This window comes from Larimichthys crocea, chromosome IX (assembly GCF_000972845.2).
Source record: "Larimichthys crocea isolate SSNF chromosome IX, L_crocea_2.0, whole genome shotgun sequence".
In the NCBI taxonomy this organism is placed as follows: domain Eukaryota; kingdom Metazoa; phylum Chordata; class Actinopteri; family Sciaenidae; genus Larimichthys; species Larimichthys crocea.
In genome coordinates, this window is record NC_040019.1 from 4,835,923 (window position 1) to 4,941,167 (window position 105,245).

Sequence of the window (105,245 nt, forward strand, 5' to 3'; positions counted from 1 at the left end):
GCAGAGTTACTGCACAATCATTCCGCTCCGAGATTTGAATTGAAATCAATCAATTAACAAACAGGATTTCACACTTTACAGGAGGGTGAAGAAAGGCAAAAAGAAAAGTGTGGATTGCTATGAAATTGAAATCCCTGTCTCATAGTTGTAAATGTCAAAAAAAGAAAAGAAAAAAAGAAAGGATTATTTGTAGAAGAAGAAGCAAATCTTCCAGCGGCAGAGGAGAAAGAAATTGTGGAGAGAAGAAAGGCTGACATTCAGAGTACTTACAAGCACACATATAATAAAACCTGACACATGAAATACAAGGCTTTAAAATATTTGACGTGTTTATTGAATCTTTTGACAGAATTAAAAAATATATTATGCAATATATGTTTATATAACATTTTGCAGAAGTAATATGTATAAGCAATTAGTTAGTTTTTTAATAGGTGGATAAAGTAATACTGTATATTTATTGTCTTATACAAAATTATACCTTTGTTTTTCTACTTATTCTTTGCTCTCCTCTATGCATTATATCTGCTGTATCATAACTGATTCACACATTTGCAGCATGACAGCAAAAGAGTTTTTGGTAATCATATGCCGCCTCAATCCAGCAAATGTTTACCTTATCTTATATGAGCAAAATGACTAGCTTGGCTTGGCAACTGGAGGAGCAGTTAACATGGCAGTTGGCAGGCAATTATTGATCTTGTTGTTGATGCAGAGGTCTCAGCGACTCGTGTAATAAATAGATGTTAGACGGTGTTATGCATTAAAGCAGTACTCTGGTTATTAAAACTCTCATGTAACACCTTAGAGGGGTTATATTAGTCAAATTATGTTGTAAATATAAAAGAATAACCCAATTAGTAAGCCAAGTTTCATCATCAGCCTTTTTAATTGTGGACTGGAGCTGTGAAATGTGGCATGTGTACACCTTAAACTGATTGCGCTGAGTGATTTGATTGTGCACACACTCACCTACTTGCTCATTTCTTATTTATTATTCTGTAGCGCTAATAAGGTGTTTCCTGTAGCTGCAGCACATCCTCGGCATTAACAAACAAATGATATTATTGCTGAAGTTGACTTACTGTAAACCACATAAATGATTCGATCAAACTGTTATCCTAATCTGGTTGTTTTCGGTAATTTATTTATCGTGCGCATGCAAACCTCCTCAATGAAGAAACATAGAGAAGAAGAGGAAAGACGGTGGGGGAGGGCAAGAAGAAAGAAGAGAGAGAGAGAGATCTGTGAGAAAAGATCTGAGATTTAGAAATGGAACAAGAGAGCGAGAGCAGAGGGAGAAGAAGCCCATAAAGAAAATGATTCATTCAGAAACTAAATACAGCTTCATCTTGAAAGATTAGAATATTACAGTGAGGGTTACTGCTCAAGAATGTCAGCACGAAGCGGCGGTAGTTTCTCATCTTGAAGAAAGGGAATAAGAAATACAGATGAGAGCCGTTCTGAGAGAGTAACGTGACAGATGATAAGTTATCGTTCTGGTATGTTGTACTGTATCATCATGTGTTTTTCTCCTCTGTGGCTGTTCTGAAACATTACACTTAACACTGCTCAGTAGACATCCCGAGCCACCGTTTCATGGCCAGATGAGGACTTATCACTCAATCGACCTGTCAACTCGACATGATTGTTTCATGTGTGACAAGAGGATTTTCCCCACTTTGAAAAGGAAGGAGGTTTTCTTTTCTTTGAGGCTCAAGCTGAGCCGAGTTTAAAAAGGAGAATTTGGCAGCGATAGAGGAAAAAGGTGTCGGAGCAGGAAGGGGGGAAAAAAAAAAGATAAAGATAAAGTGAAGACTGAAAAGGAGTGAGTGATGGAAAAGCTATAAAATCTGACAGGACAGATTCAATCAATTAAAAAGCCTCTTGAAGAAGTCTTAGCCGTCACAGAAAAGCACAACTCAGCACACCGCACAGTATCAATCAAGTTCAGACAGGAAACTGTTCTGAAAAAATTAAAATGGAATATTTGTCCTAAAGCCATGAACAATTTGACCTCAGCTATAATCAATATTTTCACTACATGTGATGTGAAATAGTGCAATAAAATGGCACAGTAGTGATGAACACACAGATATTATCACCTGACTCTGCAGTTCTTCTTTAACCTTTCAGTGCATTCTCACTCCACTCATATTGTTGTTAAGGCACCTGTTTTCAAGGGATGTAAATAAAGACATGAACAGATAATGTACTCCGGTTAGATACAAAAAATATCCACATTTTGGCATTAATATTTACTTAGTTCATCTGGCCTTTCTCCTCTTATACAGTATTCTTTTTAAATAATGCATGGCCCTATTTAGAAACACAGTGTTTATTTAGGCTGACTTGTTTTCTTATTAAATGTAGATAATGTTTCATTACACTATTTGCTTAATTCAGATACTTGGTTAGAATATTATATTATTTCGTACAGTATGTTTTGTTGGCAGCTACTGTTGGCAGGCAACTTCTAAATACTTCCAGTACAAGCCAGGTACAAGTCCTGTATAAATACAAACACAGACACAAATATATACAAATATGTATATTTAAACAGATACAGATAATTCCCGTAGAGCTTTCAGTGAAAAAGATGTGATAAACCCATTGTGCACTCCTGTTAAAAGACAGATATCTGTCTCAGGAGTTGGTGGAAACCAAAACAGAGCTTAAAGCAATGCTGATGTTGCTTTGTGCCTGCTTCATGTACAAATAATCAATCATTCTCTAACAGGTTCCATTTGAACTTTTGATATGACATCGATCTTGTATTTGCGTCTTGTTGTGCTGCCCCCAAGTGGCAAAAAACAAACAAACAATTAATGCAGCTTTAAATTGCAGATCGTGGACAGAAAATGTGCAAGAAATCTTGGTGATCTTGGTCGCTTGTAGTTTGAAGAATTTTTTAGACCTTGAAGACTTACACACACGATATCTATTGAAGCCAGATCAAAGAGAATGGAGATGGATCAGCAGTACAGGTGACTCATTGTGTAGATACCAGCACAGTTCTGAAGGTTACTTCCCGATCAGTCTGATCAGCTAAAGAGACAAAGAGGAGAGATAAAGTTAAACAGGCTGTGATCTACTTTAACTTTAGAAACGACCCTAACATGACATGGGGAAACCCTGCGTGATATTACCCCTAAAGCAGCACACCAAAGACAGATTTCATGTCCGTGAGCGTAACTTCAATGAAGTACAGGAGTAAGCACAAATTTATATAGTATTTGATAATATCATACGTGTAAATTAGGCTTTTTTGTGAGGTGTGTGTTGGGAAAAAATTACAAAATTAAGGGGAAAACTATTTACTCAGTAGGTAAGTAGCATGAAATGCTGTAGAATATATGAAATAAAGTCTAACAAAATCAATATGATGATGTATGATACATGTAAGTTTACGTTTGCGCACAGATCTTTCAGGGCAAAGCTTATATAAAAATGCTAATGACACTTTAAGCATGCACTTGTAGCTACAGAATGCACCATTTTGTACCTTGCACCAAACCCGAGACCCGTAAGTAAGCACTTCATTTGTTCTGGTATTTAAGCATCTCACATTACAGGAAGAATAATGCATGATGTGTTTGATGTTATTTATCCAACACCAGTGGCACATTAGCTGCATGTTAATATGTGATTCCGATGGTGTGGCCGAGCAGGACTGTTAATTACTGTGGAGTTGTGATTTTCTCCCCCCGTTATTCTTTCCGCTAATGACGAATGGGCTATATGGAACAAAGTAGGGAGGTCTAACAAGGAACTGTTGAGCTTAATCCCTGTGGAGTACGTGGAGACGGCAGCCTAATCAGATCTGTGCTCTGCTGCTTTATCTCTACTGTTGCTCGATCACGCATTTTTGCTGGAGGAGCTCGATGGGCTGCTACTCTGAGATGGATTAATGACTCTCTGGACCATACGTTGTTCTCAGCTAAACTATGAGTCCACTAAGAGTTTTTTTCTTCTTCTCTCAAACACAATCCGTCATCGACTTCAGTGAGCAGCAGATAATTGAGAAAAAGGTTGCTGAGGAAGCATTCTTTCCGTTTCTTTCTTTCTTTCCTGCTCGCTGAATGTTATCTGTAGGGATGCCACTCACAATTGTTTGATATCTGTACTGTGGCCTCATTTCACACTTCTATTGTTTCCCCTGAGTGTTCCTCTCATTTACAGTCAATGCTCGCTCTTTAAGCATCCTGTTTGTCAATGAATGCCTTTTTCGCATGAGTGATATGCATATATATATGGAGGTGGCGGTGTTAGGGTGGAGGATTCCTCTGCTTTGAGTCTTCTAGACTTGTAGGGCGAAGGCCATGCACTGATCCATCGAGAGAGCTTGAGACGAACATTTTGTGACAGCGCCTACAGTAACAACTCATCACTCGCCATTCTCACCACACACCCATCATGAATCAGCGCTTCCTGACGCACATCTCCACTGACACAACATCGTATGACAGGGCTAGATACTCTCACGCTGTCCTTCGATTGCGATAGACCAGACCAGAGTGAGTTGGTGGAGCATAAGAGACCCTGGAGACTGGGCACGAGGAAGGAAATTTGGGCTGACTCTTCATGCATCTTAATATCTCCAACCTTTTTTTCTTCTTCCTCACACCAAAACACTCTCTCTCTCTCTCTCTCTCTCTCTCTCTCTAACCGTAGCGTGCAGTGAAATATTCATCCACATTAAAAATGAATCACAGCAACTTTAAAAGATTTTAAAAAGTCATAATAGTGTTAAAGGAAACCTGAAGACATCTCTCCGTTGGCTCGGTGTGGGCGAAGGACGCCTGCCAGACACGTTTGTCCCATAGATCCTCATGATGGAGCAGCACTGCATGTCTTGAATGGTTAAACAGGAAGTAGCCTGATGAAGAGAATCATTTGATTGTGTTGAAAGAGTCTAAACAGCGTGTTGGGAAATTCCATTTTTTTTGCGTGCATCTGAGTCAAGGGAACGTGGAGAGTTCATACTCTAAAGTGCAGAATCTAGTAAGAACAATGTATAGTGTCTTCGCTGTCACTCAAGACAGCGTTAAAAGCTGTGGGCTGTGGTGCATGGAGCCCTCATTCACACCACTCCAGCCCTCTATAATGTGCTTCTGTCTACTTCCCTGTCTCCAGAGTGCTACTTCTCAGCTTGGGCTCACGTTTTCTTTCACTGCCTTTGATTCACTTTTTCATGTGGCCCACAAGAGCATAGCAGTTCAATTCAAACACTCTCCACACGGCTCCAACACTGGCCCATAGCTACTGACAGCTTCTCATTGTCCTGGTTTTATCCAGAGGAATACGGTACTCTACAGACATCAGAAAGAGGCGCCTTTTCCAGTAGATTGCTTGTGTCACTTCCTCTGCTCCCCACATTTCTCCGTTTTTTTTTTTTTTCTTTCTGCGCTTTGAATATAAATACATTTCACACATAAATGGGGATGAGGAGAAGTGGTGCAAACTCGTAGCTCTGGATTGGGTATAGCAGTGGCAGAAAAGAGGGGCGAGAGCAGAGAGGAGGTGAGTAGGAAAGATTGCCTCGGCAGCTACTTACAGCTTTGCTTTCCCTTCCACAGGCAAATGAACCAGAACCCGAGGTGTTTCTGTGCACGGTTTATTCATTCAGGGAAACCAACATCTGCACTATACATACAGTGTGCAAATGAGCAGAAACATGTCCAAAATAAATCTGTGCCTCAATGTGTGCACACTTATCGGAGCTCCTGTGAAACACGGTGATGTGTGGGCAAATTATAGATGAACTTCTTTTGTTCATGGTCACAGGGATATTTCTGAATCCGTATCCAGCCTCCAGCCATTCATTAAACATTGACAATTCTCTGCCATTAACATAACAGGGAGGGAAAATACCTGATTGAATAGAATATAAAATGAATTCCCATGAAAATGCAGCAGTTAACAGAAAGGAGGAGAGGGGATGTACATCTAAATTTGAAGACAAAGCAACAACAAAGTATATTACAGTGACAGTGGGTGTGCATTTGTGTGTGCGAAAGACAGAGAAGACACAATATGAATTATAAAAGCATCTTTGAAAAAACAAAAACATCAGGCAGCCCAGTCTCCTTAAAAGTTATGATCATAGTGGACTATTCTTCTAAAGAAAGGAGGTGGTGTTGTCCTATATGTCAGGATGGTGGATGGACCTTTAGCTGGCCGACTCTCAGGCATGAAACTGTTCCAGAAAAAAATCTTCCCCTAACTTTAAAGCATCTTTAATCCATATATCAGATGCCAAGTAAAAGGAATTTGCACGTGTAATAATAATAATAATAATAAAAAAAATGAAGCTACAGACATTTGCAGTTCTTTTTAGCTCATTGCTGCTGTCCAGCCTGAAACTTTACTGTGTTGGCATTGTTGTTGTTTTTTTGCAGCATCAGGGCGCTGTTATCACTGACAGAGCTCCAAAATGCAACTGTACAGCATCAAACAGCAGGCAGACAATTGTTTTTCCAATTACATGTTGTAGGAAAATGTTTGTAGGAAAAATTCTGCCTGGACTGTGTTCAAGAATAGGAAGCCCTTTGTATTGTAACTCACTGGGAGGTCGTCGGGATGGATGGTGGGCATATGAGCTGCAGGAGTTTGACACTGGAGACCAGGATTCACATCCCGACGTGGTTTAGGCACCAAAAGCACTTTGGTGGTTTTCCATGTTTCCATATTTAACCAAGACTGTGATGTTTCCCAGACATAAAGAGATAGTTCAGTGAAGTTTTATGAGGCACTGCATAGTCAGTGTGTTACCTACAGTGGTCAGTGCACTCTAAAGTTCGGAAAAAGCAGACAGAAGCACTGTGCTGCACTGCTGTGGATAGGGTCAGCAAAGAAATGTGTTTCAGCCACACAAAGAAAAGGCCAACCCCAAAAAATCAATATCCGTTTATATCCATTTAAGTGTACGCTATAGTGAGCATATTCTCACCCGCTTTACCTTGCCATCAGAGCAGCCCTGTCCCTTGCCGCTGTGCAGAATTTACATTTTCCAAGGTGGGCTTTTTTTTTTATGTGGCTATAATACTAGCTTTTTTCTTTTCTCTGCTGACCCTGTCCACAGAGTACTTTGCTCTACTTCCATGCCAAGACTTCTATCTGTTTCTCCAAACCGGGAGTGCACATGCATAAGTAACTCCCCAAAACATCCAAACTATCCGTTTAAGTGCTCTTACTGCCTAAATATTAAGTTTAATTAAGTTTATTAATGTTTTGTTTGCATGTCTCCTCATGTCATACTGCAAGAAAAACAAATGAAGTTTGAAATTTACCCAATATATGAGTAGAAAATGTAATCAGGCGGCATTATGTTTCCTTTCAAAGCATATTTGCTGCTGCAAATTAGTAAATTAAGTTTACTAATCAGTAAATTAGTGGATTTAATTTCTGGGCTACGGGGCTGCATTTTTTGTAAATCATTTGTACAGCACATAATCTCACATGGGGAAGGTGGACCATATACAGAGGTTAAATGTACATACAGAAGAAAATCACAGATGTAAACACATTAAATGGGTATTGTTGAAAAATGCCAGCCCTTATATGAGAACAAATAGATTCAAAATCTTGTCGAGTATTTACGCTGTAAAGGAAGAAACTAAACTGTGTAAATCACTAATGAAAAAAGCGTACCAATCAATCAATAACGCCCTCGCAGAATCCTGTGGTTAAGTCCCCTCAGCTAAGCAAGATCAGGATAATCTTCTGACTGCAGAGCCTGGACTTGTTTTTCTCTGATATTTCAAATCACCAGGTTGTCCATATCTGACAGGAAATTGATCCCAACATGAACAGATTTCTTCCTCGCTGTGTCTTAAACCAAAAATACAGAGAGAGAAACAGAGAGAGAGAGAGACAGAGATAAATAGAAACCGATGGAAAGACAACACGAGAGGAAAATAAGAGCTGGTGTGTTTTCAGTTTAACTGGATATGAGAGGTTTTCGTTTCTCTAAAAAAAAAAGATTTGTCAGATTCTTGACACTGACCTTTCGCTAACAACCTTGTCAGAGCTTTCAAACCTGTGTGCGTGCATGTCTGTGTGCGCACATGCACACCGCTTCCCCCCCGTGGATGAGGCTGATAATGGAGAAGTGGTGTGTGTGAAATGTGTAAAGGGCAGGGCAGGCAGTTCTTCTGCAGTAATCCATCTTTACTTCAGGGCTGAGCCACGGAGCAACAGGCATCTCACAGGGGAGAAGGAAAAAATACACTGTCGGCATCACGCTCATTCACATGAAGCTATACAAAGGAAATGTTCAGCCCGGCAGGGGCACGCGATTTTCACAGCAAGAAAACAAGAAAATAGAAATGATTTTTGTTCAGTATACTCTGTTTTTCTTTTGACAGTGTGACAGTCACAAAAAAATGAAAACAAAGCAGGCGCGGTGTTTGCAAAGTGTTAGCAGTGCATACATTAAGCAAAAAAAAAAAAAGCGTCTTCGACCATTCACTGGAGATGTGAAACCGTAAAATTGTTATATGTCCTTACAAATGTGTATCCATCCACTCAGGAGTTTGTTTGTGTGAAGAAATGACAGATACAGGGCCGGGGCGTGAAACAGAGAAGAAGAGTGAGAGCGAGGACCCTTGTTCATGCTGCTTGGCAATAATCATAAAGCCGAACTTGTGCCAACAGTGAGTGCCAGATGGTGCCCATCACCGATGTGCCATGTCTTTGAAAGAGGGAGGAGAGAGGAAGATCAAGAGTGGCATGTGGAACAGGGAAGCACTGCCTAATGTGGATGATGTGTCATATAAATACCAATCACATTAGAATCACACTCACAGCTAAATTAGATCCCCAAAGCTCTTCCACTGGCACCCACTCTCCATTTTCTCCCTGCTTTGGCGCTGTGCTTATGTCATTATCAGAGATCATCGATAGATGAGATATTAAATGTTGTTTCCCATCGTTGTTCACAGGCACCGCTTTGTAATGGCGTGTGGTGTTTGGTGGTGTTTGCTAATACTTCGTTGATCGGTTATGAACGTTTTTCATGTTTCAGGTCTAAGAAATCTCTTTGGATTGTGTTTTAACTCCAGCACGAAGGTTGGAAATGTTCGAAATGAATCAATTTGTACAACATGATGTCCCAATGCGTCTGCAGGAAAATATATTAATAGTTTTGAATATCCACACTCGAAGGCGGGATGAAATGCTGACCGTAGACATGAAGACAGAAGAGAAGAATAAAAAAGGAAGTTGAGAGTGATGTTGCTTATTTTTAACTGGTCTAGTCAGTGAATAAAGTGGTTGTGAATTTCGGATTGGCGGTTTTAAAAAGCTGTCTGAAGCTTTCCAAGGTTTCAGACGCTGTTCGACCCTCATACAAACGTTGGCGTCCTGAGTCCTTAACGCTGGCTTTGTCTTTTTAGTTAGCTCTTGAAACTCAGAGTGGTCCCTACAGCAACTCGCTCACCATCTCTGCAGACCGCAATGTTTAAAATTTCAAGAGGCGCACACTGGCTCCACACACTAGCTGCAATTACATAATTGTGTGGGTTTGTCGGTGCATTTCGTGTTTTTGCTGAGACCGGCAGGAGAAGAATGTGACGGACCCGAGTTGATCAGGAAGACAGAACCAATGGACCAATTCACCACTTCCTTTACTTACTGACTACAATCAATTTATTAACAGAATCTAAATGACTTATTATCATTATTATTATAAACCCATGTTTCCCTCCGCATCACATGGTCCTCAACAGCAGATGCTGTTTGTTGTATATTTACACTTTTATTTTATTGTCTATGCATAATTTACTTAAAATTGTGGATTAAAATCACCCATAGACTTTGCATATTTATTAATTTTTAAATTTTTTAATCTTTACCTAATGATCTGGGTTTTTAAAAATATATTATCTCCAGACACAAAACCAACATGTCTTGGTTTTGAGGCAACAAAACAAACTGTTATTCTGGTAAATATGTCTGCCATATATTTCTGACCTATTTAGTCATCCAAAAAAAATCCCATTTAGATTAAAAAAAAAAAAAAAAAGAATGGTTAAGATAAACATTGGTGCTGATCTGCTCCCTATTTTCTGCATCTCTGCACATATCTCCCAACAATCCACCCCACGGCTCTAAATCTTCATTACCCTTCGAGACTGTCGTTCATCCTTCCCACCTCCAAATGTGAAGAGGTGAAACAAAAAAAAAACCCCTTCACACAAAGAAATCTATGAAGCAAATGTACGTTTATGAATGGGTGCAACGGAGATAAAGATGGATGGAATCCTGACTGCTGTTTTTTTGTTTTGTTTTTGCAAGTGGCAAACTGCCACCCTGCTGTCACACCTCTCTCTCTCTCAGATCTCCTCAATAGCCACCCATCCATCAGAGCCTTCCGCTCCAGCAGGTATCACTCAATACCTCAGTGGTGCTGAGGACAAACCGCGTGCAACCAGCCACCACCTTTTGCCTTTTAATTCACCTTAGCTGACTTACTGTAGAGTTCCTTTATGAGGTAATATCTCACTGACATTTGAACAAATAATAACTTTCAAAGATGTCCCAATAACAAACTCTGCTGTATCATCACAGAGCGCTGGATAAATATGCATTGTGGGCGGGTGCTGAGGAAAAATCCTGGCTTGAATGTTAGGACAGACTGGGTAAGCACACCTCATCACATATGTTGCTCTAAATTTGGTCCACAACAGCCCCCAGGAGGCCGAACAGTAAATTTTGGTCCAATTTCCTCAATGCCAGCACTCGGCTATTATCGACACAGAACTGCTCTAACTTGAGTTTAACAGCATTGAAACTGTGCTTATGCTCCGACTTACAGTTCGTCTGAATTGCAGTGACATGTTCAGCTGTTCGCGGCCCACAATCACACGGAAGGTTAACCATGCCTGCTTAAGATTTCCTGCCCAGTGGTTGAGAAACAACACTGTACAGGCAAACTGCAGACTCTGCTTTATCACCCAGTTCCCCTCAGCTGTACAAAGGGTTTTTAGCGAGTTTCAGCTCTTTGTTGTGGTTTTCTGTCCTGCAATTTTACTGTTTTGGTTCGCTCTTACTTTTCTCATAGAAGCTGTGATCAGCAAAAAAAAGTATACCTGCTCAACACTAAACAGCAGACAGACACAGTTAGCAGGCCAGCTGGTCAACCTAGTGAAGCATGTGGCAGCTACAGAGCCAGATATAGGAGTGAATACTGGACTGACATTAATCATGTGGCCAGAAACACGATTTCAAATGCGTCTGATTCATGTATAAAGAAGAATTTGTCAGCAAAGATTTTCACCGGATCAGCTTAAAGGAAACAGCTAGCACGGCTTAGTCCAAACGTAACAAAATCTGCCTACCAACACGTCTAACACACAGATCACAATCTAAAAAATGATAATTCACTGTTTTACAGGGGGTTATGTACCAGACTATTTCTTGGCCCATTGTGATCCAGAACTGGTGGATACTCCAAAGTCATTGTGCCTGTTCAAGAAATAGTCTAGCACATAACCCCACATAACTTTTTGCTAAACGAAACAGTTGCTGGCTCTTGTTGCATATTGAGAATATGAGAGTGGTATCAACTCATGTTACTCTGCCGGAAAGCAAGTGCATGTTTCCCTTAAAAAATATGTTACTTGTTTTTAAAGTCCAATGTGTTTCTGATGCCTCCTAGTGGCCAAAAAAAATCTATTAGCCGTTTTAAGAAATCCGTTTTCAGAAGAGTCATATTTTGACCATTTGATCTTCTTGTGTCTTAAAGATTTTGTCTGCCAACAGCTTTACATTCTGTATTCGTGTTGTCACCACACATACCTCAATTATCAGGTCTCTCAAAGCAGCTACCGACAGAAGCAGTTAGGCGACAACAGCATGCATGCACAGTGAACTGAAAGTAAACCAGCAATAAGTGTGAATTCACAGTGGACAGCTTTTTTATCCCACAGAGCAGATCCTGAATGCTCGGAGCTGCCAGACTCGCTTTTGGCAGCTGGTTCAGTGTATGCAAGCTTGTTTCAACTTTGTATAGCATTTTCCCATGGCACCATGATCTCTACAGAGTAAACAAAGCACTGAGAGTTAGATCACAATAGCAGGTCAAGTCTTAAGCTGGTTCAGGCTAACTCTGATGGGACGGTAAGCTCCTGGCCTACGTCTGCTTTTATTTCCTCATCCCCAAGCTTATGCTTCCTCAATAATCAATCTTAACCTCGCTTGCTCTTTATTTACGAAGCTACTTGATGCAGAGGATTTTCTCTGATGCCAAGTTCTTCATCTCTTCTCTTCAATAAACATTTTGCGTTATATATTCATGCACATGGAGCGAAATACAAACAAGGTGAGAGTCTGCCCTTTTCTCTCACTGGGAACGGCTGTGCTGTTGAGTTTTTTGAAAAAAACAAAGCACTATGGGAAGTGCCAGAGGTTGCTAATAAGGTCACATTAGTAAAAATCTATCTGGGTAATTGCTATGAAAATGTAAATATTTGGCATTCATTATCACACAATGCCAAAAGATGCAAGGCAGCGGACAGAAATGGAGGCAGAGGCTGTAACATTAAAGCCGAACAAGGTTACGTTATTTAGAAAACCAGCCACAACAGGTTTCCCTTTGTTTATGCTGAACTGCTGCCAAGTACTTCAGCACTTTAGTTAGGAAGCCAAATGCACTGACCTTGAAAACATTTGTATCCTTGCACACAGAGTTTCAATACAATATATTATCCTGTCTTGTGGTGAGAGGTGTCGTGGTGTAATGTGATCCGTCTGCCGGTGATGTGCATTTAAGCTTTTAGCATCCAATGATTAGCATAAATTATATCACATAGTCAAACTCTACGTGGACAGCATAAATCATATGATGACGTGTCCCTGAGGTATTAGTCATGTTTACGGTGTCAGTGTCTTTCTTTTCTTGCTCCGTCACACAGTCTCCTCCCAGCGATACAAACTGAAATAATACATTGCCTCGCCGTTCTCAAGCCTGTTGCAGACATTCATTTCCATCGGTGCCTACTATCTTGTTAGTGAAGCCTTCTGTATCTTCCGTTTACTTGATGAGATTTTCTCCAGACCTCTGTGAGCTTGATCAATGAGGGTGTGGAAATGCAAGATTACTGATTCCTGGATATATTCCCCCCCCCCCCCCAAATAAATCCTTCTCTGATTGCTCCGTCGGTACACTGGGATCAACCCTCCGTCAATCACAATCAGACCAAGCCATTAGACAAAAGATGCCTCAGCCCTGACTGTCAATAAAGTGAACCTGACAACAAGGATTTGATTGTAGACTAGCTGACTGGGCGTCTAGCTTGAGATCACACTTTAATTATCTCATTATCTTTAGATGTCAGACCTTTTTTTTTTTTAATTATCTGGAGCTGAGCCGATCATCCTTACATACTTATTTAATTATATTGATTCCAGATAAGACATTGTTCATATATTTACAGTAAATGACTCATTGTCTTGAGTTTGATAGCCATGCAAGTGACATGGCTTTCAGTCTGATGCTGTCTGTAAACCACTCCAGGCCTGACTGAAATATCTTAACAACTACTGAAAATTAATTTTTGGCAAGCATTCATCCCAGAGGATGAATCCCAATGAGTTTGGTGATCATCTGACTTTTCTTCTTGGTTGACATTTGTGATACTGAGTGAAATATCTCAACAAATATGGCTGGATTGTAATGACATTTGAGCCGGGGATAAGACAGTTAACACTATGCCTTAGTGAAGCCTCACAGAGCTGCTAGCATGGCTGCAGTCTCTTCGTCTCACTTTATTTTGTGATTTCATTTTAGTTGTAATAAGTCTTACCAGTAATTGAATCTTTTCTCTGTTTTATTCAAGTTTAATTGTTGCCAAATCCTAGACCTGCAAAATTGCCCTTACTGTCCAATATTTCTAAATAATTCTCACTGAGTTTTCTCTTATTACTGTCTGCCTTAACTTACTGATCAATGCTATGCAACCCCTTTGTCACACATCTCTACTTTTCCTAGATTTCAAGGCATTATTTACCTTAACTTTTCTCCCAAAATGAATAACAATGAGCCTTGCACTATGGAAAAACCTTCAGCTAATTAATAGAATTCAGTTTGAGTCACGCATACAGTGAAAATATATACAGTACACAGACACTCTCAAAAAAACACTGACGCTGTGCACGAGAGATCCTTATTCTAAAGTGCTCAGCTCTGCTGCAGAGTTCATTGAAATGGATGAGCTGAACAAAATCACACCTGGTTGGATAAATTACCATCTTGTGCAAGAAATCAAATGTTAGATTTGGTGACACACTCATCTGTTTGCATCGCACTCCCAGATTACTGCGATCTGAATGTTGATGCAGGTATCGAAGAAGGATCTTTCAAGTCAGACCAGAATTTGGGACGCTCGATGACAGCCAAACAGTTGGTGGGACCATCTCGGAATAATAGTCCGAGGAGAGTGTAATACCTCAGGGTACAGCCTGTTCTCCTGAGTAATAATAGGATGGTTGTTGTGTGTGTGTATATGTGTGTGTGAATGTTGAGGGGTTGTGGGGTCACGGTAGATGATGAAGTGCTGATGTTGTATTGTGTGCTGGCATATACATGCATTCGTGGGTGTGGTACCTAGATGAACAGCGCTCTCTACAGAGACCGACTGCTCGTGTAATTCCTGCTGAAATGAAATGTTCTCTTTTCAAAAAGAAAAAAAAATATATATAAATATATATTCAGCCTATAGGAGCGAAAATTGCAAAGATATTTCAGCTTGATTGCCTTTGCACTGCTACATTTCTGCTGAAAGTCTCTCCTCCACCACTCAGCGAAAGCACAGAATAGGAGAGATGGAGGAGAAATGATGATCTCCTGCTGGTGCTGTTGTATGAATGTTTTATAGATGGAAGGATGAAAAAGAGATGAAGCCCTGTTCAACCTCTTATGCTTATATTATTTTGAAATGCTGGCATTGTTTTCAGCTTGTCACACTTTTTAGCATGTATTCAATCTGTCTGCGCTTAATTTCCTCGTTTACCAGAGAGTGCGATGCTGTGCGAGCACCCGGCTCTTTTTTTTCTGGCCACCAGTGCACTATACTGTGTCTAAGTTTATCAGACTGTAGTAAAAGCTGAAGTACTACAGACAGCAAGCAGTGCCAGTAATGTTAATAATATTTCAAACATTACTGTCAATTTTATTTTATTGTTTTAAATGACAGTGTTGAATAACCTTGAATTCCAAGCAAATTATCTGGTAACTACAAATCTGCTGATTCAATCCCCTCAAGAAATGTGCTGGATTGTGCTCTTGGGCAAGGTCGCTGTCTCCCAAAACCGAATGATTAAAAAAAGAGAAGATTTATTGAGTAAATCTCTAAGGATGGAATAACATGTGCAAAGTAAGGTCACACATAAGCTGTACAGCAACAAATCTGAACTTTTCCAGCTCGTGCGTTGACCTTAGACTCATGTTGATCCTCCCACTGAAACTCTAAGGTCATAGAGGTAGAGGTCACGTTACTCCTCTGAGTCTTGGTGGATTAATCAAACACGAAGACTATTAGTTACATGTAGGGACACGACATATTGTAAGGCATATGCTTTATATAATCGTATGTGTACACAAAAAGGTTCAATCAAGTGGTAGCACTTTATAAAATGGGTTTAAATATTCACCAGTAAAAACTGTGTAGCTACTTGTCATATAAATGAAGTAATGAGGGATTGCATGGTAACTACTTAGCGTGATGTATCACTTTACTTAAGGGGGCACATAAAGAGTGACTAATGATTAAGTAATTAGTCGTCAATAGTTTTGTGCCACTCAGCAGTTAATCAGAAGTGACTCATGAGGAAAGTGGTCAGGTTGTCGATTCACAGATATTTATAGAGTAATCATGACCTGATGCATTAACATATTATCGTCCAGTCAGTTCTGTAGTAAATCATCATTATCTGCTATAAAGTATAGAAATTACTCACTAACTACTTATTAACGATTCATTAATTATCAGCTTGTTACCGATTTGTTCTACTCCGATTTTTTCTGTGTACATATTTTGAGGTGTTAGCAATTATCATGTTAAACATTCTTAAAATTAGACCCACTCCTTCTCCCTCTTTAAAAAAAAATCTATTATATTTGAGCATGCAAAGTTTAACTGCTCGACACAAGATGTTACTAAAAAAATCTATTCACAGTTTGTATGAACTGGAGTCTCCACATAACACTTGCACTGTCAGATGCATACGTCAACAAGTTATAACTGAGTTCATCACATAGATGATTTTTTAATGTTGTTTGTATTACATCTTAACTAAACATTTTTAGGAATGTTGATTGTGTTGTTCTTAGTTTTAGATTGTTCTTTAAAGCCTGTGTAAAGTCAGAGTAAAAATGTGTTCTGAGTTTGTCAGACAAAGAAGAAAGTGTTATTAACCTCCCAGCCAAATTTAAATGATTAAAAATATCGACAAGTTTATGAAATCAGGTGTCAAAATCAGGGGAAAACGAGCAGTATTCTCAGCTTCAGGACTGTGGGGGCGTGTGTATCCGCTGAAGGCTCTGAAACGTGTCAGATGAGTTCAGAAAATGACATGACGAACTTTGAAACACTCTGAGCGAGATGAATTAATCTCTGTCTCTCTGCTAGGGGTGCAGGGGTATGCTCAGGGTGACCTCAGCGTGTCATCGAGCCACCCTTTAAGGACCGCCCACAAAATCCTTGACTGAAAACTGGTGAAAAATAGTTTGAAAAAGAAATCTCAGAATTGACTTTATCCCGACTTTAAACTTAAACCCATATATACATGTATATAGTTGAAATTGTTGAAGTATTCTCTTAACTTTTCTAATGTTGTGATGAACTCAGGTGAACTCTTGTAACTTGCTGATAATGTCAGTGATCGTGGTCAGCTGTGAGATGCACATGTGTATGTCACAGCTGTATTGAACTTACCTTGACAAAGAACAAGTGTGGTCAAGTGTCGATTATGAAATCACTGGAGCTTAGCGTGCTGTCATCTTCTCTTCAATATATGTCAGACACCTGATTCTGAGTTGCATATGGGACCATGATTGAATTCCATACTATCATACATACCTTCAGCAGATTAATGCGTAAACAGCCTTGTATGTCAAACTCTGTGCATCCATCAGTCTGCACAGTGAAACATCCAGGTGAAGTTACGATAAGGAAACGCCTTTGAAGGGGACATTGAAGTTGTTCAAGGCCATGTGGTTATTACAGAACATGATGTATATACACACAACAACTACAGTGAACACATTTCTTTCAACTTTTGTGACACCTAACCTATATTATGGCCTGCATCATCTGTAAAACACACCTAGTTTGCCCACAGGCAGGACCCTGACGTGGGGTGTAGCCTCTAGCCAAAAAAAGACAGAAGAGGAGCAGCGGAAAGAAGTGTGTTAGGTTCACAGCTTCCTGTCTGCCACAGTTTGTGGGCTCAGTGTGCAGATAATTAAGGTTGAGGGTGGACAGCTCCCTACAGCGCCAATGTGCCTTCATCACGCAGAGCCGTGGACCGGGGGCTATTCATTTTCACAAAGAGGGAACACAGCGGACGCAAGACAGGAGCCACTGGGGAGCTCTATAGGGAGCTGAGCTGTATGGTGGCACAAATAGGGAGGCTGTGAAGATGAGGGAAACCGAGCACTTTATTTACTCTATTCATTTCAGGGTGGTAGTACAGCAGCATCGGACTCCATCACTTACTGTTCTACTTACTAGCGCCTTATTTTACGCAGCTTTTGGAGGTTTGTTTCAAACTGTGAAGCACTCCCAGCTGCCACACAGAGGTTTCGTTGAAGTGGCTTTCTTTCCTACCTGCTGTAAATATTGCGGAGGGAAGAAATCCTCTCCACTGCTCTTTGTACCCACTCACTTTTTTTTTTTTAGTGTTTACTCTGTCCATATCCGTTGCCTGCACTGTGCTCCTGTCTGGAGTTTGATGTTTCACTTGTTTTTTTTTCCGTGCATTAGAATACTAGTGGGCATCCAGCGTGAAGTGGTTGAGTGATTGAGGGAGTGGGCGTTATAAATCCAGATGGATATGAATGTGAGAGTCCTCATTGTTCTTGCCTGAAAACTCCAGGCCCTGCTGCCGCCGCCGCCGCTGCCGCTGCTGAGCTCAGTCCTCCTTGCTTTCTCTGCAGCACTTCTCTCCTCGTATCCTCAACCGAGGGAGTCCTCTTTATTTCCAGCATCTGTGCTGTGATGAGAAACACCAGCTAACTAGGCCACTGCATAATAAGCAAGAATAGCAGCAAAAGTAAAAAGAATATAAAAAAAGAAAGAAAAGGAGGGGGGAAAGCTTACCCAACATGTAACTGCTGACAAAAGTAATCCAGCAAGCAAATATTGTTCTTATTCATTTATTGCCGATGCATTCATTTATTATTGCTTACCTTTACCTATAGCTTCTGCAGAGGTGCATCAGAGTTCACATCTCATTTCAGCAGTGAAGCCCCTGAGCTATACTGTCATGTGACTGACAATGCACCTTGCTGACTTTTTCATTCGGTGTGTGTGTCAACTGCAGTCCTGGGATCCCTCCTGGTGCCGCAACGTTTCTGTGATACTCAGCATTTCAGCACTTGATTCACTTTGTCAACGGCTTCATTATTGTCTATGAAGGAAGTGGCAGATGCGGGAGTTCTCTCCGCGAAGCTTTTCACTCGAGTTCTTCCTTGTATCTCACGCTGCTCACACTCTTGGTATTTGTCTTTATATCTGCGATGTTTAAAGTGGTGTTTTAATAATAGCAATTCCCATAGTGATGAAATTATAGAGGATCAGGCTTCACTGAGCTTTATAGTGAGTTTCAGTTTATCGCTTAGCTGTTCGGCTGCAATTTTTTTAGTTTTGGTTCACTGTCGCTGCTCCCATAGTGTCGTTTTCAGCCTCAGCAGGCTGCTGTTTTCAGAGGAAAAGCTCTTAAACCCACCTGCTCAGCTCCAAAAGGCACACAGACACTGTGATCATATAATATTGGATGATCTTATCTTATATCATATGTTAGTGTTATGTTCAAAACTTGTTTCCGTTGCACTGAAATGATCAATAAACTGTTACAGGTTTAAACACACATAACTGACCTTTGCCCTAATATTATATCCCTCTTTTTCTTTCTAGTGTAGAGCATGACTTTCGTCTGCAGGAAGGGCAGGTGGTACGCACATGGAAGGTGGGCGACCCTCCCGAGGGGGGCTCGCCGCAGCCCGCCGCCCCCCAGCCATCCACACCCCACCAACAGGACTCCCCTCAACCGGTGCGACCCCCTGCCGCTACCAAGAAGAACAGGAAGAAGTGTTTCTGGTTTCTCTGACTGCTCAAAGGACATTTTGATACTGCAATGCACTGGATACTGTTCTACGATTGATAAACTATGGAGATCTGTTTTTTTTTTTTTTTTTTTTTTTTTTTTAAACAAGCGTGGAAAGGACTGGAGAATTAAAATGCAAACATCAAAACTGTGGGAGGACAAAAAAAGTTACAAAGGTTATGATTTTAGCTGTTGCTGTTGGAGTTGATGAGAGTGGTTTGACTGGGGCACACATGTTGTTACTGCTCTTAAAATGCCTCTTCAGCACTTATAGGTTTGATACTGGCGAGGGGAAGTAAAAATGCTGAAGTCAAATAAAAGCAAAAGTTCAGTCCATAATATGACTCACAGTTAGGAAGCAATTAGGAGACATAAAGAGAATATATAGCGGGAGGAAGGGGGCAAAGGGGCAAAGTACAAGAGGCAATACAGCAGAGAGGATAGAGAATATTTATAAAAGATGAAACGAGGGGGATGATTCATCTTCATTAATGGACTAATGAGGGTCAGAACACCAGCTTTTATATCCAGAGTCATTTAAAAAGAATTATTATGACCTGTATTTAAAACTTTTAATATACTGTAATTGATGAAAAACTACTACACATGTCTACATGCACATACGGGACACACACAAACACATACTTATATACATATTTACATAAAAAGCATATATAAATTGAGAAAATGAGTGAGTCGAGTTCTGTACATATCAGAGCTATTCTGCTTGGATGCTATATTTCAGATATGGATTACTGCTCTATAAAAGTATTTTACCACAGCTGACTGTGTGTGCGTGTGTGTGTGTGTGTTTTCAATCTGGATTCAACATGTTTGCAGAAGCATTACGACATTTTTACTCAGAGCAGCTATAAAACAACAATGTTTAAGGGGTTGCTTGTAGTGATGAACCTACAAAAGAGTTATCACCTGAATCCGCAGCTCCCCTCAGCTTTATGGAGCTTTATAGTGAGCTTCAGCTCATTATTTTGATTGGTTCACTCTCATCACTCTAATAGAATTGTTTTAGGCCACAGCAGGCAGCTGTTTTCAGAAAAAAAAACAACTGTACACCACCTGCTTGGGAAACTACAAGCAGAACATCAGAGAGCAGTTGCTGGACACCAAAGCTAGAACTAAAAGGAGAGTGAATGTTGGATTTACATTATTCAGGTGGCCACAGATATAAAATTATATATTAAAGCTAATTTATCACAACTTAAATGGTGATGTCAGTTGTTTAAAGCCAAATGCTAAAGTACCAATAAAGCAGTGGAGGCCCTTGGGACCTTATAACCGTGGTCAGTGGCAAGAGAGACAATTTTTGATCCTGTTTCAACTGCACCATGAATTATGTTGGATATTTTTGCAGGTCATGAAAGTCACAGTTCAAAGTTGAATGTGTTAAGGCCTTGTTGGTGTTATGTGTGATGTATATTGTGCGAGATGAGAGACGCAGTTCTGGTACTTTACTATCGCTGGACAGACTGCAACTTTAAGGATTTGTGACGTGATAATTATCTTGAAAGTTGTCATCTGTGTAATTCATGGCACAATTGAAACAGGATCAAACAATTATTTGTCCCTTTCCATTGACTACTGTAGATATTTATTGCTAAATAAGTTCTCATGGGGCAGAAGAGGGACTTTGCTTCTCTGTGCATTAATATAAAATTACTTCATTACAAGTACAAGCCCTGCATCGAAAATCCTCTAAAGGTATACGTATATAAGTATAATTATCTACTCATTCTGCAGAAAAATGTCAGCTATAACCAAGATGTAATCTCTCACATTACATGAATGTATTGATCCATCAGTGTGTAAGTAGCATTTTACTGTTGTGGCTGGTTGAAGTGCATTGAGTAGTTTCAATACACGGGTCCCTCCAAAGTGTCACAAGGTAAATCTGAAGGGTCATAAGATGATTAATGAGGCCGGAAAGAAAGAAAAAAGAAAGTCTACAACACAAATTTGTTGTAGTTTTTGAAGTTTTCCTGAAATAACTGGGCTTTGAACAATGTGTGACAGGGAATCTCTGAAATGTGACGAGAAACTCAAAGTAAAAATGACTTTTCTGTAACGGTTCAAAAATGTTGGGAATGGGAATATGAACTCATCGAGTTAAGGTTGACCTAAAGTAACTAACATCTACAGCTGCCAGATAAATGTCCTGGAGTAAAAAGTACAGTAATTCACTCCAAAAGGTTGTGAAGCAAGGGTATAAAGTACTTCAAAACTGTACTTAAGTACAGTACTAGTAAATGTCAGCCAATATCAGCCATTTTGTCACTTTCAGGACATCAGAGTAGATAAATAATTGTGGATCTCAAGCAAGAGAAAACGTGTTTTACATCCCAAAGATATCACAACCCCATGCAAAGGAAGGGACGCCTCTCAGTCTTCAGATGGCGGCTCAGACAGCCCACTTTCCTGGACACTCGAGGGCAACTCTCAGGAAATTAAGCCTCAGCTGTTTGATGGCTGCGCGAAGCCCCAAATATTACTACTTAGTAATTCATGACACACATAAGCTGCTTCTATGAGGCTCTGAGGTGGTATGAGATCTCGGCCTAATTTATTCCAAACTTCGGAAAGTGTTAGGTCTCAGTTTATTTTCCTGCTTGTTTGGATTCATGCAACTACTGCCAGCTTCCTCTTTGCCTCAAACAAAACAGTTAGGAACAGATTCTGTTTTGCTTTTTTTTGGGAAGAGTTATTGGAGGGAATATGCATCCGCGTCAGTCCACGGTCCCTCATGTACTGCACTTGTAACTGCCACTTTTTCTCGCTGGGCTCTCGAGACATGAGTACATAATCATGCATATGAGCAAACACACACACACACGCATACACAAAGACACACACATCAACCAAAGCTTGTTCAGCGGAGGCCTCCATGTTCACCGACTTAACTCTGCGTCCTGCAGTGCTGCACTGAGGTGTAGAAATTGAAAAGCTTTTGCTGCACGTACCACCACATTTACACACAAGCCATGTCGCGCACACACTCGCAGTCTCACAGCCACACAATCCTTCTCCACACACACACACACACACACACACAATCACACAGCTAACATATTGTTCTCAGACCAACACAATGCATTATCTCCCCCGCAGTTGTTCCTTTCTCCCTCACAACCAGGCGCACGCTTCCTCCTAGTAGCTCTGTGTGTGCCTCGCAATGCTGAGAGGAGTGTAGAGTTGTCAGTCATTAATCTGCTACAGCACAGCCTGTAATCCTGATGACAGAGCAGAGCGGGCTTACAGAGAGCAGAGAGGATCTGAGCCCAGCCTAGAGTGGGGAACAAAGGAGCCAGAGAAGACTTGCTTTGAATCCATAAAGAGAAAGGAAGTGCGTGCGTGTGTGTGTGTGTGTGTGTGTGTGTGTGTGTGTGCAGGGATTCTGGGGTGAGGTAGGTAACTATTTTGTCAGCAATGCTGCAGTGCTATTCAAGAATGCTGGCACACACAAAAGGGAGAAAAGCTTTACGTGGAAAGCAACCCAGGCCGCCGGCGTGTCACACTGACACATCAGGTAAATAGACTCTGGTCCAGGCTGGTCATTATGGAGCTCTGGAGAAAACACAGAACGCCTGTGAAAAAAAAAAAATCAAATAATAAAGAGCGAGAACAAACCTATTTAGAGGCCTCTTCAAAGAAACATCAAGGGTCAAAGTTGGCTCACGCAATTCAGAGCAACATCAGTCCACGGCTCGGCTGAAAACGAAGGAGAGAAAAAAAAAAACAAGCGTGTCTCGAGGCATCAACAAGCATGCATAATGGACATGTGAAAACAACTATAAATGCCTGTGCATGCTGAGAGGAAGCGGCAAAGCTAATACTGCATGAGTCATTGAGCTTATAGGCTGCTATAGAGATATTATGTCTCACTTTACAACATTACAACTAAAGAGTTCATTTCACAGTCAATCAGACGGACAAAGTCAGAGGTGCTGGAGACGTAAACCTGTCCGCGAGTCCAGCAGCCAAATAGTCTTATTCGAAGGCTAATGCAATAAATGATGCAACATAAACTGTGCCTTTTCTCCGTGACTTCATAATAATGGTGATAAACAAGCCCCTAAGTTGCAATGATACTTGAAAGAATTGTCTTTTCTTTGAACTGAGATAGGAGCCTCATTAGTGACCAAATAAAAGAAGAAATATGGATTGAATGCAGACCAGCGGATCTAAATTAAAAATACACCCATTTGCGTGCACGCACACACACACACACACACACACACACACACACACAGAAACAATGCTTGCGTACATCCTCTGACTTGGCTTGCTAGATTTCAGAGGATTCACACAAATGCACAAACACACAGTCATATCTACATGTGTAGCACTGCAGCAGTGTGTGTGTGTGTGTGTGTGTGTGTGTGTGTGTGTGTGTCACTGGGACATGGTAAATAATGAATTAAAAAGTACCCATTTCCAGACGACCTGCCAAGTTTCTGAGTCAACTGCGATAGCTGCAGATTGGTTTAATAAAATATGAGCTAAATTCTCCCCTGCCACTGCCGTCACTGATGCAAAAATGGGCAATGAAATGTAAATACAATCACGGCCCGGGGGCTGCGAAGCACACAGAAACACAGCAGACCCACGACACCGGGGTTCTCCATATGAGGCAAGAGATACGATGAGATGTACATGGCGTACGTGAAAAGCAATAACTCTTCATTCAGGAGGAGTTCTCTGCGAGGCTGAGCAGGGAAGAAAATCCAGTGTTCGGAATCTGTCAATAAACTGCATAAGTTTTGATTAGTTTTGGACATTTTGCCTTCACAGAAAACTTCAAAGTAGACAACCACAGCAAAGATTTGAAGAAAGAGTGGGATGATATTTGACAAGGGCCCAGACTGAACCAGAGATGTTGGAGGAGGTTCAGAAGAATCAGAAGAACTTCCCAAACACATATAGTTGGAGCTTTCGGAAGAACATTGACATAGAAGCTGGGCTGTGAGCGAATGTTTTGGAGTTTTGTGCTCATTCCTTCACTTGTAATGATTTCTGCCTTTATGTTTTTGTTATGATGTGTGAGCAGTATCATCGAGTGCACTGTTTAGACCTCAGATGCACTTATAAATCTTTTCAAAGCTGAAACATGCTTTATTAAGCCGCATGTGGGCGAACCTGCACAGGCATCATTCATCATTCACGTGGTTGTTTCTTTCATACCTACACATACAAGCTACTACTTGAATTCAGTTTGCTTGACGCTTCATTCAGGCTGTGGACTTTATCCCCCGTGTAATTTAAAATGTGGCCATCCGTTGACACAGACTCAAACTGTTCGTCATGGATCCTTTTTCATTGCCTCAACGTTACCCAAAAGCGACTGTGTATAGTCGCAGAAACATTGACGTCTTTGCATCACTATGATTCTAGATTAACAACTGTCACACATCTCTTGGAGACACAATACGCTAAGTTCTGTCATTCACAAGTATCTGACAGTTCACAAGCAAAAGAAACAAAATCAACACTGTCACAAATCATGCAGCAGAACTCATGACGCCAAACAATGAGTTCATAAAACAATAAGAAGGCATTTTAAACAAAGAATAAACAAGAGTTCATACCTATGCTGCCTGCAGGGCAGTCAATGTGCTCAGGAACACGTTTGACAATTATTTTCAGGGGAATGTGTCACTGTTTGAGGGGGGTTCTCTGAACATCAAAGTCAGTCTCTCTGAAGACATGTTAGATAACTTCAAAGTCCTCTGACTGCTTCGCCAAGAGGTGCTTTTCCTTTGTTTTGTTCAGCCAGTTTGTTTTCTACTCCATTGTGAAGTAGATGATAAAGCGTGAGTGCATATTGCATCATGAACCTGCTCTTTGTAATTTACAATGCAAGGACACATTGGACATTGAGCATGACTATAAAATCAAAATACTCTGACGGGTTGGTAACCAAGCAGGAAACTCGGTGAGACCGTTTTCATGCTGATTTCTTCTTTTTCTTACGAAATCGACTTGATATTGATAAGTGATGATAGAACAGGCAGCGCTATTATAACATTTTGATTTTTCTTCTTTTCATAGTACATTTATTCCTCCAATTAAAAATGTTTGCCTTTTTCCTCAGGCTCTTCATTTTCTAGTGCACAACAGAGAGGTCGTCCAAGCATTGCTGATTTTCTTTTCAGATCTGTGGTTCATAGGGAAAGTACTTGGCTGCTTTGTGTTGGCCCTGCAAGTCCTGCAATATTCTGCTTTTTCTAACATTACCTGATATAAAAAGATCTCCAGGCTGTCCCTGTTGTGAACAGGTTGTGTCCAAGTGATTTTTAATTACTGCATGTGTAAATCAATTGAAATGAAGAATTGGAGCCTGGAGCAGGGAAAGTACTAGCTGTTGCCCTTTGTTTCCAGTCTTTATGCTAAGCTAAGCACACGAGTGGCTTCAGTCTTTGTATTCAAGTTTTCAAGGGATTTAAATATTTGATATTAATACCATCTGGATTTACATGCATTATATTTTTATTAGCTATGTGAATGGTTGTATTTTTTTTGACACAACGTCTGACACAAGAGCAGCTGCTGCCTTATCACAAATGATCAGCTGTTCTGTTGACTTTTATTTCCCACAGCATCAAATCCGCAACACAAGGCCGACACACACAACTCTTCCTAATTAGTAGGTGATATTCTAACAACGTGCAATATATATCACATTATGAACCTCATCTACCTGCCACACACACACACACACACACACACACACACACACACACACCCATGTGTGTGTATTGTGTATACGTCTCTGGTGACATAATTATATAACTAACGCTGTGCCATTAATTGGAATTACTGTCCCTGAAGATCAGTGTCAGTGGATATTATAGTACTACCTCCTAGATGTTTGGGCCTGGAGCCCATTGAGGCAAAGTTAAATCACAGTATGAAGCAGGTCAATGAAGAGAAAGGACAGTGTTATAAAAGTAAAAAGCATGATCTGTCCAGTCTATCAATACCAGTCATGAGAAAGAAGCAATTTATTCAGAACATCTATAATTTGTTTCACTTTGTATCCGTGTAATTAAATCAGTAAGATAACAGTAATGTGTACTGATGACTTACATTTTGCTATTTGCAGAAATATGATTAAATAACATTTTATGTGATGTGCAGTTAAAAAAATACAGCAGGACTGAAGTTACAACGCCAGGACAATCATATTCAGCAGGCTGATGTAATGCAAAACAGGCAACATTTATTCTGAAATAACGCTTCAACTAAAATTAACATACTGGGACATGTTGCATCACTGGTAATCCTAAAATTCCTATCAACTCAAGCTATTTGCATTTTCCCATGTAATGCAGTATTGTAGCGTATGAAACATGCAATAATAAGCAACTTTGGCACTGGATGAGATGCAATAGAGCTCTTCAGGTTTGTAGATCATACGCAGAGTTTCATTTAGTAGATCTCCTCCAGTATCCCTCACAACTCTTCTTTATTATTAACTGCATGTAAAACAAGTTGTTTTTATCACTTTGACACCACCTCAAAGACATTAAGGGGTGTTTCACTACACTACTCTACTATTACACTCGCTACTTAAATGAGCCTCACCTCTAGGAGGAATGAAAATGTGGTATTTATTGGATTTAAAGGGTAACTGATGACATTTGAAATGAATGTTTGTATTTTTGCCATAAAGGCTGTGCATGGTTTCTCACCGTTCAAGTTTCTAGTCTTTCCCATTTGTGAAGAATCACAACATTAAAATTTAAAAATATCTTGATGGTCTTCTTAGAAACCATGACGGATTTTTTTCTGATTGCTTCAGATTGACCCAGTTAAAGCAGCGAATTTATAAACGCGGGATATCGATTCACAATGCACAGACTGCTGCAGTGCCAAGGGGAAAGGCATTTGGCCAAAATAAGAATTTAAAAAATCCATTGCCTCCAGGCAAATATTACCCCACCAAGAAAAAAAAAAAAAGAAGAAATGCTTAACACATCCTCTGGGTTCAGGATAAGGCTTTCAGCTGCAAACAAACACACCATATATATATATTGTGTTATTTATTTACTGTGTTTTATCTTGTTGTGCAGCACTTTGGAAACCTTGTGTTTGCTAAAAATCGAGCTATATAAATAAAGTGGATTGGATTGGATTGGATATATATGATCAGTTTACACAGTGACTGAGAATCATGTTATTTATGTGGTTTAAATTATAGCAGTGGTCACATTGGCATAGCAAACCTTAATCCTTAAGCCTACTTAAGTAAAAGAACCAATACAATAGTCTAAAAATACTCCATTACAAGTAAAAGTTAAAATCCTACTTACTTACTACCTTCATAGAAGTACAGACGTATTATCACCATGTACTGAAAAGAAGTAATCGTTGTACAGAAAATATCAGCCCCTGTGAGTCTTATAATCGAATATAACTATGTTTTCATCACCTGGAAATAAGAAATGTTGTACTTTTGTTTCGTTCAAATTAGCCTTTTTTTTATCTACAGACACCGCATAGAAAAGGTTCTATGGAGTCCGCCATGTTGAATGTTGATGTTTCTACAGTAGTGCAGAACATACAAAGTGAGCAGGTTGCAATCAGTGACCGTACCTCTCAATAAATGCCTCTAAACCCTACACACTGGCCCTTTGTATGTACTAAAGCATCACTGTGACTATGTGAGTAGCATTTGACAGAGGTGAAGTTACCTCTAGTTACTTCATGTGCAGTTATTTTAATGAAATCATCTGAGTGGTTTAGACAACTAACTCATAAACATCTGAAACGTGGCACACGGCCCCCAACTACTTGGCTTTTCCTCTAAAGGATCACAAGACAAAGAAAACCCCAACAAAACACTGCTTTAATTTAATAATATCTTATAACCCAATCATGCGTTTTATGTTTAATCTTAACCTCAAACATAAGGCAAACTGCTGCTGAATAAAGGTACAATAGATCTTTTTCACAGCAGCCATTTTAGTAAGGTCAACACAGGTGTTTCCAATTATACTAATTAAGGCTCCATTCCATTTATTGCAGCAGAGACTTTCCAGTGAACCAACATGCAACACAGCAACACCCTGACTCTGTTTGACCTGAATGGAATGGACCCTTAATTAGTAACAATGGTTACGCCTGTGTTTACTTTAACTTACTTAAGTAAGTAATATTATTATTATTATTATTGTTATTATTATTGTTATTATATCTTTTTCTCTTTTTTTTTTTTCTTTTGGCCTCTGCATTTACACTAATAGACTACGGGTAATTAACGAGAAGACGAAGCTGCTCCATAAGGAGGTTTTGGGCTGCACCCACACGTCGGATCCTTGTAAAGGACATACTAAGTTGATCCCTAGCTCCCATGTTGGAGCAGTAATTTGATAGTCGCTCGTTCCCTGTGAAGGAGAGTCAAGTCTTCACAACTTTCAGCTGGTAAAGATCCTTCCGTTTTTAGGAGATCATCTCATGAAACTCGGCTTCTCTGCGACAGTGGATTTCAGTTTTCATCGAAAAACTTTCCGCAATGAGAGACAGTCTTCGCAGGAGAACAGGGTGCAGGGACAACGCATGAAACGCAGTCTCTTAGAATAAAGGAAGCCTCTTTATCGCTGCAGTGATGGTGCGTTTTTACGCGCTATGGATGGGAACTCTCCTCCAGTTTTGTCATGCAACGATTTACACCAACGACTGGGCGATAAAAATAAGTGCTGACCGTGAGTCTGTCAACAGGATAGCAGAGAAATATGGATTTACTAACATGGGACAGGTAGGTGTGATCCAACATACTGTATATAAAAAGGAGAGGACATACTGTGCCAAGCATTTGCAGTCTTGATCTAAATTGTTGTCAAAGTTTTAAAAATTCTTTAGTCATTGTAATGTAGACCTATGGGGAAGCTCAGAGTGTGCAGGCCTTGAAGTCATCAAGCTTCAAGTTAGGCCACATCCCTGTGAAAGATGTGGAACGACAGAAAAACTCATAACAAAGACAACAAATCGAGACAAAATCCACTCTGACAGCATAAAGAAAATTGATGTAGATTTAATGAGAAAAATCAATAGTTTAATAGTGCCCTCATTCAGCCAGTTACCAGCCTGCAACATCCACAGTGTCATATAAGACAGTGTTATTGCAAATATGCAACTAGAATAGTAACATGAATTGTATTATATTTCTGAGATTAAGTGCAATAAATGTCATTGTGTTTACAGCTTTTATAGCTGCAGTAAATGATCATCTCAAAATGTAATAAAGCTAACTGCTAGAGGTATTTGCTAAACTGCCACTAAACTACTGAAAAATGAAGTTAAATTATTGGCTTAATCATATACACTGAAGATTTTCTACTTTTGTGGAGTTTCTTTCATCAGAGGTCAGCCACTGCTCATTACACATCACATTACAAGCCTGTCGGGATGTTCGTGGGTGTGAGAAGGATGCCGAGGTGCCAAAAATATCTCATTTTCTTCTCTCACCTCTTACGCTCATTTCATTTTTCGAACCCAGACCGTGTAATATTAATTATCCAAACAGTTAAACCTTGAAGCACTCCAGCACTTTCTTGCCATTTCAATCGAGCTCGCGAAGAATTTGTCAATACTCATGCGCACTAAAGAAATAAAAACTGGAATCAAATTAAGACCAGACATGTCAAAACACCCACAGAATGATCAAATAAAAACAAAATCAATAAATAATAAAGCAGATAAATAAAACAGAGCGAGCTATAGAGGCCAGGCCGATAAATTCAACACATGTACTCCCTGGGGTTAGATGCTGTAATGAAAGTTGCAGGTCTTGGGTCTGTGTTTCATTGGGTGTTATGAACCACAAAGACCCTTTTGAAACTGAAAAGATATGTTGCTTTATATTACTGAGTTCAGAAGTTAAAGAATTTCACAACGGAGCCATGAGGGAATAAGTTAGGATTTATTCTTGCCAGTCACAGAAATAATCAACCTATGACACTGCTTTCATTAAATTACCGTCGAGCTCTTCATCCTATATACTTCAACAATCTGTTTACGTCATGGCATTGTGGACACAAGCCCACACACACATGAGCAGCAGTGTGTCTGGAGTCTTGTGGCTCAGGTTGCCAGAGGCTGAAAAACTATCACAGGTGTAAGGTAGCCGCCCTAATGAAAGAGAACCAAAGGCAGTTTCATAATTTAACAGCTGTTTAGTACAGTGACAGGGCAGGATGAACCACACACCTTCTGCCTGAAAACAAATTAATTTAGAGGATTTGATGTCTGTTTCACCAGATTGGAGACCTAAGGAGTTATTACAGTTTTCGGCACCACGGAACAGCAAAGCGGTCCACTGTGTCCAACAAAGAGGTGTCTGTTAACGTCGCCAAGGAGACTAAGGTATAGTAATGGGATATGAGGAGAACTGGAAGACTCTGCTGGATTATTAATCAGCTGCATGTGCCCTCCCTACCTGCAACACATAAGCACACACATGTTCATGTACTGACCCTTTCTGCACTCTCATCCCTTCACATGATGAGCGAAGACACACTCACACAACCGTATTTAAGTTTAAGATGCCAAGAGTGGTTAATAAAGAGGAACAGAATTCCGAGTATGACATATCTAATTAAGGATAAGTTTAGTTTGTTCTAATTTTGGTGGTGACCGCCGTCATTTCTGCCAGTTTTGATAGTAATGTACCCACAAGCTAATTTCTGAGATCTGGAAATAATAGCGACATCCTGAAGAAAGAAATCAGAAAATATAAGCCGTCAGATGATTTACAACAGACGAAAGCAAATGGCAAAAATATTACCCAAACATCAATCACACTTTAAGTGTAACTTTCTGTTTGAACTGTGACCAAGGTATCCTACCATAACAGTTTTCTGGTTCAGTTGACCTTTTGCTGAATCCCACTGTGATAAAAAAATAAAACAGCAAACAGGAGAATTCAATAAAAATAACAGTCAGAGCGCACATTTTTAATACTTGTAATGAATACTAGGACTAATGAGTCCATGAACCCTCAGGGGTTAATGATATCAACGGACCTATCAATTGCTTTTGCAATCTTGGGTGATTTCTTGGACCCCAGAGGGTTGTGAAGATGCCGACTTTTTGCTGGGGATATGCAGCTTAAGCCTCCATCTTTTTGTACAATATCATAATAGTATATTTAAGATCCATTAGTCAAGTTTTGTTTTAGGACAAGTCAACTGGAAACATTAAAAATACAGCTAGAGACTTTGTCTCTAACCAACTCATGGAGCTACGGTTGGCTTAATTATCTAGCTGGCTACAGCTAATATTTGCAAACTTTTGCTAAAATCAGATTTTGTCTGGAATCAAGAATCCATAATATTTAATGGTGTATCTGCCACCGTTATCAATGTAAACTGCATATGCCATTATTGCCAGCATTTTGTGTGTGAACACGCTCCAAAAAGGATTATTTAGATTGTATGTGTTGGCATTCTGTCTGCTCAACTGAATGACTCATGCCTGGTCAGACATTGTTGTAGCAATGTCACCACATGTCAGCAATTATTTTGGTTTTGAGCACAATTTTATCATACCTGTTGTAAATGATGCAAAAAAAAAAAAAAAATCTGTCAGATCAGTGTAACAGCTGTTGACATTTCACTCAAAACCACAAATATGGACCTCATGATGACACTAGACTCAAAATCAGTCACTGTATCTGCATTGCCAAAATTTGTGCCAATTTATCTTGCATATTTAGAGATATTTCAATGGATAATTGGAAAACTTTGAGATGTTGGTGGCATTGGCACTTGCTTTGTCATGTTTTGTCAGTAATTTCCTGGCAATAGTCGCTAAAATATTTCAGCATGGACCAAAGTAATGGACTGACCATCTAACTGACAGATCATTTCCATCTCTTCAACATCTGTACATGTACCCTGTGTGTTCTTTTTAAGGTGGAATGGCTTCAACAGCAGGTGGTCCAGAGAAGAGCAAAGAGGAACCCCAGAGCCAGTCATATGTACGCCATTAACACAAAGACCAAACACCTTCCCACTGCTCATCCTCAACCGAGTCGAACGCGGACACTGCACTATAATGACTCAATATGGAACAGCCTGTGGTACATTGTGAGTCAGTTTTTCTTTTTCTTTGCTAAGCTCAAGTCTGAAACACAGACACGTAAGCCTAAAATAGACCCTGATTTATTCTTTACTCCCATGGGCTAAATTGGATGTCCCACTATTTGCTCCACAGCACTGCAGTGATGAGTCCAAAGGCTGTCAGTCTCGTATGAACATTGCGAGTGCCTGGAGGAGAGGGTATACTGGGAAGGGTGTGGTGGTGTCTGTCCTAGATGATGGCATTGAGAGAGAGCATCCGGATCTAAAGCCAAATTATGTAAGTGCCCTGGGATGGGACGCTGTACTCGGGAAGGAGACATTAATCATAAGCAATTTGGCAGAGCTCTTAGTGTAAGAGCGCAGAGCTGAGACAGATATTGCAGGCAAAGCTTTTGGGCCAAAGGTTTGGAAAGGCCAGCCATGAGTATTGGAATGGACATTAAACGTCTGATCCACTTAACTGTCGAGTGGACTGGTGAATAATGCTCTTTGTGATTTGACTGATGAAACAGAGACAGATAGCCGTTGGCATCCTATTATGTGCTGCTACTTACTGTCCATCTGATTCAGGATCCTCTCGCCAGTTATGATGTGAACGGACAAGACCAAGATCCTTCACCAAATTCTTCCAACAATACGTCGAACTAGTGAGTACTTCTTATCTCTCGATTTCCCTTTGCACCTTTTTGTTGCAGTTCCCCTCTCCCCACCATAATTTTAAATTTAATTAATGCATGCTTTTCTTTCCATTTTTCCGTAATTACATGCATATATGGATATGCAAATTCCCCAGTCTAAATTCTGTCTTCTCACTGGTTTGATGTAACGGAAATAGCCCGTCTTCTCCTCATGCATATGCATCTAACCTCATGTTCTGATGTTCTCCTCCTTTCTCCCAAGCCATGGGACTCAGTGCGCAGGGATGGTTGCTGCGGCTGCAAATAACTCTCAGTGCATGGTTGGAGTCTCTTTCCAGGCACGGATAGGCGGTGAGTCCATGCGACGGCATGAAACTAGAATGCTGAAAGGACTTCTGGAGGTCAAAGTTTTGCATATAATCGATTCAAACATTGTCATTCTCACTCTTCTGCCCTGTTCTACCTATAGGCATCCGAATGTTGGATGGAGATGTGACAGACATTGTGGAGGCCCAATCGCTTAGCTTCAGGCCACAGTATATTGATATCTACTTAGCCAGCTGGGGGCCAGAAGATGACGGGGCCACTTTGGAGAGACCTGGACCTCTGACTCGTCTGGCTTTACAGAATGGCGTCAAAACAGTGAGAGAAAAAAATAGCGAGTTTGAGGAAGTGTGACAAAGGAACAAAGGGCTTGTTGTTGTTTACATCTGTGTCCTACCTGTGGCTGTAAATTTATTTATATTTCAAGGGCGTATCAATTTCTCCTTATCGAACTGTAAATATCCTTAATAAATGGATCACCTCTATCTGCTTCCCCAATCAATCCCAGGGCCGCCATGGGAGGGGCTCCGTTTTTGTCTGGGCGTCGGGGAACGGAGGGCGAAGGGGTGACCACTGTTCCTGTGATGGCTACAGCAGCAGTATCTACACTATCTCTGTCAGCAGCAGCACTCAGCGTGGAAGCCAGCCAGGTTACCTGGAGCGATGCTCGTCCACACTTACAGCAGCTTACACTGGTGGGGAGACAGAGCAAATGGTGAGTAGAGGCTGTGAGTAAGATAAGAAGTGTGATTGGACAGTAGAAACAGATATACATAGGCCCCGGGGTGAATATGCTTTTTTGATACAGCGCATAATTTCATTAAATGTCATTCCAGTCTGACTTTTATACTTTTTTTTCATTTCTTAATAATTTACACAGAATTATTTCTTGGAAATAACTACGTAATGTAGCACTAATTATTAGGAAAATACACTGTTCAGCTGGTAAATGTCTAGTTAACCCAGAGAGACTTTTAGTCTGTACACCACAGGTGAGCTGAACGTGTTAAAATGTTAAATTTGTCATCCGACAAGTGCACAATTAAACATTTATGAAGAATGATGTTTCCAAATAATACATAAATAATTCATGAATATTTACTTGAGTTTAAATTGAGCCTTTCCCTCAAGGACATTCATGTTTGTGCTCTGTAATTTGTACCTTGTTCTTTTCAGGAAATTACAGACTCATGAAATACATTGTTAACATAAATAGATTTCAGCCTGCCACGAAATATAAATATTTAAACCTATTGACATCGCAGCTATAACTCCAAATACAAGCCTGTATAAAGCTGAGTTAGGTGTTGTGTTTTTATATTAATTTGGTTGTTTTAAAGCCTCTGAGGGCATGACAGCCACCAGCTCCCAGAGCTTTTATATTTGCAAAGATGTTTCTTTCTTTCTTATTTGATAATACAATTAAATACAAATAACAACAAATCTAAAAAATCACTTTCATAACTTTGGTCAAACTTTAAGGGATTTAACAATCACTGCTGTCTTGCCAGTTGCTTAAAGCCAGAAAATACACATTTAGGAAATGAGGTGGAGGCTGGGGGGGCGGAGGTAGCGTTGGGGGCGAACAAGCGACAACTTCTGCGGTTGAGTGTTATGGTCTTAGACACCTGTCAATCAAAAAAAAAAAAAAAAATGCCCCAGACACACTCCATATGAACTTTCTTTCTGGTAGACTGATAACTGTTAAAGTCACAAGACGCAGGAAGTAGTGTTTAGTTAGATGCTTTGCAGTGTTTTTGGAGCCTGTATAGTCCATTTGCGCTGTGTTATGAGGCACATCAACACTTCCAGCTTGTCTAATTACACCATTGTAAACATCCTGAAAGCCAAACTCAGACTCAGGAGGCCTACAGTAGCATGCCAACATTGAGAATATGGCCAGATGACTTGCTCCTTATAGTTGGAAGAGAATATCCTCCTATGGAATACATAATTACCTGCTTGTGCTTGTTTTCGCCTGAGTGATTGGCAGTAAATTTTGTAGGTAATTATACAGTATGTGATTATGGGGCTTTTGGAAAACATCAATGAAAATGTAACACCTGTGCAATGGATCCACATATTTATTGTTTGTTTTGATCTAAAATGCATCAGGTAACATCTGGTTGTGATTTCTAATTGTAATATATGTGTGGTATGGATTCAGAGGGGCAGAAGCTGGCACTCACTTCGTGTAATTTGCAGGGGTCATGGGTAATCAGAGTTGGGTGTCTCATTAGAGTTAATTGGATGAACATTGAGAGCTGCTCCTCTGGCACACTGAGGGGTTTTTCCTCTTGTGTTTTCTTTCTGCGAAATCTCTTTGTTCGCTCACCTGACAACCTGCCAGCACCGCAATCATTCATACCTGGAAATACTCAGATATCTATTATAGCACTTCCAAAACTCGTTAGCATGATTTATGCCTTTTAAATTAAGATAGCTTTATTGATCGCCCAGAGGGGACATTTTAGTTCTGAAGCAGCACAATGACAGAATAAGTACAGAAAAATGGAATAAATAATTCAAAATGTAGAAACTCAAAATGTAAAATTACAATCAAGAGCAGGACAGTTAGGTTGTCCTAGAACTAATAGTACAATGCCATCTCAAGCAAGCTAAGTTTAATAGTCTAGTAGTTCAAAAAACATTTGTTAGACTGTGAGACTTTAACCAGCCTGTAACTGTGCCAGTTTAATTTGGGCTTTTTTGAAACAGATCAGATGTGTGCAGTCTCCAAGTTTAGCAGGACCGTGGTGTGAAATATAATTCTAAAAAATATAATCGAAAAGAAGGCCAGTGGTATTCTGCCAGATGGCAAAAGGAAATCAATAAAAAAAAGAACAGGAAAATCAAGATTAAGTATTCTGAGAATAAACAAAAAATAAATGAGGATGCTAATGTGTGGTGGAACAAATGGTGCACTAACATCCAGCTGGTTCACTGTAAAATAAGTAGGGGCAGGATGGATCATAGTATAGGTGATTTTGTATTGTGATCAATAAACTGTATATATGATGATATATTAAACTTACTGGAAAGTTAATTGAGAAACTGTTCATGGATAAAATAACCTGAAAAATCTTCATACTTAATCAAATTACTGCAGAAATGCTTTAAATCGATTACTACCATTCATTTCTCACAATAATTTAAGACATATAAAAACAGGTGGCTAGCCAAATGTGTATCTTCTACTGGTCTAAGATCATCCAGCAAAGAAAAGCACAGTTTTGTTTCATAGCAGGTGAAACACTGCAAAAGCTAAAAAAAGATCCGATGTCGTCGACAGGTAACGCTGGGTCCACAGGGGAGCTGTAGCCGGGCTAATTCAGAGACCTCCCTCTCCTCCTCCATAGCTGCGGGTGTCATCGCTCTCACTTTGCAAGCCAAGTAAGCAGCTCTCCCACACATGAAATCTATACATGCAGGCACCGTTAACAGGCATGATTGGTTGGTGATGATTTTCTCTGTTTTGACCTTTTTCTCAGCCCGTTGCTAACCTGGAGGGATGTGCAGCACATTATTGTCCGGACATCAGAAGCTCATCATCTCATTGCTCCTGACTGGCATGTTAATGGAGCTGGATACAAAGGTATCCCCTATGGACCTTTTATTTCAGTATTTGCAAATAGTTTGGAGAAAATGAATAACTGCATGATGTCTTTTGAACACAATCGACCCAAAACTTATAATAAAGAAGATTTACAAAGATAAGCTTGATAAGCATATTTTGGTAAATGTTCTCTCAGCTCTTTCCAGGGAAACTATCAAACAGTGAGCATGAAAACTAATGAGATACTGTGAGGAGAACAGTAATAAAGGCCTACAAAGTCCCAGGAGTGTGAGATGTCTTTTATAAGCTACCGAGCCTTTTATGCCCTGGATAATGTGGTATGTGTGTGTTTGCCTGTGTGTGTGTGTGTGTCTGTCAGTGAGCCACCTGTATGGCTTTGGCCTGCTGGATGCTGAGAGCATGGTGAAGGAGGCTGAGCGCTGGAAACAAGTTCCCTCACAGCATGAGTGTGTGGAGGAGGCTCCCATCCAGCTGAGCAGGTATCACACCAACCGCACTGCATGAGATCTCCACTTTGAGTCAGGGCTTCCCTTGACTCTCCCCACCCTTTCATCACACTTCATCTATTCCTGTCTCAGTTCTCACATGGATTTCTCTCACATCGATTCTCACACGCACTTTAATGGGTGTCATTTTCTTCATGTTCCTTTCCTTGTAACTCTCTCTCGTGCTCCTTGTTTTCTGCCTCCTCTCTCATCATCATCTCTGCCGCTCACCACGTCTCTTTATTCTTTTCCCCCTCTCTCTCTCTCTCTCTCTCTTCGTCTCATGACAGAACTATTCATCCAGGCTCGGCGCTGACGTCTGTGTACGAGAGCTCAGGCTGCTCTGGTGAGCCCCTGCAGCAGGTTGTTTATGTGGAGCATGTCGTCGTCCGTGTTACCATCACTCACAGTCGTCGCGGCGACCTTTCCATTACGCTCACATCACCTTCAGGCACCGTGTCACAGCTGCTAGCTAACAGGTAACTAAGAGCAATGCTCAATCACGGGCAGAATGTGTGGAAACTAAAATATTGCAACCCTGCCCTTGTGGCTTATCACCACATGGTTCCTATGTAGAGAAGCAATCCGAGCACAGCATATGACTCCCCAGTGCTAAATTCTTCAGTTTGGCACCTTGTCCTATTAGGTGGAAAAATGTGGATTTTGGCAAATACTGCTGGTACCTGTGCAAGATCCGAGCTAAATTAAATTTTTTTTTTTGGCAATTTTTCTGCTGCTCCTACAGTGTCAAACTCTGCAGTGCTAGAAACACACCAGAAATCAGCCACAAGAGAGACTCTAGTGTGATTTAAAGGACATCAGTGGGAGTGCATTTGCTCAAGTACTAATTAAAGCTGCTATAATGAATATTTATATATTAACAACGGGTGTAATTACTGTGTATAATGTGAATGAAGCTCACTCATAGCGATGATGAGCCTACACATAATTATCACGTGACTCTGCAGTTCCTCTCAGCTCTGTGGAGCGTTTTAGTGTCTTTCAGCCCGTTGTTTTGGCTTTAGGGCAAGTTTACTGTTTTTACTTTTATAGCACAGCCAGAAGTTGTTTCCAGGGTAAAAAAAAAAAAAAAAACCCAGTAGACTAGATCTTCTCTGCACCAAACAGCAGGCACAGATTCTTCAGGTGGCCATAAACACAACTCCAAATATATGATAATGTTGTTCATATCAAATTAACATGGTGGCAATATGTCAATGTTGTATTCACAGCTTGTTTTACATAATTCTGGAACACTTTGAATTCATTTATTTTTACTTGTAATTGAGTACTTGTACATTGTTGAACTGTTACTACTGTAGTAGCAGTAGTTGTAGTGGTTGTAGCAGATTTAGTACTAGTAGTAGTAATGGTAGCAGCAGATGTAGTAGTAGCAGTAGCAGTAGTAATCATCATGACGATGTGATGTTGTGGTTTAGGCCTCTTGACGATTCCACCGAGGGATTTCAGAACTGGGAATTCATGACAACTCACTGCTGGGGGGAGCAGGCAGCAGGGGAGTGGACTTTGAAGATCCAGGATACTCCGTCTCAGAAGAGAGACAGCACCGAACTAGGTCTGCTCTTTTTTTTCTTTTTGTAACATCTCAGTGTTATGAAACATACATTGAAGTTCAACTAGAACAGTTGCTAAAATACAGTTCAGGCCTCCTGAGACAGACCTCTTATCTTGCTCTCTTTCTTTTTTTTTTTTTTGTCTGTTGCTTCAAAGGGACGCTAAAGGAGTGGTCCCTGCTGATTTATGGCACCGCAGAGCAGCCGTATCCCATGCGACGCAAGCGAGCGCGAGCGGTTGTGATGCCGACGGATAGTGACCCCACCGAGGAATACAGTGGTGAGTCATGTCCTCAGCTGGCATTAAGCTGTCCCATCTTCTAGCTCAGACCACTCACACAGCAGCTTAATGCACTCTAATGCAGATTTACAGTGGATGTCAGTTACTGTAGTCTTTTTTAAAAAATAAGGAACTATATATTAGCAATATGAAAAACTCAACTGTTGTTGCCATGATTGTGCAGTGACCTTGCAAGTATTTGCCCTCACAGGACCCTGCGACCCAGAATGCAGTGACGATGGCTGTGAGGGGCCCAGCCCGCAGCAGTGTGTCACGTGTTTACACTTTTTTCTCAAGTTCAAGAACAACACAAGGTTAGTATGATTATACACAGCATAGAGTACAGTCAGCATATCCAGAATTCATCGTACAGTACCTGTATATGCTGCGATCACATCACGGTGGTGAATATTTCCACTCCCACTCATTTAGAGAGTCACTTCTTGGCCTCTATGTGCTTTGGTCCGTGTCTGTCCAATAGGACGTGCGTATCGGAGTGTCCCAGGGGATTCTGGGGCGACCGCCGGCGTTGTAAGAGGTGCTACTCTTCTTGTGAGAGCTGCACTGGGAGTCGCAGTGACCAATGCACTTCCTGTCAACCCGGTCAGCACCTGACAGAGGGGACCAATACCTGCACAGCCATCTGTGGGGATAACTACTACCTCGACCACGGTTGGATTTTTGGAAATCTGCCTTTATGAATTTTGTGCTTTGTCACATTTTCTTTTCTTTTTTTGTGATTACAGTATACTTAACAGGAAAAGGGGGGGGTACGCTCAAGTAAATGTTTAAGGATTCATTGTTTGCTAATGAAAAGTCAGTTGATGGGAGTAAGATTGATGAATCGCTCTGATGTGTTTTTCATGTGTATTTTTTGATTTCCCCCACCGCAGATGCAAATATGTGCAGAAAGTGTAGCGAAAACTGCTTGAAGTGCACCTCCTACAGCATCTGCACAGAATGCAAAGCAGACACAAGGTGAAGCAAATTCTCTGATGATGCTTGAATTAACTGCTCGGTAAACACTGCTCCTTCTCTCCCAGCCGCTGAGAATACTGATTCTCCCTGTGCCCATACAAACACACACACACATACACACACACACAATTAGAAAAAGCTCTGATATTTGTATTTGCATTCAAAGGAATTCCACGCTCGGCTCAAAAAGAAAAATGGATCCTCATTTCCATTTTGCAGTATCATCACAGGAAAGGACAAAACATCTCTTGTCAAAATTCAGCGTATTGTTAGAAGTTTCCAGAATACAGTGACTCAGTTCACCAAGTACTTGTGGTGGTGTGCTGTGGGTTGGAAAACTGAGTCTGCGGTCGAAAGGCAATGACTCATTTTGACGGTGTCACATGATTGGCTGTGTATGTGTGTGTGTGTGTGTGTGTCACGGTGCCACATGCTCTCTCCGCCCTCTCCAGTCTGCAGGGGAACCGGTGCCAGCAGAGCTGCGCGGTGGGATTCTACCACGACAAGCAGGAAGGCACATGCAGGCGCTGTCATGAGGCCTGCGCTACCTGTGCAGGTGAGAGCACAGGTCACGGGTCAGAGGTCCAGAACTGTATGAGAACCTCATTAAACACGATGATATATAGCTGTGGCTGTTTGCAGTACTCCTCCGCGTCCTTTAGCTATTTAAAAACATGTTTGTTTCTGCCTCATTGCGGCATCAGGTGCAGGTGTTGAAGCGTGCAACCATTGTGCAGAAGGCTACTTGATGGAGGAGTGGAGGTGTGTGCCCTCCTGCAGCGCTGGCTTCTATGCCACAGAGCCAAACCCAGAGATAGCTGACGGGCACAGGATATGTAGGAGGTGAGCTCACTGGTGTGTGTTCAGGTGTGGGTGGTTTGTTTATCTGCTGATGGCAGGCCTTATTCTGGTGGTTGGCTTCTGTGTGCGTGTGCTCGGTTTCACACTGTGTTGTGTGTCTGTATGGGTGGAGTTTTATCTCTCTGCATGTGTTTTTTGTTTTTTGGAGGGGGGGGGGGGGTAGTATATGCATGTGTTCAGTCTCCATGCTCTCCTCCTTCAGGTGTGATGCCAGCTGTCTCACCTGTGTGGGGCCAAGCCGGGGGAACTGCAGCAGCTGTTCCAGCGGTCACAGCCTGCAGGAGGGAGTGTGTGTTGTTAACACCGAGTGCACAGACGGTCAGTCAACCATCATCTATTACGTGTCGGCTCATTCCTGCTGTTTAATGAAACCTTAGCACATTTAGTTCTAACTTCTTATTTGTACCATCCTGTGGTATCTGACACTAAGCCCAGCTCTGGGCCTCAGATGGTTATTCTGTATGTGTTGTGTGTCTCACAGGAGAGTACCAGGACGGTAACGGAAAGTGCCACGCGTGTGATGCAACGTGTCTGAAGTGCACAGGGCCGCAAAGAGAAGATTGCATCAGCTGTGTTTCTTCACGGTGAGTTGGTCTCGACTTTTTAGATTCGGGGTCAGAGGGGAAATGGATACATCCCAGTGTTCCGTGTAGAGTAAAAACATAATGTTTCACAGACATATTAATCAGCTGTGCATGTTATAAAAGCTTTAGTCTGTTCTGATTTTAATCACAATGTGTTAAAAAATTGTTGTGTTAAATTAATTGACTTAATTTATGAGTTGATAAAAAACAAAAACAAATAATTGGCAACTATTATGATGAATGAATTTGTCACTTCTGTAATATTTGTAGCAAAATTTAAAGACAAACAGGACAACAAAACAAGAAGACCTACAACAAACAAGACACATGTAAAGATGTGACCTTTTGCATTAATTAATTCCAAAACTAAGTGACAGATTAATCGATTAGATTGAATACGAATAAGTCATAATATTAACTGTCTGTTGAACAAAAGACAGTTAATATTATGACTTATTCATATTGTGTATGACAGATAGTGTATATAGTGTTAGGGATAGTTTAGGCTTGTAGATTTATATGTGTGTGTGTATGTATATATATATATTTATATGTATGCAGTGCACAATTTTAAAGTAATCAGCATCAGTATCTAAAAATCCCACATTTCCTCTCAGTTTAACCAACCATCCGCACCCCTCCTTCTCCTCTCCTTGTGTCAACACACTCAGCTTCATCTGTGTAACTCTGCCATATGTTACACGCTGGGATGCAAATGAGTTCGGGCTCATTTGCATAGACATAATTCATATCTGTTGATTTTTGTGCCGTCGCAGTTGAAAAAGTTCTTTTTGACGCTATTGTCGGTCGCAGGGCTCTGGATGAGGGCCGCTGTGTGGTGGAATGTGCCAAGGGCAAGTACCAGTCAGGTGGCCGGTGTCACCTGTGTGACCACACCTGTGCCACCTGTGTAGATGCAGGACCTGCCAACTGTACCAGCTGCGACACCGGTGAGGAGTGAACAAATATAGCACGCTGTGTGTTAGCCTGTATATGTACTGTGTGTGTGTGTGTGTGTGTGTGAGATAGAGAGAGAGCAGATAAAATTACAACAGAAGCAGATTTGTTTTCATTTTTAGTTTCAAAGCAATGGTGAACTTTGTAGATTTCATTTAATTAATGAATTAATCATAGTTTCCTGCATACAGTCCCACATATTGTTGATCATTTTTTCTCCATTGCTACTGAGAAACAGGGAATAATAACATTTTCCCTTCATAAAGTCACTGTAATGGTTAAACCGCTCTCCAAATCACTCAATACATGAACATACATACATACATATGGGCAGAGCCTGGTGGTGAGGAGTGCTAAAGGCGCTATCTAGAGGCAGTGTTTGGTTTGTCTTCTCTGGATTACTGTAGAAAACATGAAGTTAGTTAGTCAGTTAAACATGGCGGACTCCGTCTAAGAGGACCCACAGTAGATATGATTTCTAAAGTAACAAAAACATAGAAGTTCTTATTTTCAGACAGTTACAAACAAATGAAAACATAGTAATGCACATTATATTCCATTCCTGCCATGTTAATGGAACAGAGCCACCTAAATGTGACACACTGGACCTTTATTTATTCAAAAGAACAGACATAGTTACCTCCATAAATACAAGTTACAGGACTATATTGACAAATAGTTTATTGAAGCACTGAAAACATGATTTGGAGACTTGTTTTTATCATTCTGTGAGTAGAGAGGAACACTGCCTACCTACCAGATAAGTGGCAACCAATTCATTTTGACTTTTGTCATGAGCATGTTTGGGGTTAAAAACTTTGTTTATGAAATTAATCCAGGATTTCAACATTTCTAACATTAGCAGAGAGCGATATGCACCACTATTCCCACCAGCCCACACCAGGTTTGAAAGTTTTAAAGTTGTATAACATCAGAAGAACTGACTGACATATTATTACCTGAAGTTACTTAACTCTACATTTGGCTCTGGTATGATCCACTATGTTCGCCAGCCAGCGGAAAACTTAGTTTGCTGTTTGTTGCTGGGCAGGTGCCGTACAACTTGTACAAGCCAAGGTTCAGTCAAAGTTCAGCATCACACCTCATGATTTTCTGTTTTTCCTCCAGATAAGTTTGGAATAGAGCGTTACCTGTATAAAGGCCAGTGTCTGGACGCCTGTCCTGAGGCCTTCTACCACACCAAGGACAGGAGCTGCGAACGCTGCTCGGACCACTGTCGGCTCTGCACAAGCCCCACTCACTGCCTCAAGTGTAACTCCTCTTACTACATCTCTGATGGAGTGTGTGCGAAGCTGGAGTGTGAAGAAGGTAAACAAGGTCACTGTGTTATTTATAAGCTGATTTTCTTCTGTCCGTTGTGTTACACAGTGACTGAGTGTCAAAGATGTCCTTGAAAAGTATCGTCTCACACCTGTACACACTTTGCTCTCTCTCACACCTTGTTTTTATGATTGTTTCTCTCCTTCTTCCACGCTCTCCTTTCTTTTTAATCTCAGGGGAGGTGGAGGATCCAGATTACAATGACTGCATGGCTTGTGAGGAGGGCTGCAAGAAGTGTGTCCTGTGTAAGTCATGGCTCAGTAGCAAAAGTGAACGCTATCCACAGTAGACCGAGCTCTCCTCCCAGTGTGTTGCCAGCCATGTTCAAGAGTCTATCCTGGGAGATCCTGTTTAAAAAGAGAGCTGAGATTTTTTGTCTGCTTCCAACAGATAACCCCAGGCATTGCCTGTCCTGCACTGAGGGCTTTTACAAGTAAGGCTGTGTGCCTCACTGTCGCCATGTGTGATCTTGCCTCTCTGCACTCGCTCTGCCTCTCAGTTCACTGCTATGCTAGAATGAAAAGGGCCCTTTTTGCTGTGAGAGTACAGTGGGTTTGTGTGGATATGTGTGTGTGTGTGTGTGTGTGTGTGTGTGTGTGTGTGTGTGTGTGTGTGTGTGTGTGTGTGTGTGTGAGAGAGAGAGAGAGAGAGAGGGAGAGAGTGCAGGTATATAGACTTCTGCTTTTGCTATCAGCTTTCAGGATGGCTGCTACAAAAACTGCCCTGCAAAGACGTACGCCATGGAAGAGGAGATGAGGTGCATTCCATGTGATGACAACTGTGTGAGCTGTGATGAACATGAGTGCTACTGGTGTGAGACCGACCTCTTCTTATCAGGTGAAACTGCCCCGCCCGGTCAAAACATGAAGGCATGAAGCATTATCATTGGTGGAGGAAGTATTCACACCTTTTACTGAAGTAAAAGTATCAATAGTGCAATTTTAAAAATACTACTAATTACAGTATGAAAGTATTTTTAATGATTTATACTCATAGATGGAGCTCATTTTAATAACTGATAGATTAATCTAAAATTTTAAAATGATTACCTGTTTTGTTATGTAATTATAACAATTATACAGTTGAAGAAAATGTAAATACTCAAGTAAAGTACAGTACAATCAACTCCAGTATATATTTATGTATAGTACTTGAGTAAATGTAGTAAATGTAATAGATTATTTTGTTTTAGCCTATGAGCAGTATTTAAATGTTGAAGATGGATGAGCTAATTTTATCTACGTCCTATACTGCTTTATGTTGGATCACTTCTATGATGATGCATCATACTTTACGAGATGACACCAACAGATTTATTAAAGGTATTAAAAGCTGACAGGCAGAGGGCTGCTCTATAAGACATGGCTTAAAGTTAAAAAGTTAAAACACAGGAGCCACTCTAAGTATATTGTACTTTAATAAAGCATATTACCAAACACGTTTGCAATTAATGAAATGGCCAAATAATAATCTTGCAAATGATGTAATGGAGTACAGTATTTCTCTCTGAAATGTTGCTGGGTAGAAAAGGACTGCAGCATAATATGCCACAGATTTAGCATTGCACTTAGTTAAAAAAAAAAAAAGGGATCAAAATCAATGCAGCAGAACCACAGATATCATCTGTTTTTTTCAGTTCCCAAGACCCGTAAATAGACTTTGATGTGTAAAATCTGTGTAAAATCCCCCTTAAAGTAAAGTACAAGTACTTACTTTTGTGAACTTACCCAGCTAAGTGGGTTACATACAATATTGATCTCAGAAAACAAAGAAACTTCTCTTATTTTTCCCAGAGGGGAGTTGTGTTTCAGTGTGTCCTGAAGGTTTCTATGGCGACGAAGACACCAATGACTGTGAAGAGTGTCACACAGACTGTGTGACATGTAGCGGCCCAGAAGCCGACGAGTGTCTGACGTGCGAGGAGGGGAAGACGCTAGAAAACGAAGAGTGTGTGTCTGACCACGAGGTCTGTCCCATTAAGACCTATCGCAGCGGTGAGACTAATACTTGTGTATTCCACTAATCTGCCCATAAAAAATCAGGGATTTGGGCACTTTCACAAGAGCAGAAAAGAGATCTTGGAAGGTAATTGGTGTGTGTGCCGCTGTCCCTGAACCCTGTACCAACTTAAGTACTGAAAACAAGCAGAACTATTGAACTAACTTTGAAAGAATTGATTGTATATACTGAACATTTAGTACCCCCCCAATAATTAGTTGGACAGACCTTAAAACAACATACGGTAATTAGCGTGAAGCTGGAAATCTTCATTATAGGAACTAAAATAACTCAAGAGTAAAGTACATAGGTTAATACAAAGGTTTTACATGAACACACAAGTAAAGTTATTTTTAAACTTTGAATCTCAGCAACTATAAAAGTTTAGATTAAGGCCTTCAGCCTAAGGATTTCATTTCATTTCTAGATGTGTAACAGAAAATTATGAAGAGTCAGTTTAACTTTTATTAGCTAAAATAATAATCTGCTAGCTCTAGTCACATGCAGACATGATAGTGTTATTGCTTCTCATTTACACAATAGCAAATATGCACATTTGCTAAAAATCAAAAGCCAAACTATTAATTTACAGTGTATTAGAGACAGGTTCAACATCCAAGTCCAGACTATATACATCTTGAACATTTTCAATCAGGAATTCACAAAATTCATCATGTGAAGGAAGTTGAAAATACAAACTCACTGGATGGAAGGCAACCCTTAGCTACTGACAAAGTGGGAAAGTAGTGTAAAGTAACTCATGTCTGGACGATAAATAAGAAGCAGTTTAGCACAAAGACTGAAAACAAGAGAAAGCTAGTCGGTTCTGTCCAAAGTTAAAGGTTCCCAGGACAGACTCAAAGGAATAGTTACAGCACATACAGTATAAATGCTGTTAAACCCCAACTTGACATTTTTTACATTCCTGTGAGTACAATAAGTGAGTAAGAAATCATTTCTATAGCAGCTTCCTAGTCACATTAAAAGACATAAAATCAGGCCACTCCAGTCTTTTCATCTTGACAGCTCAGTGTATTTTCCCAAAATGTCAAACTATAGACTACATGAATTATTACTGGAAGTATTGGTGCAATACATCAACCACAGAAAAAAAGTTTTTTTTTTCGTGCCTGGCATCATCCGACTGAAATCTTTGCGTTCCATCGGTTAGCCTGATATCTACTATGATGGCTCTTGGTTTCCCTGTAATGAGAACCAACTCTATCATGTTCACTCTTTTGTTTATTTAACCTCCAGATGATGGAGGCTGTTACGACTGCCACCCATCTTGTGAGTCCTGTTCTGGAGAAGAGAAGAACGAGTGTACAACATGTGCGAAAGGTCCGTCTGTCACTCACGTCGAATAGGTGTTTGTATTTCGAAGGCCTGCAACATCAGTTTCATATTATTGCATATCTAGCTCTTTGGCAGTGATGATGTTTACTCTTTTCTTCGTCCTCCAGGGCGCTTTCTGACCACACAGCGAACATGTGTGTCAAAGTGTCCGGGAGGTTTCTTTGCCAGTCGGCTGAGCGGCGTGTGCGAGGCCTGCCCTGCAGGTTGTTTACAGTGTGTGGACGCTCAGCACTGCACCCGCTGTCAGAGCACTCGTAAAGCTCCGTTATTCCTGCAGGACGGACAGTGTGTCCAACAGTGTGTCAGGTGAGGGGCGTACATCATGTTTAATTTGACTCAAATTTGAATATTTAACATGCTTTTCACATACTGGAACATGGGTGTACTCCATCTCGACCTGGATTATTCTCAGTTTGGAAATGCGGTGAAAACTTAACCCTGCTGGCAAAATCATGTTGAGGCACGATCTTTGAAGAGCCAAAAATAAAATGCCGGGAGATGCATTTGCTGGCCATGATTTTGACGTTTCCTACGTGATGTTTATGTGCCATTAAATCATGACATCCTTGAGGTTATAAGAATATGTCGTCCTTGCTGAAGAGGTCCTTGAAGCTCCATTAGCACAGAGATTACCATTTTAACTTTTTCGGCCATGAGGGCTTTTATATTTATTTTTTATTTACTACCAACTATTAAGCATGTTTTTAAAGCAACACTTAAGTACTACATGATTGTCTGGATTCATTTTCAGCCATCCACGCTCGACTGAAGCAGGGAGTGGAGCAAAATGTCAGCCCTCTTGTTTACCAGCACAGCAGCATACACATTTATGACAGCACATTAAGTAAAAATAAAAAAATAAATGCATATTACAAGCAAAACTACTCAATTAATTAGGACTTAATACATCAGCATTGTTTATACCTGCCATGGTCTTAAGTAGGAATTCAAATCTGCATCTATTTTATGTCCGTTATGGAGCTTGGTTCATCTGATGTGATTTCAGCATAATCTAGACGTTAAAGCAGGCATGTGTACATAAGCCGAGTGTGCATCTTTGTCTCTGAGTGTCTGCTGATCTCTGTCTGGCTTCTCACAGGGGTTATGCTGCAGGCCAGGTGTGTCGTAGATGTGCGGCGGGCTGTGCGTCCTGTATGAGGAATGCCACCCACTGCCTCAGCTGTGAAGAACCTCTCCTCTTACACAAGCACCAGTGTGTGGAGGAGTGTCCTCCACAGCACACAGTCCGGGACGGGGAGTGCCAACACTGCCCCTCAGCCTGTCAAGAGTGCAACCCACTTGGGCAGTGCACAGGTACTGAATCACAACGCAAACAAAGAACAAATTTAGCTGCTGGAGCTCATTCAGTCTAATCCACTATGTGCTTTTACATCTCTCTAGTCCTCTTCGGATTGTGTTATCATTACCTGCAAGTGGGCTGTTTGTCATGTTCGCCACATGGCTCTAGGGTTGTTGTTTTTATTCCAACTGCTGTGTACAAATGAGTGTGCTTGTCATAATGCACAACATGACTCACCTGTCCCAAGTCTATTTTTTTTTCATTCATGTCTATCTTGCATTCCTCTCCAAGACTTTAGGGCAGTATAGTTGTACTAAATCGTTCTTCCATTCAGTGTTAGCTGTTCTTTGTGCAGGCTGTGAGGAGTATCACGTTCTTCACGAGGGCCAGTGCGTGCCAGACTGTCCCGAGAGTTTTTTTGAAGACAATGAGCTAAGGGAGTGTTTGCGTTGCCACCCTGACTGCGCTTTGTGTGACGGCCCGAACAACAACGACTGTGATGTCTGTGTGGACCCCGAAGCGACTCTGCACAATGGGGCATGTCTGCCAGCCTGTCCCTCCCACACATATAGAGACGCTATAACGGGAGAATGTCAAGGTACAGTAGAAAACATAAACAGGCATCTGAGGGGTAATCTAAGAGCTCTTCTCATCCATTTAATTTGTCAGTGTTATTTTTTATTACAAATACAGAGCTTCCTTCTGGGTATGACACAAGTCAGAGATGCTCTGTTTCTCCGAAAAACTTTCTTTTCTCCTCACTGATGCAACATTTTCTGTGCTTCGTGCATTTTCTCAATTATATTCTCCACTATGCCGGAGTGCGTTTTCTGACTTTGGCTCTGACTAAAATAGCAACGCTTTTCAGACGGTTAACAGGCAGCTGTCAAACCTTAAAAAAAAAAAACAGAACAGTGATGCCAAAGACAGTTCCCTAGAGAAAGACACACCACTCAACTGGTTTTGTTACTCAAAAAACACAAAGGATGGTTTGTTTCTCCCAGGAAAATGTAGGCGATGCCCACTTTTGTCGCTACATCCAGTAGCTGCCAGCAGTAAGACATTTAAAAGGAAGTAAATTGCTGTACTGCAAAATGGGCAGGGGGTGAATGTTGATGTTCATTTTAATGTGAACTGAACACAGGCTGTAGAAAATGTTTCCAAAGATCACAATTTGAGGAACTACCAGGTGAGGTGTATTAATACAGAAAACAATCAAGTTAATTAAAAATGTAATACAGATAACATACCTACGTATTAAATATTAGATATTGACACATGTGCTTCACTGTAGGTATGATTCTTTCCTTTGATTCAGTTCCTTTGTATTTCTAGACTGTGATCCTTCTTGCCTGACCTGCTACGGGGCCCACGCTGGCTCCTGCACCAGCTGCAGAGAGGATCACAGGCTAGAGGGCCACGGCCATTGTGTGTCATCAGCCAACAAGTGCTCAACTCGCCAGTACGCCGACCAGGACGGGGAATGCCATCCGTGTCACAAATACTGCCACAGGTGTTCAGGTCCAGGCAAATCTCACTGCCTGAGCTGCAACCAGAGACATCTCCTGCTCAGTGAGTCGAGTTTGGCTCGTGAATTCTCCGAAGTCTCCATGTCCCAGAAAGCTCTTCAGGCGTCTGTGACTTGTTTGCGTAGCTGCCTGATCATCACGTGTGTGTGTGTGTGTGTGTCTATGTGTGTGTTGATACAGATGGCACCTGCGTCGATGAATGCCCCACAGGCTACTATGAGGATGAGTCGGGGCAGAAATGTGAACCGTGCCACCCATCCTGTCAGTCCTGCGTTGGAAAGCACAGCCACGAGTGTCTCGCCTGTAAAACTCACCTATTTCGAGAGGGCAAAGAGTGTGTGGAGACCTGCCAGCACAGGTAGTTTAACCTGCTCGCCGTCCAGCTGTGCCGCTCATCCATCACATTAAGTGCGGTCACACAGTGTCGTCATTAATAAAAGATCTGCCTTGTCACATAATGTCATTGTGGACACGAAACCGTCACATGTCTTTAGTTAGCTGGACACGGGTGCAGGTTGGAGATAGAAGCTAATTTAGCCTGAGATTTAAATAGCCATTCATGTGGCCTGTAAAATGCTAATTAGACTTGATTTTGTTTGAGGTGCGGTGATTGAGAGCGTTAAATTAATGTGCCGTTAAATTGATGCGCAGTTAAACACTCAGGAGAAAACACAAAAGGCTATTTATTCCCGTGACGTGCCGTCCTACACACTTTGCAACGCAGCATATAGCAAAAAAAGAAAATATCACTTTGACTTTATCATGCAGAACCTGTGTCTGTTTGAAGTGTTTTATTATGACTGCATTCCCTCTGATGGTGTCTTGCTCTGTCGTGTCTGAGTAGTTACGGTTGTTTATAGCTGTATGTGACTGAGTGGCTGCGGAAAGGAATTTCCTTTGAGGACAAACAAAACTCTAATCTAATTTAATTGAATCTAATCTATCATAACTTTCTCACCGTCTTTTCCGATAGTCACTATGGAAACACGGACTCGAGGACGTGCGAGAAGTGTGACCCGAGTTGCGGTGAGTGTAACGGGGGCGGGGAGGACGGCTGCCTGAGCTGCGCTCTGGGTCTAATCTACTTGAGGAAAGAAGGCCGTTGCCTCCCCTCGTGCCCTCAGGGATACTACCACGACGCGGCGCACAGGACCTGCGAGCCCTGCCACGCCACCTGCAGAGCATGCTCAGGTACTCTGCGGTAACTTAACGTCATGCAGATAAGCACACACGCAGATCGCATGTAAGTGTTAAGTTATTGATGCTGCGGTTCTTTCCACGGACTGCAGATGTGAAAGCTGCTCAGACATGTGTAATGAGACAGTCAGAAGAGGTTCATGCATACTGTAAATCCTACAGGGACATTAATTTAAATGATCTTAGATGAGAATGTGAACAATTTACCTAATCTGATGTTAAAGAATAAGGGTAGTGATATTCTGTATTTTTATTATCAACATATAATGTTCACCGTCTCAGTGCTTTTTGATTTCCCCAGGCTGCGTGTGACTCTCAGCCCTAAGCTCATTGATTCCTACTGAAGAAACACATCTTTAAAAACTAGTTATTATTTTTTCCAGTGTCAGAATTTTCATGAAATAACTGGGAATTTGAGATGTCAGCAGCATCGATTCATAGTTGGGTTTGACATTTTCACAGGATTTGTTCACAATAAAGATAAATAACAGAATATCACCAGACTTTTGTTGTCTTGTATCTGCAGGAAAAGACTTCAAGTCATGTGACTCCTGCTACCCCGGATACCGTTTCTTAGGTGGTGTGTGTGAGTCCTTGTGTGACATAGCCCAGTATCCTCTAATCAAGGTAACTACACTTTAATTTTAAGTTTTAATTTCACAAATATTAACTTTTTATTATATATATTAAAAAAAATCCTTACCCTGGCCTTGCTTTGCCAAAATAATTACTACTAATGTTTTGGCCCTGGGTCTCATATAATGTTATTCAGACTGACTTATTACTGCACCAGGAGAAATCTCAAACAGCAGAGTGAAAATTATTACTGTGTCACACTGTTTCAAAATAAATCTCTTGGCTCATGCTGTGAGGCGACTCACTGAAGCTGTCTGGCAGGTAGATGCATATTAATTGATTAAGCTGAAAGGCAGTGCCTCGGCTATGTTAGAAATGAAAATTTTTGTATATCTTTAGAAGCAAATAATCAATGGTTGTGATGTAAAATTCATGCTGTGTGTGTGTGTGTGTGTCTCCCCTGCCCCTCATCAGGGTTCAGGCCACACTTGTGAAGAATGCGACAGCTCCTGTCTGGAGTGTCGGGGTCCTGGTCCATCCAACTGCACCGTGTGTCCTACTCATGCCATCTTAGAAGCTGGAGGGCGCTGTCTGCTTTGTTGCCGCTATGAGGAGGAGGAGGAGGAGGACGGCGACGACGCCTCAACACAGCAACAGGATTGTTGTAACTGCACTGAGACTCGAGGTAGGCTGTAGGATGGCTCATGGCTGTCAGGCCGATACTAGTATTCAGATTACTTAATCATCTTTGCTGGTTGTACAGAGAAATTACTTCTCTGCGTTCTTTGTACTCTTATAGTGTTGATTATTTTTAGGATTTTTTTAGATCATAACAGTGAAACCATCACAATGTTTCAAGAATCCAAGATGGTAATAAGGGTAGGATACCAAAAAACTTCAACATTTTTCATCTGAGCCATTTAATCCAGCAAGAACACATTCAGTTTTCAAAGTTATACTGGTTTCGGTTTTCAGTTTATGATAAGATTCCTTTCTTCTCCATGCTTCTCTGACTGGTTTGAAGTGGGAAGGACTTGGTGGTTGAAGTGGTTAGACAATGATGTAAACATGTCTTTGTGTGCACCAATCAGAATTTGGCAACAAAATGCGTAAACAGTGATTGGACAGACTTCTGACCCACACATTCCTGACAAACGAGATTAAATTTGAAGTGTTTAAAACTCTAAATAAAAGCTTGATTTGTATTTTAAAACTTTAAATATTTGGTCATTTTGCCACGAGTATTTAATGTTTTAGATAATCACTTTCAGGGGCTTTAAAGTCAAGTTTAGTTTCCTAAACAGAGACCTGGATCTTTACTACATCTTTACTGCAATGAGCAGCGTACTTATCTTTTATTGGTCCAGTGGTGTTTTTAGGAGAATGATAATGATTGTAATGAATAATATAGATTACTTTTAAAGAAGTGAGTCTTTTGCTGCGTAGTCCTTGCCTGGCATATATCCCCAAAAACAGCCAGCAATACGACAGTCTGCATATAGCCTGCGAGGAAACTTGGGGGGGGGCTCAGCAGTCATTTGCTGCTGCTTGTTAATCTTATCAGTGTGAGTTCAAGGTAAGAACTGAAGGTGTCAATATTTGTCAGCTTATTCTTTAGACAAAACAATGTAGTGACTAAATCAACCTAAAAGCTGGGGGGAGGCGAAATATTGAATTTTGAAAAGCAATTGTATGACCAATCAGCATTCAACTAATCAATTAATCGACTAGAAACACACTTTAATATTGTATTTAGACAGCACAGTAACTAGTAACCTTCTGTCTCTGTTGGATTTCCAGGAGAGTGCGTCCTCAGCACCAACTTGGCATTCAGAAATGAGGCGGAAGAGGAGTATGAAGGGAACCTGGTAGTCTTCATCATTGCCTCCATCCTGTTGGTGGTGGCTCTGGTGGTTGTCGTCTTCCTCATCAGACGCTCCCGCTCCAAGAGCACGCCCCCGGACATTGCTCCCCGTGGCTACGAGAAACTCGGCTCCGGAGGATACGGAGGCGGCGGCGGCGGCAGACACGGCGGCTACAGCTCCTCCTCTGCCTCCCACAGCGGGCGCGCCAGCTCCTCCGGCGGTCGGTTCCAGGAGAGTCAGCTGGTTGACATTGGTGAACGTCGCTTGGGGAGTAAGGATGATGACGACGACGATGATGAAGACGAGGACATTGTTTACATGGGCCAGGATGGCACCGTATACAGGAAGTTCAGGTACGGTCAGCTGGGAGACGACAACGAGGATGAGCTGGAGTACGATGACGAGAGCTACACGTTCCGGTGAAGCATTGAAGAAAGAGTTCTTCTTGTCTTTCTCGCTCTTCTTCCTCCCTCTGTGCTGTTTATCTCTGCCCTGAGGGACAGACCCATTTATCCTCCACTGAATATGAGTTGAACCAAATGAGACATGAGAAGCTATTTATAATGAGCTGCATTTTACAATCGCAATCCATTCACAAAAGGAAATGTGCTGCAGAAACATTCCATGTTGTTTAATGTTCTGTTGGACTTTTTACATAATTAAGCTTGATTTCTAGTTTGTTTGGAGTATGAAGACTTCCCTGCATATATAACATAACATAATTTATCATGATCATTTACTAGTTTTGACAGTTTCATTGATCATATTATTCATCTTTTAAATTGTTGCGGTGTTGGGTAAGCATTTGAAATGTGATTAATCGTGGTATTTCTTTTGCTTTTCTATATTCCCAAGTGTTTGCTGTCATTGAATTTTAATTTGAAAATGTGTTGTTATTCTGTTCAAATAAAGTCTTGGAAAAAAAACACACATTAGAAAAGAGTAATTCATGACTTCACGGTGCAGAAAGTGACTGGATCTTCATTTAGCAGCAAAGTAATTAAAGCGCCATGATTGAAAACGATGACTGAAAACAACGTTCAGACTTCAGTCCATTTTTATTGAATTACTAGACAGTGATCCATAATTGCTTTGCACATCCTCAATACATCACAGTAGAAGACTCGACGTGTGAGAGGACCATCAGTTATCTATGAGGGGACATGCACCGATGCACAAACACACACACACACACACACACATGCGTTTGGACACACGCATACACACACATCCACACACACACACACTGAAGATATTGTGCTTTACAGATATCCCATCTTTACTTTCTTGAGGTTTGTTCCTGATTATCCAGGAGAAGCTGAAGAGATGATTCCAGTTAATGTTGAACTATTTGACAGAAACAGACTGAAAACACACACACACACACACACACACACACACACACGCTCGCTCACACACATTTGCAGAGCGAAAAAGACATGCTCTCTCATTGCACTGATAACTTGATTTATATTTAAATAATTCCTCCTTGGGTTGAGATAAACTCTATAAAGTTAAAGTATCTATCTGAAGATGTATTTTCCAGGTTTAGAAGTACTAAGACAGAGGACTGGACATCATCTATGGCACAAGGATTTTTTTTTTTTGGCAAAAACCTTGTGCTTTTATTGAGACTGCTGACACACAAGTTGCTTCTTTATCTGAAATACTGAGAGCGTGTGACCAGTAAAGGGTGATATTATTGCTTCACTGCTTCTCATGCACACAACTACAACACTATAGACTCTACAAATGGATTTGCGCAGTGCGCTGTCTGGTGTGTAATTGCATTTCCTACCCTACCGTGAACAATGATGCTACTCTGTAAGTGCTGCCAAGCATCACACTTGACTATAGCTCTCTGGACTGCAGGTGTAAGGTACAGTAGATGCTACAGCAGCCATAAAGAATGAGATCTAACTCTTGAGTGTTAACAGGTATTATTGTAAGTTGTGTTTTTCATATTAAACTCCAGTGTCTAATTGACAAACACTGACACGCACACACACACACACACACAAGCTTAACAAGCCTTTGTTTTCCAGCTTTACCCATGAATTACAACAGCGACTTCTGAACATTGAGGTGACCCATCTCCATTTAGGATGTTTGGGTTTAAGAGCTGCTGGCACCGGCTTCGTCTGGTCTGCTGGAATAACCAAAGAACAAAACGGAGGCATTAAAGATGGGTATGTTTATGTATGGGTGATAGACTGCTGACACGAGGTCGTTTCTCTTCCATGTGTGAACTTAAATGACTTAAGAGGACTTACTCTGTTCTGCCTGCTGCTGTTGGCTCTGGTCCCAGCAGAAAACTATTCATTCTTGAGCGAAAGAAAAAAAAAAAAGTGGAATGGTTGTTAGAGCAGAATTTATTGTTGTAACACACGGGAATGTTGTGAATCTGAAGACACATGCAACTTATAATTCAATGCACAATTAGTCAGCCCCGAGATCAGTGTGTGAATTCTACAGTTTGGTTCCTGCATTTATTATCGGCGTAATAGATCACGCTGCAATAAGGGCTGGCTCATTTATTTTACCGTAATGATAAATGAGATAAAGCGATGCATTTAGCATCTTTAGCAACTTTTTTTTTTTCTGTCCCCTTCCTGTAATTGCAACCATAGCCAAATCCAATTGGTCCTCATCCAGCAGAAGAGTCCCTGTGATCTAAAAGTGAGCCATCTGATAAATGAGCACTCCAGCCAAGGATAAAACTGAGGCAGGGGCCACAGCATCCACAGAGGGAAGTAATGAGAGGCAGTAGAGTCTGTGCTTACTTTGAGTTCTCCGCTGCTTCCTTCAGTTCCTTGTCAAGTCTGGAGGTGAGAGTTCAAATGACAAAATGAATATAAAGTCAGTTAAAAAAGACAACTCGTGCTCGGAGGAGCTGGGGGTGGCGGTGCGGCGTTCGGGGAAGCTTCCGGGGACTCACCTAATGATGCACTCTGGGATCTGGATGGATTCCATGGGGATGAGTTCCTGCAGCTCATCCAGACTGGTCACATACTTTATCTTGCTGCTGAACTTGGCGCTGTGACAAAAGCAACATGTGCACACACACACATTTAAAAAAATGACAGCGCACTGAAACTAACCAGCTTGTCATCAGGAACAGGAACACAATTAGAGCTTGTTTTTCTTTCAAAGAAACTACTTTAGTTTAATTCTGCTATCACTGGACAATAACATGTAAACAAGACTAAAAAACTGACACTGCAAAATATCAGCTCCGTGTCTCATTTAGGACGACATATGAAAAGTGCTATGAATCAGAGGTTCTGTATGATTTGTGCTGTTCATACTGTTATAAAAAAAAACAGATCTTTTTTTGATTTTTTTTATTTAAAAGGGACAGTGCATATTAATAAACATTTACATGTAAATATATGCCGGTTTATAGCCACAGGCTAATTTCCAATCGTAGTCCCTTGGCAGGTTGATGGTAAAAGGCTTACAACAGAGACACATTGCTACAAACAGGGACATTGCACATTAACCCAGAACTGTATAAAAATTTGTACAGTTATAAAAGTTTCACAAAAGCCTGTGATGTGATTGCATACTGATCACAGTGAGTTATGATCGCAAATCTGACTAGATCGAAGCCACACCTTCAAATATCCCTTGAATATTAATATATTGGGACTCTCTCTAATTGACTTGGGTAGGCTGTTTCACAGTACACTACCTTTATATGATAGGACATTTTGGCCAAATGTAGTTCGCCGAAGAGGAACCTCACAGTCACCTCTGGCAGAGGCTCTGGTGACTCGAGTAGCGGAGTGGCTGACTACCCTCAGTTATATATTATTATTTAGTGGTGGTGGTGCCAGTCCATGAAGGACTTTAAACATCAGACAAGCTATTTTAAACTTCTTAAAATTTTCAAAACTTAGCAATTTAGTACAGTAGTGATATGAGAATGGCTTTTTGTCTAAAATTTTAACAGCTTTTTTATATAAGGATTCAATTGGTTTGAGTGCAGTGGCTCCAGAAAAAGACCAACATGTTATACAGTAATCTATGTGTGAAAATATCATTGAGTGAAGGAACATTAAAGCGGACGATCATATGAGCAAATAAGAAAAATCCTTTTGAGTGTTAGAATTCTAACATTTGCTAATTAGCCCTAAACACAATGTAGCACTGAGGCTGATGAGAATGTTTTAATTAGTTTTACACATTTTTGTTCACAAACCAAACAAATAAAACATAGAGGAACATGGACCAAATTTTGATTAAACAATCAACCTGATGGTTGTGCTAGAGGAGAACATCATTCAAATGTATCCTCATGGGAACCACAAATGTTTCCAAAGATAGCAAAGCATGGCAAATAAATAATGTGATTCTTACCTAATGAAGGGCTTGGTAATGGCTAGAACGGTCCTGATAAACCATGACGGATGGAGAATAATGAAGGATTTCAAATTCTTCCTGAGCCTGAAGACAACACAAGATGTCACGTCAGGTGGTTATGTCTTTGTTGGAACTCAGTTTCACTTAAGCAGAGATAAAAATCTTATAAATGTTCACAATGTTATCTGTTATCTGTCACAAAATCAAATTCCAGGTGTAAGTGAAACGGGGACAGACCTTCTGTCAATCATCTGATAGCATTTCTTCAGCCAGCCAAGGCCGGGCATTCTTCTGTGGGGCGTGGCTCCGTTCAGGTACACGATCATGTAATCCTCTGCTACCATCAGCTCCAGCGTGCTGATCACATACCTGAAGGCAAACGCGCACATGCACGCACAGTTAAATACTAAATTCAATGACCTTCTATCCAAAGAATGAACACAAATGATTTTGTATGATTGTACATTGAACTACAAACTCTCAACATAATGTTTATAATTCCAACAATATAGAGAGTCACGCTAGCACTGTAGTGATTTGAGCTTGAGTCTCTCTTAAGGTGTTTAAGTCATGAATTGTGTGGTGGATCATTTTCATCCAAAGTTATAACAATTCATCCTGAGGGGAGCATGAATGTCTGTATCACATTATATAGCAATCAGCCGCTGTGATATTTCCATCTGGACCAAAGTGGTTGGCCACTGCGGCTAAAAAATTTATATTTTATTGGATAATATCTTTGTATTAGCCAAAACATAAATATAACATCAAAACTACACTACATCAAAGCACCATCTGCATCATGTATTCCATCCGAGTCCAAATATCAAACGAAAAAGAAAATCGCTCACGTATTTTTTATTATTTTTTTAATCTCAAAATGGTGAAACCCAGGAGCAAGAGATGCATAACCCTGTTTTGTGAACCTCAATGTCAGCATGAGGAAATGGAAGACATACTGTGGTGCTGTGTGTTTGAAAAAACTAGAAGCATTTTGGAAAAAAATTGCCCCCCTCTGAAGTCAGCCATGAGAAATTGGTACAAATGTTGCTTCATAGATCAGCTTTGAATTTCCCTTCTCTGCATCCATCTCAGCGGCTCAATCAGACCTCTACCTTTCTAAAATCTAACACTGATTCAAACAGAAAGAAACTCTCTTATCTTTCTATTCGTATTTCTCTCCATAACCAGGAAGTCAGCAGGAAACTTTGTCACCTTTGAAAATGAAGTTGACAATATTCTCGGCTGAAATAGTCCTTCTAGTTTCCTCGGTAACTCTTTTATAACTTCAGTGACTTTGGGCTCAGTCTCACTCTCCTCTCCTCCTGATCCAATGTCGTTTTTTTTTCAGCTTACAAACCAAAACTGCTGGTCCACTCTCTGTTTCGTGACTATAGTGATAATTTCCCACTGACATCAAGCTGCATACCACTGACCACCCAGCTATAGTTAACTTCTTGAAAGGATTCAGACCTCAAGCCATCTGGCCTCAGAAACTGCAGACATGACGATTTACCTCCTTTCATTTCCATCCAGAACTCTCAGATATGCCAGCTTACTCAGTATCTTTCACAGAACAGCCTGTGGGATCCCGACCACACTGTCCAAGCACGAAATGCAACTGTGCCAACACAACATAGTGAAGACATCAACATGGGAGGTCTTGGCAAACAGGCTAGACTATCACTTTATTTCTCTTTATTTATTTATTTATTTAATTTTCCTTGCTCAGAGCTGTAAAGAGTTTGCTCTCATCCTTGACATGCTGAACACTGCTGGAGAATAAAATGCAGATCTTTTGATTGAGGTATCTCTATGTTTACTTTGTATAACGCCACTGGAAATTAAGTAAGAACATAAAATGTCATTAAAAGAGTCTTCAGCAATGCTAGTACCTCTATAAGACTGACACGGTGTGATTCAAGCTAAATGTCTTTACCATGGAGACTTCTTCTTTCTTCTTCTTCTTTCGGCTTTTTCCTTCAGGGGTCGCCACAGCGAATCAGTTGCCTCCATCTAACCCTGTCCTCTGCATCCTCTTCTCTCACACCAACTACCTTCATGTCCTCTTTCACTGCATCCATAAACCTCCTCTTTGGTCTTCCTCTAGGCCTCCTGTCTGGCAGTTCAAAACTCAGCATCCTTCTACCAATATATTCACTATCCCTCCTCTGGCCTCTCTGACTTTATCTCCAAAACCTCTAACATGTGCTGTCCCTCTGATGTACTCATTCTTGATCCTATCCATCTTGGTCACTCCCAAAGAGAACCTCAGCATCTTCATCTCTGCTACCTCCAGCTCTGCCTCCTGTCTTTTCCTCAGTGGCACTGTCTCTAAGCCAAACAACATCGCTGGTCTCACCACAGTTTTGTACACCTTTTCTTTTCATTTTAGCTGAAACTCTTCTATCACACATCACACCTGACACTTTTCTCCACCCGTTCCAACCTGCCTGCACACGCCTCTTGCTGCTCTTTACCATGGAGACTAAAATCCAAAAATCTCAACCTGATGTCATTAGATTAAAAACTCATAGGAACAATCCCAAGTCATAGCTTTGAATGCATGGTTTTGTAGAAATCCATCCAATAGTTCTTACCCATAATCTATAAAGGTCTGTCTATGTTTATCACTTTGCTTCACACTAAAATACCTCAATATTTATGCTCCCCAGAGGATGATCCCCTGGCTTACTTACAGCACCACCATTAGGTTGCATTTGTGGTTTTGATTGGTTTGCCTTAAAATCTGACACAAATGTTCATGTATGCAAAAACCAATGACATCCCCACAGCTGCTTAGAATCCAATTAACAAAGGTTAGAATGTTAACACACTAAACTAAGAAGCGTCAACTTTATACCTGCTCACCAGTACATCAGCATGTTATCGTGAGCATGACGTTGAGTGCATGGCCTCACAGAGCCACTAGCACAGGTTGTGGACTGTTGTTGTTGCATGCTTGACTGATTTTTGGGATGACTCCGGTTTATTCTCACTCATATAGGCCTGCTATTTGAATGTTTTGGCTATAATGTTGTTGTCCTTGCTGATTTATAGAAGATTTTATGACCAAAGGACTGGACGGAAATGAATGTCACCATTGTGGCTGAAAGGCAAATAAATTATTTTACTGCAAAAGCAATAACTCCAACATTTCCTTAATAACAAAGTGACTGAATTGATGACGGACTGAAAATGAAAACACAGACCAGTGTATAACACACACTGAAAAAGTAACTGACTGATTAAAAATGTGTGTTAGTCATTGTTTTGTAATACTCACAGGAAGAGGTTCTCCATTATTTCATGGTAGTCCTCTCTGTCGCTGTCTGGCAGGAAACAGGCTGCGAACACTATGATGGCATTTCCCCCGTTGCCATAGTAGCCTTGATAAAAAGATAAAAAATAATAGTGAGAGTTAACTTGACCTTGTTCACACTGTTGATAAAAGCTCAGCCTTAATTAGCATAGTTTTCATAATTTGATTGCCCCCTTATTTTCCCCTTTTTTTGTTCAGTTTATCTGCCAGTCTGTCTCTCCTTTGTCTGACTGTCTCTCTGTACTGTTTCCTCTCACTACTTTTCCGATTAATATAATTTCCTTTTATTCGCCGAACCCATTCATCGCCAGATTTGGTGTCACTCAGACAGAGGGTCTTTTATCTAAATGACAGAGCTTGTGATATTGACTGATCAGTGACAGACGTCTCTGTTTCCAAGAGACGGCTGTGTTTCACTTAAGCCCATAGCACAGTGGGAACAAAATGTTGTACCTGCTATGGTTACAGGTCCAATTTCCACCAATAATGGTAATATGGCCAGCACTTATATAAGTAACAGGCTTACCAGGGTGTAAACCCACGGCCTCAGGGGTTTTAGAGGGCCCCACAGACAGAAATAGGGCCCCTGCCTGTGAAACCAATATGGTGTGACTCCATGTCAGCCCTCAATTTAAGACCCAGGGCCCCCAGCAGTCTTAATGCAGCTATAGATGGGTGACACATTCAAGGAAAAACAACATTAACTGTTTTTAGCAGTGGTTGTTGGGCCACATTTGGTGTTTTGTAGCTCTAAAAATGATTTGTCAGTTAATAAGTTAGTCAAAAGCTTCTCAAATGTGCGGATTTGCTTATGGGATTCACATCATTTTCATATTCAAACAATTCAGCGATCCCTTATGCCCTGTATGGAAGCAACCACACCAATTTCTCCATTTATATATATATTTACTTATATTGCTTCAATTTGACACTTGTCTTCATATAAGAGAGTTGTTTTGGACAGCAGCAGCTACCCTTCACTAAACAAACAGGGTATATTATTGTAAAGTGGCCACTTTGCCAATTTTCTCAGCCTGAATCCTATTATAATGTGAAGAGGATGCAATTGGACATAAAAATTTCCACTGCGGTTTGTTGTTGGAGAGTTTCCTCTCTGATCAGCTGGCTTCAAATACAGCCTCATTTCTTTTTTTTGGGTTGGCCCGCCTCCACGGTTAAGACAAGGCATTTCTAAAATGAGACATCGTTCTGCCATCTCTTTAGCTGAGAAGTGGTAGAAGAATAAGCCAGGTCTAAAAACAATAAGTCATTGTGATTCAGTGCTTTTTATAATATGGTGTTACTTTATCTGCAATCAGATATTCGGGGGGGAACTGTGAAACAGAAATACTGAGAATCTCCATATTAATTGTCCTGAATAGATGCTGACACATGGTTTAAGTGTCCCTCCTGGCCTTACTGTTCAGAAGACATCCATTTCCAAAACAATGAACATAATAGATACATACATTGTACATAATACAAGAGACGGGGCACTAGATCCAGGTAATAGCTAATAAACTAATAGGAGGCTCCAGCAGTCTGCGGGAGGACTCAAAGACTTCAAAAGAAAAGAAAGTGATTTCCTGCATTCATAGAATGAGAAATTAGAATGTAATTGGTTATGATGCTTCTCATAATATGGGGTAAATCACTCCATTAGTAATGCAGCTCCAGTAACTACGATATTTTACGAAAAATAACATTTCATTAAAAGAGTCAACAATAAACCTGAACTCAAAAGATGTTTCATGTATGTCTGTTGTGCACCTTTATTACAAATAGCAGTGGACATCGGTCCAGGCTGATGACTATAGTTCGATTCCAGGAGAAATATCTGTATAAAAAACAGCTTTAATCACTTTTTCTAATTGAAAATGTAAAGAAGATGGAGGGACTATTTTTAGCCGTGAGTAATGTCACAGTGAGTATAGCCACAGTATCCTGCCTCCAAGAAAATATTCCAGCCTGTATGTTGCCACAACACATGGTAAGGTAATGAGCATTTTGCCACTTTTATGAACTCAAAGTATTTGTATTTTTAGTCTCTGGGCAGTAAAATGACTCTGGTTAGAGAGATTTAGTGAATATTTAATAGTATTGGGTATATTTGCTTCTGTAAATCGAGTAATATCCAACATGGACATAACACCCATAGTTATAAACGGAATAGTCACCTCCGTGGGAGATGACTCTCATGTAGGGTTCAATGATCTTCATGTTGATGCGGTGCTCCTGCTCCCCGATGATGACCGTCCTCCATAGTTTGCCATCCTGGCGTTCCTCCTCAGCGCTGTACGTTGGGATTGGATCATAAGGCTCACTTGTCCCGCTCCTATTGGCTGCATTGGGGTCTGGATATGGGAAAAGAACCAGTTACTGTGTTATAGGCCTCTTTTCACAGCGGACAGCTTTGGCTTGTCATAGCTGGAAAGGCACAGGTGTTACTAATACTGTTAATGATGGCTCTGTTCTGTCAAATGTCCCAGTGTGACGGCGAAACTGTCATTTTATTATTCGCACCTGTCCTTTTCCAGCTGTGACATCCTGCTCCTCCTGGATCATCATGATTCAGTACTGTCACCCACCTTCCCAGTCCATTTCATGGTCCGTGTAGTCCAGGTAATCCCCCTCGTCTGGAGTGTCGAGGTCATCCACGTCAATGTCGAGGTCGTCGGGCGTCTCCCCCAAGTCATCCTCGCTTTGGTCCAGTGACAGGCTGATACGAGGTGCAGATAGCTTTTTTCTTTGGGTGGCACCTCCTTGCAGGGGTAGAGAGGTAGGAGGGACTGCAGAAAACAGTACATACAAACATTTATTCACTTGGACCATCGAGGCCTTTTGCATATCAAACATTTCTTTTGAGTAAAAGTTTGAATCTGAGCATTTGTCGATTCATATTCACCTGGTCTGCCTTCGCCCCCCTCAGAGTTCATTTTGCTCTCTGATGCCAGGTCCATCCCCAGGAGGACCTAAGAGAAGATACTCACATTTATTAAACTGGCTTGTACCTGGAAAGTAACCAGACACTCTGCAGTGCATCTTCTGTAAAAACTTGAACATTAATTTGACTTTTGATTAAGGTAGACCAATTATATATTATAGCAAACTTATACCAAAGTTTAAAATACCAAAGGTGGAATATAACTGTATAACTGAATATAACTCCAGCTCTGCCCCATTTGCTCAAGTTCTGCACTTAAGGATGCATTCGAAGTATTTTCATTTCATGCTGCTCTATACTTTTTATTCCACTACTTCTATTTGATTGCTTTAGTTAGAAATTATTTCACATGTTGAGATTTTACATATAGAAATTAGCATTATATGAGTCATCAATTAACCTGTTAAATGCATACAATGTCTTTGGACTGTGGGAGGAAGCCAGAGTACCCCGGAGAGAACCCACACGACACGACAGAACATGTAAACTCCACACACAAAGGCCTTAGTCATGGTTCAAACCCGAATGACTGCAGCACTGTGCCGAGAATCTAATCTAATAATAGAATAAAGAATAATATAACAGTGACAGGGGACATTCTCAGTACTTTTACTTTTGCTATTTGATAGTATATTTTGGTAGTTGTACTTGCAGGTTCTGCATACTTCCTATGGCACTAAAAATTACATTCTTAAATATAGTTTGGACCAAAAAGGAGAGCTGGACTCATAAATCAGCCAACATTAGCTTACTGCAGATACATATTGGTATGAGTATGCTGGCTATCTGATAAAAAGAAGTGTGAGTATCAGTACAGAAATATAGATGAACTAGATCGTTTAGAAACAGTGTCATCAGTTGAAACAGAAATCAAGTTTCTCTCCCAGTCCAATCAACAGTTTTGTTTATGTTATGTGTATGTGTTGAAGACATGATATGTTGATATATATCTTAATCAGATTGTTCAAACTTCCAAATATTAATCATTATCTGCATCAGCTTCCAAAGTCCAGTATCGGTTGACCTGTACAACAAAGCACAAACTACAAGAAGCTTCCAAACACCAGCATGTGTCAACACACTGTGTATTGATTTTACTTAATCAATACTCCTGTTTTAATCTATTTTACAGATCCATGTCCACAGAGGACAGGGGGAGTAAAGACAAGAGTGGTTTAGGCGGTAACTCAAGAAAGAAAGGGGGAGGGAAAACGAGAACGATTTTGAGGTTAAAGGTCATCCTCCTCTTTGAGTAATCCTTCCATTCAAACTGCAGGAGGTGGGGAGGATGCTGAGGGCTGGGAAGAGCGGGAAGTGGAGGAGGGGGAGGAACGGGGCTTGTTACATCATGACGAGCTCTTCTCCCTCCTCGCTGTCTTTTTTTTCTAGTGCTGATTCAAAGCGAACGACTGCGCGCTCGCACAGATTGGACAGAGATGCAAATTCACAGTGAGTCACGTGTGCTCATTCGCATGAAAAAGAGACATCCTTGTTCCTCCTCGACAGACCTGTGCCTGAAACAAGGAAGATGTGACTGCGTTCACAGAAAAAGAACAAAAACAGAACGGATGATTACTGCATAGTGAAGATGACTGTGGTGATGACACTTCACAGAAATATGTAAAGCAAGAACACGCACACACGCACACACACGTACAACACAGATAACAAGCATACATAATAACACACGCTACTACATTGCAAAATATGAATACAAGCATCAGCTGTTATCTGCTCCCTCCATGGAGGATGCTGAGCTGTTTTGCATCCACTTCCACAGAACAGCAGTGCTGATGACAGCAGCCCCTCCCTCACTCTCGCTTCCTGTCTGCTGGCTGTGAGGAAAAAGAAAAAACATATCTCTCTTCCTCTTCTTTTTTTTTTTTTTTTATCTCCACACAATAAAAGCCATCTACTCACCGCTGCTGGGGCACGGGAATCTCTGTCCTTGGGCGTCTCAGAGCATGGATGTACATCCAAGTTCCCTGCCTATTTCCTGCTCCCAGCTTCTCGGTGGAGATGCTCAGCTTACAAACAGCTTCACAGCTTCCACCATTTTGTGGTCACATGATCTGGGGCATTACCAAATAAGGGGCGATCACCTGCTATAACAGCCTTCTGCCACAGCAGCAGCTTCCTCAGGCAGTGCAACTGAATGGGGCTATAAGGAGGGTGTGTTTGTGTGTCAGGGGATGAACTCTCTGTGTGCATGTGTGTGTGTAGCCGTGTTATTACTACCAGTGAGGAGCGTGGGACTGCTTTTAATGCCTGACAGTAGATTTGTGAGCATGGCTGTGCAGCTACAACATTTTATTAACCCTCAGGGTAAAAAAAAAAAAAAAAAAAAAAAAAAAAAAAAAAAAAAAAAAAAAGCAGTAACAGTCAGAAATGAGAACATTGCCAGCTTCCTGTACTGATAATATTCACACACTATACCACATGCTGGACAGAAAAAAAACAGAAAACGGATCCAAAACAAATATCTGACGCTTAGCAACTTCGAATGTGTGCTTTATATCCTGCCTTGGCACTGAACTTTTCAACCCTTAAAAACAATCAAACCATAGCCACAAAGCTGATAAAATCAATAGTACCTAGAGAGTCTCTCCTTCCGTGTGGAAACAGGCATTGTTCTCTCCACCAGGAGAAACCTCGCTGAATTCCTCTTTTTCACTTACCACTTAAGTCCAAACAGTTTGACAGGAAGACCGAGATCAGCCTGTCAGACCTTTGCACATTGCTGACCATTGTTTAGTACAAAGGTCGCTTCCACAGCATACCAATCAGTGCGAACAACGCCTGGAGCACCGGGACACACAGAGACGCCCCAAAATACAGCCTGTGGTTAATCAGTGCAATGCCATATCGTATTTCGTGATATGGATCATATATTTTCTATTTTAAGTTCCAAGCGACAAGAAAAATGAGGAACAGCTCAGAATCCAGTTTGATACAAACACATATTAAAGGCTTTAATATCTATATTTTGAGGTTAGTGAAAGTTAGTGGAAAAAAAAAAAAGAATAATGTCAGATGATGTGGTTGTTGCTGCACACATAACGACATCGGAAGACTATAACCTAAAGCAAATTAGTTCCTTGCAGATTGTTCTTTTATTTCCTCCTCCTAGAGCTGTTGCATACTTAGAAGGTAAGTCTTTGTCAAACCTGTTTGACACCATTGATCAATTTGACAGTTATTGTAGAACAGGAACCCATATGCAACAGATCTGTACAATAATTAATTGCAGTTGTCCATTTGTCTCCTGTAGCAGACACACCGTCTGTGTTTTACAGTGCAGAGATAAATGTGAATTACCTGACCCCGCCGTCAGACTGCCTCGCTCTTTGATGTTGAAAAGGCTGCGAGCGACAGCACCCAACAGATAAAATGTCCATAAAGTGTTACAACATGTGACTGCATAACCAACTACATGTAACAAACAACATCGCTCTGTCCTACATCCTCCTTATTCAAGGTTGAAGTTATGAAGGTTATCGACGAAGAGTGTATCTTTGACCGCTCTGAAGACGACCCGGATGTTCTCCGTGTCCGTGGCACAGGTGAAGTGTGTGTAAAGGGGTTTCTGGCGATCGCCGTGCTGATCCTTGTACATTTGCAAGATGAACTTTTTCGCAGACTCGCTGTTGCACCGAGGCCCTGCGGAGACGAAAGTGGCCACAATGAGAGGGAATCTGTGTTTTTTTCCCGAGAGATTACTTAAGACACGGGCTGTTTCCCAGTCGTGCACATCGGCTAATTGTCTCACCTTTACTCAGTCTACTTAAACAGACAAATACAATTCAGACCGTAAATATGGTGCACTAAAAAGTAGGGTGGGAAGTGATTTCAGACACAGCAAACAGAAAAGAGATCACATGCTTTACCAGTATACGCTGGGAAGTAGGTTGCCAAGTCAGACTGTGCGATTTTCTCCTCTAGCAAGTCTGTTTTGTTCAGGAAGAGGATGGTGGAGGACTCTTGGAACCATTTGTACGAGAGGATGGTCTTGAACAAGGCGAGACTCTCACTGAGTCGATTCTGAAGAAAGAGGTGAGAATAGACTCAGATAAAAGATTGATGAACAGAAATGGCATGAAATGAAGACGGCAAATACAATATAGCCACAGAAACAAGGCGTCAAAGTTTCACAGACTGAAAGGCTTTTGACCTTACATCCTTCACACTCTCGTAGAGGACTTGATCGTACTCGCTGAGGGCCGCCAGAAATATGATGGAGGTGACGTTCTCAAAACAGTGGATCCATTTCCTCCTCTCTGAACGCTGACCACCCACATCCACCATCCTACAGAGGCACATTTCAAGGAAAATACAAAGAAATTGGCATCAATCTTCTACAAGAAAGCAAATGAACTTATTCAAAATGTTTAACTATTTTTCTCATAGCAATCTCTGAATTTGTTAAAAGGCCAAATAGCAGAAACCTAGAAAGAAATTTGGGGATTTTTAAGTCACATCAGGGATACAATTCTTTAATAATTCTTTTGTGGTAGGTAATAAAAGAAAAATACAGTACCTGAAGATAACTTTTTGAAGGTCGAAGGGGTACTCTATGATGCCTGTGGTGGGGACTCTGACCCTTAAGATGTCCTGAAGGGTGGGGATGTATGACGGGGCAGTGATTCTGTTCAAGTCGCTCAGGTAGCTGAAAAGTTAACAATAAGTCCAGTTTAATATCCTGATAAAAGAACGTCATACAGCAACCCGTATTTGCACTTATGTACACATTAATAACTCATGTTTTATGAGAATTAATTCACTCTCTCCTCCCCACAAAAGCTTTGTTTCTCTAGAAGAGCCTTGGGCTAAATTTTACGAAATATATAAAAGTCTTACTATTTGGCAGAGTCAGACAATTGGAATTCCCTTCTGCGGTCGTAGCACCTTTGAACACCATGGTCATTCCACACTCTCTTAATGGCATCCGCCTGCCAAGCTTCCAAAGTGGACACCTGGTCTGCCTCCACTTGGCTCAGCTTCTGTGCGTGGCTCTGAAACACACATAGCATCCCACAGGGGAAATCTTTGACTGACCTATTAATAGACCATTAGAAGGACGAGAACTACAGCAGAACTGTGGATTTTATGGACACCGACAAAAAACCCGAAGAAGCCGAAGTCAAAGAAGCTTGCTTCTAGCCACGTTAGCGGTCAGCACAGCACATGCATGGTGCCTAGATGATGAATCCAAATGTTGACATTGATTTTGAGTAAAATATCTCAATAACTATTGGATGGATTGACATGAAATCTGGTGCACATTCCTCTTCGCTTCAATTCAATTCAATTTCAATTATATAGTGCCAAATCATAATCAAAGTTATCTCATGACACTTTCGATAGATACAGAGCAGGTCTAGACCAAACCCTTTACAACATTTACAGAGATCCAATAGTTCCCACCATGAGCAAGCACTTGGCAACAGTGGCGAGGAAAAACCTCGAGCAGAACCAAGCTCATTCTTCCAGTGTCTAGTGCGTAGTCTAGTGCAAGTACCATGGTTTTCTTACTAATGTATTCTCCTTCACGTGTTTCCTTGGCCTCACTATGTTTTTATTTGAGGTCAAGCAAAAATGTTTAGGAAAGGAAATAGGAGCATCAGATGGTGACCATGGTAAAAAAAATTACCTACTAAACATCAGGAGGTCAATGTCACAGCGAACATGCTGATGTTAGTAGTAGTAATGTTAGTTTCTCACAATGTTCTGATCATCGATGTAGTCGATCTGTAGAGTCTCCATGGCGTGGACCAGCGCCTTAATGGCTGTGACGATGTTCTGAAACACCAGCCGAGTGAAACCTTTTCGGTCAGCTTCACTGTATCCATTGCCGTGGATGATCCTCATCTGTTTGATGAAAGTGCTCTTCCCACTTTCACCAGTTCCTGGGAAAAATTAGATGAATGAGAAGATGAGAAATGGAAAATAAAAAAGATCAAAGCAATGCCAGGAGAAAGAAAATCAATGAGTTCTCATGAAACAGGATTTCAGCAACAAAACAAAACAAAACAAAACAAAAAAATTCTGCTTTCTTAGGAATAAATAAATAGGAAGTCAACGTTTGCTACTTCCCAAATCTACAAATGTGATTATGTACATGATTGGGTGCATTTAGACTGGGTTTCTTCAGGTGTATGAAAGCCAACCTTCATTTGGGCGACAAAACACCCCATAACTTGTTATTCATATGCTGGTATAACAGTACACATGCACTTATATAAACAGCATAGAAACAGATAAAAACCTATTATTACAACAAAACCTTGAGAAATAGACTATATAAATGATATAACTAAATAAAATCAGTTTATTATATATTTAAGTGTGTTATTTCTCCATGTCTTTATGCCAGTTACAAATGTGTTACATACTTTTCTTTATTAAGGGAAACTGAAGGTTTGTGTTTTATCCAAGCAGGACAATGGCCCTATCCACAGTCATGTGCCCTTGAGCGCTTCCTGCTCTCTGGTTGTAAACGACTCTTGATAAGAGTGTGAGCTAAGCGCCTAAAATGCCTAAAAATGTTAACCATTAGACTGACCTTTGCAGGGGGATATTCCAGTCTGCAGTATTGTTTGCAACATGACAAACAGTCAAGCTTTCATACGTAGGCTGGTTTGGTAGTTTTTGAGCAAAAAAAGAGCGTTTCGTTTGACTGGTGTTTACGCATCACCACGGTTGTCAAAATGTTGCTCTGCACTGTACGACACATTGTTTGTTCTGTTTTTATGTTCTGCACGCTGCTTTTTGAACTTACCTGTCATTCATTTGGCATACGCAATTCAATACAACTAACCAAGCAACAGCACATAAAACCTCAATACACACGCCAAGTCTTGGCAAAAAAACAAACAGCTGTCTAGTTTGATTTGAATGAGGAAAAACAACTAACTGTGTAGGTTATCGCTCATCAGGGATTCACTAAATATTTGTAGTATGCACAGGGTTTCCTGTAAACACATACCAAAGCCTGACTATCTGTGGATCTAGATTCTTTTGTTTTTGCTTCAGTACTAATACAATCACACACAATCGGCAAACCTAAATGATAACATTGTTTCACAGAAAACTACTTCCTTGAAAAGTCCGCCCACCATTTCTACACAGGCACTCTTGATGAGGTTTCAGTCCTTGTTTCAGCTGGACAATTAAGCCAATACAGAAGTGTCAAAAACTGCAGTTCTTCAAAGGGCCATTTAACGCTGGCACTACAGAACAAGTCAGTCTCCATAAGTCTTCATATAAAAACGTCCGACTTCACAGCAGAAATAAACATGTTTACAGCCTGGTACAAAAAAACATTTTGGTCTTTATTGCTAATTTCCTCGTTCATGACAACTGTGCTGGGCAGTAGTGGAGTCAGGACTGCAAAGAGCTGACCACACTTAAGTTCTCTTCAGAAACTTATGGGTGATGTCATTGAAACTACGTCCATTTTTAATAAAACAGTGTGGTTTTTAGCCAGGCTATGGGTGTGGCTCTGTTGGTCAATCCACCAATTTGGCCCAGACTGAAATATCTGCAAAACCTCATGGTTATTGGAGGATGAAATTTTTGGTTTTGGTCAAATGTCTCAACAAGTATTGAATGGATTTTCATAAAATATGATACAGAGATCCAGTATGAATGCTATTGACTCTAGTAATCCTCCAACGTTTTCTCTAGTGCCAAGATGATATTGACATTTTTGGTTTTTAGTGAAAGAGACACAGCGATGGCTAATGTGGTAGACATTAAACCAAATGGCAACCTCTGTGGCTGTGCCAAAAACTACAGTTCCTCAAACAGCCACTTGAGGTTGGTCACAGAACAAATCAATCTCCATAAGTCCCCATGTTAAAATGTCCACCTTCCCAGCAGAAATAAACATACTCGGCTCCATCCATGTTTCACATCTTTGCTCATTGTTGGATTAGCCGGGAGGCGACAGAGGTTGGACCGCCCACAACCGGTTCACAATGGTTCCTTGGAAAACTATGAGTAACGTCACAGATATCATGTTTTATACAGTCTATGCATTAGACCTGTTAAACATCAGCATGTTAGCATGGTCATTGCATGGATTGTTGAGGACGCTGCTGGTTTCTCATAGCATCTTTGTAAAAATATTTTAATCAGCACATAAGGTCTTTTTAATTTTTTGATTGTTTTAACTCTTTAATAACAAACTCAGACTTTAAGATGTAGGATTAAAGCTATTTTATTGCTACATCTCAACAAATCACAGTGATTACTGGATCCATTGACATAACAGTAAATTCTCCCTTAAAAAAAACAAAACTTTTTTCTATCAATTATTTTTTTTACAGTAACATTCACCTGGGCAGTAAACTCAACATATCATGATTACAGCTTTGTATGCTGCGTTTAAATGGTAAAATCCAAACTTTAATGAAATCTAACACTACTAATGAGTTTTTAGTGTCTTGGTATTTTGGCATGTGGTTGTTTATTTATTTATTTTTTTTACAATTATTTGCGGTTGTGTTGAGCACATAAGTGGAAGTTAATTAGTAAAAACTCACCTAACAGCAGCAGCTTCAACTCCCGGTGAGAATCTCTTTTGTCACGTCGAAGTTGTCTCTCTATTTCTCTGTGTATCCTGAGTCTCTCTGCTTCCTGAGCAGAAAGGCAGCACTCTTCCATGGTTTGTACAGGAGCTGCTTTAAGTTTCAAACTACGCCACAGTTGTAGAGGACTAGTATTAATGGATAATGATTTTTCTCGAACCTGCTGGGGAAACTTCTGTCCCGGAACAGGTGGGTTGGCGACTTTCAGCAGTCATTCTTCCTCATGCAGGATCCAGTTCAGGTGCATTCCACATTCCTGCTGTGCAAGGGAGGCGGGTCTCTGAGAAAGAAAAAAAAAAAGGCAATGTGAGTAGTAGACAGTTATGTAGACAACTCCTGTGGATCTGCTTACAGGGTCCTCACTCCCATGGGTAGCTGAATTTGAAACTCTTTCCCCTACAATGAGGTGGAATCCAGAAGGGAAAACATAATGGAGGACAGCCAGGTGCAATATACAAACACTTCTGTTCAGGTCTGTATGTATTTCATCTACACCATAAAAAAAAAAAAACACCATTGTAGGTCTTATAATACCTGACACCTTGACTTATATACACATTATCCATGCAAATTAGGTTAAAGGGACACACCAAAGATTTTTTCAGTGATGTTGGGCAACTCACAAGAGACAAATGTTTAAAAGAATAGTCAAAATCAAAGATATCTAGGCTTTTAGTGGCCAAGTAGGACTGTCATAATATATATAGATTTCCAACTACATGATATATAATGATATCATTTCAATGTCAACAGAAAATGTGAAAGTCTTTAACTTTTATCGTGTGTTCTGTCTCTCCTTTTGCAATTTAATTACACTGTCAACCATCTTTAAAGTGCATTATCACCACCTGTTATGTATGTATGTGTATGTGTGTGGACCACAAATCGGTATTAAAAAGAAACATGAAAGAAATGATTTAAGAGGTGCTTGATTATTTACTCAATATTAGCATATATGTATTTTTAAAAAATCTAATTTCATGTTTAAATATCATGATTATCGTCAGTATCTGTATATTCCTACTCTAAAACACTTCCCATCATCTCAGCTGAATATGATCTTTCATTTACTCACTCCCTGCCTGTTAACTGTTCATATCTTTCAAACCCTTTCACAAACCTCCAGATGGACACAGAGTTTTCTGGGGTCTGTTCAAAGAGTAAAAATCATCTGCCCAGCTTCTTCGTCACCCCCAGGCCTCCATCCTTACACATCACCAGTGCCATGTCCTGTTGCCCACATTACTTTCAGTGCCTGTCCTCCAAAAACTAAAGGCTCTTTGCCACATCATATATCCCAGTGTAGTGTACAACACTGAATATATGGACCTCTAACTGAAGTGCTGCCGTGGGCTCCAGCCAGATGGATTCATCACAGAGGAGGATTTCAGGACCAACACGGCTCCAGATGAGCCAACAGAGCAGCCAAGATGACAAACACTTGAATGCTAAACCAACAGTGTGTTGGAACTTGATTCGTAAACACAGACAAAGAAAAACTGCAGCAAATGAACGACAAAATGCCCGTTTATTTATCCAATCACATTAAAAACACCTGACAGTGAACCATAAATTAAACAGTTCAAATTAGGCTGTAATTATTTTTAGCAGGAAGAGAAGGGTCATGTAAACATTAGTGCCGTGGATACGCTCTCGTTAGCTTTTTTTTTTTTTTCATGCATTTGATGCCCTTGAACAGCAAAATGAATTAAGATGAAGAAGGCACTAGTTCATAGCCTCAGAGATTGTTTAACACAACGGTCTTCTCTTCAGCAGTTAGCCTTTCAACACTGACCTTGATGCAAGTAAAGGTAAAAAAAAAAGAAAAAAAAGAACTGTACCGTGTTATATTTACAATACACATTCATATACAATACTGGGGCCATTTATCAAATGATTTTTAGGCAAGAAAACTACTTAACCCAATCAAATAGTCCCTTAACATTTGATTCTATAGCTTTGACAGAAATACTTTTATTTTTAAAAAAAAGGAATGCTAATGTAGCAGAATCTAGTAGGATGACAGTAGGATTCCCTTTGTGTGTGCTAAGTCATTTAACAATATACTGTGCTTATAAAAAGTGGTTTAAGGCTGAATAATGCCATGACAGAGAAATGCAAAAATGTGTACGAAGTCTGCTGAAACCTTTAAATGATGGTTGTGGAAATGATAATACACAACGAGGTGAGTTAAACACGCAGAACATCAGCACAAATACCAATGTTACAAGATGCACAGAGTGCAAATCAATGTCTGTAATACAGTTAATGTCTTATTAGTGTTAATTATGACTCCTTTTCGCAGTAAAGACACAAACTCAGAGTATTTTTTTAACTTAAAAATAAAAAATATAAACTATGACCAACTTGGGTTAGTGATGTGAGGTGCTGCATTGCAGTCAGTCTACATTCACATCCACAGAATCCCTGAAGGAGAGACCTAGTACATTACAAGTCCTCAGAGCCTTTCGAGGCCACAGAAATACTTTTTTTTTCCCCCTCACAATCCATCTATGTGCATTTATACTGTTACTGCTCGAAAATGTTCGCAAAGCGCTCCATAGATTTTCAGAGTGCATACTATAATAGACTCCTCGCTAAAGCAGCACTTTAATTGTCAGGACACACTTCATTATAGCTGGAGACATCCATTTTCAAAGAGCCTAACAGGGAAATTTGAAATACATCAGTAGTACAGTCATTTGGCGACAAGCTCTGTAGCTTCTCAATGTCCTGTTTTGGATTATAGTGTTCAGCAGCAGTGTGAGGCAAACTGAATCACTGCAGAGCTCTCCTGACTGCCAGCTGTACAAAGCCGATTGAATTACAGTGGCAACACCGTCGCTTTAAACCAAGTTGTAGACTTCCAGGTTGCCCTGCAAGATGTGGTCCTTCACCGCACGGAAGACAAATCGAATGTTGTCTGTGTCTGTGGCGCAGGTGAAGTGGGAGTAGATTATTTTTTTCTCGTGTGGATTGAGGCTGACAAACATATCTAAGATGAATTCTTTCGCTGATTTGACATCTCGCTGGGGACCTGGTGGAAAAAGAGAAAAGAGAGAGAGAGAGAGAGAGAGAGGGAAAAAATAGCAGTTGAAAAGTCACTGTAGTATTTTTAGTAAACACATAAAAGCTCAAGGATATAAGACAGGCTAGCCTTGTAATACAAATAAAATAGATGCAGAACACTGAAGTGAGACTATTGAAAGAGGAAATAAAAGCGACTTCCTCTTACCAAGCCAAAAGGTGAATTCATAAACAATAAAACACAGCATTAATCTATTGACAGTGCTGCTACGTGCTGCACTGGCCACACTTGCCAACTTTATAGATATGATATAGTCAACTCTTCTCTGCTTGTGCTGCTGTTATGCTTTTAACATTTCAAATGATCACATAATTGTCCAACAGAGTGAACCACAAGCAGAAAGCAACAAAAACATTGAAAGGTTTATGCCAATGTAACAGTGGCACAAGTAGCGAGACCTTGACTGAGTCAGTTACTCAGCGATATTTAAAGCTGGCTAACAATAGCCGTGATAAGATGCTGGTCACACCAGACCACAGTGGGCTGTAGAATCACTGATTGTGCTGAATTAAGTAAGAGTGTGTTTTGTTGCTTAAGGAACGACAGATAGAGTTACTTAATTAAGCTGTCTTAATGTGGTAATAAAAACATAAACTGCATCAGACTCGGCCTTTTCGATCAGTTCCCTCTTACCATCATATTCAGGGAAGTAGTCGACCAAATGCGAGTACATGATCTTCTCCTCCAGCAAATCTATCTTGTTGAGGAACAAGATTACAGAGGACTCTTTGAACCACTTGTAGGTTATGATTGTCCGGAACAAGGCCATGCTTTCCTCCATGCGATTCTTGGAAAAAAAAAAAAAAAACACATGACACGACATCGAGGCATGAGCATAAATATGAAATACAATATAATGTTAAACAGCAGTGATTGTGTGCGTGCGTGCAAATTCAATTGGCTGTAATCTCATCAAGCTTCACTGAGAGGTGCACCTCACTGAACAGAGCGACTAAAGAGCTCCCCCTGCAGATGAACTGTGCACACTGCCACAAAGGAAGGTCAAGTTGAGGTTTAGAATTGTGAGAGAGACAGAGACAGAGAAAAGAGAGAAAGCAGACTATAGAGCAAGACTGTACAAATCTAGGTCATCATCTTCACCTAACAGGTTTGGTCTCAAACAATAGAAACAATGTGCCTTTGTGTCCCGTTCTTTTGATTATCCCGTCATCCCTGAGTCCCTTTCTGTACAGACTAGCAAAACATATAGGGAGAGATAAGCGTGTCATTGTTTTATTACTTGAAGGCAGAAGCCAGCGTCTCACCTCATTGACGGACTCCACGAGGACCTGATCGTACTCGCTGAGCGCCACCAGGAACATGATGGAAGTGACATTCTCGAAGCAGTGAATCCACTTCCTCCTCTCTGAACGCTGGCCACCCACATCCACCATCCTGAAGCCACAAGTTGAAGTCAGTGTTACAAAAAAAAAAAAAAAAATCATCCAATTCACAGCCGGTTTTATTTACAGCTGGGCTGTAGTGATTAATTAAATTATTAAACCCCTTAATATTGATAATATGATGTGAGAATTGATCTTAGAAGTTGCAAGCGGTTTCATCATTTAACTGTAATACAGCGTTTGAGTGTCTATCACGTATTTATAACAGCCAATATACCAAATTATATCTAGTCTAATATCACATCACATCAACTTATTGCTTACAGCTTTAACTGTATTATTTTCATTACATGAAATCTCTAATGGCTGGGAGGCTTTAATGCTTTCACTACATTCCCATGACAACCAGACAGCTGGTTTTATGGCAAGGTTAAATTCTAGGAAGAGAAACTTTCACTTCCCCAAATGATCTTCTAGTTTCAAATCCCTTAAATGTAACTGATTTAAGGTAACTTAATACAGAGACAAAAGCAAATTCCAAAACCTTAAAGACCATGGACCTTTGTTATTTGCTAAATGAGGTCCAGCTGTGTTCAAACAAGTCTAATAAGACTAACGAGACATAATGGGTTCCAACTTGTGTCTCTTTTTCCACATCAGTGCTCAGAAAGAAACAAGTCTGCAGCCATGCTAACGGGTCTGTTAGACTGTACTTAGGCACAATGGTTGACCAACGCCATCATGCTAACGTTACCTATGACAACGGCGGGTATTGTTTTTAGCATGTTTACCATCTTAGCATTTTAGCATACAAAAATATTTACAAGCACTAAACAATACAAAATCAAAATACTGTCCAGGCTGATGGAAATCATCCTCAGAGGGACATGAATGTGTGCACCAAACGTCATGGCAGTCTATCCAATAGTTTTAAAGACATTTTACAAAAATACACAAATGTCAACATTATGGTGGCGTTGGACATAAACGTCAGGGCATCACCAAGATGATTGGGGTACATCATCTGGGGACTAGGAATGTCAAAATGTACCAAATTTCATGGTAGTTTCCATCTGGACAATGAGACAATTGGTAGAGTTTTAATTATGTTGTTTTTTTCTATCCATATGATACTCCAGATGTTAGACCATTGTGGAAACAACTGAGTAACTAATTAAACTAATTAAATGAGTACCACAGTTTGGGTTGTAAGGGATTTTTCCATCGATGTGATGAAGTGCCTTAACTTTTCAGGTAACATATACAACAAATACCATGATATTAGATTTTATCTAGGCTGGCCGCCCCTACACCCAAGTACTCATTCACTGTTTTATGGCCTCGGGTGAAATGAAAACACTACAACATAAAATATAACAACATCATAAAACACTCACCTGAACACCACATTCTCCAGGTCAAACGGGTACTCTATAATACCTGTCGTGGGCACCCTGACCCTCAAGACATCCTGCTGTGTTGGCAGATAAGGGGTATCAGCAATTCGGTCCAAGTCATTGAGATAGCTTTTAACGAAGGAGGACAACGCAGAGTTAAGAAGATGAAAATAAATCCAGGTAGACAGTCAAACAGAACCAGGAGATGGACCAAGAAGACGTGTGAAGTCATGGATGTTTCTGTTTCAGTAACTACACTGGGGAACAATTTGAAAAAAAAATCTGTTTAGTTAGATTTTTATGCTGATTAAAACTAAAATTGGCGCGCTGATTCCAAACTGCAGTCAGTTTTTTTCTAGCATGTCAAGTTTTTTCTTCATAGTTTACCCTCCAGATTAGCTAAAGCCAGATTGGCTGTAGTATCTACAGCTGCGTGGCAACTTGTTCGGTGCGGTGCGGTGAGAGGTGTGTGCAGCTCCCAATAGGTCAGTACTATCAATATCTGCAAACAGAAAGCTAGCATAGTAGGAATTAAGAGGATTTGTGCTGGCTTTTTTCTTGTAAGTTGTAAGTTCTATTTGGTTTTATGCTGTTTTTGTCGTTTTCAAAGCTTGTAACTATTCCATCTTAGTGTTTTATTTACATAGGTATATATTGCCTTTGTTCCAGATCATGTCTGCTCCTGCTACTTCTCATTCCAAGTCAGAGGAAAGCAAACATCAGTGCATTTGTCAAACAAGCATATTTTGCATATTTTAAAGTAAAACTCTGTGATCAAGACAAGCCATGGGCACCTCACAAAGTGTGCAAGCAGTGTGTGGAGAGTTTACGGATGTGGACCAAAGGAACACGTGAAAAGTTGGCATTTGGTATCCCCATGGTTTGGCGAGAGCAAAAAGATCATTGCACAGACTGTTACTTTTGTTTAGTGAAAACAAGCACATATCTGTTAAATACAGTATTTTTCATATTTTTTAAGAAAACGGGGATCCTATAGTTCAAAAACTTGACGTGATAGAGAAAAACTGAGATCAGTTTTGGATTCCGCACCCAAAATTTTGTTAAAAACAGCTGAGAGCAGCTGACCTAACTCAACAAAAAACTGTTCCCCACTGTTATTAACTGAGAATTTAAATGGTGTTTCTTTTTGTAAACAACCTTAAATGGAATAAACATTTTACTTGAACCCTTTAAGTGCGTTCAACAGACAACTGGCAGACGAAACAGTGGAAACTATCTGGCGATGTCTAAAGAGCTTCTGTTTACACTCACTATTTGGTCGAGTCTGAGAGCTGGTATTCCCTCTTCCGATTGTAGCATTCCTGAATCCCCGGGTCACTCCACAGTCTCTTGATGGCATCCACGTAAGGTTTCGTTAATGTTGTCACCTTCTCCACATCGACCCCACTGACAAGACTGGCGTTTGCCTGAACGAGAGCACAACGACAAGCTCAAGTTAATGACACATCGCAACAGAAATACACAGGAATTTATAATATACATGGAGTCATGTTTGTATTCCTGTGTGTTGTTATTGAAACATGATAAAATAAAAAAAATAAAAACAGTTTAAATATTCAGCATCTCCCATAACAGATACTTTGATTAGTCAGGGGGAAAGAGAGATCGATCACCTCTGTCCCACATTTTTTCAGTCTGACCTCAGTATCAGTCATAATAGGTGCTACGGCTGACTCACAGCTTCAAACCGGATAATTCAGAACCAGATCTGTATCACTAATCATAGACTAAAGGGCTGATTTAAGGACTGTCCGGAGATTCAACAAACAGCTCTTGTGAAAACAGACATTTTAATATTCCTGATGGACGAGAGTTGGGTTATCTAAACATGATTACTATCAGAATTTAGAGACGATCAGAGAGGTGATACAAAACGTATATTTAACGACTAAATATTGGGATGATACAGGACTGTTCCTTCGCCTCCGGCCTCCACAACAAATGATGAAGCAAAAAGCTAAACAAAGTACAAAGGCTGCTGTGTGCTGCCGGTCGTCTCTTCTGGGATTGCCCCTTAACTTCTTGGAATTCCCAATCTCCGTATCCTACCCTTCCTGCCCTAATTTGCGTCTTATTAATAATAAATATTTCCTGACTATGCATCACTTGAGGACCCACAGTGCAATCGTTCGAACAGAAAACAACTCCACGAGCAGTTTGGATTTCCTTTATACAGCCATTTATGGGTGAACTATTACTCTACGTCTATTTACACATCAATAAACAGCCATATTGTACAAAGTGCTTATGCAGACATGTTGCAACTGTCATCTTGCTGATGGGCAGCTCTGTTTGATGTTCTTATGGTTTATGCCTCTACTGCAGTGATAAAAGGCAGATTGTGAGCCTGGCATGTTATAAATGTCGCATTGTGGTAAATTCCACTGCTACAAATTACATCTTCACACACTGTAAATTGATTTAACCAGTTTATTACACCGCTGTTACCTCGGCGAGTCCTATCTCAACACATCATATCGAAGCTGAACGTGGAATTTTCCTCTTTTTCCGTCTCTGTTCTGGCTGATTGGAATTGCTACCACAGATTGAATTTGTCCAAAACAATCTGAGAAGTTTACTCTTTTGTTTCTTCATTTCTGGGGGAAGCCGTGTCCTCAGATGCCTTTCTCCTTTTTGTGCAACTTTTAAAATTGATTTTATGGCTTGTGCTTCACCACTTTCATGCTCCCACTCTTCTCTTTGGAGAAATGATGGGAGAAAATTTTACAGGATCCTTAGAAATGACTGTGCCAGCCTTCTGTTGTTGTTGTTGTTGTTTTTTTAACCTCTTTTCTCTGCAATCGAAACATTCTTTGCAATTTACTAAAAGCAAACCAACTCTGCACGTATATTTAATGTATCCAAATAATCACCTGCTCCCCTCCTGTAAAGATTTTTGTTCTCACACAGCATATATTATGTGATTTGAGAGGTGGCCGACGGCAGGTTTCTCATTTTTCAGTGTTGATTTTGCAGCTAAAATGACAACTGTCGCAGGCAGATTTTATCAGCTGTGGCCAGCTACTTGAACTGAACAAACATTAGCTCCATGAGTCAGTTGAAAAAGTCTTTCCAGCTGACTCGGTTTAAAATGAGAGCCCTGTAAAAAAAAAAAAAAAAAAAGATATCACACTTAAAGATTGACAGGTCCCCTGTTAGCACCAAAAACAAAGACTATTACTTCTTTATAGCCCTGTTTGGCTGCAGAGTCTACATTCTCAGACAAGCAGGACTGAGGTCATTATAGCATTCATGGTTAACATGACGAGAGAAAGCTTTTAGGGCTTGCGGACTATCCGATGTGTCTGGTGAACATAACACCATCTCGGATTGCTGGAGTGTAAACATACCCAAAACCAATAAAGAGCAGGACGGTGCCACTAACGTTACCCTACACTCCAGAAGCTTCCACACAATGGGGAAATGATACACGGTGGACGTGCTGCTGTGAACAGCTTCTCTTTAAACTGTAACCTGTAGCCCCACAAAACATAACCAGCTAATGACGTGCTCCTTGACCTTGGGAGTACTGAGCATAGTTAGCAGGGCATGCTTACAGCTGACATTAGAGCCGAACACGTGGTTTAATCATCACCCTCCAAACTCTTTCAGGACATCGCTGATCACTGTCTGGTGGAGGTTTAGTGAACAGCTTCTCCTTTTTTTTCTTTCTGACACTCTGAACTCCACGGCTAATATCTGCTTCCTCAATGACAAACATCATCCTGCGAGCTTTTGCGAAACATCACCATCAAAACCGAATTGTGACCTACATACTGACTCAGACTTGGTTAATGTTGACAAAAGTACATGACAGCCACAAGATGCACCCCGCCCCCACCAGTTCGTCAAAGTACACAGGAAGTGGACTCTTTTTTTTGTGGACAAGCAAAACTTGTGTGATTAATAAACTCCTACCTTTGGTATACAAGGACATGTTCCTGTATGATTAATGGGGAATTCTGAGACTCCCCTTCCACTTTTGTGTCTGGCTCAGGAGTACCTGTCGTTACATGCCTGCAGTGTAACATCATATGTACTTCCCGTAAATGGACAAAACGCTCTGGCAGCAGGATTGCAAAACTAAACACTGTTGCAAATTACCAGAAGTACTTCGCCCTGAATACACACTCCAGGCTCTGTCAGTGAGACACTAAGCCTCGCACACGCTTCTGTGGGACAGTGTGTGTGGTAAATCCCCTTTCTCAATCTGTCTGTGTTGGAGCAGCAATAAAAGGACAAAGAAACAATAGTCTGGTCTACCTTGTTGTTTTCATACTTGTAGGGGATCTGTAATGTATTCATGGCCTGGACCATGGCCTGCATAGCTGTGAAGATGTTCTGGTAGACGAGCCTGGTGAACCCTCTCTTGTCCTCGTCGGAGTATCCACGACCGTGGATGATCCTCATCTGTTTGATGAAAGTGCTCTTCCCGCTTTCACCAGTTCCTATTCACCAAAAGACACAAAATATTAATGTATACACATACATTGATTTGAAGGACTTAAAAAACAGCTGGGTGCTCGTATCAGTGTCCATGTGTTTTTAACAACTCCTGGATGGATTACCATGAAATTCTGTACAAATGGTGCCCGGACAATCAATCCTGCCTCTTGCCAATCTCGTGACTTTTCCTCTTGTACCACCAAGAGGTTGAAATTTGTGGTTCTCTGTCTATCAGACCTTCAATTTACAATCCACAGGATGACTTTTAATAACTTTGGTAATCTCCTTGGTTTTCATGTCTTTAAGGATTTGTTGACAATATGAAAAATGTCACTTTATGCATTTATTTTGTTTATCTGGACCATATTTCGGATGTTTTTGTATCTAAGTGACTAATGGGGTAAACCATTTTTGAAACTGTTCCACATTGAGCCAGAGGTCTGCAGCTATACCAGCTGTGTAACTGGCTGCAACATAATTCTTATCCTCGAATATGCGCCATCAATTTACAGTACATCCATGAAAATGCTATTTTTGTCACTGACAGTCTCCAAATGTCTGACATTATGGATTCACACGTAATGTGGCTGTAAAACACTTAATGACCCATCGAGAGCCAGTGTTTAGTTTGTCCATTCTAGGCTACTGTATAAACAGTGTGGTTCAACGTGGCGGACTCAATACAAAACATAACAAATGTCAATTTTAGGTGATTTTACACTTATTAAAACATAGTTATGCATATTATATTGCATTTCCGCCATATTAGAGCCATGTAACCTTTAAACACACTCACAGAGAAACAAAATAAAACTAACCAAAACCATCTTGGTTTGTCTTTCCACTGTTTCAACAATCACCAACTCTGGTTTGGTTGAAATAAATCCTGAATTCACAGAGTTAGTTGTAAAAATATTGTCAGAGGAGCGTCAGGGAAGTCAGGAATCGGAAAGGCAGCAGGGAGAAACCACGTCGAGACAGAATATTTTCACACCTAACTCAACGAGTTAAGGATTCATATTGACCAAACCATAATTGGTGATTGTTGGAACAGTGGAAAAACAAATAATCTCCACAGTAAAACTGCTGTATTAGTCAAAGAAATCTGGTGGCTTGGAAGACAGACAAAATGATATGACTCTTTAACTAAAATATCTATCTCCGTAGGGACCCTTTCCATAAAGTTATCAGACAGAATAACAATCTGAGCACGTTGGTGGGAAAAACAAGTTTCCTGGCTTCAGCCCTCTCCCTCGATACTAGACTCCTTACTTCAAAAAAACAAAAACATGGGTCCAGGTCAAAAGATCCCAAAGTTACCCTTTAACTAGCCTGCTGTCTATATTAACAAATATTAAAGTAACAAGTGTTGTCTGAATTGCGTGTGAAATACTTTCATATCTCACTCTTATGCAATCTTGGATTCACTTTAATTACCAAGGTCTGGATTTTATCTTATTGTTGGGCCCTATGGGTCTTCTGTTTATTCTTCAGTCAAGTTCTATAAACAATATTTTGTCATCTCAGCAGTGAATGCCTGCATCTTTGAAAAAGTTGCAGCGCTCCTAACACCCGTAGCTGACAAAGTTGAAATGAGAGCAAACATTGGCAACAGAGTTTTTCAGAGAGAGTCGAGTGAAAATAAAAGAATGCCACTTCAGGACGTCATATTGAAAATTCAAAACGATAGAGGGTGTATATATTTAAGGTTTCACACTTCTTCTGATTATTCTAACGGCTCTAAATCTCTCATATGCTGTACAGTTAAAAAATGTAAGACTTCTTTCTTCACAGTACACTGTAATAATGACACAGCTGCGTCGTCTCACAGTGCAGCCAACCAAGGAAAGCTGTACAGCGATACCACAGCGGGTCAAAGAATCATCAGTAATCCCTCTAACCAACAGTGTGAGAAGGATTCAGATCCTTTACTTTAATGTGGCTAATGTGTGTCAAGTACAGAACTATAATCTGCCACGTCAGAGCTATAAAAGCATATTATTTGAGAATTATTATTATATTTACTGAGACATTAATGTGGAAGTTGCAGTTTACTGTTCAAGCTGGTTGGAATAGAGCTAATTTTAATTGTAATTTTAGTGTGTTTGATAGTTTAATCTGTAACAATGCATCACATTTAGTAGTAAGAGTAAAAGTACAAATATAATACAGATAATTATACAGATGATCAAAAGAGAAAAGTAAACGTGCTTCCATCATTGATCATAACTAAGTGTTGAGCAGACACACAGTTGGAGATAAGTACGTGAGCTGTATCATATTGGGAGGACACATTTTATCAGTAATAAAGAGGTGTGGTTTAAGGTGTGGTGTGTGGGCTGGTTACTTATGGTAATTCTGTTTTTTTTTTTAATGACTGACTCTTGCTGAATGTAGTCAGTCATGAAGTCAGATACTGTAATATGTATTAGTAATACATATGAGCAGTAACATATTACTATTATGGTGTCATTTAGAGTTGTATGTTTATCATTAGAACTCAATCTTAGCAACTTCACATACTGTTGGACAGTGGCGGAGAGTAACTAAGTACATTTACTCCAGTAATTATATATTTATGTGACCTTATAACAGCAACAACATCTACTCCACTATTTATAATACGCTGTAGCTTTTTATCGACTATCTTGTCAGTTAGTTAATATGATGCTTTGGTACCATAGACTGTTTAAAACATGGACGTAGTATCCGTGATGTCACTCATAGGTCACAACAAGAGCTGTTGTGAAGCTCAGAGTAGCGTGGCTCTGGCCGCCGCCATCTCGGCATTCTTGCTTCTGCCGTCTCCTCGCTAAGCCAAAAATGCCCAAAGACGTGGAGCATGGGTGGAGCTGAGGCGGGCTGAATGACCCCCGGTTGCTTAAATAAGCCACGTGTGATGGTTTAGTCTATAATGCAACATATATCATCATCTGATCTGATGTTTCAAACTCTTTAGGAACGGTGACTTTGCAACAAAAGGACAACAGAGTTCTACATTATGTGTCTCTGATTGATCGTATCATTAATAATACCTTATACAGTACTTCATGATAACAGTAATATTGCATCTTTGTAACGTAATGATATCACACTGTTACGCACAACAATAAGCGCGGCTCAAAGCGAAAGCAACATTTTCGATGGATCCACAGTGGAGGAGCGACTTAAGTAATGTGGAAGTGGTTTGATTGCAAAATATCAGATGTGCCAGGCCATGGTAAAATATAAGAAGTGCAAAAAGACTGTAACCACAAAAGGTGGCAATACATCAAACTTATTTCATCGCCTCAAGCAAAAAGCAGCCAGTTAACTATGAGAAGACATTTTCTGAACTTGAGCTGCTGAGTAGCCCCGAACACACGCTTTGGCATATCCATCACAAAGGCTGAACGGATACGCAAAATGGATGCAAGACAAAACTATCCGTCTCTAATGGAAGTACTTGACAACTGTCCAGCAGAGATTTTCCACAATGTCAGCACAATGCCAGCACAATGCTAAGGGTCAGTATAACCCTGTAGATGATATCATGCACAGCGGAGAGAGACTTTCTCAACGATAAAAATCGGATAAAAACAAGACTGAGAGCCTCAATGTCAACACCTGAATTCAAGATTATTCAAGATGTTTTATCGTCACTCTGGTTGCACAAGTACACTTAGGCTGGGAGGCTCTGTTAGGGCAAATATAGGAGGATATATGAATATGTGTATACAGCATATAAGGCAAAAACAGGGTATTAAAATAAGGTATAACAGCAAGTAGTATAAAAAGCGAGACTTAAAAGTTGCAGATGTGATCAATAAGATATTGAACAGATGGTTTGATTGCACTTGTGTGTTTAAGAGTAAATGTATAAAAGTCAATAAAATCAATAATCAGATTGTCTTTTGAACAGGAGCTGTCAGACTAACTGAAATACATCTACACATCAGCCTGTAGGCCTTATTATGGATGAACATGACCACATAAAGACATCAAAGGTAGGCCTAAAAATATTATTTATTTGACAGAGTCAGTTTGTCAGGATGTTGCCCCTGTAGCCTGTTATGTGTCTCTACATCATACCAAAACAGTGATGACATGACATTGCTCTATGCAGTCGCTGTGTGGGAAGATGTCTCCATCGCCCAAACATCTGCTGTGTTTGCTTGTCCAAACCGTGACTACATCACGTCGTCGTCGTTGTAGTAACTGAACAGAGTGGGATTGGTTTGATTTTAAGGGCTGTTGATGGACGTCATCGACACGATGTCACATCAGGCCAACGCACAGCAGAAGACTTTCCACGCTTGTGATGTGTACTGTAAATGCGATTGAGCTCTCTATGAAATGAATCATGTGGCCAGTTCACTTTTATTCAAGCCCAGCTGCAGTTTAATTTCTGGCTGCGTCACCGGTTAATTGATAGCCAGTGGTGGAAAGTTACACAAGTAATCAGGTTTTGAGGGAGTTGCACTATTTTATACTTCTACCCCTACTTTGAAGATGAAAATATTGTACTTATTACGCCTTTATGTACATTTAGTTTCACTTAACAAATGAATATTCAGCTTTTCTTCTGCATAAATCTCTTAAATAACTTCAGCCCTGCTCAAAACTACCAAACATTCAATCACTTTGGAGGACTTTAACCCTTTAAATGTCAGTTTGCTTGATGTTGTTTATGTTGTTGACATCAAGTCATCAAACTGGCATTTGAAGGGTTAAAAATCCCAGCTGTTTATAAGATTTATGCAGGAAAAAAAAAAGCACAACATATAAATATTCACTGAAGTTATTATAGCAGTTTTATTGGAGGCGGACATTGTTGTCCTTAATGATTTAATGAGAGGGTTGTAAATGCAACACCTGAGGGCTGAAACGACCTCAACTAACAACACAAATATGCGCTTTGTAAGCAGATACATGCACAATAATGACCGAATAATACAGAATATACTGAGAGAGAGGCCGACTTAACCCCAACAAGGACTCCACCTTCACCACATTTCGCATGTAACGTTATTTGGTCGCAGCCTTACCGAGCAATAGGAGTTTGTATTCCCGTCGGGAGTCCCTCTTGTCCCGGCGGAGCTGCCTCTCAATCTCATCGTTGATCCTGCGAGCCTCTTTGGCCTCTGGGCTGAGGCAGCAAGCCCCCACGGAGCTCAGAATCATTACTCCTTTTTCCAACAAACATAACGTTTGGTTACACAGGAAGAAAGAGTATCCATAAGTCAATTTATTTTTTTATTATTATTATTTAACTCTGCCTATACACACACAAAAACAGTCCTGTCCTGAGCTGGTAAACAAATGGTAACAAATGTAATTTAAAAAAAAAAAAAGGAAGTTAAAGCAGTTATTGTAAAAAGGCTGTTTGTATTACCTTGTTCCTCTCTTGTGAAGAGGAAATTAAGTTTGTGCAACAACTTTAAGAAGAAGACTGAAGTGAAGCTGGTGGCGTGGAGTCCCGGGCGTGGTGGTGGTGGTGGTGGTGAAGCTTGAATATGGCGGAGTTTCACTTCATAGCGTTACAAAATAAAACACACGCTGGCAGAAATAAAATTAAAATAAGAAGTCATTCTTCAGGGTTAAAAGTATTCACACGCTTTTTCTTTTTTTTTGTTTGTTGGTGGTGTTTTGGATTCGGGAGAAGCTCGGTGTTAGGTTTCCTCTGCGTCCAGGTTTGTTGGTCCTCCCTCTCCCTCTCTCTGGGCACAAACCAACAGTGGACCATGTGACAGAGGGCTGTGCTCTGATGGGAAACCGTGTGGGCTTTTCACCATTACATTATGGGAACAAATTTCCGGTGTTAACTACTGAGCTACGGATGCATTAGAGCAACAGGCTGACACACCTCACCTTCACTGGAAACCAATTAGCCGCTGCAGGAAAACAGATAGATGGAGATACAGTAATCCATATCTATCTGTTCTCCTGCTGAAGTGAAGAACACTCTGAGGTGAACTGTAACACAGACTTTATTTAACACCTGCAGGTATATCAGACAAAAAGAGATACAGAGAAGACAGAAAGACACCTCATGGACTCACAAGTTGCATCTTTTTTTTTTTTTTTAAAGAAAAATGGTTCCAAAAAATTAAAAACATTTTATGCAAGAATGAACAGATCCTATATTAAAAGGTGGCATTACTGCGAGTCCATCATGGTGAGAGACAGAAAAAGAAATCAAATAAACCAAAAGAAAAAAGATTACCAAACCTGTCTTATGGCGCCATCTCCTCCCAAGAAAGTAGAAAGTATTCCTTGAGGTCATGAAATTACTGTTTCTATGTAAATATATATACACACGCACACTTTATACAGCTCCTTTTTCTTTAAATGAAAAAAAAAAACTTCAATTTTTCTTTTCGCTTTATCGCACTGGCACGTTTATCCCAACTTGAAGGGACAGAATGACACCGTGGGAAATACACTTATTATTTTAAGTTTTGGTGGCTAGATGAGAAGGCCGATACCAACCCTGAACCATGTCTATTGATGATAAAGGTCATAGCCTAGCACAAAGACTGGAAACAAGCAAACAGCTCGCCACCTAACGGGCTGTATTTTCATGTTAAGAGGCATAAGAGGTGTACAGATATTCTCACATATCTTTAATAAGCACATTTCTCCAAAACGTCAAACTACTCCGTTAAAGTCCATCGTACAAAAAGCACTTATTCGTCAGTGGGAAAGGATGTTGTGTAAAAATTAAAGTTTATTTAAATGGTTCTTCAACCATTTCATGACCATGCATCTTCATTTGAAGAGTGTGCTTAAACATCTGAGGGAGGGGGGGGGGGGCAACAAAAAAACAAAAATCACATAATGCTCCTTACAAAAAAACAAAACAAAAAAAAAAAACATTACATTCTACATGCTGTACTGAAATCAGAGAGGGGTAAAGTTCTGGGGTGGCTCACAACACCGAAAGTTATCACACAGATGAGTTTACTCCAATGACAGCACAAGAATCTCCCCCCAAAAAAATAATTACACCAGCACAGAAACATGTTGTTGACTGCTTATTTGCTGTTTGACAGCTTAGGATTTTTTTTTTTTTTTTTTAAAACTCCCCAAAATAAAAAACTGCGATTTAAAGATCGACGGTATAGAGTGTGACAGTGAGGGGGAGGGGGCACATCTACCCAAAGCAGAGGAATGTAGGCTCTGAATAGAAGGAGCAAACAGTATGGCAGCATGGCTTCAATCATCTTCTTCTTCTTTACGTCCTTCTTCCTAGAAGAACCGACCAGAGTACTGCCTCACGCTGAAATGAGAGACAGATAAAGGTTAAGGACATTTCATGATAACATTAGGAATATTTATTTGAAGAGAACCATGACATGGGTCATGAGCCGTTAATGCTAAACGATGTGCACTGTGAGACATATTTCATGTGGAGCACAATTGTTAGTAATAAACAGTACGCCAAGGTCAAGGCTGAAAGTAAGTTATGTCTGCAAGAAGTAATACGACTGCTGAGAAGAGCTTAGGCCAGATGAAATACTGGCGTGAGGAAAAAAAACACACCCTTATGTTCTGGATAGAAAATAGATTTTCCAGTAAAATAATGGTTTAATAAATAATATTAGGGCTGCAACTAGTGATTATTTCTATTATTAATTGATCTGCTGGTTATTTTAACTGGGCGTTTTGTCTATAAAATGTTACAAAACATTGAATACTGAAAAACAAAAACCGCCAAAAGCAGCAAATCTTCACATTTAAGAATCTGAAATCCTAATTTTTGCCACTTAAAATGAGGAAACGATTCAGTTTTTGTTACTGATCTCAGTCAACTTCTACACCAAAGACTAAAGATTTATAGTAAATGCAGTATATGGTCACAGTCAACAGACTAATAAATATTTTGCATGTATTTCATTATTAAGCCAAATCTAGCCTAGGGAACAATTAAGTTCAGGTCAGCAGCTAAAGAAAATCCAGTAGCGGAGCAGCAAACAGGCCTTCGGAGGAGACCACGTGTCTCCAATGAGGAGTCACAGGAGCACATGCCTGTTCTGCAGCAGGTACTGGGCGTTCTGGATCTGGTCCTGTGTTCCTGTGATGGTGATGATGCGGTCCTCAGAGCCCTCTAGTGGTTCATCAATCTTGATAGATGCCCCAGACTCATGGCGGATCTGCTTGATCCTCTGGCCGCCCTTCCCGATGATGGAGCCAGCCAGCTGCAAAAACAAAACCACACGGAGCCAATTGAAAATGGATTGAGAAGTGAAAGAATCACGTTTTCTTTGAGAGGGAATAGGTGTCCTACTCACGTCTTTTGGGATTGTGACTTGTGTCGTGATGACTGGGCCTCCGATATCACTGTATGAGCCTCTACCGCCTACAGGAGGAGGAGAGAAACAGCATTTTAAAAGGTGAATTTGTCTTTAACTAGAGCACGCGACAAGGAGAAACAATCCCTTTCGGTTAGGAAACAAGACACTGGGACAACAATAATCTATCCCCACTCACCGGACTGAAAGTGCTCCCAGGAAGAATTGTTGTCTTTGAAAAACATTGGGAAGGAAACAAGAAAGTGAAAAATGAAAACACACCACAGGGACAAAGACAAGAGATAGAGTAATAGTAAGAGAGCAAATGTCTAAGACAAACATGTTTTCTCTCTATGTGCCTTACATGTTAAAACATGTAAACGCAGTTGCACAATAGAATATGAAAGGGAAAAAAACAACGTGTCATAAGGCAACCAAACACGTTTTAACTACTGGAAAGTATGGTTCATAACTAAATGGAGGGAGAACATGCAGTGAAATGTGTGTTATCATCCAAGAGTTCAGCTGAAGTACAGTGTGCCAAAACTGAACCAGGTTAAGTCGCCTTTCATGACGCTAATGTTCAGTTTTCTTAACATTTTAATAAAGGTAGTAATTAAGGGACTTATTTTAGCCCTGATGGCTGCATTATATTCAGGGGTGCCACCTCAATGTAATGTATTCCACTGCAACACCACATTTAACTATGAGCTTGTTATGTCAGGGCTGTTTTATTGTACAGGGTTACCTAATAAAAGTGGACAAAGAGTATACGATCTAACTGACTTAGAGCCAATAACACACACAAAAAAAAGACAGCCCAAAGTATAAAAATAAAAAGTCTCAAATTAAGAAAGAAGACGTGATTTTCAGGAAATGACTGGAAATCTGTGCTGGATTTGCATAAACACTCACCATATCCGCCTCCACTCTGCATTTCAGGACCGATTGGAGAAAAAAACAAAACAGAAACATAAAACTGTTTTAATGACAGCATGCTTATCAGAACCTTTTATAGTTTTATGGACAGCAATAGTAAACCACACACTCTGGATCAGATCGTTTTTGTATCCAACATAATTACGAGGCATGGATTCAGCAAGGTGCTGGAAGTGTTCCACACGGATCGGAGTCTGTGCCGAGTCCAACAGAATTAAGCGCTCCCTACACATTTTTCTGTGACATTCATGCTTCAAATATCCCATTCCACATTATCTGAAACGTACATTATTGGTTTGAAATCTTGGTTAACAATCTAAAGTAACTTTGACAGTGTCTTTCTGCGATTATTAACTTGATAAAAAAAATAAAAGAGGACGCCTGCTCTGCAATGACATAATGGTGATAATACGACCATGGCTTTAAAACTCTCTGTACCAAAAAGCTGACATGTGGACACACAACCTTTCTCCCACAGGGACTCACACTGTCTTTGATACAAAACCTGAAAGCGTCAGCAGTTAGACCCGCAGTCCCGAGTCCAACATGCAGAATCCTTTGGCAACAGGGATGCTTGTTGTGTGCCACCTGCAGGCAAGGACATATAAAGCTTCTGCAATTTCGTGAAAACTTGTGATACTTGCAGGCTAAGAGTGTTCGGTCGCTTTTAGGCGTGCAAGTTTTATACTTTACGATTTAATCCTGTGAGAGTTTTGTTAACTGGGACAGTAGCAGACTGAAAAAACATCATCTGCTCTGATGAATCTTGATTTCTGTTCCGACATGCTGGGACTGAATCTGGCATAAACAACATGATGGATATCTATGGATCCTTCCTGCTTTGTGTCAACAGGGTGTTACTGGTGGTGTAACAGTGGGGGGAATATTTTTGTGATGGCCTTAATTTCAAACGGAGCACAGTTTAAAAATGCCACAGCCTCCATGAATATTACCGCCGACCATGTGCATCCCATTTACGGCCACATTTCTACTCTTCTTCCAATGTCTACTTCCAGCTGGATAACAGGCACAAAGCACCCGTTACATCAAGACACTTCCATTAACATGACAGTGAGTTAAGTGGAGTCACCAGATCTCAATCCTTTGGGATGTGGTGGAACGAGAGATTTGCGGGCAGCTGACAAACTGTGGCAACTGCGTGATGCCATCGTGTCAACATGGGACTGAATGTTTCCAGCAGCTTGTTGAACCCATGCCATGAAGAATGCAGATTGCTCTGGGGGCAAAGCAGGGTCCCACCCAGTATTAGAAAGGCATAGCTACTTCAGATATTCAGAGTTCACACCGTTCTCAGACTTCTGTTTAGCGTGAGAGTACGTAGAGGAGCTCTAGACAGGCTTTTAAATTCTTAGATAAAACCACATCGGGTGGGATGAAGATGCCAGAAGGGAAGAAACATAAAATAATGTACAAGGCCAAGAAAAATGGGGCATAAAACTGGGTCAAAACTTGCTGAGTCCTTGACCTTTTTTAGGAAAATAATTGAGAAACAATCTGGGATATTAGTTTTTAATAGACCTCTTCAGGTTCTCTGGCTACACACCATCTTTGTCTTTGAATCTGAAGGTTCAGTTGACATCTGTTGGTATTTATTTGCTAAACTGTACTTTTACTTCTCACTGAAACTATCTGCTTGCAGCTGAAACCTGAAGGGAACCTGTTCAGGAATTGCTTTGGTTTCAGCTCAAGTTCATTTGCTAGCCTGGTGGATCTCTGGACTACGTACTCAGCTGCTCTGTGGTAACCAAGGAGACAACTGTTGCCAGGCAACAACAGGCCTGGATCAGTGTGCATACACAGTGAAAAAGCAGCACAGTGGCCATGCGTCCGTGCTTGTACTACCCTCAGAAAAAGGAATTCCAATCACCTCGTCTGAAAAATAAACACTTACTACACTCGGCTAGAAAGCTACGAACATACAGCCTCGCATCACTGCAGCACACAGAGAACACAGACGGCACTCACCATGCTGTCATAACGGTCTCCTCTGCTTCTTCTGTCACTGCAGACAAAAAAGAAGGTATGCATTAATATAGTTTGTATACTCTAGTGGACACTTAACACTACAGTATCAAGCATGTGAGCAGTGTTAGATTGGTATTTAGAAAGCTGTGAGTGTGGAAGGACATGCAGACTCTACAGGATGACCTGTGATCAGACTCTGAATCAAGGCTGAGCAGGTTGACATTCTGCTACTGAGCAACATTCACTGATGTCTGTCGCTCTGCTTTTAAGAGACTCGAACTGGCATTAAACTGCAGACAGTCGTACTATGTTTTCACCTTGGTCTGTCGTCCATGCTGCTATGATAGCTGCCATGTGAGAACCGGTCTCCCCTGCAAACAAAGACAAGGAAAGTGTGTCAGAAAAATAAAATAGAAATGTTTAACTGCATCCTAATAATCAGCTGCATACAGATTATTTCACACCTTTAATTTGATTCATTTTGTCTGGACTAAGAAAAACATTTTAAGCTGTTGCAGACTGTATTTTGTATAAAACAACAAAGCACTGTAATCATAAAGTCACATGGACTGTTAGATAACTCATTGATTGGACAGTTTGGGCAACTGTCATCCTGCAGCGTCATCGCTACATGGATCCATCCACTACATGGGAAATCAAAATAAAATTGAGCATCACTTGTTGGAGACTGCAACTGGACCTGCACCAGAGCCAGACTTAGATCCTCCTCCTCTTCAGACAGTCTGCTTATTTAGTCCACGGAAGATTGACAGCTTTCACACCAGCCAAATGAACCAAACTAACTAACAGAGTGTAACCACACCAAACAGGTTTAGCATAAAAACACCCCACATTAAATGAGCCACTCCTCACCCTCCTCTTGGCGGTGGTGGCGGGGGAAGAGGCAGATTACGTGCTCGGCTGCCCCCTCGTCCTCCTCTGCTCAGCGGTGGTGGAGGACCCCGGCGGGGGCTCATGTCCTCGTAGTCCCTTCTGGAGGGAGGCATGGGTCTGTTGCCGCGAACTGGGGGCATGCGCTCGAAGCCCCCGCGCACACGGATAGGGAAGCCACCGATGGGTCGTCTGCCTCTCTCTTCGAACAACATGGTGAAACCGCCGTAGTCGTACGTTTCATCGTAGAAATTAGGGTCATAAGGCTGGGCGCGACCTTTGATTGGTGCCTGCAAAATAAAAAGAAAGGACTGCAGGACTGGTCTGAACTAACTGTTTAAATTAGCTGTAAAGCAAACAAACGATAACACTGCTGGACATTTAAAGCCGTTGGCTCTTCAGTAATATATACAGTGTGTGTATCAAGTTAAAATTATAGACTTCGGCCTCTAGTTTTATAACTATCTTTAAATCTTCATGAGATGAAACACAGGACTGTATATGTTGAAGCTTTCAGGAGATGTAAACTCACCTCTGACACCAGCTCCAGGATGACTTTTATACATTCAATGACACGTTCTGGCTTTCCTCCCACCAACACGACTCTGTCAGTGGAGTGTGGACAGCACTCTTGGAACAACTTGATTGTGGTCTGGGTGTTCTAGTACACACACATAAAAAAAGTACTACATTCATATATGTACGTAACATTATTAACACTATAGCAACTCACAAAAACAAGCAAACGAATATGATTCTAACAATTAATCTCCAGGCCAACTGTTGGTGCAGAGCATGATGACGAGGCTCCTGCTAATCTGGCCTCCTACCTCTCTCAGCTCCTTTATCTTGGCACCTTTTACCCCGATGATGCCCCCTGCCAAGCTCTGATGGATCAGCAGGCGAAGCTCACTGTCGAAATCAATCCCGCTGTAATGCTGGTACTACAGAAACACAAAGCAAGAGCAGTAATGTCAGTAAGGCCTGGAACTCTTTCCTATTGTTGATTATCAAAAGCTAGTTTCTGTGGGCTTCTCTTGGGTGATAGTTGTGGCAGAGAAGCCACATGTCCAAAATCAACAAAGTAAAACAAAAAATATGATATGAGACTCATGAAGTCTAGAGTAATAGATATGTATTCTTTCACCTTTGATGTTTGGACACATCTGAAACAATATGTGGCAACTGTTAAATATGGTGTTGGTTCAATATTAGTAAGGGTCGCCATCACATGGGAGTCAAATAAACAGATTCTGACTTTCAGGTTGATCTAAGCGGGCTCAAAGGACCACTGCAGTAAAATCATAATGTTGACTTATGGCCAACCAACAAGTGGGTATGAAGTAAATTTTACAGGGTCGGGTTAAGTTACGTTATGTAAAGCTCAGGTCAGACATCCACGTCATGTCCATGGTGACCACTTTATTTGGCACACAAGAGATTCTGGGTTTAAATTTAGCCAAAACACTTAGTCAGAAGACACATATGATCCGTGTTCAGCTCTTAGTTTAAAAGGTGTAGAGTTTTCTTGTTAACAAACTTCTGTTTACATTAAGCTTTACTCACCATTCTTGAGGTCCAACAAATGTGTTGCATGCTGTACCTTCTTCATCTGAATTTTTAATATTTTAAATCATTTTTTTAATATCCACATTTACAGGTTAGGTCTGTTGGGACATTACTGCCATCGTGCACGTGCTTCACAGGGTACCTTTAAGGCTCGGTTGTTAAGCGAACTCCAAATTCTGCATATTTATGAGCAAATACAATTTTTTCGTGCATTCTATTAAGTCCAACAGGCAACACATTTTCAGAAGGCCAAGTCATCAATCATCCCAGACTGGCCTCATGTACACAAAATTAACAAGGTAATTAACACGGTGGCTTACCTCCTCCAGAGTAGGTATGATTTTCAACAGAATCTCTCCGATTGTGTCGATGCTGGCATTTACGCTCAGGATCCTGTCAGGAACCATTTTGGCCAAAAGGAAGCAAGGCGTTACAGAGGGGACAAAAAGTAGAACACAAAGCAAAACCTGACAAGAAAAAACACGAGCAGCAGTCCAGCAAACAATTACAGACAAAAAAAAACGTACGAAATGTTTCAAACTATGAAAGAAAGAAATTAAGACTGCTGCATACTGTGCACAATTAGAGCGCCCCCCCCTAACACTACACTGATTAAAATAAGCAGCTGACATGCACTCGAACTAATGTTACTTTCAAAGTAAGAGAAGCCTTGGGGAGGATGGACAGCTTCAGAACGGCTTAAAATTAACGTGAGACTGGCCACACAGAGTTGGGAAGGAAGAGGGGGTGAGGGTGAGAGAGAGATAGATAGAGAGAGAGATAGAGATAGAGATCTTCTATTACCATCCCACCACCAGCAAGTTGGGGAAAAACAACGTAACAAACTGAAACAATAAGCTTGCCATGACAATTGCGCCACCAGCACACCTTCGAATTGTGACCGGGGGGGAGGGAGAGGAGGGGAGGGGTGGGTGTAGGAGACGAGGTGGGCAGTAGAAAAAGAGTAAACACAGCAAGGAGGTGGGGAAGGAGATGTGAGTAGTTACCAACTACTTTGTGGCACAGGACAGGAGCAGGGGTGGAGAGGTTGGTGGGGAAGGGGAAGGGGGAGGGGGTATGAAAGGTTTGGCAGGCAGCTCTGATCTGATGTGGCCTGAGGAAATTTAAGAGGGGGGGGGGGGGGGGGGGGGGCAGGAGCAGCACAATGAAATAAGAGACAACATTAATGAGTGACAAGAGTGGAGGGGGGGGGCGGAGCCTCCAGACAGAAGCCAGCGTTCTCTCAGAAATCATGGACAGTGATGCTGAAAACAGTGGAGGGGAGTGGGAGGGGAGGGGGTGGGAGGTCGGAGGTAAAGGGGGGAGGGGGTGGGGCCAGTGGACCACAGGGGACAGAGCGAGAAAAAAAAAATAGATGTCTGCTTTCCACAGTTTCATGGTGAAATTAAAACATCACAGCAGGGGAGAACAAACATCCAACGGCTGTGTCAGCTACCATTTTAATACCAACTACTTGGCAGGGGCTTCAGTGAGTCTCTGCATGGACAATAAACTGTAATGAGAAAAGTCCAACTCAATGGAGATGCTTAAAATGGACAGAAAAAAAAAAATCAAAAGGGAACAATACACGTCTCTTACATGTGGAGGAGGGGAGGGGTGGTGTGTTTGGGGAGGAGGGGGGTGGGGGAGTATACTGTCATGTTATATAAAATGTTAAAATGAAACAGAGGCAGGTTATCAAAGACATGTGTTTCACTGTTCTAATCAGGCAGTGAGGCAATAACTGGTGGGACATACCGCTCTGGGCCACTGCTGTCTGGGGACTGATACACTGGCATTGTACTGCATGGGCCGAGGAGGTGGTGGTGGTGGTTGTGGTGGTGGTTGTGGTGGAGGAGGTTGGCATTGGGCGGGGGCATTCAATCACAAGTTAGGCGCCCGTTTAAGGAGGGGCACGGTTTATGGGCGGGGCCAACCGGGAGTGTCAGGTGGGCGGGTCGGGGGCGGGCAGGGGCGGGCGGAGGTTGGGCCAACGTCAAGGTGGGCAACGCAGGAGGGGCATGTCGATCCAGTACATGGGCAACGGAGGAAGGTGGCCAAAAATAAAAGCAAAAAAGTAAAAGGAGAAGGGAAGAGGGGGAGAAGGAATACATTTTTAATTGAATACACGCTATACTTTCACCTAAAAGTGAAATGAGAGACTTGAAACTGTGGTGAGTGAAGAAGAACAGGAAGTGTGATCTGGACAAAGATTTCAAAAAACAGTCTGGAGCACTACAGAGATTTACGGCCCTGAAAAAAAAAAAAGAAAAAAAGAAAGAAAGAAAGGCTAGATCCTCTCCAACACAGCTTCAACTCTGTCAGGTTGAAACTCACAAGAGGACTGGAAACGACATCCAACAGATTAACCTGTCTTTCCTCTACATATGAGCAGACTTGTTTTGTAGTTATAGAGATGTGCATGTCAATTATTAATACTTGATGCCAGGACTATTTCTTTGGGTATCCAATGAACAAGGGGTGTGAATTAATTGGAATAATGTTCGGCTCCTTTCAATTTAAATTGAACATTACCCAACCAACTTTCCTCTTCAGCTGTTTTTTTCCGTTTACTTACGTCTGTGCGTAGAGCTTTTATGTTCTTCCCACCCTTTCCAATAACAGCGCCAGCATTCTGGGAAGAAAAAGGAGGTTTTCCTTAGAAACAAACTGCTTTGATCACTGAGAAGAAAAAAAAAACAAAAATAACTGCAGCGTGATCCAACAGTGTGAATGAGACTTTACTTTGCTCTGGAGCAGCACGCGAAGCTCCACCATCTCGTCCGCGTTGCGAGAACGTTTGAAGGCTTGCTCCTCGTCCATGTCCTCAGCTGGACGTTTACCTGGAAAATAATCCAGGTAAAATCTGAGCAGGCTAGTCTGCACGAGGTATTCTACAAAAATGTTCCCCGGGGTTATAACTTTAATTTGACAATTTCTAACTTTGGCACCACCCCAGAAAAATAGCTTGGATTATCATACTTTTGTAAAAATGAAATATTGCTTCAATCTTCTATAAATCACAGAGAAATAAATGGTACACATGGTGACTAAAGTGCCAAGGGAAAGGAAGGGAAGCAAGGGAAACAAGTTATCCTTACTAGTCACTGCCACTGAAGGATTAATAAAAGTGACAAAAATATAAATACATGGCAAGTGCTTGGTTTACACTATGTTCCACACAAAGAATGGGTTTCATTCAGCAGCCAACTGTATCCTGAATTATGTCCAGCACCACCGTGTACCCTTCCTGGATTAAAACACGGGCAGATCTGCTCAGGGCTCCCATAACAGCAGTATCTTGGACAGGAGAATCCCTCAACCATCTGACATGTCCACATGCTATGTAACGCCAGCCAGAAATGTTCTGTTTTTTTTTGTTTTTTTTCTCCCCCTTCTTTCTTCCTCCCTCGAGTGAACTAATTATCCGGTGTATCTACACATGATGGCTCGTTTTTCTACCCAACGCAAACGAGTTCATTCATGCGGCTTTACATTGTCCCCTTTGTCAAAATGAAAGCGTTGATGATGATGTTACCATTCGTGTCGGTGTTACTGAATGTGTTGTCTTCGTCCTGCTCTTCGATTTTCACCTCCATTGTTTTGCACCTGCACCGGAATGCAAACAGGCTCCTCTCCCTGGATCTGCTAAAATAAGTACACATTGATCATCACGTGTTCACCACGGCTCTTCGAAAATGTCTTGTTTTCTCCAACCAATACGCTAAAACTCACAGATTACAAAAGGAAAAAGCAGCAGAAATCACACAGTGTTTTGCATGACAACTGGTTGTTGGCACTTGCAGATTATAAGACATCATGCATGCAGCAGTGTGAACACTGAAGGCTTGAACATTGAAATACAGTCCCATGGGTCATTCCTATAACCTGGCATGCACAGTCCACCTACACATGCACTGCCCACTGTTGCTGCTGGTTGACAACACAGACTTGTGCCTGTGCGTGAGGGGCCTTTGCTCAAGTTAAATAGAGATGCTGGTCAACGCCTACATAGTTTGGGAATTAGCAGCACCCATTTTAACCGCCGTGGGTTTGGACAAGAGCACGCACAGCCACCTCTGTGAAAACAAATATCCACCAAGTGTACAGTCGGAACAAATTGGCTCTATAACTTGTTATGTCCGAGCCTAAACACACAGAGGATAGTCTACATAAAGAAAAAAGACAAAGTGCGCAATTCCTTACACTTGAAAAGGGGGGGAAAAAAACACGTTTGTCACCTGATCTGCTTTGCCTGCAAACTGAAGTTAGCTCCCGTGGCTAAGCTAAGCTAAGCTAACTAGCTCCTTCGCGTTGAGTTGATATGGGCTTCGCTAAGCTAACGGCTAAGCTAAGCAGACAGAAAGCCTTTTTTTTCCTGTTTTGTGTGTGTGTGTGTGTGTGTGTGTGTGTGTGAGGCGTGTCTAACCAAGTGTACACGTTGCGACTGTAGCAAAAAAAAGGGAGGAAAAAAAATAATAAATAAACGGGAGCACAGCCGGAGGAGGAGGTGGAGGAGGAGGAGGTGGGGGGGTGAAATCATCCAGCTATCCCTCCGTTAATGTCAGCGGTTAAATCAAACTGTAACGGACAGAACGAGGCTAACGGACGCAGCCGGAATTCGATCGTCTAACGGTCAAACACAAACCTGCAGCAAAACCTCGTTCACTGCGGCCGTCCACGGTCTCCTCGCCCAGGAACGTTTGCACGTTTTCAGCATGGAGAGAGAAGACACCGTGTGTGTGTGTGTGTGTGTGTGTGAGCTCGATTCGTTCACCCGTTTGTTTTGTTTTTTTTACTTACGCTCAAGTCAAGCCAGCGCAGACAGGCAAGCAGGCAGGCAGGCGGGCGGGCGGGGCTAAGACGGTTAAATTCAACCAAAAGGAGTCGATATACTGTATATTTATATATATATATGTACCCGCATTGGATACGCACGACTATTTATCAAACTCTCCCTTTAACCGCTAAGAGAGACGGGTTCGTGTCCTGAGTTGAGGCTCGCAGGCAACCCCGCCCCCCTCCATAAACAACCACTGTCTGAGCAGGTAGAAGGGTTTTTATGTCCCGAATTTAGCCTGACAGGTTAGTTAAAAATAAATAAATAAATAATTTAAAAATATATATATATTTATATATAATTGTAGTATAACTGGATTTTGAGTACAGTATGAAGTGACAAAATTAGCTTGATTTTTTTTTTATTTTTATTTTTTTTTTTTACATTTGTCACACCATCCTTACTTTGGGAAAAAGTACATAAACACTTGAATACTAGGGTATTAAATTTCTACCCACTGTATTCCCACCATTTAGAGCTGAACTGATCAGTCGATTAATTGATTAGCTGACAGGCCATTGTCTATTCTGATAATGAAATCATCTTTTAAGTGATTTTTAAGCAACCATTGAAGCACACCAACCATTTTTTGGTTGCAGTTTCCCTCTTTGCTTTTTTGTTGTTGGGTATTACATGTGAAATGAAAGAGAAGTCTGTAAAACTGCTGACAGGACACCTTAAACTGCAGACATGCTCAATTACAGCTCTTTCTATTATGAATATTTGTTTCATGGAGGTTTTATTTTTGTGAAACTTTGATTGAGAAAGGAAATTTAGAAATATGTAAAGTCTATTGGTCTGGTGGGAACTCGGAGGCGGGGCCAGCAGAAGAAACATGGTTGCATTATTTAGTAGCATTCTCTAGAGGGGAAACACAGAAACTAGAAACTTTCACAGTTCCCATTGGACTGAATAGGTGCACTAGTAATCCATGAGTCTGCCATGCTGAACCACCAAGTTTCTACAAACTCATGCATTTCACAGCCATAGTTTTGCCCTTATGCTAGGAATGAAAGTGTGAGGCGAGAGTGTTGCAATCCTACACACCGGTTCGTTAAATATCCAATGAATTAACAATGAAAATAACAATAAGTTGCAGCTCCTGATTCAATGCAACTGCAGTAGAGTACTTGGCAGTTTCTCCCTGACCCATGCTCACATAATATTTCAGCGACAACCACAAGATGCTTTAAGTGTTTGTAACCTCAAAGAGGTCTGTTGCAGACCAGTGCTGAGCTCAACAGTGGGAGAATATGCAGGTTCTATAACATGTGACATTTCAAATCTACCCCCGGGATGCATTAACCACTGGTGCACTTGCCCCCGAGGAACTTTCTAAAGGGGGAAAGATTCCTTGACATGAATGATCATGTATGAAAGGACAAAAAATGGCAGATTTGTCAAATGATGACATAACATTTTTAAACAATATTGAATTATTACAGTTGTTTCATCTGAAGTTGTGGAAATCATCTAATAAATATACTTATGTTCACAGCGAAGAAGTCTGAAATTGTTTTTATTTATTTATTCACTGCTATAGGAGACAATGATCTGCCAGGTTAACACAACCTTCAGTAATTAAACATGAAACTTGGGATAATGAGCAGCTATGTGTGAAGTTGAAACTTGAGAACAGCAACAAAGAACAACTGTGGCAAATGAATGCAAGTCTTTAATCCAAACCACCAACTCAGACTTCAACCACCAGGTTTGTTTCATCCTCATGATATGGTTGTCAGATGTTCATTAAGTTTGATCTAGATGGGTCAAAATATACTGTATCTGTAACTGAAGAATCCTAGTTGATGGTCTGAAATCAGTAAAATGAGTTGTGTGTGAAAAAGAACTATTGTTTGTATTTACTCAGATAAGACTGTAACAGTTTGCACGGTGTTGGTAATCCACAGACTGAGAGACGTTGGATAGTACAAGATGTAGAGCAGTGGGCTGAGTCACGGCTGCGTCACTGCACGCAAGGTTCAAGACAAGTCTGCCACCAGCTGGTTCAGTAAGAGGTAGGAGCGGAGATGGAGGAGTTGTAGAGCTGGATGATGCAGAAGTGGCATCAAACTAAATGTACAAGAGGAGGTGGATCTCCTGGTCTGACATGTAACTCCTCCACAGCGTTTTCTAATGGTGCAAGGCAAAGTTCAATTGATGTTCCACAGCAGGAACCACCTCAAATTGGGGATTTTCCCAGCAAAGAGCATCATGAAGCAATAGAACATTTAGAATCACTTATAAAATCTGATATGAATTCACAAGTAATTACCCCATCTTCCAAGGAAATAGCACAGTTCATTAGAAGCTTTGGACTGGATTTAATTGAACCTTTCCAACTAATATTGTACTTTTCTTACTGCAACTCGATTCATTTGAGTTTTTCGGTGCTAAAATAAAATAAAAAGTATAAAAGTATTATAAATGTGACAGCAGCAGCTAGAGTCACCACCCCACTGCCCATTTATTGCAAATCAGGAGCTTAAATTATGTCCATACCTGATCTATTTTAAACACCCCCCCCCCCTTTTTTTTTCTCGTAGTGTTGTCATGCTCCTTTAGATATAGGCAAGGATCTATTGCGAAATAAAGAGCTCTCTTCCCTCTCCTATACTCTGAGGTTACCATGGAGACAGATATAATTCAGTTCTTGATGTTTCTCATAAAAAAAAAAAGAAAAACCTGCGTACATATTTTCATCTGCAACCATAGCGACACTTGACATTGTCAGCGCTATTTGTAAAAAGCAAGTCACCATAGCGACACTAACCATCCAGGCTGTGTCATAGATCATGTGTCCTAGCCGAGTATGCCTCCTCATTATGAGTGAAATTTAGGAATCTGCTGGTAAACAGGATTTATTGGATCATTCTGAAGCATATCATCACCTTGATGTTTAACACTGCAAGGTCTGGAAAATAAAGGGCATTTTATTTGAGTTTGGGGCATTAAAGATGTTCCAATTAATGTCTAAATGATGGATGTGTTATTATTGGTGAGTGAACACCAGCATTAGAGCAACACTTGCAGGTCAGCCCCTTAAATGTCTGAACTATTTTTTTCTATTTAATATCATTCCTCAGACTTAAAGTCTGTCCTCTTTAGTACAGTTCAAACATTTACATAAATTATGCAATTTATATTCAACTTAAACTAAAATCAATAGAAAACAAAATGCTCTTTATCTGAAATATATATTTTTAAATATTGTATTTCCCCTTCACAATTCTTGCCCCTGTATCTCACACTGATCGGAGTGAGACCCATTTGAAGCTTGCAGACATAGTATAGGTAATTATTTTTCATAGATGCACCCCGTCTTGTGCGTCAACCGTACGTCACACTATAGGCCTAATGGCCAACCGTACAACAGTGTTGGTG

At 40.7% G+C, this 105,245-nt stretch overlaps 6 protein-coding genes across 8 annotated transcripts in view; 2 read left to right on the top strand and 4 right to left on the bottom strand.

Moving 5' to 3' along the window:
* LOC109140869 (mucin-5AC) overlaps nucleotides 1-20,110 on the top strand; it is a 36,248-nt gene extending 16,138 nt beyond the window's left edge. For both annotated transcript variants that reach the window (XM_019269126.2, XM_019269127.2), the window contains exon 4: nucleotides 19,140-20,110. In XM_019269126.2, the coding sequence (XP_019124671.2) occupies nucleotides 19,140-19,332 (193 nt within the window). In that variant the 3' untranslated portion in view covers nucleotides 19,333-20,110. The remainder of the gene's footprint in view (nucleotides 1-19,139) is intronic.
* Nucleotides 20,111-28,778: 8,668 nt separating this feature from the next.
* Nucleotides 28,779-54,545, top strand: pcsk5a (proprotein convertase subtilisin/kexin type 5a). The gene is made up of 37 exons (XM_027281967.1): nucleotides 28,779-29,101; nucleotides 30,604-30,708; nucleotides 32,259-32,432; nucleotides 32,560-32,703; nucleotides 32,997-33,073; nucleotides 33,327-33,415; nucleotides 33,534-33,706; nucleotides 33,897-34,103; nucleotides 36,681-36,781; nucleotides 36,880-36,983; nucleotides 37,324-37,444; nucleotides 37,741-37,929; nucleotides 38,890-39,026; nucleotides 39,182-39,304; nucleotides 39,516-39,618; nucleotides 39,786-39,976; nucleotides 40,198-40,282; nucleotides 40,735-40,838; nucleotides 40,987-41,125; nucleotides 41,346-41,461; nucleotides 41,625-41,727; nucleotides 42,541-42,677; nucleotides 43,813-44,013; nucleotides 44,202-44,270; nucleotides 44,416-44,458; nucleotides 44,720-44,862; nucleotides 45,819-46,019; nucleotides 47,281-47,364; nucleotides 47,487-47,685; nucleotides 48,479-48,693; nucleotides 49,035-49,277; nucleotides 50,015-50,251; nucleotides 50,389-50,566; nucleotides 51,182-51,399; nucleotides 51,932-52,032; nucleotides 52,456-52,666; nucleotides 53,782-54,545. Exons 1-37 carry the CDS (start codon nucleotides 28,952-28,954, stop codon nucleotides 54,267-54,269), a joined length of 5,703 nt encoding a protein of 1,900 aa, XP_027137768.1. The 5' UTR covers nucleotides 28,779-28,951; the 3' UTR covers nucleotides 54,270-54,545.
* A 336-nt stretch (nucleotides 54,546-54,881) lies between these two features.
* Nucleotides 54,882-66,616, bottom strand: prune2 (prune homolog 2 with BCH domain). Of its 2 annotated transcripts, XM_019269077.2 has the most exons (12): nucleotides 66,398-66,616; nucleotides 66,193-66,312; nucleotides 64,439-64,505; nucleotides 64,122-64,322; nucleotides 63,711-63,887; nucleotides 61,498-61,600; nucleotides 58,449-58,580; nucleotides 58,209-58,295; nucleotides 56,785-56,883; nucleotides 56,630-56,668; nucleotides 56,120-56,170; nucleotides 54,882-55,995 (listed from the first exon to the last, which is right to left on the bottom strand). In XM_019269077.2, exons 2-12 carry the CDS (start codon nucleotides 66,196-66,198, stop codon nucleotides 55,962-55,964), a joined length of 996 nt encoding a protein of 331 aa, XP_019124622.1. In that variant the 5' UTR covers nucleotides 66,199-66,312; nucleotides 66,398-66,616; the 3' UTR covers nucleotides 54,882-55,961. The 2 variants fall into 2 exon arrangements, with proteins under 2 accessions (XP_019124622.1, XP_010733593.1); XM_010735291.3 differs by lacking the exon at nucleotides 66,193-66,312 and having other exon boundaries at nucleotides 66,398-66,615.
* Nucleotides 66,617-67,418: 802 nt separating this feature from the next.
* On the bottom strand, nucleotides 67,419-73,457 carry LOC104922462 (guanine nucleotide-binding protein subunit alpha-14). Its single transcript, XM_010735290.3, has 7 exons — nucleotides 73,024-73,457; nucleotides 70,199-70,383; nucleotides 69,335-69,489; nucleotides 69,015-69,143; nucleotides 68,654-68,783; nucleotides 68,365-68,518; nucleotides 67,419-68,137 (listed from the first exon to the last, which is right to left on the bottom strand). Exons 1-7 carry the CDS (start codon nucleotides 73,142-73,144, stop codon nucleotides 67,947-67,949), a joined length of 1,065 nt encoding a protein of 354 aa, XP_010733592.2. The 5' UTR covers nucleotides 73,145-73,457; the 3' UTR covers nucleotides 67,419-67,946.
* Nucleotides 73,458-74,577: 1,120 nt separating this feature from the next.
* Nucleotides 74,578-89,146, bottom strand: LOC104922461 (guanine nucleotide-binding protein G(q) subunit alpha). Its single transcript, XM_010735289.3, has 8 exons — nucleotides 88,738-89,146; nucleotides 88,391-88,531; nucleotides 83,181-83,365; nucleotides 80,169-80,323; nucleotides 78,897-79,025; nucleotides 77,422-77,551; nucleotides 76,790-76,943; nucleotides 74,578-76,105 (listed from the first exon to the last, which is right to left on the bottom strand). Exons 2-8 carry the CDS (start codon nucleotides 88,524-88,526, stop codon nucleotides 75,915-75,917), a joined length of 1,080 nt encoding a protein of 359 aa, XP_010733591.1. The 5' UTR covers nucleotides 88,527-88,531; nucleotides 88,738-89,146; the 3' UTR covers nucleotides 74,578-75,914.
* A 1,049-nt stretch (nucleotides 89,147-90,195) lies between these two features.
* hnrpkl (heterogeneous nuclear ribonucleoprotein K, like) lies at nucleotides 90,196-101,248 on the bottom strand. Its single transcript, XM_027282042.1, is given in 17 exon segments — nucleotides 90,196-90,624; nucleotides 91,374-91,543; nucleotides 91,637-91,704; nucleotides 91,836-91,868; nucleotides 92,552-92,567; nucleotides 94,562-94,598; nucleotides 94,879-94,932; nucleotides 95,435-95,742; nucleotides 95,985-96,113; nucleotides 96,283-96,396; nucleotides 97,342-97,414; nucleotides 98,780-98,802; nucleotides 98,804-98,824; nucleotides 99,600-99,656; nucleotides 99,767-99,864; nucleotides 100,560-100,666; nucleotides 101,228-101,248. Coding segments are annotated over 16 exon segments (1,293 nt in total). The 5' UTR covers nucleotides 100,621-100,666; nucleotides 101,228-101,248; the 3' UTR covers nucleotides 90,196-90,593.
* Nucleotides 101,249-105,245: the final 3,997 nt, after the last annotated feature.

Excerpts from the sequence above, each read along its gene's own strand:
- pcsk5a (XM_027281967.1), top strand. The coding sequence starts at position 28,952 with ATGGTGCGTTTTTACGCGCTATGGATGGGAACTCTCCTCCAGTTTTGT. Across the intron at positions 33,074-33,326 it reads TCCAACAATACGTCGAACTA|CCATGGGACTCAGTGCGCAG; the intron begins GTGAGTACTTCT and ends CTTTCTCCCAAG. Across the intron at positions 41,126-41,345 it reads GGGCACAGGATATGTAGGAG|GTGTGATGCCAGCTGTCTCA; the intron begins GTGAGCTCACTG and ends CTCCTCCTTCAG.
- prune2 (XM_019269077.2), bottom strand. Across the intron at positions 58,581-61,497 it reads ATAATGGAGAACCTCTTCCT|GTATGTGATCAGCACGCTGG; the intron begins GTGAGTATTACA and ends GTTTGCCTTCAG. Across the intron at positions 55,996-56,119 it reads ACAGCAGCAGGCAGAACAGA|CAGACCAGACGAAGCCGGTG; the intron begins GTAAGTCCTCTT and ends TGGTTATTCCAG.
- LOC104922461 (XM_010735289.3), bottom strand. The coding sequence starts at position 88,526 with ATGATTCTGAGCTCCGTGGGGGCTTGCTGCCTCAGCCCAGAGGCCAAA. Across the intron at positions 77,552-78,896 it reads CTGGAGAATGTGGTGTTCAG|GATGGTGGATGTGGGTGGCC; the intron begins GTGAGTGTTTTA and ends TTGTGGCTTCAG. Across the intron at positions 76,944-77,421 it reads TCGTGGAGTCCGTCAATGAG|AATCGCATGGAGGAAAGCAT; the intron begins GTGAGACGCTGG and ends TTTTTTTCCAAG.
- LOC104922462 (XM_010735290.3), bottom strand. The coding sequence starts at position 73,144 with ATGGAAGAGTGCTGCCTTTCTGCTCAGGAAGCAGAGAGACTCAGGATA. Across the intron at positions 68,519-68,653 it reads TCTACGAGAGTGTGAAGGAT|AATCGACTCAGTGAGAGTCT; the intron begins GTAAGGTCAAAA and ends CTCTTTCTTCAG. Across the intron at positions 68,138-68,364 it reads CTACTTCCCAGCGTATACTG|GGCCTCGGTGCAACAGCGAG; the intron begins GTAAAGCATGTG and ends TCGTCTCCGCAG.